Genomic DNA, 121896 nt, shown 5'->3' on the forward strand with positions numbered 1-121896 from the left:
TTACCTAGCGGCAGAGCACAATGAAATCAGTGAACTGTCTGTACTTATGGGCAGGGTGAAAGCCAGAGATGTAAAGATGGGGACTCTTTTATGCATTCATTGAGTTGTCAGGTTTACTGAATGAGAAAGCAAACAAATGGTTTGCAGAAAAAAGACATTCACCATAGTCTGGGCTATTTACTTTGACCCTCGCTGTCTCTTAAGTATTCTGCTGACTCATAAGAAATTATGTGAAAGAGGCGTTTGCACTGTACCTGTTTTCCAACATCAGATGTGGCACGATAAAATCAAACAAACAGATGTTTTTATTTAACGCAGTAAACTGCACAATCATTTTCATCTTCCCCCAGTTTGTGCTGGGAACAAGCACACATCTCTCTCTGCTGCAAACAAGAAAACAAATTAGATTTCTCAGCGCTGTCTTAGTGCTGATAAATAGAGTGGAATATTTCCCTTACAAAACGTATTTGGGTAAATCTGCATTATATTATTATCATGACAAAGCCTTTTTGTTAAAATGCTGTGAATTACAGGTTTTTTACAATAACAATTCTTTGCTCTTTTAGCTGAGATTTATCATGATTCTCCTCTTGACAAGAGAACCTGTTGTTCCATAACCTCTAGCGGTGTTGGTCAGAAATGCCCAATTACATGTGCAAGACCATGGGAATAAAGGGACTGTAAAACTTGAAGTGATTGAAGACGCATCTGGCTTGGGAGCTCATGCCCAGCAGATATCCTTGACAAATGCCAAAGAAAAGTCCAGATTTTCCAAGGGGGTCACCCATGTGTGCCTCTAAGAAGATTTAATTTACTTGTGTTCCCAATAGCAACAACTCTAAATCCGGAGCACGTGTGACGAGATGCTGCCCAATGCATCATTAGCCGTCGGATCTCCAGAGATCCTTTGTGATTTTGGTCCGTAGATCAGGTTGTCAATTCTGCCATTTTAGACAAATACGAGACAGAATTTGTCGCTGGGCTCTGAACAGTTATCACGACAAGTTAACCTGGAAAATGGCTTAGCCACCAACCCCCACGTGAGTGAGCAGCACCATGTCCAGACTCCACAAACATAACAGGTCTCTGTTTCCCGTAAACTCAGCGCGAGAAGGTTGGGAGCTGAGGCAGCATCTGCATGGTCGCGTACCCACGATTCTTCCCAGGGACCCAAAGCAAACTCCCCAAGTCTGGACCGTCCCCCGCCAGCATTTCTGCAAGGTTAGAGGGAAGCAAACACACCTCCCTTAGATCAACAATGGGAGCCTTCAATTCCTTTATTCAAGCTCTCTAAACACAGGGTCCTTTCATTAGGGCTATTGCTAATATTTAATGCCTCTCGCTGTGTTTGCCGTTAGAGATGCTGTATATTGCTGAAGGCTCATTTCCAAATGGCTACCAGCAACCAGGCCTTTGGTTTCTAACAGAGCAAGGAGTGAAGGACGTAAACCATGTCATATTTGTCCCTAAATCACTCCTGCACACGGGTTTCTTCATTTTGCCCCCCTTCTTATCCGAGTCTTTGCTCAGAAGTGAGCTGAGCTCTGATGACATCGTTTTCAAGGATGGGGCACCAGGTCTGGCAGAGATGAGCAGCCCATTTGTGCATGCAGTCGGATGGGAGAGGCAAAAAGGTGTACAGGCAGGGATGGGAGGGGAAGTTTTAGGCAAGGGGACAGAAAGTCATTATTTTACTAAAAGAAACATTGGTGCAAAATGTTGTTGCAAAACTAAATGTCTGCTCGCATCATCAAGGGAGTAAATCGCACTAAATGTCACCGGTGGTGAAGGGCATCACATCTCTGTTCCAGGAGAGATGCTGGAGCCTGGTGAAAGGAGCGTTAGGGCATGACCATCCGGCCCTCCAGGGACAGGCCCATTCTCTGACCGAGACCAAGACCTGGAGGGTGACAGCACACATGTGTGCACCACCAGGTCTCCAAAGCCTCTGCAGTGCCTCCTTTCTCAGGAAAGCAACATTTGGTCAATTCAGCTTCCCAGAGCACTGAATTTCCATCTCTGTCTCAGCACAGAAAACCAACTTGTCCATTCTGCTGGGCTCTCAGCTGGTAGCTGTCACCAGTCATGGTTTAATCTGAAAATAAGAGACAGCCACTCATAAGCCAGGACAGCAGGTCCCATGAGTTGGTTACTCCCTTCCTGGAACTGACCTACGTCCAGAGTTGTGCTGCCTGGTTTCGGTTCTGCTCTGCCCATACCTGTTTTCTTCCTTCTTATTATTCTTTCACTGATTGATTACTTCATTTTATCTGTCAGATAATGCTCTGAGTCAGGAAAAGGCACCTTTCTGGAGGCGGTGATGTCATAACTCCATGAACTGGTATTTTATCAATGCACATTTTAAACATAATTTCGTGCAGAGTAGCAGGAAAAAATAACCGGTCTCTAGTGTTTGTTGTACACATGGATGCACCCTCCTACCCAACTCTTACCCTTCTGGCAGAGATTTGGTGGGACTCACTTCCTCAACAGGTAGAATGAATTGTACTGTTCTGGGCAAAGCATGTCCAAGAAGTCACCGAAACCTGTAGCATCACAGACATGGCAACCTCAAAGGATCCAACAGCTGCTGTGTAAAGCCAGTCTTCAGTTAAGAACTCCCCCCAAAAGCTGCTTTGTTTCACATCAGAAGTTTAGCTGTGAAGAGACATGGACAGGGCCTTCAGCTTCCTTTGACTCACACTTTGTTGTGTCCTTGGGGAGCCTGAGCTTGGAAGTGAGGTGGAGAACATAATCAACATTAATTATGTCTGTGGAAACCCCACCTCAGCTCTTTCTGTGGCCAAGAAGAAGCAAGCCTGTATCCTGTGTCCCAGTGGTCATGGTCATTGCTGCCTACTGGATTTCATTTCTTCTTCACGCCTGGAACTGTAGCAAGCCTCTATGTCTGCTCCTTCCTTATTCCTCCTCCACCTCTACTGCCATTTCTACTTCCCACAAGAGACTCTTGCATTCCCAGTTAGGACTTGGTTCGTTTTGCAAGTGAACGCAGCTGCTGGCAGCCGCAGGCAAGGAGGGTCTGGAGCAATTGTAGGGGGTGGTGAGAAGGAGGAGGGGGGCTGTGGTACCCCTGGGGTCATGTAAGATCTGATAACCTAGTGTGGGAGGACGTGGTCCTGAGCTAGGCTGCAGGGGAAAGGATGCCAGAGGTGGTTAGGGGACTTACGGGAATTTTAAGGAGATAAGATGAGCTTGGTCAGGGGCAGAGTCAGTGCTGCTGGTACTTACCCATCCTCCGGGTTCTTAAGAATAGTGCACTGAAAGGAAATCTGGGCGCATCCTGCTAATTTAGGGTGTTGTCACTGCACAAGGTCACAGTGGAATCCATAACAGCGAGAAACTGGTTATATGCATCTGTCATTAATTCAGCAGATTAAAGAGCAATTGTTTGGTGTGAACCACCAGTCAGGTCAAAGGAGGAAGGTTGTTGTAGCACCTCCTGTAACTGGCGTTATGTCAGAGAAGGAATTCAGAGCTGGCTATTTACTGGAACTCGGCAATAAACATGTCGTTATGAAAGGCCCACGTTACTTCCTGTGGGTGGATAACATGAAAAATAAGGTCTGAGAATGGAGGTGCTCAGGTGGAGAACATCTCTAAATTGGGGATGTGATCCCACTACCCCTGCTCCTCTGAGAGCTGCGCAGAGCCACGAGACGCTGCCTTGAGAGACGGTTGAAGAGTTTCCTGCTTCTGCAGCAGTACGTGGAGAAGGTGATGTTCCTCCAAGGTGCCTGGGCATGGCTGGTCCTGAAGGGACCGCGGTGTCTCTGCTCCGCAGCTGCCGAGACAGATATGTCTATCTCAGGAGAACTGTCTGAACCCCGACATCCGTCTCATGGCCAGAGGAGGAGAATTTGTTGAAATTCCTGCTTTTTTGGTATCTAGGAAGAGATAATAACATGAGTAAGATCTCTTTGTGCTGTCCAGGAAGGAATGAAAAGGTGATTCTCACAAGAACTAACACTTCAGAGCCTTTGAACATGGGCTTTTCAGTTGAGGTATTTATTACGGCTGCTGCACCGCGGCCAGAGGCAGTGCTGAACTGGACATACAGGACAGACCTCCCCACCCAGTCCCCCAAGGTGACCCCCCTTGCAGTGCTTTATGACTATCTTCATCCATCCAGTCCATGGGGCCGAGGGGCTGGGGACCCACGGCAATGCTGTTGTGGGATGCCTTGAGTACCGAGACAGGAACCAGTGCGGAGGGATGGATCCTGTGCCCGGTTGTCTTTGTGCACCTTCACGCCCCACCGATGCACGCTGGATCTGAACGCAGAGCTGCTGGGGTAGGTAGGACAGAGCCGGAGGTGCAGGATCGCCTCCATCGGAGGTCACAGGCAAACAGCATGGAGCCACCGACCCGAACACAAGCCCTCACACGCGTGGTCAGTTATTGACTGGGCTCCCCTGGCAGCGAGATGCTGGCAGCCGTGGAAATGGAGCAGGGGAATGCAGCGATCTGATAAACCCACCGGTCCCTGCCCAAAGACGCAGCTGCTCCAGAGCCTTTCCTTCCTCAGCCCCAGCTACGACAGGGCCGTGCAGCAAGAGGAGGGGAAAGTCTCGGAGCCATCGGGCACTTTTCTGGTTGAGGCAGAAAGGAAGAATATGGTGGAGTCACAACTGGAAGTTAATCCTGTTAGTTCTTGTTATGACTCAAGAAACTCGATTTCCAGACCGCTGCTTTTTTCCCCACAAGATTTTTTTTACACAATCGGTTTTATTCACTAGGTAGCTAAATTCTCTACCGCTGTTCCACACCAGACAACTTCAGGTGCACCATGAATTACAACAAGGGAGACATGCAGCAAAAGACAATTTTAACAGAGTTATTTTCTGCTTTGGTTAAGTGCCCGGCTGCTGTCACCCAGCTCGCTCTGACTTATTCTTCGCCTCCTCTCAGAGCTGCTCTGTAAATTCAGTGTTACAGCTGGCACAAACGCTGGGGACTCCCAGGTGGGTCTAGACCATTAGAGGTTGTCCAGCTCTTGGCTGGGCACCGAAACTCGGTTGTCAGGTATGTAAATCCAAGCTGTGTTTTGTGGAGCAGCTGAAGATCTGGCCCAGGATTTTGAAATATGCTGTTTCCTTGTTGTTCTTGGTATTTCCCCCCCCAAAAAGCGACAAACCAGATTATCTGGTCATTTTGTAGTAATAACCCCCGGCACTTGGTGTTATAGGGAGGAGTACCAGGAAGAATGCAGCAAGGTGAGTATGACATAAAATCACTGCGGGTTCTGTTTTCAGATGCTGTGCCCTCAATAGTGTCAAGATCAAAGGGTTTTGCTTTGACTGATTATCACCCAATTAAGCAGGACTTGGCTTCTGCCTTTTCCTCCACCTCACGTCCCATCCCAAGCTATATGCAGACTTTGACTTTCATATTTGAGGAGCAAGAGCCAAAAAGGAGAGTCTCCGTGCCTACAGAGCTCCCAGTTCCTGGTGTTTCTTAAAGCTGGAGGTGGTCAAGGGACATTCGTGACTCTGCCCATGTCTCAAGGCTTCTGGTCGGCTGGTTACACTCAAGAGGTGGTTGCGATGCCACCCTTCCTCTCCGAACCACTCTACCCACCTCTAGTATCAGGTCCACCCACTATACCAACATGCATCCTCGAAGATGCCGTTGAGTCAGTTCCTGTCCCTATGGCACAGCTCTATTCCCAGAAGGGTGAGCTGGTTTTTTCCCCTGCGACTGGAAAATACACTTCTTTATTTTCCATTCTTTTTTTTTTTTTTTTTTTCCATTGACACAAATGTCTGGACTGCACAAAGGGCAAAATCAAGGTGGGACAACCCTTCTTCCTGGGTTGTTTCCAACCCCAGTGGGATTGAAGTATTGGCTCTTTCACAAAGATCCCCATTCATGAGATTATTTTGTCTCCCAGGGTGACCTTTCAGACCTAAAGGCCTCCGAGTCATTGACAATGCAACCAAAACGGGCCTTTCTCCAAAGTCTCTGATTTTCCCCACTCGCTTCAGAGACCTCCTGCGATGGAGGCCTGAGGACCCCCAGTCCCCTTCTGTCCCTCTCGTCTGGTACCCTGCAACGGAGCAGGTCCCTCCCATTCAGCAGGACAGGAGAGGAGCAGCACCAGAAGGGCTCAATGCGAGTCTCCTCTGTGGGCAACCATTTTCGACCAAAATCTACATTTTGAGAGTGATGAAAATATTTGATAAATTCTTGTCAATACCTCAAAGTGGATTTGAGCTGTGATTTTTCAGAAAATATGCTGAAAAAAGTTCAAATGTTTGCCTCAACATTTTCATGCTGAAGTGTTTTGGATTTGCCACTTAAAAGAATAGCTTTTCCTCTCTCTCCACTTCTCTTTAAAAGTGTTTTTCTTCACCTTGAATGCTGGGAAAACTCTGGAAATATTAGAAATCTCTTTTTTTTTTTTTTTTTTTTGCCTTGATTAAACTGAAACATCCCATTTAAATCTCCTCCTCCCTAAACTATTTCTTTCCAGTTTGCTGGTACACAGAAGAGCTGCAGGTGGGGTAAAATAAGGACCAAACTTAAACGAAATATCTCCCCGTCTCGCACCTCGCTCAGCAAAGTGAGAAACGCTTCCCCCGCACGTTCTCCCCGTGTCCTGATGCTGCGATTAAAAACTATCTGTAAGAAACAAGCACCATGGAGAGAGAGTGAAAGAGGAAAAACGGACCCAGGCGAGGCATAATGTGAAGAATCCAACTTTCTGAACCGCTTTTAACTTGTGCCACCCTAAAACGTATCCTGCTTTGCAGCGCAGGGCAGCAGCATCCCTGGTGTGTTTAAGCCAGGGCTGTTTTCCCGCAGCAAAAAGATTTGTGATGCTTCAGCACCTCTCCAGATCAACGCTTCTTACCACGCCCCCTCAGATTTCAGTGTTTATGGGTTGATATTTTTATTTAACTGAATTAAGGGGAGAAATTCAGCCCTGGTGTTTACGAGCTCATTAGCACTCCTCAGCAAGAGAGCTGGCGCCAGGGGGGTGATGTTAAGAGTTATCTTCTCTTTCCCTCCTCTTTTCCCCACCCTGGCAAGTGATGCAATTTGATTCCCTCATAAGACCCTTTGTGCATGGCCAGGAACCCTGACACCCTGAAATCCATCACCCTTAGACCCACCGGGTTTTTTCCCCAGGCACTTGCTGCAGATGTTGGCACAGTCCTGTGTGACATATGACCGTTTATTGAAAATATTTTATTGCTTTCTAAAAATCAGTTTAATAAACTCCAAAGAGATACAGTAAGTAGACCAGCAAAATTATTTAACAAACTTAATTATCTGTCGTATTCTTTCTCTGCAGGAAGAGAGCCGGTTCTGTAAGAACAAGCCGAGAAGACCTGTTTTTTGCTGTAGTTCCTGGAGTTTGAGCTCCTCTGGCTGCACAGCATTTACGCTTAAGTTCCAGCAGAACTTCAGGTGAAATCAATGAATCAGTTCATTGGTTTCAGCTGGAGTTTGATCAGCACCTTGCACCTGAGTCAGGTAAGAATAAGAGGAACAGAGTTTTTTTGAGGCTAAACAAGCCCCTAACTGCACAGCCGTGCCGTCTTTGGCAAGAAAACCTCCTGACGTTGGTTATAAAACTTCTCTTTTCAGCAGCTGCCACTCTGCACGACACCTGCGCTCTGGAGGACAAGCACCATGAGATGTGTACAGTTATGCTACAAGGCAAGAGACCAGCTTCTAGCATCCTCAAATGCAGCGCAGATGGTTCTCCTGAAATTCGTACTCTGCATAAGATAACATGGGAAAGAAGGGTCTTCCGTAATGCTCCGGCACTTCTAGGGAGATATTATTGGAATCATCCAAATGGTAATTCCACTGTGAAATACAGGAAACGGCATTTCTTTTTAGCTTTGGGTTCTGTCACCTCTGTTTTTGAGAAGACGCCTCAGAAGATAGCCCCAAGCTCCCGAGGCCAGGCTTTGCTTCACCTGTGCCAGAAAGTCCGCTGCATTCACCAGCACGGTACCTGAATACACCTTCCCTCCTCCCACTTCCAGCTGCGTGCAGTGTTTTGCCCCCAACGTGTAATTATGAAACACTTCACGTTACTCCGTGCCCCAAACGGAAGGTATTAACTCCCGGTGAAAGGAAAGAAGCTCTGTTACTCCTGGGCCAGTCTGTCACCGATATAACAGTTTCTTTGGTCACGTCTGATCTTTGGTGAAAGCTGGCAGCCTCCGCAAGTGAAAATTTTACTCCTGGGTGACTGTGGTCTGTAAGTCAGCTCTGCACTGGGATATTTTAGCAGTGTCCATAGAAAGATGAATAAGTCACCGCTGCAGCTGGGAAACCTCCCTCTCCCATTCCCCAATTTGACCTACACATCATTTTCCAGCAAACACCTTCCAAACACGTAACTGCTCGACCTACGCGGGAGTCAGAGGCGCGTGTGATTCTCGCAGCCATCGTCGGGGGTCTGCACCGGCACCGTCTCCTCCGAGGCTGCCGTGCCCACCCCGTTGTGCACAGCATGGCTGTGATTCAGATGTTCTTCCTCATCTTTTGTGGTGCAAGTGCCACCGGTAGGAACCAATTTGTGCTTCTTCTGCACCTGCTCCAGTATCTGCAGCACCTGGAATTAGTGAATATAGCTGTGAGTGGGTTAGTAATTAGGGGAAAGCACTAATTTCTTCTCCAGCTATTGAAATAATACCCTATTCTCTTTCAAGGTACGTGTCTGGGCTCAGCCTTGGGGTGACACCAAGCATTTCTATCTGCTCAAAGGTCTCTGGAATGGGTGTAAATGGAAAGCCTGCCCCACGGAGGTCCATGACCTCGTATTTCAGAGCTCTTTCTGTGAAGGAATCAGTCTCACCTCGCACGTTCCCCAGCAACGTGCTTGTCAGAGACGTGCAACGGTGGTCTGGAGGCAGGACCAGGACACAGGCAACATGGAGCTCTGTCCTTCTGCTCTTTCACACCACCCTATGATAACTCCTCACGCTATCACAGATTTCTTCGCCTCCTTACGGAATTAGGAAACCCCCAGCCTGAAACCCACTTAATGGAGATGGGGAACGGGAGAAGAAATAAAATCAAAATTAATTTTACCTGAGACTTGGGGATGATACCGACTCTGAAGAATCCTATGTTTCCACTGTCAATTTTGGTGCAGTCCACAACGGTGGAGGCAATGTTCTCTGGAGAAGGCCCATCACAAAGAACTGCATCCACCTGAAGAGCAAGAGATGTTCACACCAAGATCCCCTCAGGCACTTGGGAAAGGAGAGGGCTGTTTCCCTGTCTCAACAGCAGGTAATTATCATCAAGGGCAACTCTGCTCCTTCCTACCCCACTGTACTGACACTGACTAAGGGCTGAATTTGGGATGAATAAGCTTAATAAAAGCAAAGAGAGAGCGAGCTCTATGGGGTGTAGGTCAGCAGTGTAGCAAAGACAGGTTTACATCAGCTGAGGAGCTTTGAAGAAGTTGCATCCACAAAGCAAATGTGTAGGAAACCAGATTTTTGAGGAGTTAGAGGTGGAAGATTTGTACCACCTTTTGTTTAAAATTGCCCTCAGATAAGCTGCCATGAATATACAAAGTGCAGTACTCTCGGGATTTAGCAGTGAAATGAAAGACAGCCATTTGAATGGCCATGACCATTGCACTTCCAGAACTTATGCAAGTTCTAAAAGCCAGGAATATTTTAAAGCTTTGGCACCAGTTTCAGACCAGCTTCAGCTTCAGATGGGAATCCCCTGTGTTCTGACAGCCCAACGCCAGCTGGAGCCCTGGCGCATTCAGGCATCAGTGGGTTTAGTGCCTGCAAGCAAAGAAGCATTTTTTTGTTGCTCCTATCGTTCTGTGTTGGAAGATGAACTCACTCACGTTGCCAAGCCGTAACTATACTATATAAACCAGAAGCATTTTGGTTTCCTACCAAGTTCTGTATTTTACGCTATTCATTCACTCTGACACCAACATGAGGCGTGTCCATGGGATTTTTTTTAATGAGATGCTCTCGCAGATTCTTGATATCATCTATTGATTTGCCTACTGGAAACAAAGTGGTTGTGTTCTTCCATCCCCTTATCTTTTGGGACCAGCCGGAATGAAAAGACACAGCGTCCCAATTACCTTGTCTCCCAGCTTGGCGTACACTTGGTTGTGGTGCGTTGTGTCTGCCTCTCCCGTTGGGTTAGCTGACGTGACCACAATGGGGCCAACCTGGCGACAGAAAAATGGGAATAAAAGCTCTGAGCAGCTTTTGCTGTACAAAACAGATGACTTGAACTCTGAAGTCTGCTGGTGAGACTCTGTGACTCTAAAAAGAACTCAGTGTGACTCACCCAGGTAGAGACATCTACTTTGTAGGCAACTACAGTCCCACCAAATCTGTGTACGAGTGACTGAAACCCTGCTGAACTGGGGTTTACTGATGTTGATCAGGAAAGAACATTTTGTTTTCCAGCAAAAGCAATTGCCAAAGACCTACAATGTCTGTCCTAGAAATGAGAGCAGAACATGCAGGGTATCACAGTTCCTCTGGCCATGTTCTGGACCTTCTGAAGTTATTCTGGCTTCAGATAAGCCCGTGCTTGCAACAGAAGTGTTGTCTGCAGGAAATCAGACAAGGTGTCTTTTAATTACATCTTTTCTGGCTTTCTGACCTGGTGGTTATTCCTTTTACCCTCCTTTTTGCAATAAAATCAGCTACCAGCTGCCTGCATACCCCACCCCTTCTTAATGATATTTTTCTTGTGGGTGTTACTCGTTTTAGCACTTTTCGCTCCCCAAACTTGTCTGAACATGCTAGGATCATCACTTCATTGAGAAAAGAAAAAAAAGAGAGAAGTGACATGCCAAGAGGGCTGACAGAGTGCTCCAGCCTCTCGCTATCCTTCTCCCCCACAGCAGGCCAGAGGACCTGGGTGCTAGTGACTGACATCAACCCAGGGGAACGGCAATGTCTGGTGGCCAACGCTGCTGGGATGAGAGTCTTACGGCCACTCACCAAGTCAATGAGGTGTGTGGTGACAGAGCAGTCGGGGATGCGGACGGCGATGCTCTGAGGGGTACCGACGTATTTAGCAGAGTCCTTCATTCCCAGGAAGTCCACCCATTCACCTGCACAAGGAAGAGTCACACGCCACTTACGGATGTACATCACCCCGAACACAATGATCTTGCCAGAAATATCACCACGGAGCACGTGGTGTTGCAGGGATGTGTGACTTAAAGTTGGAGTTTCAAAGCCAAAGCTCTCCAGAGAGAGCTTGGAAGTAACGGCATTTCCTCACCTCTGGGGACTACCAAGCTAATAGGAGATGGCCAGGCAGCCTCCATGAAGTCCCAGAGGAGGGGAGCGAACAAATGCTTTGCAGGTTCCAGTTGCTTTAGGCTAGAAATCCAGAGTGACATGGGGCGATCCTGAGCCTGGCGCTTGGAGCTGGAAAGAAGGCAAGAAAAATGAGCCTGGAATGAAAGGGATTTATTCTCAAGCTGAAAAGGGAATCGTGTTGGCCAGACCTAGAGTTAAGACAAGGTGTGTAGGCTCTGCCCCAGGTCACCAGTCTGTAGTAAAAGTAGGACCATTCAACAGATGACCTGACAGGAAGGGATGTTAGTGACTATTCCCAATCAGGAACGACTACTCCAAATCAAAGTTTTAGCTTTTTGCATAGTGATGGCTAGAAGTCCCAGTTGCCTGAGACCTGAGGAAACCCCACCAATATGAGGGGTCCCATCTGCTTGCAAAAGTGCAGCTAGAGGCATTTGTTAAACACGAGAGGGGTTTTGCTTGTGACAAGACGTACCTACAAATATGTGCCATAATCCCCTGCCCCATTTGTCACTTCTTTGGGTTTCCTTGTGATACCCAAGCTACCTGGCTCCGTCACCTGCCAGGAGCCTTCAATATCCTAGACAACAATTCCAGCTCAACTGTCTCCTTTCCTGATTCAGATCTTCTCCTCCAGGCTCATCACCTTGTTGGTCCCATGACACCTAAGCTCTGTGTCTCATTGCTCTTGGTGGTTGCTGTGCTAGCGCTCGGTAGCAGCAGTAAGTCCTGGAAGCTTCTTTCGACTAGCCAAGGAAGCCCTCACTGGGGCAGCAAGACAAATACTTACTGGTGAGCTTTCTCCACAGCATCAGGGCGATTACAGGCTGCCACAAGCACATACACAGTATCTGTGGGGATGCCACAAGTCCCTCCGTTCTTCAGGATATCTGTTGGCATGTGAACAGGGCAGAATCCCTTGAGTGACTAGAAGTGAGGGGCTGTAATTCACGGAAGAGCTGTCACAGACAAAACAGCCAATGCGGCGCTCCCATCTCCTTTTCCCAACTAACAAAGCATTTCCTCTGACAGTGCATTTTCTAGCATTCATCCAAGAGGAGATCTGGCATTTAGGGGAGTTCTGGGCCACGTTCATCAGGGCCAGAAGTCATTCAGCCCTGTGGAGAGAGCAAGCACCATGCATTTGCCCTGCTTTCTCTGTACAGATCCCAGCCTGGAGAATTCATGTATCTCAGATCGGGAGAGCAGAGAGGGATGTGATACAGGAGAGAGAGCAGCAAATTCACTGCTAAACCCAACTCCTATCAAGGAATTGGTCCTGTTTCCCCCATAGTGTATTTAGCTTCTAATGACTCTTGTAACTTGGCCCACTTCATCAAAATGCCATCAGATAATCATGGATTCCACATCTGGATTGGAAAAATGTTCTTTTAACAGCATTCTGCTACAAAACCTCCCAGAATTTACCCTCCACCCCCACCTTATGCCCTATGTATTTCCCTTACCTGCAATTCTCTTGACTGAGGAAGCTTTCCTGGCAGGCAGGTGAAGGCACTTGGTCATTCCTCCCCCCACACCACTAAGCTGCACAATGGCCCTACCCATTGGTAAGCAAGAACCTTCAAAGATGCTGTTGAAAAGGGCAGACAGAAAGCAGTAAAAGCTGACCAGACCAAAGATGAGAGTGGCAGCAATGTCATAGCCAGCTGGAAGAGCATGGATGGCCTCCAGCAAGAAGCTGACAGTGATGAGCGAGAAAGTGAGGGAGTAAAAGAACCAGGTGATGTTTAAGAAGAGTGTGCAGAACACAATGAAGCCATTGAAAAGCATGAAAGCAATGATGCCTGCTGCTGCGTGGAAGCTTCTGGTAGTGCCGTAGAGGCCACCGTATCTTGTCAAGCCCCAGATGATCCACATGACAGCATAGAGAATGAAGGCACTGCTCTCCAGTGTTTTACCGCGGGCAAAGGCCACTGAGCCGCTTAGAAGCTTAAGGATCCCACCAGCTACCACTACCCATGGAATTACAACAGTAGCAAGTGGAGCCTGTGGGTCCCCTGTCATTGTTATAGCAAAAGAAGCGAGGACACTGCATGCATAGCCAAGTACTTCTGCATCGGCATACTTGGAATACCCTAGGTAGGGAGCGTGAAGGTCTGCTCCTTCACGAAGCTTCAGAAAGCTGCTGCGAGCAAGTAGGGCCTTCACAGCACCCTTCCCTGTTGGGATCTTGGCACTTGCTTTCACATTGTACAGGTGAATTAGAGCCATCAAGGCTGAGGCCACAAAGATAGCCACATCCACACCTTGGGGTCCACCTTCAAAAAATCCCTTGGGACGGCAAGCTAATGCAATGCAGTAGGCCACATAAAACAGCAAATACAGGCCATCCACTGGGCTCTTAAGAGTGAGAAAAAGAGCCAAAACAACAAAAAGAATTGAGAAAACCACCAGGAATGGAGTAGGGAAAGATGGCTCCTCTGGTTGCCAGATTGGGTACAGAAGGCAATAGCCTCCAGCAAATTTCAGGATGGAAGTGAAACCAAAGAACGTAGCCATTAGTACATCCATTGCACGGTACGATAAAACGCAGATGCCGATCTGGTAGATCCCAGCTGCCCACAGCCAGGGCACTTGCCCGATAAATAGTTTGCCAGTGACGCCCAGGAGCCTACAGCCAAAGACACTGGCAGACAGCATGTTCAGGACCAGACCGGTGACTGCAAAATGATTCATGCTGCCACTGCTGGATTGGATCTGTTCATGGGTCTTTTTCTTGGCCAGATCTGTGCCAGGGAGGGCAATTTTCTCTTTGGTTAGGAAGTAGAGAATCCTTCCCAGAGCAAAATAACCACCAACCAAGCAGACAATCATATAATTGCAAGCCACAGCAGAGGAACCGAAAGCTGTGCTGTAATGCATGGCAACTTCATGAGCACTGGCAAGTGAGACAGCAGAAGCAATGATAGCTAGGATGACCTCTCTGCAAAGGAAGCCCACCACTGCAATAATGAGTAGTGCCAAAGTAAGCGTGACCAGGCCAGGCACCAAGGCATTGCGGAAATCACCGGTGTCGTTCAAAACTCCTTGCCCTCCCAGGATGAAGACCACTCCATAGCCGCACCAGAACGCTGAGATGGTCAGGCAGAGAGACAAAAACAGGGAGGCATTTCTTAGGCTTCTCCGAATTCCTGTGAAACAAATGACAACAGAGACAGAACTGTGGTTTCGAGACAGTATGTCATGGAAAGCGGTAGTTAGGACGGACAGCTGTGCCATAGACACGTGGAAGCATGATCACTATGCTAGCATGGAGCTGCACAGGTCCTGCGTGATGCTAGGCAGACCCATCAAAAGTGTGGGTAGGTCTGCTCCATGCCCCATTACACCGTGTAGACACGACCGTGCAGGCTCTATCAGCACACCGCTTGGCGTCCATCAGAGTGCCTGAGGTGAGCTCAAAGTCCGTGAGTTCCTTCAGCTAAGCACTGTACCAGGCCTGGCACGCAGCTTGCCCTAATGAAGATGAGGTTCAGCAAGCCGTTGTCTTCTCTTCCTCAGGATGCCTACAAGACTCAATAACAAGACCATCATATATTAATGCCAATCAAGTCCTGACACCTCGTTCTTTTGGGTTGCCTGGCGGTTTGTTTCGTTCCTGCTGTAAGCCGTCAAGTCCAATGTTTGAAGCACAAGTGTCATGAATAATTGGGCCTTCTCAGAAGACAGAAGCACAGGAATTGCAAAACTCATTCCTTCTCCAGAATTATCCTGTTCAGTATCCTGATCCCAAAAATGACAAAAAGACCTTGATTTAAAATACTTCATGTTGAATGGAAGCCACCTACTACCCCCAAACAATATCACAAAGTACCTTATTTTTACTGCTATGCTTTCCCACCTCACAATGTGAGGATACTGATCAGCACGGATAGCCCTGAAAGCTTCCTTCCAAGCTAGAGCTTTGTATGGACCTATGCTTCATTTCTCCCCCAAACCGATACAGCCTTGCGAGCCAGACTGAGGTTGGGAAGGGAAGCAAGAGCTCGGCTGGATGAGTCCCCAAGCTACAGAGGACTGTAACCACACAAATATGCAGCTCTGGGAGCAAGGGAGCACAGAAATTCCTGCCGTTGGTAGGAGGCTGTTGATTCCCACCAGCTGTGAAACATCACCTACCCAGTGGTCCATTCCACACGGTCCCATCAATACAGCTGCTTCTAAGTGCTTTCTACCACTGCTCTGTGCCACTGCTGGCTGGGAGAAGAGGTGGACCCGTGTTTTATGGCTTAAAATACGTAGTGTCTCTCTCCCAGGCTGTCTGCTTTGTAGAGGAAAAAATACCAGCATAAAATCTTGGATGGCTCTGAGTTAAAAAGGAGAAATAACTCATCATTCATTCTGAGAAGTGTGGACTTTGTTACAGCCAGCGATTTTCTCCCTCAGATAAGTAGATGTCCTGACATTTACATATCGACGTGCCATTTCAATCCACGGATGCCTAAAGTACTCTCAGAAAGCCTGGGAAGCATTTTTAGAGAAATCACGTATTCGGTTTGTTAAAACTCTCAGAGATCCTGGTGAGGCACTTGTTCAAAACTAACATTGATTTCTTTGGTTGCCTATATAGGAAAAATTTGCTGTGCTGACATACTCCTCTAGGAAGAATGAATCGGTGGTCTGGCAAGGCTGCCACGGTTTGCATAAACCTGTCGGTCTGTTGGTAAAACAGACCAAACGCATGCAAAGCTGTAGAAGGGGGATGCCTTGAGGCTGGCCACCCTCCGAGTCTTACCTGCGTACGCCAGGAGGGACGATAAAATCAAGAGAAGGACTCCTAGAGCTGTGCTGGGGATCAGAGGGGCTGCTCCGGGTAAACCGTAGAAATGCACTGCCAGTAACAGCGATCCTGTGTGGGACAAGGGAGGTGGAAAAGGAGAAGGAGTTTGTAAACTTTGCCCCCAAAAAATCCAGGAGAGAACCAGAGAGGCAGGAGCAGGGAATAGAGAAAAAAAAAACCAAAAAAAACAAAACCAAAAAACCACAGCACAAGATCTGCAAATAATGAAATCTAAGGAGCTGGGGGAGTGTTGTGACCTGGTTTGTGTCCAAGGTCTCACCTCCTTCTGGGTGCCTAGTTTTAAGAAACTTGAACTTAATCATGTTTGAAAGTGCTCCCCCGTTGTCAGATAAAGGTAAAAATCAGCTCTCCGATTCCAATTGCACAAAAAGGCAGACAGACGCACCCACCCTCTGCAGACGATCACATAAGCCTGGTGCCCACAGAAAACTAGCCTAAAAGTGAAAAGGGGCAGCACTCCGAAAGACGAAATGCGAAGAAGGAGAAAATGAAAGGGAGCGAGCACAGAAAACAGCGCTGCAGGGAAAATGGCTAGAAAAGGAAAAGAGAGGAAAGAGCATCCAAATAAAGATCAGTTAGGAAAACGACTATCAAAAAGTTTTGATTTGCTTCCCACCCAAGATGGATCGAGTACAAAAGTTCAGGCCAGCACTCTAAAGCCAAGACAAATATTTTGTTGGCTGCCGAAACAGTCGCAGGGATCTCTGGATCTAAACGCTTTACCCAGGCAGAGCAGATTCCGAATAAACAGACTCTTTAGCCCCCTTTGAAAAGGGGGTTGTCCACGGAAGCTAGTCCCAACCCCATCCTCCCATGCCAAGACGACTCGATCCCTACCTGCGGAAATGCCCAAGAGCCCTATGGAGGAATGCAGTGACTCAGTTTTTCTGTCTGCCATCGCAGAGTCCTCCGAAGACCCAGATGCGGGCTGAAATGCTGCCTCTCTTTCCTCCCTAGCTCTTTATAACCAAACCAACTCTGCTGGCCTGCGTTCCTCCCTGCTCTCCACCCCTTTTCCCTACAAACATCTTCTGTTAGTGTCCCTTTCCGCATGCGGGAGGAAATGCAAAGGAGTTCCTTGCTGCAATAAATGTCAGTCCGTGAGTCAGCACGGGCTGCTGGTAGCTCCCTCCAGGGGCCTGTTAATTTTACTGTTGATTAACCCTTGTTAAAAAAAAACACTTGAAAAACAGCGCGGAGAGTTTATTACTATTACTGCCTTTTTGCTACTGCCAGTGAGGAAATTACGCCGGTTAAAATGAAGGTTTTTTAAAGAATCCATCTTGCTGGAGCAAACAAGTACTTTGCAAGCCCAGGAGCTCCTTGGGGACCGGGCATTTCTCCCAACACTGGCCATGGTCCTGCTGTTTGTCCCCACCACAGCTATGAATGCCTGGCACCGCTGTCCTGTGCTGGGCAAGCCCGGGGCAGGTTCAGTGCCGTTCCCTTCAAGGCGACTTCTGTCCGCGTGTCACTCCACGTCTACCTAACCCAGCCTCTGCCACACTGGCAGGGAACTCCTCCTAAGTGGTTTTCGTGAGTGAGGTGCCAATGCAGACATGCGGTCTGGAGACATCGCTGTGAGGACAGATCTAGAGGAGCCTTGTTGGCTTTCCAGGAGAACCAGTGAGTGAACATCAGTCACTGCCACGATCGCTGCTGTATCCCAAAGGCGACACGAAGGACCTGTCCACAGCTTCCTACTGCTTCCCATGGACAATCCATGATCAGGGCACAAAGGTCTTTACCAATGGAGGAGAGGCCGCAGAAAGCAGTGGGCACTGGCCTTGGGATCATGTTGGGTCACACATCAAGTGGGAATTAGGCAGAGAGGTGTTCTGTGAGAGCCACAGAGCTTTGATGGAAAACAGGGGCAACGCTTGCCTGCACTCAGGTACATTCCTCCATCCTTTTGTTTGCGTGCAATGCACCAGCGTAGGGCCTATTCCCGTGGAGGACACAGCTCCTGTTCCCACCAGCCTCAGCTAAAGCAAATGCCACTCTCAGCCTCTTCACAAGATAAGAGATATAGAACAGTGTGAAGAGCTTCACACTAATATTACTGGGCTGGTCAAGGATGCCTCTGCAGAGGCCCTACAGCAGCAAGCTGTGACGTTGCTCTTGGCAGATCCTGCTCTGTGTTCCCCCGTAAGTCATGCTCCACTGCCAAGGCTGGAGGACAAAAAAGCTGTTGGAAATGGGACTTGGAGCTGCATAGACTGGAACTCAAAGACAGGCCTCCAGGATCATCCAAGAGGTGTTAGATCTGTAGCAGCATCCAGAACAAGCCCAGACTGTCAGGGTCCACAGATAACGTCAAAGGACCCTGCTCCTCCTGCTCTCTGAGCCGGCTGGAGCATGATGGCATGCTTCCATCGAGCAGCTGGATCCCTGGAATGGCTCCCAAACTTGCCTGGTTTCTTCAGTGCTTTGGAGGACAGTTATCTTTAACTGTGTTCACCCTTCAAGAGCTTTGAGTGAGGCAACAGGGTTCCTTCACACTCGTCTTCCCTAGAATATTAATACGGATTAAAGCAAGGTGTTAATATTAAAGCCCAATGTCTCTACTGAATAAGTGTGTGCAGACATTCCCACACAGAACAGAATAACTCAGCTGAGAAGTATTATTTATCAAGAACACGTTTACTGCAGATAGATCTTTAGGTTCTATTGAGACAGACCTTGTAACATGAGGAAGCAAGCATTGGACAAAGCCTGGCTTGTGCAGTTACACCTAACCCATTCTGTCGGTAAGGGGAACCAGCTCCGTCAGTTTGCAGCAGGTGGAGCTGAATGATGTGGTTTGGAGCAAGCAGTAAGTTTGTTTAAATCATCAGCCTCTGGCTGTCTTTGTTCCATCATTAACGGGACTGCTCTCTAACCGGTTGAAGGAGGAAGAAACTATCGAAGTTGCAGCAAGATTCAGTTTTTTTTTTTTTTTTTTCATGCAAGAGGAAATAGTACATTTCTAACCCACAGTTAGAATACCTTAGATACCAAAACAAACAGCACAGAAAAGGCTTTGGGTGTTTTCCACACCTATCTCACAGTTTAATTCCTGTTCTGGGTAATGAAAGTAACTGAAAGGAGAAGGCTGTCTTAGATTAGCTGGACTGCAAGTCCTTTCTCATGTGCTTTTTGTTCCTGCTTGTATAGGTAACAGCTAGGAGTACGTGGTGCCTCATACCATTAGTTTTAAGAGATGCACGCAACAAATGAAGTCCCATGCGTTAGCAGTGAATATCTTCCTCACGCCTGCTGTGACTAACGAGCTTGCCAAAACTCTATTTCATTACACACAGGATGGACTTCATGTCTCTTCCAAATGTGATCGGGATCAAGGAAAATTCCTTATAAATAGCCCCTGAAAAGCAGTTTTTAGCCATGTTGCATGAAGTTTTTTTGTTCTCTGAAGAGCGGCAAGCCAGCCTCAACAGGCCACGGTTACTTCAACAGCGCAAAGCTGAAACAGAGGGGTACAGAATCATCTCAGGTGTGAGCCTCTCAAGGAGAAGGAAGAACAAGTCTCTGCAGGAGCAAGGGAGTTTCCCCATCACACGCTGCGCATCTTGCTGCCACGTGCCAGGGCTCTGCCAATGCCTGGTGCCACTCTCCTGGCTAACGGAGAGGTGGTGCTGTTGATGAAGAATCAAGTTATTAATTTCTAACCTCAGGACCCAAAGGCCAGGTGTAAGGATAAGAACATTTAAGGTCAGAAAAGGAAATCTTGGTGTTAAAAGACAGAGGCTGCCCATGCAGTGTAGGGTTTAAAAAAATGGGGCAGAGAGAGGGATGCGCTGGCTTGAATACTTGCTCTGGGCGGGCTCCCTTTGCTACCATCCGATGTGCAAAGACTTTGGTACTTCAGTCTGAAATAGGAATAGAATGGAAAATCGGCAGCTGAGAAGGAAAAACACAGCTGCTCTGTCAAACAGGTCACGTCAGCTGGGGATGCTTCGGAGACAACGTGCTGGGAAGAAGATCTGCAAGGGAGCAGTCAGTTGAGGAAACAAATAATATTTACATGCCCTGCCTGTGGCACTGGAAATAAAACCTTCTTGCCACTAAGAAACTCAGCCCAACCCTCCTGGCCCCACCTGCTCCTGGGGGAGGGATCGCGCTATAAAAGGCTCCAGGCAGCGAACAGAGATGCACAGCAGTTTGGGGCTCTCCAGGGACTCCTCCTGCTCTGGTTGTGACCATGGGAAAGAGAGTGGCTGTGGTGCTGGCTGGCTGCGGGGTGTACGACGGGAGTGAGATCCACGAGTCTTCTGCTGTGCTGGTGCATCTCAGCAGGGAGGGGGCAGAGGTAAGAGGCACCCTGGCAGGCTCCTGCCCCGTCTCCCGGCTCCTTTTGCCGGGCTCTGCTTTGCAATCTCTCCCTCTTGCAGAAGGTATTTGTCTCTAAGGAGCTTTGCAGCTTGCCGGACAAATCACAAGCTCTCCGTTGCTGCTGGGGTAATTGCAAAGCGTGAAGCGTCTGGAGTCAAAGCAAACGGCACGGCGTAGGAGCTGCTGCAGCGAGCGTGGAGAACTCCCTGCTCTCCGCTTTGCTCTCACAGCTTTGCTGCACGAGAGGATTGGCTTGGTGCTCCGTGTCGAGCATATCCCAACTCTGAAATGAACTTTCCTAAATGCATTCTCTATTCTTCTTGGCTTGTACTTTCTCTTTTCTGCTTTGGTATTTCTGTTTAAAAGACTACTATTGGTTTTGGCTGTTTGAAATTCATCGTTTTAAAACCCCAAAGATTAGAACTGGAAATAGACAAGTTCTTGTGAGTTGAAGGTGAAAAGGGGTAAAAAAGGCGTGCCATTAGTCACGAAGAGCCACTCTGCAAGGCTGGAAGAGGAGGGAGAGAAGCAGTGTGTAAGACTACCCTCGGCTCCGAGCCACCCATAAATCTGGGGCAGAGCAGTTCTCCTGGTAATCAGAATTACCCTATTAAATGCAAAGGCGCAGCGGTGATGTACATGTGCTGCAGACCCAGCCCACCCCATCCCGAATCCTTCAAAGCGTGTATTCTCTGTTTGGCTTAAAGCTGAGACTTGTCCACTGTCTATAATTTTGCCTCTTCTCTCCTGGAGCTGCTGCAGTGGCTTCCCTCCTGCCCTACGCTGAACTGGCAGGCTCGGAGCACTGTCCTGCGCTCATCCTTGATCAGCATGGACCTCTAGTGGAGGAAGCTCAGGGGTTATTTCAAACCCTGCTTTTATTTTTGGGTCATGCTTGCCTGAGGAAACAAAGGATAGGATAGGATAGGCTAGGCTAGGCTAGACTAGAATAGACTAGAATAGAATAGAATATTTCAGTTGGAAGGGATCTACAACGATCATCTAGTCCAGCTGCCTGCCCAATTCAGGGCTGACCAAGTTCAAACCTGTTGTTCAGGGCACTGTCCAAACGCCTCTTAACCCCTGGCAGGCTCGGGGCATCGACCACCTCTCCTGGAGGCCTGTTGCAGTGTTTGACCACCCTCTGGGTAAAGAAATGTTTCTCATGTCCTGCCTGACCCTCCCTTGGCGCAGCTTTGAACCGTTCCCACATGTCCTGGATCTTAGGGAGAAGAGATCAGCATCTCCCTCGGGAAGCTGCAGAGCAATGCAGAGCCCCTCAGCCTCCTTCTCTCCAAACTAGACAAGCCCAGAGTCCTTAGCCACTCCCCATAGGACATTCCTTCCAGCCCTTCCACCAGCTTTGTTGCCCTCCTCTGGATGCATTCAAGTACCTTCACATCCTTCTTACATTGTGGGGCCCAGAACTACAAAGCTTGTCCAGTCCCAAAATCTATCGCCCATCTGTTTGCCATCTTAATTACTGCATGTGAGCTTGAAACTATGCTGAAGGAAGAGGAGGCATTTTCCAGGAAAAAGAAATACTCTGGCTTTGGGAAAAGAGTGGCTGGGGAGAAGAAACTCACTCTTTCTCTCTTTCTCCCCAGGCAGAGGTTTACGCTCCTGACGTTGACCAGATGCATGTGGTGGACCACGTGAAAGGACAGCCAACTCAGGAGAAGCGCAACGTGCTAGTTGAAAGTGCCAGGATAGCCAGAGGCAACATCAAGGATCTAGCTAAGCTGGATGTCAAGGGGCTGGATGCCCTAATCATACCAGGTAGGACAGCACACAGGGTCTGCATGCCCAAAGTCTTGGGAACAGCTTAGATATGCCATAAACCTTGAATGACATGGGGGTCATGGGCTGGAGGGGAACTGGGCAGAGCCACTGGGGAAGAAGACAGGCTGGAAGCAGGGGCTGGAAGGGCAGACATCTCCATCTGCGCTGGCACTGGCATGCTAGCTTGGAGTCAGAAGAGAACATGGCAATGCAGAAGCTTATCCCAAGGTAGGCTGAGAGAGTTGGGGTTGTTCAGCCTGGAGAAGAGAAGGCTCCAGGGAGACCTTAGAGCAGCCTTCCAGTCCCTGCAGGGGCTCCAGGAAAGCTGGAGAGGGACTGGTGACAAGGGCAGGGAGTGACAGGCCAAGGGGAATGGCCTGAAGCTGCAGGAGGGGAAATGGAGATGGGATGAGAGGCAGAAATCCTTCCCTGTGAGGGTGCTGAGGCACTGGCACAGGGTGCCCAGAGAAGCTGTGGCTGCCCCTGGCTCCCTGGCAGTGTTCAAGGCCAGGTTGGATGGGGCTTTGGGCAACCTGGGCTAGTGGAGGGTGTCCCTGCCCAGGGCAGGGGGTTGGAACTGGATGGGCTGTGAGGTCCCTTCCCACCCAAACCAGTCTATGAGAGGGCAGATAACTGCCAGTTGAATTATCCTCTGTACCACCTACTGAGCTTTTTATTACTGGATGTAAAACTATCCCCTCCCTCACCAAGACGCCTACCTCCTTATCAGGAGAAGGGGAGGCTGGGACAGAGAGGGGGTGACTCAAAAGCAGAAAGCTTGGTCAGTCTGGCAATTCATCTTTAGTGAAAGTATGGCCACGTGATGGATTAGGGTTAAGAGACAAGGGAAAACTTGTCAGCATGTTCCCCCGTAATTCAGAAGAGAGCTCACGGGGGAAACACAGCACCCAGCAGAGCATTGATACCTCTCTGCTTCAGTTCCGTGTGGAAGCAAGAAAGGGGCTTTGATGTCTCATCTCCTGGCAGTCAGCTCACACAGGTTCCGCTTCTCTGTGTATAATTCTTTTATCAACATCGGGCAAATGCTGCCATCCACCAAATCCATTTCAGCATTCTACTAAGTAATACCTGAAAAAATCCTGCCCTGGAGTACTAATCTTCTGGTCTAATCCATTTCTCTTTTCTCAGGTGGCTTTGGAGTGGCTAAAAACCTGAGTACTTGGGCCACCCAAGGCAAGAACTGCATCATCTCCAAAGAGGTGGAGGACGTCTTGAAGGCATTCCACGCTGCCAACAAGCCCATTGGCCTCTGCTGCATCTCACCGGTGCTGGCAGCCAAAATCTTCCCCGGATGCGAGCTGACCGTGGGTCACGACACAGAGTGTGAGAAGTAAGTAACCGTGGAGCGCTGATGTGAAATCTCACCACGAGGAGCGCAGAATCAGCAACGCCGCCCTGACGTACGGGCACCTTGTCTCAACTGTCCCCCTCGGATTTCTGGAGTATCGCGATGAGCTGAATGTTATTTCTGAGAATGTCATGCATTTGTTAAATTAACCTTGGCTGATAAGTTAAATAATCGGAGGTTTTGATGTACCTGTTGTTACTTACAGATTCCTCTGCCTGTGTCTCGTGTTAAAATTAGAAATCCAATTTTACTTTTTACAGTTTTCTGTAATGGAGGTATTTAACCATACGGGGGCACAGGAGACCGCAAGAATCGCAAAGAAATAAATTAGATTTTGAGTCAGGACGACGTTCAGATTCCTGGAAAGGAGAAATCTGTCCTTCCCTTGCCTGAGAGCAGCGAGGGAGGGGACCAGAGGGATTAGGGGAACAAAGAGAAGCAGCAGAAGGGCCGGGAGCTCGTTTCCCTCCAACGAGGCGACAGCCATCCTTCAGTTACGCTCCTACCTCGGACGGACGCCGCGTCGCAGACAGACTCTGCTGTAGCTGCTGCCTCTGGAGCAAAGCAGTTGGTGACCAGGAACCATTTGAGGACTGAACGGTTGAAACTCTTTGAGTTCCTGGAAGAATTCTTCCATTACTTGTCAGCAGATCAGAGCGCACGCTGGACCAGAAGATTTGGTTACATTTTTGTATATTTCTTTCCACAAGTCTCATAGCTTAAAAATAGGACACTTTTTATTTTAAATGCTATATCTGCCCCCCCTCACTGTACGTAGCACCCTGGCTCACGCTCCTCTTGGTCCCAGGGTAGGAAAGACACCAGAGCTTTGGCTTTACTTCAGATTTTTAACTCGCCGTAATCTGGAGGTTTTCCTGGTTCTACAGTCCTGGAAAAACTCCTCCAACAGGAAAAGATTTGTATCGTGTTGAGCAGGCTTTCTGTAGGGACCATCCATCTCTCTAATCAACAGATTTCTCACTCTAGGTCTTCATCAAATCGCTCTGCGTAACGACGGCTTCCCCACACAGGGTTTATTCTCTTTTCTCCTTGCAGATGGCCTTATGCAAAGACTGCCGAGACCATGAAGGAGCTTGGTTGCAAGCACGTGAACAAACACGTCACTGAAGTTCACGTGGATGTGAAGAACAAGCTGGTGACCACCAGCGCCTTCATGTGCAATGCCCCCATTCATGAGATCTACGATGGCATCGGGAAAATGGTCCAAGAAGTGGTCAGACTCGCCTGAGTGCCACAAAGCCACAGAATCCATCTCCTCTGGACGCAGGCACCGAGCCTTGGGTAACATTCTTCCCCTTTTACACCCAAATACCAACAGGAAAACTGCTCCTCAGACGGAGTTCTCCCACCCCACCGGTACATCAAAGCTCCCCATGCACCTCCACCTCCCAGAACAGAGGAGCTAGCGGCAAAGGGAAGGAACACGTTTCTGCTGCCGAATAAAACCTAACGCTTTTTACATGGGCCGAATTCTGCTTTTTTTTTTTTTTTTTCCTTTTGCTCTGGATTAGGAGATGCTCTCAGTGCTACTGGTTGGGGAAAACGATACGGGAAGAAGTCACCAGCAACGAGCCCTGCTTGCTTTGCTGGGGTCTGTCAGAACCCAGACTTGGGCATGAGCACCACATGGGTGAAGTCAAAATAAACCGATGTCAGCATCCAGGGCTGAGGGGAAGAGGTTAAACTCTTCCCTTGCATTAACAGAAGACCTGCTGTAACAGCAGAGAGTATTTTGGAAGCAGCCTTCCATACCGCTCCGAGGCAGGAGGAGTCCAGGGTGAGGTCTGGACATCCCAGAGCAAGTGGTACAACTTCCAGTCCCTTCCAGTCTCTGGGAAAATTCCTAGAAACACCAATTCTGCAACAGGGACAGAGGAGATACCCGTCTGGCTGAAACCTGGAGGGCAAGCCCTGACCTGGCAAGCAGAAGGCACTAAAAATAACACGGTATCAGGCACAGCTGTTTGGTAACAGGCATGGAGTTTTTAGTTACAGAGCTAACTTCCAGCCCCTGGATGCTGGCAGGTTTGTCTCTGTTAGGTTCAGGAGCTTTTTAGATGGTCGCTGCTAAGTTCTTCTTACCTAAGTAAGTACCGTATAATCACTACAGACTGAGCCGTTTCTCTCAGCCCAAGACATGTTTTCTAAGTCAGCAACTATTTTCTGAGGCTCTTCTGAGCTCTCTTCAGGCTTTTTACATCCTTTTCAAAACACCAACGTATTTTTGCACTCTCACCAACACGGCAAGATCCTTCGTGACTACATTGGTGGCCAGAGTGGGAAGAAGTTTACCCAGGTGCCGCAGCAAAGAGAGGTTCAAGCAGATCTGGCAGCCCGAGTAGCATAACACAGCAATGCTACTCGGTTTCTAATGAAAATGTGGCTTATTGTCCCCAAGCCCTTGAACAAAATGGGCAAAATGCAGGAGTTAGGCAAGGTACAAAAGTTTCTGCCATAAGCACTAACTGTTGAGAGTTCTACAGGATTTTCTGAGATTAAGAGTGTTTTGAGATGTCAGATAGGCAGAAAAGCTACAGGATGTAAATACGATAGGGAGAATTCCAGGGACTGGCTGAAGAATTCGAATTAATCTCTAACTTTAGACCCAACCCACACAGACCCAAAGCTAGTAACAACAGTTTGCTGGGGCGCGGAAAACTGCTTCCACTCATGAAGCAGGAAAATCAACCCCAAAGATGAAACATTAACAATATTTTGGTGTGTTTTGACCCCCAAGAAAGGCAACAAACAAGAAATAAGGAAGCTGGAGGAAAGTGACATTGTAACTAGTTGTTTATATGGGAATGGGAGAATAAAAAGGAAATCTTGTAGTTACGGGTCGGTGAGCGTCAGCATCCGTAGGAACTCCTGTTTGTCCACTTCTCCATCTCCATTCACATCTGCTTCATCGATCATCTCCTGTGGGATAGCAAAGATTTGGAGACCAGGTTAGGTGGGATCCGAGAGGGTGGACGCTCAGAAAGTGCAAACACCAACGAAGGTCTCAGGCAAGCCCCAAGCGAGACAGAGATCCTGCCCGTTGCAAAGTAACCCCGCACAATCCCCGATCTGTCTTCCTGCAGCAAGACACTCCCCTCCCTCCCTGAGCAGGGACAAGAGGAATGTGTTTGTGATTCACAAACCTGCAGCTCCTCATCCGTGATGTCTTCTCCAACCTCACTAGCCACCACCTTGAGATTCTCAAAGGAGATCTTGCCAGTGCCATCACAATCAAACACCTTGAAGGCTTGCAGGATCTCCTTTTCCACACAGGGCTCTGCCTTGGCAAGGAAATGAAAAATGCTGTCATGTAAACGTGACATCGTACCACCCCACAATCCCTAGTCAGGCACTTTAGCCAGCAAACATTTGCAATCAAATCCAAGACATCATTTTGGGGAAAACATGGCCATAGAAGAGGGTTACCTACTGCTGCTATTTCACCTTCACCCTCTGCCCATATATAACGGTGTATTACAGGAAAAGCTCCAAGAGAAGTTGTCTGAGCAGCACGGGGACTTGGCCTGGAATATCCCGGCCAAGCTTTGCTGGAGAGAGGACCAGCACTACCACTGGAGAGTACTCTGAGATGTCTGCACGCAGCCAGGCTCTAGGGGATAGAGGGGTTTGAGCCACGGGAGTCTCAGACGGGCGCTGGGATGGGAAAGAGATTTCTGCTGAGTTGCAGCTGTCTTTATCTGAACTAGCCATCCATAGTTCAGGGAAAGAGGCAAGAGGGGTAAGGACAATTCATCTGAAGGCAGACCTCTAAAATAGCTCAGAGGAAACCCCTGAACCACTCCTGTTTCTCTGCTGCAGAGACCAGACCAACCCAATCTACTGAGGCTACCTGCATCGTAAAGTCAAGCCAGGGGAATTTCACTCTTTGTGACCAGATGGGTTCACATACCATTTTCTGAGTCATCACCTGCAGAAACGACTTAAAGCTTAGCTTCCCTGACCCTTCTTTACCGAATTGAGAGACAATTCTCTTCATCTCCTCTTTCCCCAATTCACAGCCCAGAGCCCTTACGGTTATCTGCCAAAACAGAAAAAGAGACCAATGTCTTGGTGTACAAATCAAACAAAGAGGGAAAGATGTTTGAAACAAGCAGGTACATGAAAGTGGTGGAAAAAAACTTTTCATCAACAGCTATTCATCCACCATTTTGTCTCTAGAGAACAGGGTTCTGTAGCTGTCTAACATCAGTAGTATGAGGCTGTGAAAAACTAGCAGCGAAGAGCAGTCAGCAAGGGCCAAGAAGGCAGGCTTCACTCCCTCCTAAGGGTAGCTGGCACAAACCTGACGGCTGCATGCTGTATCCACCCCACTGCAGGCAGGGCAATACAACCCCAATACTGCGGTGATACCATTTTCCATGTGGGAAAGGGGTTATGAAGGATATGCTGCGCATCCGTGCCTTCTTTCAGGCCTGCCTTAACCAAGTCCCTGCAGCACAGGTTAACGTTATCTTGGTGCACAGGTGAAAACATGACAGAGGAGATTCGCAGCCAGGGTGGGGAAGTAGAAAGCCTCTGGACGAGAGCGGTGGAACAACTTTTTTAGGCGAAAAGCTGGGACCAGAGGTTCCCAGGGTTTCTTCTCCAGCAATGCCGCTGTGCGGGGCTTCGTGGGGGAAAGGAGGACAAGCGAGGAGTCTCTACACCTCCCAGATTTGTTTTCACCAGCGCTCGGGCTGCACTTCCACAGCTCCTTGCCTTCAGGGCCCGGACATCCACGACGCCGCAGCCATCAGGATGGAACAGCTCAAAGGCTTCTCGCAGTTCCCGCCTCTGCTCTTCGCTGACCGGGAAGGCGAAGGCTGGTTCCTCCGTCGGGGAGCTGCCCCCGGCGGCGCCTCCCTCACCGCTGGAAGCCTGCGGGAGAGAGACCCGGTGCCCTCAGACGGCCACCGGCCGCAGACAGCCCCTTCCCACCGTTACCCCCTCGTTTAGCTCAGCAACGCCCCACCCCGCCTGAGGCGTTTCTGAGGGTGGTGCTGGGGACAAGCCGCCCACCCGCTCCCCGCCGGGCAGCCCCCGGAGGCCCCGGTCAGGCCGCGCTGAAGGGCCCCGGGCGGGGCGGGGAGAGACAGGCCCGGCCCCACCGCCCCGCTCACCGCCGGCGGCGCTCCCTGCAACCGCACTCCTCATTGGCTAGCGCTCCTGCTCTTCAGGGAAAGCGCGAGAGCTGATTGGCCGAGACAGCAGATCTGGGGCGGGACAAGGCCGTCCCGTCTGAAATGTCAACTGCCCTGCGCGAGGGGGCGGGTCTCGGCGCGCGCTGCGGGCCGCGTTAGCGCTGGGAGGTTCTGAGGGAGCCCGCGTCCCTCACAGACCCCTCTGCCTCCTCTTAAAGTCAGAAACCGGATTTCACGGTTTGCTGTAACGGGGTACTTCACCATAGCGCAGGAATTGCCTCCCTCCCCTTTCCGTTGACGCGCTGCGCTGGCATAAACCACGTTTTCGGGCAGAAAAAGGGTCTTACAGGAATTCTGCGGGGGTAAGGCCTAACGCTATCATTATTTCTTTCATGTTTAGCTCAGGCTTCAATTTTTTTTCCCCCATGCTTATGGGTTGTGGAGGTCAGTTAAATGAAAAGGCTGATACCCAGCCTGTGAAAAGCAGAGGAATAAATTCGATTCAGGAACAAAGAGAAGCAGCAGAAGGGCCGGGAGCTCGTTTCCCTCCAACGAGGCGACAGCCATCCTTCAGTTACGCTCCTACCTCGGACGGACGCCGCGTCGCAGACAGACTCTGCTGTAGCTGCTGCCTCTGGAGCAAAGCAGTTGGTGACCGGGAACCGTTTGAGGACTGAACGGTTGAAACTCTTTGAGTTCCTGGAAGAATTCTTCTATTACTTGTCAGCAGATCAGAGCGCATGCCGGACCAGAAGATTTGGTTGCATTTTTGTATATTTCTTTCCACAAGTCTCATGGCTTAAAAATAAGATGCTTTATTTTTAATACAATCTTGTACTTGCAGCCACTGAATATCCCTGCCAACATACAGAGCTTTCAGCAGCAGCACCGGTAACCTTCCTCTTCTTTTGCAAAGAGAATTCTTTAAACATGTGAACTGAATAGCAGTAAGTTAAGTTGCAGCAGTCTACTTACTTTTTTTTCAGTTTAAAGAACACACTAAAAAAGGGGGAGGGGATAGTCGCCATGAGACAGAGTATAAAAAGCTGATCCCTGCAAATAGGACTTAGAGGGCCCAAACCAAGACATTAAACCAAAAACTTCAGCTGCTGGGAAACAGAGATTTCCACTGTCTGGTTTTGAGTACTCTCTTTACCAAACCATCATCATTTGACATGTTTTTTTAGTCACAGAAGGATCTGACTACTGTCACTGAACAACGTGATGTGTGTATGGAAAACAAAGAGCGTAAAACGTGCAAGCACAAGCAACCACATTGGTAGATGTAAACAGGTCAGCGGTTGGTAACTGTTCACAAACACAAGTTTAAGACCATTTGCCTAAAAATAATATTGACCTATATTTTCTGCTGTCTCAAAAGACTGTAAAAAAGTGAGGCACCTACCAAACGTATATACACGTGCAAAAATAAATAAAATTCTGTTTCAATAAAGGCTGGTCTTCTTCATGATCCTCAAAAATTCTTGCTCGTTCACTTCCCCATCCCCATCTCTATCTGCTTCATCGATCATTTCCTGGAAGATATGTGTATTCAGAAATTAGATGCAGATGAGACTAGGATTAGAATTATTAGATTAATTCAAAATTAGAACCACTTTTTTAATAAATTGTATTGGAGGGGACAGCGTTAGCTCAATGTCACACCTGCTACGCTATAAAATATTTACTAAACTAGACACTAATATCATTCTGTTTCTGGAATGGTTTCATCAATGGTTTCTGAACAGAAAATGTTGTTTAATAAGAAGAACTGTTCTGGAAAAAACAAAGTACTTGGGGCTCTAGTGCTCAGCGGACCAGTCAGTGAGTTGGCTCAGCTCTCCAGACAGAAGGAGAATTGGATTGTGACTATTTACATAGGTTTTAAAGAAATGTAAACATGCAAGCAAGCAATACACGATCATGCTGCGACTGCCTTCCTCATCTGGACCTTTCTACGTTCACTACACACAAAGGCAGACAGCGAGTGTTTCTGTATGATACGGTTTCATATCCCAGGTACAAACCTGCAGCTCTTCATCTGTGAGATTTTCCCCCAGTTCTTTGGCGACACGTTTGAGGTTTTTGAAGGAGATTTTGCCGGTTTCATCGTCATCAAAGAGTTTGAAAGCTTTGAGAATCTCCTCTTTGGAATCTTTTTCAGCCTTAAAGAAGTAAGCATAAGTTTAAGGAAAAAAAGTAGCGGTTATGTTGTAGGTAACACTTCCTTAAAAAAACTTGTTAATGACAGAATTATTTCAATTTTACCTTTAAAAATGAGATAGGGTTAGTCCCTGTCCTGCAGTTCTAACTTTTATATATTTTGTTGTTAAGATTAAAAGAGTGCTTTCATCTTCCCCTAAGTGGAAAGGGAGATGAAAGGTACTCAGCCATTTTCAAAATTGTTTTCACTTTGACTTTTAAAACGTACCTACCATTTTCTGTGTCATCACTACCAAGAAGTCATCGAAGCTGATTTTTCCTGTTCCTTCCTTATCAATATCTGATATCATTTTCTTGATCTCTTCTTTTTTAGGTTCAAACCCTAGTGCTCTCATAGCCACCTGTAAGGACAAAAAAAACCTTATAAATCATACAAAACTATAAACAAAGCCACGAGGAGGGAGAGGAAGTCGAACTTTATGCCACATCATGTTACAACACGCCTCAAGGAAAACAGCAAGGTAAGGGGCAGACTCAGAGCAACGCTTCTCTACACACAAGGGCTCATCAGGATGCAGAAAACAGGAATGCAAGCATTCCTGTCCTGGAGTTAATTCAGAAATTTCCTAAACACGTTCTGAGTATCGCATCCACCACCCCCAGCTCAGAACTGGCAAGAATTTGGAGGGTAAGGCTGTATAACAGAGACTCGGGAGAAATACTTTGTCTGAGAAAGTTTGCATTTTTTTATGAAGTCTTAGCATACCTATTTTGGTATATATGTTTTAAATGTGATGGGCACTCAGAGCATGAGAGTCCCGCTTCAATTAATACTTTGAAGGAAAAATCCCAAACTGTCACACAGTGCTGTGCATAGCAATTTCCAAGGCTACCGGAAAACTAATTGTTATTCCATTCCTGTTAAGAGAATTGCTACTAGAATTCCCTTTGCAATGAGAAACAAGGCACTGAATGATGATAATGATGATGATGATGATGATAATAATACTAATTCAGACCCTGTTGTAAGCAAGGTGACTAAATGGAAGACCCAGAAATGTCTCAACAAAATACTTCAAGATAAGTGACTCCATGAAAGACGTTTCCATCATACCTGCAACTCTAGTGAACTCTTAACAACCTGATTTGATGGCACAAACATGGAAGGTCTTAAGCTGGTAGACGACAGGGAATTTAAATCAGTTACTTTTTCATTCTAGTGACAAAAAACTTTTTCAATGAGTGTAGGGAAAACACAATTCAAACACTTTGTGTGCCTTTCTGACAACACTGCTCTCAGCAGCCTATCCAAGGATGCCGTCACTTGCAGACACACGCATGCATGCCTACACACTTTACGTTTGCCTCCTTCGATAAGGGGACAAGCAGCAAGTTTGAAATCAGTTCTCCTCCCTGTGGTCTTAAGGAATATGGACATCCAGCTAGCAAATAGGAAGGGCAAATTCTGAAAGCAAAAGAAGTCCTAATTTATTGATTACTATGCCTCCCAAAGGACAGTGAGGGACCAAAAATGTTTTGCAATACATAAAAGCATGAAAATGAAGAACATTGGTGTATACCGAGGCTGGGACACCTAATTTGCAAAGCACGCAATCCTCAACAACACATAAGAGGGGAAACGCCCCCACCTTTTTAATACGCACAACCTCTTTTGATGTTTTACTAAGACAGAATACAGAACTATCAATGTATTTTTGGTAGCCCAGCCCTAAAGCCACCTGATAACAGAAGGAAAGAGCTGTAATTAAAGACAAAAATGTACCTGTTGACAATAAGGTTTTATGCGGAGGGGGAATCTCTCCCTTCCTGTTTAAGGTCATTCAGGCACTATGCCCCTATCACTTTACAACCTCAGTGGAACTGTGCTTCTAGCGCTAGGAAAATTCTTACCTTTAGCTCCTTAACATCTATGCTCCCGGTGCCGTCTGTGTCAAACAGGTCGAAAGCCTCTTGGATCTCCTGCTTCTGCTCCTCAGTGAGCTCCAGCTTGGGACTCGCCTTCTTCCTCTGGGCCGCGGCCCCTAGCGAGGGCTTCTTAAAGCTGGAGGCCTTGGCACAGCAACACAAGAGCAAAGGAGGATCAGGCCGCCGCCGCGGCGACGCACCGCCCCGGGAAGGGCGGGTGAGGCCCGTAGGACAGCGGCCACCTCAGCCCCCAGCCCACACCGCCCTCCCGGGGCCGCTCCGGGCTGACAGAGGCCTCCTCCCGCAGCCTCGTGATCGCGGTACCGGGAAGCCGGAGCGGAGCAGCGCAGGGCCCGAGGCCCCCTCCCCCGGGCCGGGCCACACTCACCATCCCGGGGGTCGGTGATTTGGGGCAGCTCCTGACCCGGCAGGCCGAGACTCAATATCGCCCTTTCCCATTGGCTAATGCCCCTACGCCGTTGCTATGGCAAGCCTCACTCCTATTTGCTGAGGGGCCGGGCGCGGGAGGCCTTTGGGGGATAGCTATTGGCCAACCCGTGGCTGGGGCGGATCCAAGAGGTGACTCACCGGGGAGAAGAGCCTCTCCTCCTTCCGTCGACGCGATTGGCCGAAGAGGGGAGACCGCGGACCAATCAGCGAGTGATAGCCGGCTGGCGCGATGCTCAGCCCAGGGCGCGTGGGAGGAGAAGCGGCAGGTGCCGGCCGAGTGGGCGGGGTCTGCTGAAAGTGTCCGCGTCCGATTGGTGGGCGGGAGGGACGGGCCCGAGGCGGGGGCGGAGCCGGGCCGAGGGCGAGGGCGGGGGCGGGGGCGGGCTGCGGCCGCCGCCGGTGGGTGAGCGGGCAGGGTCGGGGTGAGGAGGCTGGAGGCGGCTGTGGAGGGGCGGGCCGGAGCCGGCAGGGCCGTGAGGAGAGCTGGGCCGTGGAGGGGCAGGCCGGAGCCGGCAGGGCCGTGAGGAGAGCTGGGCCGTGGAGGGGCAGGCCGGAGGCGGCAGAGCCGGCAGGGCCGTGAGGAGAGCTGGGCCGTGGAGGGGCAGGCCGGAGGCGGCAGAGCCGGCAGGGCCGTGAGGAGGGCTGGGGTGTGGGGTAGGTTGTGGCGGCTGAGGAGCTGAGGGGTGAGGGGGGGGTAGGGGAGGCTGCGGGGGAACGTGGGGCGGGCGTGTGGGGAGGGGAGGGGAGCGGGGGGGGAGGCTGCAGGGCTGTGAGGAGGGCTGGGGCATGGGGAAGGTTGTGGGGTGGGCAGCTGGGGGTAGGGGAGCCTGCAGGGATGTGAGGAGGGTTATGGGGTGTGAGGAAGGGCAGGCTGGGGGGGGTGGGTGGAGGCTGTGGGGGGGGTGGGAGAAGGATGGGGGGCTCTGGGGTGGGGAACTGAAAGAGCTGGAGGGAAACTGGAGACAGAGCAGTTCATAAATTGCATTTTGGAGAGGGATAAGGCCTATGTTGAGGTAGATGTGGGGGAAGAAGAGGGGACAACTGCAGCATGGATCACCCTGTGCCCACACTTCCAAACCAGCTTGATGTTCCTGGCTGGACAGGCTCCAATCCTGCCTTTTTTGGCTTTTTCCTTGCCATTTCAAAGGGCTTTTCAGAAAAATAAAGAACAAAGAGTGCTAAACTGTGTAGCTTGCAGTCCTCAGGAATGGTACCTCAGCAGTGATAATTTTATACCAACATTGGTGTAACTGTTTCTGGATCTCATCCAGTTGTGTTGGCACTAGTGGTGAAGTGAGATGGGTCAGAAAACCAACCGAGGCAGAAAATGATTAATTTTCAACTACTCATAGCCTTGATCCATCTCAGTGCAATGATAGTAGGAGGTAATGAGAGGTACCGACTAAGAATAAAGAGAATCAAATCAGCCTCTAAAATAGCGGTTTATCATAGCGATGGTTTAAAATGACCGTAAAGCAATCACAAGTCTTTGTGTTGGAAACAGGTCTAAATAGGCATGTTGTCTGTTTCTGTCCTTCAACTATACCCCACACAGTAGGATCTCAATTGAGTTGGGAAATTTGTTTGCTGTTGCTGGGAGGAAGAGCGTATTTTAATGAAACCGGTGGCATCAACAGTCTGTGATGTAAAAACTTGGAAAAATCTCACCACCGGCTCCCCTCTCTTTGCTGATGGGCACCAGCAAATGCCGGCGTTTCTTCCTTGCTGTGTCTGCCGCTGTGGAACAGGCGGGCTGGCTGCTGCTGAGATGCTTGAACTTAAGTTTTATTTTGTTGTTCCTAACACCCTTGAGCAACTGTATTTTTTTGAAGAGGATATTGCCGGAACCTGCAGTTGCCTTCATGTTATTTGCAATATAAATATTCAGACTTAAAAGAAGTGTGTGAAGCTAATAGTAGCTAAAATCAGATGGTGCCTTTGTTATCAATGGTATTTTATTAAAACTACGCCTTTGAGAAAGCTATTTGATGTCACTGTTACTCTTGTACTGCTTATTTGTTCAGCAAGGCAGGGAGAATTAGCTCACTTTTTTGATGATTCTGCTTTAGCATAATGGCTTCAAACCTTGATTTCTATAACTAGAAACTTGTTTAAAAAAAGAAGTTTGGTTTGTGTTAATGGTATGCTTAAGTAAGTTAACTATCGTATTGTGAGTAAAATAATGTTCTCCTTTTTTAGAGGAATCAAGTTGATAGTGAATCATCTAAGAAATGGCCGCGCACCTCAGATCGGTAAGTTGAGGACTCAAATGAAGGTTTGTCTTGCAGAAACATATTTTCATAGATATTTCTTATGAACATTGCTAGAGAAGACATGAGACTGTTTCTGCCCTCATGCCTCCTCCAGAGGTATTGCTGGGGGAAACGTGATTCACCAAGGAATAGTTTGCTGCTGTTGTAGCTCCCAAAGGAGCCAGGAATGCTCCAACCCCCAAAGAACACCAGTGGCTTTGTCGGTGCTGCCAAAACAATTGATCTGGAGATTTAGTTACTCCAGGATCATTTCTATGTGCCTGATAACATTATTCCATGCAGATCCCTGAGATCTACTAGATCATTGTTACCTCTTTCTCCGATTGCGGCATTGAATGCAGGAGGTTAGAATATGGGAAGAGTAACGTTTTGGTTAGCTCAGAGAGATGTTTGGACATTACTCTTAGGGGTACAATTCATTAAATTGTTTTGTTGTATTACCTGTGGTTCTTCTTTATACAGAAATTTCTGTCTTCTGGACTATTTTCTCATTATTTCCTTTGAAATTTATAGAAGACCAGTGAACCTCCGATATTTAGGAAACAAACAAAAAACCCCAACCAATGGAGTGTCATGTTAGAGAGCATGAACAAACTGTTGTATCCTCACAGCACGAGATAGGTAGTAATTATACCCTAAAATCAGTATAATCGTGCGTAGCCTGGCTCTCTACCTGCATTTTTAAAGCAGCTAATTAATCCAGGTGCAGCACTGTTAGCTGCAGTTATACTGATTCTGGTCATTGAGTTGGTTCATGTAGTACTTTCCCAAGAGGTGTGTGTACTAGATTATATTGCATGTTATAAATGAGCACTAAAGATTATTTAATACTCTGCTTCTCATCACCAGTTAGAATACTGTCCTTATCCTTGGTTGAGTGGAAAACTATCATACAGAAAAACCTGGACTATCTCATCTGTACTGGTAGAAAATGACTCTGATAGTTGCAGCCAGCCAGAGGGCGTCATTCTGCCACTGTAAAACTCCGGTTCAGTGTATCTAAGTTCGGGTGCTCTCATTTTATGAAGAATGCACTGGAATGGGAAAGGGTACAGGGCAAGGCAAGTAAAAATATCACTGGAATGGAGTGGCTGCCTGTTGAGGAGAAGCTGAAAAAGCTTGACCCCTCAGCAGTGAGAGGACACTGCAGAGGGGAGGGATGTGACGGAGTTCGGAGGGTCGGGAAGCTGACGAGTAAAGCAAACGTAAAACTGTTGTGACGGGGGGAATACAAGGAGAGTGAACTGCAGGGAGTCCTTAGACTCGCGTATTTGTTCTATATCATCTGTTCTCTTGCAATTATCAAAACCAAATAGACCACTGGGCCAACCCATTAGAACTTATAAAAATTATTTTAATCAGACCCTGCTTTGCATGCACCATTCTAAATAACTGGTTATGCTTTACGCAACTGTAGTGAACTTTTCTAATTCCTGTTGTGGATAATTAACACTTTGCAGTAGAACCTTTGTTTAAGGATTTAGCACTTAGAAACTTCTGAACAATTGTTGTCTTTGTATGGTTTCACTGGGTTAAAATTCCCTTCAGCTCGATAGTATAACTGCAGAGGTGAGGTTTTGTGTAGTACCAATAAGGAGCAAATCTATTTCCAACCAGGACAGAGTATTATTTGTACAAAAACTTCCTCAGACTCTTAGCTTGTATGTTCTATGTTGGCGGTGAGGTCTCCAGTCTCAGTCCAGTTAGATGAGTGACCAGACTGGAATCTGTTAATTAGTGACTCTAGCCATTGATTTTAAAAAGCTTTTTAAAAAAAAAAAAAAAAAGGGAAGAACTAGTGACTCATTAAAAAGGATAAGCCTTACCTTTACCTGATTGCTTTCTTGGCGTGGAGAAGCCAAAGTTTCACATGCTCTGAAAATGGTTTTGTCCTTGCTAATGGTGACAGTTTTAGTAGTCTGAATTATCTGTGCCATGTGGCTGAAACAAATTCTGTTTGCTTTACCATCAGGGCAGAGTTTGTTGGAACAGGTCCTCTTTTTCTTCCCTACTAAGCAAGCCACTTGGTTATGAGGCAGAGTCCAGCACGTGAGCCGTAGGGACCATTAGCGTGTCTGAACTTTTAAGTTACTATGATAGCACAGACATATTGAAGAGTCTTTTGATGCCTGAATTTAGACTCCTACAATTAAACTAGCTACTGACTAGCTGTCAGTTGAGATCTCGGGAAGTTCAGCTGAGTTTACTTGCACGGTTTGTTGGTGTATGTCTGCTTGCTAAAGCGCTTTTCTCCCTGTCTCTGCAGGCTGGTAAGAAATGTACAGTGATCGGTGGGTCAGGATTCTTAGGCCAGCACATGGTGGAGCAGCTCCTGGAGAAGGGTTACGCGGTCAATGTGTTTGATATTCAGAAGAGATTTGACAATGACAGAGTGCAGTTCTTCCTGGGAGACCTTTGTGACAAAGAGGTACAGACTAACAACAGTACGTGACATGGGTAGATAGAAAGGATATCTGTTTAAGTAAATGTTCGTTCAAACAGCTTGCTGAGCCTTGCCTGAAGCACTGAAACACCTGAAGGCATTGCATGGGTTGTAAAAGGGTATGTAGATATGCCCCCCAACCTTTCCCTGTGAAGTCAGAAGCCTAAGCCGTTTTCTGTGGAACCCTCATCTAGAACATTTAAAGAGACATACTTGACATCTGCCTGAAGCTGGAAAGAACAGACCTTGTTTCTGTATTATGATTTGCATTACTGTTAGCTCAGATATACAGTGTGATTACAGTCGCTGTTGGTAATTGCATGTGGGTGCTCGCTTAGCTAACCTCAGCTGCATGAGAACAGCAGAGTGCGTTATTCCTAACAGTTAAGGCACGCTAAGACCTCTTGCCTTAACTCAGTCGTGGGTGTGAGCCTTGGCAAAAGCATTTGTATGCAACGTGAAGAGATGTCTCCCCGCCAATATAAAGTATCATGTCTCAGAGCTTTAGGGCAGTCATCTCAAACAGACAGTGCCATGGGGTACTGTTGGCTGTTAAACCTGCTGCTTCCTGAGCTTTCTAACTCCTATCTCCAGGTAATTTTGAGTCTCATACCTGCACTTGAGACTATTGCAAGTAGTTAAGTCCAGATAGCCTCCAGGTCTCAGAAGGTTCTCAGGTTCTTCTCTGGAAAGAAAAGATGATGTAGCATGGTTTTGCCTAGCAAGAAGGAGAGGATGTTGTGAAGATCCTGGATGCTAAGCCTATTCCAGCTGCTCACCTTTATGGAGGGAATGTGACTTGAAATTTGGCAGTTTGGTTTCCATAAGAAAAAGAACTGTGTTTTATTTCCTTCCTTTTTTTTTCCCCCCTGAGTAGGCCTCATTGCTGTCTCATGTGATGTATCTTCTAGGCTTTGCTCCCGGCTTTACAAGGTGTGGCAGTGGCGTTCCATTGTGCATCACCAGCACCTTCAAGTGACAACAGGGAACTGTTTTATAAGGTGAATTTTATGGGAACCAAAGCAGTCATTGAAGCCTGCAAAGAAGCTGGAGTGCAGGTATGGGTAGAAAAGCACACGGAGACTATAAGATGCTGCTGTGACTTGATAACAAATGCAGCATGGACCAATTTCAATCCAGTCTGATAAGAGGGCCAAAGGTCCCTCAGATACTGAATTCCTACTTGTTCTGTGAAAATTAGTAGAAGAGAGACTCTGTTGGTCTCCCATGTAGCGTCTGGTGTAAGCTCAGTCCATGTTTGCCACAGAAAACCTACACATGGCAATCTTCCTGACTACAGGAAAAGCGTCCGTTAAAATTTGTCCTACTACACGTCTGGGAATCACCCATGGGAGAACCACGACTGACAAGTGCATTCTTTCATGCTGTAATAGGGAGCCTGCTCCAGCAGTGGACGTATTCGTGGCATCTGTTACCTATTTGAAGTCTCTGACATACAGTGAGAAGGAACACACTTGTGCCATAATCTCAGTATAATTTGGTTTAGAAAGTCATTTGCCCACAAAAGAAAGAGCTAGATGAAACCAGACTGCTCTTCAGGCAAGGTTGTGGGTATTTTTTTCTCCTTTTATTATTTTGATATCATATGAGCATTCATTTAAATTCTTAGCAAATTTTCAAGCACAAGGCATGTGAAAATGCCTTACTTATTCTGGGCGGAGGTGCTGCCTCCAAAGCATGCATTTTGCATAGTGTCCGTGTACAAATACGGAAGTGATAACGTTTAAAATTAATTAATGTCTATTACGCAGGACTCCCAGCCCCACAGTTTGTTGTTTGTTGGTTTTTTTCCCCCCTCGTCTAATAAGCTGTTGTAGGAAATGGGCCACGTGGTGTTTACCTTCAGGCTTCGTCTGGATTCTGTCAGAGCAAGGAGTTAAGTCTTGTTGGAACTTGTTGGATCTAGTCATCTTTTTATTACAATGTAGATCTTGTGTAAAACCACATGTTTCTGATTACTGAAATACATCACTGACTTCCTGTTTTGAATCCACTAGGGTACATTTTTATCCAACAAAAACTTCCAAGATAAGAATCCTTCTTTGGTTTAATCTACTGGGATATTGTAATCGTCAAGATGAGCAAATGTATCTCAAAAACACTTGTTGTGTGTCAAGTGCAAAAATGTGCCCAGCCAAGTGGGTGCTCTGATTTTCCTGGGGATGTTTGCCCCTTGATTGGCTGCCTTGGATGTTTGTTTATTGCTACCTAATGGAGATTAAAACATTGCAACAATGTGACAGAGTCAATTAAAAGAGTGAGAGTTTTCTTACCTGCAGTTTAAGATCATCTTGTGTTAGCCCGTGATCTTCTAGACTTAGTTTATTATCTGTAGAATCAGTTGATTAAACATTATTATTGTCTTTACTTAGCCTTTGTAAATAATGATCCTTTTGTCTTAGGCTTTAAACAACTGTTTTCTTTCACATCTGTTGCAGAAACTGGTGTTAACTAGCAGCGCCAGTGTAGTTTTTGAGGGCACAGACATTAAAAATGGATCAGAAGACCTCCCTTATGCAAAAAAACCTATTGACTATTACACAGAGACGAAGATCCTACAGGAGAAGGTATTTGTCATCATATGGTTAACGTTGTTATTTTCGATGCTTAAAGCTGCCCTTCTAAAAGTAGGCCGTGCCATAGGAGATACAACAGACTCTCCAAGACTGAACAGATCTCTGTTGTTCTCCAGAATCCATTAAAAAGAAGTATCTCGTTCTTACAATTGCAAAGAAAATCTGCACAGAATCATGCATATGTAGCAGTGTCTGACGGAGTTTTCAGCGTATAGCTGAAACAGAAAATTCCCTTCTCTTCGACAAATCCGTCTGATTTTAGCCCTCATTCTCAGCATGGAGGCTAGTGAGCTGTGGATTCACTTGTTCTGTTACAGAGAAGTATGGCAGGGGAAAGGATGTGGGTCACTTGCGAAAGGCGCAAGCGGCAGTTACATTGGGATCATGAACAAATTACTGGGGAAGGAGGAGATGAGGTGGAGATGTGAGCTAAGGAGCACGCCAGCCTAATAACATGTTGTAAGCTAATGCTATTGGCCATGTACTGAAAATACTCTTGTTAAAAAAGATCTAAAAATTTCCCCTACATCTGAATGTCTGCTACTTTGTACATTTGCAGATTACCAGTAACTGTTCTATTTCACGTTCTTGGTGCTGCTGTATTTGTGGTTTAAATATGCTAGGACAATGCCTTAAATCAAGGCGAACAAACATTTTTTCAGTGGCTTGCATTTCAGTTGTGGAAAGAATCTACGCTTTTTGTGCAAGAAGAATTTAGACTTGCTTCCATACTGAAGCTGACAGTGTATCCTCTAAAGTCAAGTATTAGCCTTTAAGAATTTTTCTTCTGTTCCTTGAAAAGAGCTTAACTGAAACCACAGCATAAAACCATCTGTTCATTCGCAAGCAGTAAAGTGGACTCATAAAGTGGAAGCTTATGAGTAGTGATGAAGTCTAGCTCAATATGCTTGTAACTATGTTTTTGGTGAAACAGTGAAAGCATTCAATGTTTATTTGTTTGCGTGGTTCTTGGATTTTTAATAGAAAATCCAGCAGCTGTTAAAAATCAGTAGAACATGTTGTTTGGAAACTCCCAATAGAATTAAATCTTCTTCAAAGATGCCTTGCTAAATCTGCTTAGCATGTGGTGCCGCTGGGAAAATGGGGTCACAACCCTTCTGAGTGCGATCAAGAAGGACCATGATGGAAATCTTCCACTGATTGATGAGAGACAGTGAATTGCTTAGTGTCCTCCTTTTCTCCAACATGTCCGTAAAGAATTCATGGAGTGAAGGAACTTTCAAAGCTCCTCTGGTTTCTGTGGCGTTAAAGGAGAGAGGCGAAGAGCTCCTTTCCTTTGCCTGTCAATTCATTAAATGTTCAATAATGAAAACAGAATTTTGTCTGTTTTTATCATTAAAGAGAAGTGGGAGAAGAGATGGAGCAAGGGAAGGATCATTTATTTGTAAAGATATGGGTGGACAGTAATTCTTCCACTGATGCCTTCCTGAGGAATGAGGGAACGCTCACCCCCTTTAGTAATGATCTTGGAATATATTACTAAGCCATATTTTTCTTCCCAGCCTTCCTCTCCTGATTTGCTTATCTTTTTTTTTTCCCCTACAGGAAGTGCTCAGTGCAAATGACCCAGACAACAATTTCTTCACTACTGCTATTCGTCCCCATGGAATATTTGGTCCTAGAGACCCTCAGCTGGTTCCCATCCTCATCCAAGCAGCTAAGAGCGGCAAAATGAAGTTCATAATTGGGTGAGCAAGGCTCAAATCATTTCATAGCTTTTGTTAAAATTGATGCTGAACATACAAAGCCCTTTTGGAAGGGAATAATATTAAATCAGTAGTGTTGTGGTGGCATGGAAAAAAGGATGTTTCTTTAATTTTTCACTTGTAATCCAGGATTCTTTATTTTTAAATCCCCCTGTGTTAGGACTCATGCACTCAGATAGGAAGTGTTCATAATGCAAAAAGAATATCAGTGGGGAAAGCTGACATAGCTTGAGCTGTCTTTGCATTATCTAAAGAGCTGTCCTTTTAAATATGAGAGCACTCAGATTACTTGCTGATAATTTAACTAATATACACTGCTGGTATTTGAGGTTCTTGTAATTGAAAAGCCTATATGTATATGGTAGTGTTTTAATTTTTCTGATGATAAAAACAAAGGTATTTGCCTTGTTATTGAGCCTTGCAGAGGTTCTAGTGGAGCACTGAAATTTCAGAGCAAGAAATAGTTCAAGCTACTACTAAAGATATTTTTATCATTTGTATTATGCTCTTGAAAAGAAATGTGCTCTTTAATTTATAATAGATTTTTATTACATGCAAGGAGCTGGTTTGTGTGTATCTGTGCACAGGTGAATACATTCGTTTTCTGTACCTGTGTGGAAATAGATTTAACACAGTGGGTTAAACCTGTTTCAGCCAAGGCTGAAGTTGGCTTATTGAGGGAGTAAGTTAAATTTCATGAGCCAAGAAATTCATAATTGAAAGCTTGTCCTTAAGTGACTTTGTTTGCGCTAGTTACCACTCTATTTGTTCTGCATCTGTGGATCACTCTGCTGGTTCTGAGACCCCTAGGATCTGCATCACCTAGAAACTTGGTAACTTGTGAGGTTTACGAATGGTACTGTTCCAGGAATGTAAACTTTGAAGGCCTTGGCAAGAGCTGAGACAATAACAGCCTTTCCTCTGTCTCCAAAATAATATGCAATGATTTCATCTCTCTGACACGGTATAGCCTGAAGTTGCAGCAGGAGAAGAGGAAAGTTGGAATAAATGTATCTTCTGGGAAAGTCCTTCCTTTTGTCACAAGCAGATTTTCAGCATAACTTGCCTTAGGGCTAAACTTCTTCCTCCTGTCTGTGTAGGGATGGAAAGAACTTGGTAGATTTCACTTATGTGGAAAACGTGGTCCATGGACACATCCTAGCTGCAGAAAATCTTCAGAGACACTCTCCCCTGTGTGGGAAGGTAAGGAAGGACCTAGCAAGGGGAGGGCAGTGGGTCTCCCTAGCCGAACTTCACCTGCAAGCCTTGCTTGGCTTCATGTGTCTGCTCTGTAATTCATGCTGATTTTTGTCTGTACTGAACATCTATCTTAGAGATGAGTAGAACTAGCACACACAAATTGGTCCATTCTTTTTCTGTCTGTGGGTATAATGAACGGTTGCCCATCTGGTGACTGTTGTGTGCAACCGCATGGGCTGAAATGTATGAATATACTTTAACTTCATGCTGTAAAACTCCTTGTGAAAGGAAATCTGGGCAGAATTGTGGGCAGCTGAGCTGTGTACATAAGAAACATAGTTATTTAGCTTTCACGATAGAGTTCAAAGCAGGAGAAACTCTTATAGATGTTCAGGGCACCACTGTGCTCTGGGCATGGACTGTACGTACAGCTAGGAAGCTTTATTGTGTTTGTGTTGTGTCATTCGGTTTGTTCGACCATTTATGAGTAATCTTAACCTCTGGAGTGTCAGATGTAGCTGGCTTTCTTGGCAAATAAGGGGTTCATTGCTTTTCAGACAGAGGTGGTTAGTGCAAAGCAGTCTCTTGTGAAAATGTGTTCTCAGTCAAGTCAGGGATGTCAGTCTCCTCGGCATGAACATGAGCTGCGCCATCACAGAGAGAAATTTGTGAAAACCATAATGATTTTATCATCTGGGTTTTTGTCTTCCTCTCTTTCAGGCATTTCATATCACAAATGATGAACCGGTTCCTTTCTGGGCTTTCATGTCCCGTATCTTGACTGGCTTGAACTACGATCCTCCCAAGTACCATATTCCCTATTGGCTGGCATATTACCTGGCCCTGTTCCTGTCTCTGGTGCTGTGGCTGCTAAGTCCGCTGGTCACCATCAAGCCCACCTTTACGCCCATGCGGGTAGCATTAGCTGGAACGTTTCACTATTATAGCTGTGAACGGGCCAAAAGAGACATGGGCTACAAACCAGTGGTGAGTTTGGATGAAGCAATAGACAGGACTCTGCAGAGCTACCCCCACCTACGCCGGGCTAAGGCCTGAGAAGTCCTAGATGGATTTTTTTTTTTTTTCCTGCTTGATTTTTGTAATTGCTTTGACATCTTAACATGAACACTGAAGCCAATTTCACTAATTCTCTGGAACAGGGAGTTTTCCTGAAGTCCCTCCATCTCCTCACCATTATCAAGGTGGCTTTATCTGGGTTGAAAAAACCTTCATGTAGGAGCTGTGCTAAGAGTTCATTTCTTTGATGTGACTTCTTGTTTTGAAACAGCTGCTGAACCCTATGGACTTTGAATAAACACCCTGCCGGGCCCTCTTCAATCCCAACCCAGCACATCAGCATTCCTTCGTCTTCTCTCTCCACCCTTGTCCTCTGTTTTGTTGCTCTGGTGATAACAGCCACCTCTTCTCATAGCTGCAGACTGGGTAATGAAATACTTCTCACGACTGGTTCCTCTCTGCGGTTTGGCTTTATTCTATACAAGAGTGATGAAAGGGAGGCTTATGCCAAAAATGAGTTCTGCTACCAGCTCTTAAATCATTTAAGCTAATTTTATTATTCCCTCCATGATTGGTGGGTGATTTGGCTCCTCACTGAGGCATCAGAAGGAAACCTGAGAAAAGGCATGCTAGGCTGCTCTTTGCGAGGAAGCATGTGCCTTCATTTCTGCAGGACCCTATTTCTATTCAAAAATAACCCAAATAAATCATGAAGAGATGACTTCCTAATTTTGTGTTCTATCTTTGAAAGGGCAGATCCGATTTTGAACATCTCAGCAGAAACAGGATTTTAATCATTCCCTTTGAGGGGGGAGAAATCTTTGCTGTGGCTGCTCTCGGTCAGCACACAATATTTTAACATAGCTCACTCCCTTTCCGTAAGAACCACATTGGTTGGAAGATCCTACTGCACAAAGCTCTCATCTTGTCTGACATGTTATTGCTGGTAATGGTGATTTTTGTTGCTTTGACCACTTTGTACATGAAAAAACTCATTTCCACAAGAAAATGGTTATCATAATACTATGTTCACCAAGCTGTTTAGTTTGACATTTATATTAAGTGTACTTTACCCTATAATCTTTCTAAGTGCTTCAGTTTGGTGTTGTTTTTAAATGAAGAGTTTAGGTTAGAGCTGGAACTTCCCCTCGTGCCTGTTCTGGCTCCCCAGGAGTTTCAATGTTTCAAATTTCAGAAGCATGGGACATGCCTCAATAGCCTTAACCTCATCTGAGAGCTGGATATGCTGCTTAGAAATTAGTTTTATTTTATCTTCTGATTATTTTCTGGAGAGTTTTATGTTGGGCTTTTTTCTGGAAATTTTTATCTGCTGTAACAGCTAGCTAGTTTTACCAGCCTTTGCCTTGCTTGATCTTGAAGTAAACACTAGCCAGTTTCTTGGGCCAGTTCACACAGTTCTGGTTTGCACTGGTCAGCCACCTTGGGCTTACCCCCCCCAGCCCCAGCCTGTATTTAAAGCTTGAATTCTAGAGTGCTATTCTTCAGCAGTGTGCTGTTCAAAAAAAAAAAAAAAGCCCTGTGATTCCTAGGTTTTCTGAAATCTGCTTGTGTCATCCCACATCCCATTTTAGCGGGACACCGATGCTACTTTCAAAGCCCTGAGCCATGTTAACCTCCATGTGATGCGTCAATATGCCAGCACAAATTCAGTGTTAATGGAAAGACCCTTTCTTCCCTCACTGTTTCTGTGAGTGTGTACCAGTGCCCCATCTATATATAAAAAAAAGAATAAATTGTGACGTATAAAAAGAACACTCATATGGTGAAACCGCGCCTGGCTGAGAGGCATGGCTTTGTTCTCAAGGTTTTCTAAAAGGCCAGATCTCACCTGCTTCAAGGGGCGAGGAAGGACTGGAGTATGTTTGTTCCTCGCTCCTTTCTGTAAAGCGGGGCCCACTTCCAGTTGTAATGTAGCCAACCGACGCTGAACTCATAGCTCGTTACTGGAAGAACGACCTTTTGTGAAAATGGGTGATTCAGATGCGCCTCTGCTATGTGCAGTAGAGGCAGCTGCTAAACCCAAGCTGGTAAGTACAGAAAGCCCTGAGGAACAGCGTGTTCTGGTTCAGCTCAGTGCTGCGCAGAAGAGATGGTACTGCTTTGGGGTCATGGTGCAGCACAGCAGAGGACTTCAGCTCCTCCTTTGTGAAGTGAGGATAACACTGCCCGCACACAGAGAGGTGGTGAGAGAATAGGATTGTACTGAAGTCAAAGGAGTAAGTGAAGTCAACGTAAAAAAAATAGGTAAAAGCACATTTTGGCCTCTAGATGGCATTTCCCAGCCAGATCTGCCTCGCAGCTTCAATCAGTCCCAAAACCGCTGTGTCTTAGTCTTTGGACACAGCTCCAGTGGAGGGTTACTCATCTCCCCGTGTCTTTGGAGGACTGTCAAGGTAAGAGGTGAAGGTAACAACCAGAAGGTGCTACAGAAACAAGAAGCACTGGAAGTTCAAGTCTGCTGGCTAAAAAAGCAGCAAGCAATATGGTTTCCCTCACGTGTCTGATTAAACCAAGAAGGGCAAACCAGATGTTTGCTTCTATGGGGGCGAGCAGTTTCCCAGAGCTGGGCATGGAAAGAAGCGTTGCATCATGCTGAAGTTGGTTTGACTTGGTACTCCCTATATAATTAGGTCAGTTCCCAGCATTTCTTCTGGCAGGCTGACTAGCTTCTGTTTTCCAAGACACAAGTAAACAGGCATTGCTGGTGCGGTGGAGCTTGACGTTGCTGTGCCTGTACCCCTGGCCACGACAGAGGAGGAACCTTGCTTTATCCATAGCGTCTTCTATCCTTGATCAAGCCTCCTCCTCTCAACTCATTTTCTCATCCTGATAAGCACCTGCATAAGTTCCATCTTGTGTTTTCTGGGCAAGCCAATGAGGTCCTTCTGTACCTTCCTGCCTGTGATTTATTTGTCATGCCACCTCTTAGCAACCTGTGTCTTTTGTGCGTGTCAGCAAGCAGGAGGCTACAAAGCAAAACTGCCATTACCAAAATTTCCTTCCAAATATCTAGGGTCAAGTGCAGTTGCAATCTGTCGTTCTTAGTAACGCTCAGCAGGAGCTGCTGAAGACTTCAAAGACTTTCCTAGAGCATTCTTGTCAAACTCTTATCTCTCTCACTTTGCTTTCCTGGCTGTTTCTTGCTGCAGCTCCTAATTTTGCTGACCTGAGACTGTTTTTGGTTTGACAAGCAGTGGGAGAGATAAAGGAGATATCTTCTGTTCCTTACTCTAGAGAAAGGAGAGGGAAAAAGAGAGAGGAATAAAAGTGCTTTTCTATGTGGAGTTAAGGTAACCAAGAACCCTATTTCCCCTCTTACAGAGAGATTGCAAAGGGGACATACGCACAGGGGGAGTGAAATAACTTTCAGTCTCGCCCTTAGAGCATGGGGGAAGTTCTTGTCCAGACACATCTCGATGCCAATAAGGAAAAAGGGTGGCTTGGTTGGAATTACTTGAAACAGGTAAGAGGAGCAATTGATGATGCTGGTGATCACCAAGCACTGGTTTGAGTTTCCACAACTTTTAGCACTGCAGAGCCAAACATGGCACGAGTGGGCTGGACCCGCTGCTTGAGAGAATTGTTTACCAAGTTTCGCTAATGCTTGTGCAAGCCCTTGGAAAGTGCCAGGCCCACAGGTGGAAGGGATGGTGCAACTTGGTCCTTATTATGGGAGAAGGAAGGCAACTTGTTTGCCTCGGAGCCTGGAGGAAGCTTGCTGAGCTGGTGATGAGAAATAAACAGGCATCTCCCTGCTTGCAACAGAGCATGTTTGAGGTGTTTCTGTTACTGGATTGCACACGTTGGTTTACTGTCTTAGCAATGCCACCAGGCTGGCGCTTGGCCACAGCCTCCCTTCGCCCTGCGTTTGCTGACAAGATCGTTTTGTCTCAGCACCAAGAGCTCCTGACCTCCTGTGCAGGTGTGTCTTCATGACCATGGGTGAGAGTATTGTCTTCGAGCGCTAAGTAGGCAAGGATATACGATTCTGTTCTGCTACCTGCTATTAGGAAGGTGAGGTCTGGCATTTTGGCAGTGCTTTGTAATGACACCTCATGAAAAACCAGTTTGATTCCCTTGTAACAGATGGGTGTAGTGGTTTTACACCCTTCTACTCATCCCAGCTCTGCTCAGTCTCTATTGAGGCTTTGGTTTTCTGTCACCTTGGCAAGGGCCCGAAGGATTGATGGGTTACTTGCCTGCTTTCCACCTTCAGTGCAAGGACGGGGGCCAGGTAGTTACACAGGAGAAAGTGTTATCAAAAACCCAGGAAATGTTCCAGTGGAGACCAGTGCTCTGGAGTGGCGTTGACTAATTTTTCATGACTACAAAATACTTAAAAATTAAGAATATATAGTTAACTGTTATAGTTAATATATAGTTAACTGTTCAAATACAAGCTGGACTGCTCAGGGAGGCTGCATGCCTCTGGGCAGAAGTCCGCTGCTGTCCTCGGAACGACGAGAATTGCTGTGCTACTCGGTGCAACCACCTTCCCATAGAATTAGCTGTGTGGATTTTGAGAGTTGAGCAGGTTCCTACCTCGCAGACATCACTCTTTCTAAAGGTATGTGTACTGCACCTCTGGAAAGGAACGTACTGTAGAGTTATGCAAACTGGTTTTAAACTGGCTGTTTCTGGAAGTGGTAGCAGTGTGCCCCTGGCAGAAGAGAGCTTAGAGCAGGCTGATTTACCCTAGCAAGAAGAGACTACAGCGTAGGCATAACTGCAGTTGGCTAAGGGATCCCCTCTGGGACACCTTCTGGACTTCAAGAAATGGAGAGCTCATCTGTTGATGTTTCAGAGCATTGGCAGTGTTTAATGCCCATTGCTCTTCCAAAAAAACCCCCATACCAGCCCACCCCCAAACAAAAAAAAACTCTCATTGGAAAATGTCTAGTTTGCAGCTCTGTCCTCAATTTTTCTGTTTTTATTTCTTGGATGCCAGTGCCTTCATACTTGCCACATTCTCTCCTGGATAGTTCTCTTGCACTATGGTCAAGTCACCTTTGTTTTTTAAGTTATTTTAATTTATTTTTTTACCTAAACAGTCTGAGTCCTTTAAATCTTTTGCTGTTAGGCATTCTCTCCAGCCTCTGAGTGGTTTCTGTGGCTGCAGCTTCCTTGTGTGATGTAAGTCTTGTGTCTTGCTGATCCCAAATGCTCTGCTTTGCAGTGCACTAAGAATATAAGGGAGGTAGATAAACAGCAGTGGAACAAGCATCAACGAGTGCTAGCTGTGAAACATTTTTATGAGAGGTGCTTGTACTTTTCTTGTAAAGGAGATTCAGGGAGAATCCATTTCCTGGTAGAGTCAGATACTGGAGGCTGAAATTCACCTACAGCTTTTACAGAAAAATAAAGTTTCCTAACTGGAGATGGGGAAAAAAGGCTGTTCTGACCTGGTCCTCCCTCCTCCCCTGCTGCAGGAGCGCGTGTGTGTCCCTGGGGAAGGTTGTGGCATTGAAACGGAGCGACAGGACGTTCCTCCTGCTTTGGGCTGGGCTGGCACACCTGGCTGGCAGCCTTCACTGCACCTTTGGCTCCTGGCCCAAGGAGGGAGTCCAGATCGGCAGCAGGCTGGGGTGGGGGGATCAAGCTAGACCCTCTTCTGCTCCTGGACTGATGAAGATAAGGGATGTTTTGTTGTTGACTTCAGTACATTGCTCCAGAGGTATGCAGGTTAACTGTGCTGTTTCCAATGAGACCGAGTTTGGTGGCTTTCTCCGGAAGCATCATGAATTTGTCAGTATTTAACCTGTAGCTGCTAGCTTGGAAAAGCTGTTACTTCTTGCAGTGGTAAAAGTTCTGCTAGATTCAGAGTAGTGTTGGACTGTAGTTGTTGCTGCATATATTAGCAAAAAGACCTAGTTTCACTCCCCCTACACACACATGAATGAATTCCTAACATAAATCTGGAGACTTTATCCCTAAGCCTCTTCTAGAAGCTGCTAGAGATGATGTTCCTCATCTGATTGTCTCAGTTAAGTGCCTGAAGTGAAGTAAATTGACTTCCCCTACACACTTACTGGACAGTCTTTTAGCCTCTGGTCTGGAGCGACCTGGTGGTGCTGCGTTTTAGCAGCCCTATGGCATGGTGCTCTTCCTGATGTCACGCAGGCCTGCCGCTTGCTGGCTAAAAAACTTCTGCCTCTGGCCACTGCTGTGATTTTGAAATGCCATGTCATTAAAAACTGAATATGCTCCTGTAATTATGAGGAAGAAAAACACCCATCAGGGTTTCAGTGCCTGCTGGTGTGAGCGACATCCAACTATGCTTTGGAAAGAGTGGTTTATCAGAGCTTAACTGGGATAAAACCACAGGGACTTGTTTGGGACTGATTGTCCCTGACTGTTCAAGCTGCTGAGCACCATAGATGTACTGTGAACGGTGGTGACGCGACAGCCCTGGAAATCTCCAGTTCAAGTAAGCTGTCTGCATGGTTGGCCATGGTTATTTTCAACGGACTGAAGAGTATGAAAAGCACTTTCTTTTTTCCCTTTTCTACAGGGGTAAAAAAGAAAAAGAAAAAAAATGTTCTGTCCTACTCTCATTACTGGAAAATAAAAGACAACGCTGTGGTTTACATCAGGATACTTTTATACTAACATGTATAAACATATATACTACATTTCCCATGGTATCTAATGTCTCTGTCTTAGTCCACGTGAGACAAATAGAACGTCCCTTTCCATGTTTTACCAGTCCTGGAAGACAACTGTTCTTGAGCCTTCCTTCTTTCCAGACTTTTTACAGTGCTCTCACTCTTTCTTGCTGTTAATTGGGAAAGCCACTCCCCAAGAGGTCTGTGATTCCTGCTATCCTTGGAGCAACCACCTCTCTGCTCCTCTTTAGCAACAGCCACGGCTAGAAGAGTTTCCCTGCTTTACTCTTTCCACAGAAAAAGCGCTTGGCAGCCGCGTGCTAAATGGTGACGAGGGTGCAGTGTTTTAGGGACATGATGTTGCCCTTGGTGATCCTCCCGTGCAGACCTCCAGTCTCTGAAATGCACGAGCTTGATTCTCCTTGCGATTAAATTACGGCAAATGAGAGCACCTCCCCTGAAGTGAAGGGCTACACTTCTTCAAAACAGGAGAGAGACAGCTGGAGCTGCTGGATAGGTCTCAGGTTTAATTGCAATGATAAGCCAGTACCTTTCATACCAGGTACCAGCTGAAGCGCAGGCGCGGAGTGGAAGCTGCGTGTGGCCGGTGCGATGTACAGCAGTGCATAGGCAAATGTTCTCCTTCACTCAACGAGTGCTGCTGTGCAGCAGCCTTACCTCTCGCAACTGACGTTACGTAGGTGGTGTTTGCACCAGAAAACCATGGCTAAATTACGTGAAAAAAATGTTTCCTTTTGTCCCTTCTCTCAGGAGCATTGCCACAGGATCAGCATGGTGTGGAGAACCTAGTGTGGAACTGATAGGGATTTCAGGCTGGAGTAGCAAGGGAGCTGACTCCTGAAGTGAAGGAAGGCTGTGTAAGGTCAGTGCTGAATCAGTGGGGCTTTGGCTGGCATCAGGAGGTTGAACGGGGAAGCTGAAGATTGAGGAGACTTTAGAGGGTCGAGTCTGACAGGGCTGGACTGGGGTAGTTCACGTTGTGGAGGAGAAGCATCTTATGCAGCATTTCTCTGTATCTCACTGGCTACGTGCTGTGCAGCGCGTCTCTCGCTAACAACTCGTGCACCCAAGTTGTTGTGATGGAGCTGCCAGCTCGGAAGTACATTCTCTACTGTTCTACTTTGTCACCACACCCTTGACTTTAAGACCTGACTTTGGATGTTTTCTACATATGCTTGGACCTGTATTTTCAAGCTACTAACAAAATGTTACTTAATACTCTAGCTATCTCCTCTTAGTTAATTAGAAAAGCAATTCTTTGCTGTGTTCCTTTCTTCTCAGGAAGAGAGCGATGCTGATAGACACCTAATGGTTTAGCCTGCATATGTGCCAGTTCAACAAAATAGTCATCTGCATCTAGTAAAACAACACTCAGCTTCTGTATGTATTGTTTTAGGATCTCCCTATCCATTTCTTTTGCTGTTTAACATTAAGGTGCTCATAATAGGTGCACATTTTTTTTTTTAACATTTGTTGTGGAACAGTGTGTTCACACTGGAAAAAAAGCATCGTCCTTAGACCCTGGGGTGTCCCTCTGCTTGCTTGGCAGAGGACCTATTGCACCCGAAAGGCTGGCCAGGCTGTTAGTCACTATTATTTCAGGAAAGAACCTGAACGAACCTTCAGCAAACGATGGGATGGCTCAGGGGTTACTGAAAATAAAGCTGCACTGTCAGCTGGAGTCCTGAAGCAGAGGGTACTTCACTGAGGTAGGGTTTGAGCTGCATTTTAAACAGCCTACTTAAAACATTTTAAATTTTCCTGAGTTGGACACCCCTCTGTGCTCACTCTGAGCTCAGGGTGAGGCTTTGTGAGTGTTACCTCTTCTCTCCTGTGCTTATCTCAGCTGGGATCACCAGCAGCCTCTGGGGAAGAAAGCTCAACTGAGCTTGTGCTGCTGCTGCTGCTCTTGCAGCATGAGTAGATCAGAGAGAACGATCTGGGATTGGAATAGCAACGTTGACATCAGGGCTTTTCAGATGTTATCTCGGTTGTGCTGCTGGGAGCCAGGGCTGGGCTATTAGCCCTGTTATAGCACATCCCAGCCCAGCCCGCTGGTGGCTTGCCACCATTCTACAGCAGATACATCGCAGAGCTGCGAGGAGAGCACAGGAATGCTTCTCTCCAGCAGCTCGTCTGGGCTTTAAGGCTTTAAAGCTGTAGACTGGGCTTTACTTCTGATGGGTGCACAGGGGCAGGGAAAGTGTGCGCTGGTGGGTACAGAGGTGGGGGGAGGTCCTGAAGGTCCTGACAGGTGCTTGGTTGAGGCTTCAGCACCTTCTTCTTACCAACCTGTGGCAGTCCCGGGCTGGAGCCCTGACCTCTCAGAAGTGCTCTAAACTCACGTCACCAATGACCAGTCCTTAGGAATTGGCAAATTAGCCAAGGGTCTTGCCGTGTCCCTTCAGAGACTCGCCAAAGCTGGGCCTTGGGGATCTTGCAGTGACCACAGCAATTAGAAAGGGAAATAAACTGAGGCAGGTGAGAGTGCTTGGCAATTTCCTCTGCAGCGAATAGTGATAGTCACACCTGTGTACCTCAATTAGCTAGAACTAGACAATCGCTGTTGAGTGCTAATTACAGTGCCAGTCCCTGATGCTACCTGGGTACCACTGCTGTAAGCGGCTCTCAGACTCAAGGGCTTGCCGGTACCCAAGTAGCAGTGGGGTGCCCGCTCCCCCTTCCAGCGGGACGAGCCTGTCTGGCAGTGCTTGGCCTGGGAAGAGATTCAGTGGGGTGAGTGCTGGGGGGCTGCTCTGCGCTGTCCCACTGCAGCACAGGGTTGGGGAACGTGGCATTTGCTGGAGAATGTGAGGAATGTAGAGGAGAGCTTAGAGGGAGGGGAGACCTTGCTGTCTGAATGGAGAAACCTGTTTGATTCCCCTGAAGGGCAAAACACACCCAAGTCTCCTCCTCAAAACAAGGCTTGGCTTCCAGGAGCCAGCCCTCTCGGTCCAGCCGGCAGGTAAGCTCTGCCTCACCCACAGCCGCCTTTGCTGCTAGGGAGGATCCAAGATACCTGCTGCGAGTCCTTGGGGGGCGAAAGTGGCAGGAGATTGCTTGCAGACTGCTCCGCATCGGCCTTTTGGGGGGAAGCCACGGCTGAGGAGCCTCCGCAGGTAGGACTGGGAAGGGAGGCTGGTCCTCTGAGCCTTGCAGAGGGCAGCCGGGGTGCTGCTTCTTTCTGTGCTTCACCTGCTCTCTCTGCCTGGGGAGGAGGAGGAAGAGGAAGGCTGTCCGTTCCTAACCTGCTGATGCAGGGATGAAAGAGGCTTGAACCAATAGCTTAAATCCTCCTCCTGCATGGGGAAATGAAGCTCTCTTCTGTAGTGTGTTGGACCAAAGCGTGGCTCTCAAATGGTACTTGAGTACTGCAGGGATGGTGTTAGTACAAATGCACAAATGAGGCAGAAAGGGGAGGTTTGGGTATGGGTCTTTGTCACTTGCCCCTGTCTGACCACTGAGTTCCCTCCCTGCCCGTCACCGCACATCTTTCTAAAATCTGTCCCCTTCTTAATTTACTAGGTAGAGCAGGGGCTGTGGCAGTAAGCTAACTGGGGGAAAGTTCTGTGTGTGGGCAGGAGTGAGCAGAGTCTGGACAACAGGGGTAAAATTTGAGCCTGTGACTCTTGACAACCTCTTGAGAGGCTTGGGGTAAGCTGCACCGTGCTCTGCCTCTGCCACCCCACCTCCCCAGGACACGCGTGGGGTGGAGGGGTGTGCAGAGAGAGATATTTTCCTCCTCTCTCTCCTGCTCCGCCTTGTTTTGTTTCTCTCTCAATTAGCATGAAATCAGCAGCCTGGAAAGGAGTGGTAAAGCTGGTGTAGAGGAGATGAGCACCTCCCTCTGTCCTTGCTTCATCCTGCCTCCAAGCTTGGAGAATGTCTTCTCCATTTCCCCATCCCCACGCCTCTGCTCGGCCCTTGGCTGTTCCAGGACAAACCGCTAAGAGGAGGACAAGTTGGATTAAGCTGGACAGGTTGTTCTACTGCGAGCTGGGGAGCAGAGCTGTTCCCCCTCATCAGATTGATCAGGACGTTGTCCTTAGGCTAGTTTATTTTATTCATCCAGCCAAAGAAAAAGCATTAAATTTGTTCCCAAATGTTTTAACTGGAAGTCTTAATTTCCACAAATGGCAGATTTTAGTTTTCTTTTACAAAAACATTGTTTTTTCTTGGCAAAACTTTGTGCCGTCTCTGCGATGTCATGAAGCGCCAGTGAGATTTTCTGTCCTGCTCTGTTGTGGATCCGTGACACAAAGGCAAAGCTCTGCCTTTGAAAGCAAAATGTTTTCCTTCCTTCTTGCTTTCATCTTTAGACATCAAGGCTTAAGGTCAATAGCATGTGGGTGCGGTAAACATCCTTTACCTCCTTCTTCCTTTTTCAAATACAGAAATTAGTTGAGCAATTAGGAATTAATGCCTTGTAATTAGAGTAATGAAACTGTATGCCCAGTATAGTGAAAAATAATCTAGTAATTTTGGGCAGTAACAGCAGCAAGTTTTTGTGTTTGGGGGTGGTCATGCTGTGTAGGTCTGTACAGCTCCTGGCACAACAGGGCCCCAAGACGATCTCTTGGGATAGGCAGGTTTGCGTGCTGCTCTAATTAAGTTTATGCCACACTTTCCTGACTTCAATAGCTCACGTCTTTGCCAACTTCATCTGGTTGGACTGAATTTTTTTTTTTTTGTGGGGTATGTGGTTGCAAGTGAATTAAAAGAAATTATAATTCTCCATCTGTAGCTTTACAGCTGTTGTCTCGGACACGTCTGAAACGTGTCTGTGTTGCTCGCGTTAATGAGTTTTGTGTGGGCTTCCCCATGGCAATTGCAAGGTTGCATTTCTCTTTTCCCCACGCTCGGGGAAGAAGAGGCGTTTGTTGTGACCAGGATCCTGAGGAGCCGTGTTTCCGGGCTGAGGCTCTTCACAGAGATCCTGCACAGCCAGCCAGGCTCTGCTGCAGCTGCAAGTGCTTGGTGCTGCTGTGGTTTGTCTTCAGGGTCGTGTTGGCCACCCTGAAAAGGTGGGTGCACAGTTTGATGACTAGGCTGCTGTTTAAATTACTTGACTAGCATCATGGAAGAACTGCGACAGAGGCATAAAATGTCACCTGCAGAGGAGTAACCATCCTCTCCAGCTGACACCTGCCTCCTCAAACACCTCTAGCAGTGGTTCCTGCAGAAAAGACCCTCCTCTTGTAGCCTGGCTTCTCCTTAGAGCGTCTCTGCACATGCTGAACGAGGCAGCGATGAGCTGTTGTATTGCATGAGCCTAGAAGGGTTGATTTAAGGTTGCCTGGACTGCTTCAACTATGGCATTCCTGATCATTCGCAAGGTTGACTTTAGAAATCTCTCAGTGCTTCCTAAATATCACGGAGGCTATTAATACTAATTGGCTCCTAATACTATGCCAATATCGGGACACTACGTGTGATTTGCATTGAGGCTCAGTCCCAGAGTGTGCCTCGGGCTGTGGGTCTGGGCTTTCAGAGGCTGACTGACAACCTCCCACTTCAGACACGTTCAGTCACCTGCCTGCGTGAGGTGGGATGAGATTCTAAATTGCAGTTTGGGAGTTCACAGTGTGAAGCCTGAAGTGTAATTCCTGTTGCTGCTCATTTCCCCAAGTGCAGACAGTGGGATGGAAGTGCCCATCCTTCCCAGGCATGGGATGTCATTCAAGTCAGTGTTCAAAGGTGAAATAAATCTCGCTTTAAGAATACTGGCTGAAAAGTGTCACAGCCACTGGGCAAAAAGTGCTAATCCAGCATAAACTTCCATTAGCAGTTCAAACTTGCTGAAATGAATTTAAAGGGTTAACTTTGTTCTGGCAGAGTTTATGCTAGATCAGGTACAGTCTATCCACGCTGCTCTCGCTTCACAGCAGATCAGGTAACAGCTGACATAAAAGCATAACGTTGGCACAAAGTTTGCATTGTGTGCTCTGGCTAACGCAAGAGAAATGCAAGTATGTGCCCACACCTAATGCAGATCACTGGAGGGCAGTCTGACAGAGCATGGATCTGGATTAGCAATCCTGACACCGGAGTGCTGCCTTTCTGGGGCAGGGTATCTCTGCATGTAACCTGCGTGGAGAAGCTTCCTCTCCCTGGCTGTCCTTCTTGTGGGTTTGTGAAAGCTGGGCCTCATCTGCTGAGTGTTAAACCAAGGTCCCACCTTTCACCATATGGGCTGGAGAGCGGGGACTTGGACCCTGATTTAAGGCTAGATGACAAAATTCTCAGCAGAGTTTAGGAGATTCAAATGGGGAAGGCTCAAACCTTTTGCAAGCTTTAAATACATTTTAATTTGAGGACCGTGAAGGTCAGAATAGGCATCAATTATCATTAAACCAGGATATTCTTTTGCATGACTGACCTCAGTCCTGTTTGCAGCTGAGGGCTGGCATTCAGGTCACTGGCCACGTCCTCCATTAGAACACAAGTTCCTAGCTGGTGAAATGAGTTTTGTGCTTCTACAAAAGAACAGGAAGAGCACATGAGAGCTCCTTGGAAAGCAGTGTGACAGCACGGGTGGTCCCAGAGCTGCTGGCTGCAGGTCCTTGATCACTGTAGGCGGAACAGGATTGCTTTGCGGTCAGTCGCATAAGTGATGCCACGTGGGCTTTGGGCTGAAGGAAAGTAATACTGGTTTAGGACACAGTTTGTTGTCTGTTAATGACCTTTCTGTTGAGGCACCAAGAGTTTAACTCCCTGTTGTGTGGAGTAGGGAAGGCAGCAGTGCTTGGGTCAGCTGTGGGGTACCTGTGCAGAAAGGCTCTGACCGATACGGCATTTTCAGGCACAGAGCATCTCACTGTGCAGCTCTCGCAGGGACCAGCACAGTAAAGTGAGCCTGGTGCCGTGGACATCAAAGGGAGATCCTGACCTGAGACCGGGGAGCGAGACATTGGGAGCAGGAGTGCTGTAGCATGAACTTTAGTGGCTGGCCTGGGCTCTGCGGACAGTTCAGGAGTCTAAAGGTGCCCTGTGGTGCTCTCCAGGTAAGCTGTATTTACAGGATCAAAGCAGCTCTGCTTCCTTTCCCAGGGCATTCATTTAGTCCTCAGAACTAGGTCCAACGTCAGACCCAGCTCATCACCAAGATGAACGGAGGGCAAGGTGGCTATTAGGCACAAAGGGGCTATTACCACAAGTGCCCTACAAACTCCTGACAACAGCAGGCTAAAAAATTGTTATTAACATTTTAAAGTTGCAGTTGAGCCATCAAAAAGGAGGATGGCTGGCAGGTTTTTCTTCTGTGCGTTCGCAGGTAATAGGAGCTGCAGTCAGCTTTTAAAGAATAGTAAGTGTTTTATCTCCTGGGGTATAATTACATCTTTTTAACTGGCTTACATGGAAAGCAGAATCATCCCAATTAAGTGATGGGCTGCTGATTTCAGGCACTTGAAGAATCTATTAGCAAAGAGTGCTGGTCTGGCTGTACATCAGCTCCTTCGCAGAGGACTGCATGAGGATATATCACCCTCTCCCTCTACCAGCTGCAGCCTCCGTGGCCTTGGGGAGGGTGGTGGCCATGGGGACAGACAAGGGCCTGGCTGTAGTTAGTCCCTTGTTCAGCCCACGGGCTGTCATCTGTAGCGCTCACTCCCTGCTAAGGGTAAGAGGGGAGTTTGGGATGCCCGAGCTGTCTCTTGGCTCCTCTGCTGGTACCACTGTTGTGGTCGTGTGTATGTATCACCTGCCCCCTCGGGCACCCAAACTGAGCTCTCCAGTTTGTTCCATGTAGCAGAGCCGCCTGCTCGCCTGGCGGGGTGGGGATTTCACCAGGAGCTGCTCTCTGAAGCGCTGCTGAGGGGTAAAGACTCTCCCGTTAGCAGCAGTGGCATACCTTGAAGCTGCCTTAAAAACTCAAAGCAGGTTGAAGTACCCGAGGCAGGGCAGGGACCACTGCAGCACCCGGGAGCATGCAGAGGGAGAGCTGAGCTGGCTGGCTGCCCGCAGACGGACCCGCCCTGAAGATTGAAATCTAAACAAGGTTTCAGCTCCCCTTTCCTTATTTAATAGCTTGTAATTGCTTTTTCATTCATGTGATGAGGATCTTCAGAGTTAGCGTCTTCAGTGGGAGGCAGCGTATTGGCGGGCACCGTGCCCTTCCTGCTTGCATTCAGCAGATTGACTCCAAAGTGAGGGCTGTCTGCCTCTAGCTCTGTAGCAAAGCTGCTGGTGCATCCCAGGGGTTCCCAGAGGTAGATGTAACCTGCCAGTGATTTCGAGGGCCATGGTGGTGCTCCGTGCATTTGAAGATCATGGCTTTTGTATAGATAGTTAGCATGGATTTAGCCAGCAGCTCAATTTGAAGCATGCAATCTCAGGACACGATCTAATAGGATTTTGGTCCTGCGCAGGCAGAACATATATTTCTTGTGCTGGGGTGCTCCTGTTGGATGCTTTGTCAGCAGGAATTTAGCCATTGTAACACCCATTTTTATGGATCTCCTGTTGCCTGGGATATCCCAGAGGCTGGTTGGTGGTTGAAAGCTGAGCACTGGTTGCAATCAGCCAGCATATAGGTGAGAGACTTGTGGTGAGAGTGTTTTGGCCATGTTTTACTTAGAAACATGAGGCTGAGCCAGACTGTAAATCACAGATTATTTCAAATATCAGAAAGAGTGTCTAGCTGTCGTGTATTCATATTGCCTAGGGGTGGGCATCCACTTTCCTGTATCTTGCTGCTGCTCATAGGGAAGGGCTGGAGATCCCTCTGTTTTGTGAAGTGCTCTGCAGAATTAAGGAGACTGTAAACTGTCATAACAGGTCCAAATTCATCCCTGCTATTCCCTGAAATCAGCCCTGCGTAGTTGATGGAGAAGGAAATCCAGCTTATCAACAGAGGTTCTCCCAGTGCTATCACTCAGATGATCAACCTCACCTTCTCCAGCATACCCGGCACGTAGCTCCACCTGTGCTACATACTTAAGACCTGCTATCGCAGGGAGGGGAGAGGCAATTTGGGTTTAATTGCCTGGAAGCTGGTCAGATGCTGACTCATAAAGGGCTCGTGAGAACTTGGGGAGAGGAGATGAATTTAAAAATTGCTCTGTCAGGTAGCCAGCACGTTGCTTCTCCCCCATGTAGGACCAAGGCACTGATGGCAGTTTCAGTTGACCTCATTTCTCTGCTGTTGTGATCCACGCTGGAAACATCTCATGAAGTCAGAGCCTCAGTAAGGTGCCAGCCTCTCTGTATCTTGGCTGTGGGCAGATCCAGCAAGAGGGCAGGACAGGTCTGGGAAACAAGGAGATAACAGATGAAGGAGATGACAGTGGTATTGGGGCTAAGCAGCACACCAGGGTTGAACATGGAGAGGAGAAGCCTGCAGCAAGCCAAGAGGGCGAGGGGGAAGGTTTGGAAGAGCAGAGTTGTCTATTTATCCTGTTGTGGCAGGATCCCATTTTGGAGCAGTACACTGAGATCAAGGGTGGAATGGTCCATGCTTGCCCTGCTGCCCCCCTGGCATCCCGTGGTGGGTGTGCAGCAGGGACAGAAGATCTGAGTTTCAACAGACTGTCCCATCTCTGCTCCCCGGGGTAGGATTCCACCACAGGCACTAATGAGGGCGCAAGCAGGGCACCACCGGGTATTCCTGCAAAACGCTCCCATGATGTGCTGCTCCCAGCCAGCAGCTGGGAGAACACGCTCCTGCAGCAAGGGTGAAGCTTCAGCTCTGGCCTGGGAGTGGAGGGTGGCAGGGAGACACGTCCGTCGGAGGAGTAGAGCTGCGCTGAAGCAGGTATGTCCTTAGGATCGCGAGAAGATACACCCTGAATTCAAAGTTTGGGCTCTGGGTAGAGCATTTGGTGAATTTTTATAGGGGGATGGTCTTCTCAGGGGCTTTTGGGTTGGTTTTTAGCTAGGATCGTGGAAAAGGAGATAGCAGGAGTACTTTGGGCAGGCTGTAGCTGGCAGCTGCTTTGCATTGTGAACTTGGACTGGCAGTGGTGAACCTGATACAGCTCTGTGGTTAGACTTGCACAATTTCTTTTTTTTTTTTTTTTTTTTCAGATTTAGCAACACTGAACCCTTTCAAAAATACATGCAAGTTGCACTAAGTTTTTGTTCCCAAGAAAAAAGATGTTAGAACCTGAAACAAAAGGCTAAGTTAAGCCTTTTGTAATGAAGCATTTTCATTTTATGTTTTGAAACAATATGGGTGTTTTCCTTAATTTTCATTTAGTTTTGTTTAAAACATATAGCAGCATAATATGTAGCTAAATCTTTTGGCTGATTTGTCATGATCTTGCCTGAATTCTTCCATTTGCTGAAAGCTGTGTTTTCTTTTCAAACCAGAACAACCTTTTTCTCTGCTGGAAATGATCAGCAAATAAAAAAATCCTCCATCTTTTGCCTGTTCCTTAATGATGCCTGAGAAATGAGTAAGCCCATAACCCACTAATTTCCCACTCCTCTTAACACTGCACTGCTATGCTTAAAGAGCAGATTACGGAGAGGGGAGGTGAATGCCCCCTCCGTACATGCCAGTGTGATTCAGGTCCCCTAAAGGACGCCTTTGTGCAGACACAAACCTGCTCTGGGAGCCGAGACGGGCGATGCCACCGGCTCCGGCTCCGCTTGCTGACGCCGGCCACGTCAGCGCCTCTCAACAAAGAGGCAGGTGTTTTCTTTGGGCTGCGTGCGGCACCGAGTAGCGTGTTGGGCTTCTGCATTTATCTTCTTTATTACATAGGCTCAGCTGGCACCTGGGGACTTAGTTTTCCTTTTCTCAAGCTAAGGCAGGCGGGAGTTAACCCCTCTTAGAACAGTGGTGCTGTCTCTAACAGGCTCCCAGTCACTCATCGTATGGCTCAGGGCTTTTCCCTTTATTAGACAGCAAACCTGTGGGTTTTGGTTTCCCCCCCCCGCCAGCTTTTTCCAGTCTACAGACTGCATTTCCTATGGGTATACCTTCACTGCTCAGGGACTAAACATCCTGGCTGTAGCCTTTCCAGACTTATTTTCAGTAAGGACTTATTCTTGTAAGCTGTTCATAGGACCCCGAGGGTTTTAAGGATCAGCAGATGAATGCTCCTGTAGGCGTTTATCCTGGGAAACAGAATCACTTTGATTCTGTTACCTCCCATTAAACCTTGTTAGGCAGACGGGCTTTTGTGAAGCTCTTTCTTCAGGAATTCAGTAGCTGGTTTGGTTCAGCCCAGGAGAGGTCTTTTGCAGTGAGATGTGTTTGCTGACCAGGTTTGGGGTTTGTTCCTCGTGTTAATAACCCCTGTGTCCAGCATTGTAGGGACTGGGGCTTACTGTGACAGCTCTCAGAGCTTCCCCTGGTTTTCCTTACTGCTCCCAGCTAAGGGCTTTCTCACAGAGCCCCGTGCTCCTGCAGGTAAAGCACTTACATCATCATTTTGTTTTCAGGTAAAAAGTGTGGTGAAATTGGCACATTTTTACCAGTGTATTTTTTTCCCCAAAAATATTTATTTTTGGAGAAGACAACAACAAAACCAAAACACTCACTAAATATTATTCTTAATGCATGCAGGAAGAACACAAATCAGTGTCGTGTACTATTTGAAACATCTATTCAGAGCAGCTTGTGCAGAAATACTAATGTGCAGTGACTCCCTTGAGTCCAAAGCAAAAGGAAGTATGTAGAATAGAAAAAGTAGAATGTATTTATGCCCAGCAACAGATTAAGCCACAGAAAGGATTCAGCATATATATATATTCTTGGTCTAAGTGTCTGTGCACTGCATGTGCTGCAGTGTTTGTAACCCACAGACGTTACTGTGAACCGTTATGAAGGTAGGTGGTATTTCAGTTTGCACCCAGTTGTGCTCTGTGTGGACAGAACACGTGGCTCCGTGAGTCACAGACCTTTTAAGAGATGAAATCAAAATTATTTTAGCTCAGGAGAAGTCTGTAAGAAGGTGCAGGAGGAACTGAATTCTGGCCCTTGTGCTACCTAGAAATTTTCTCTAGACTTTGTATTTGACAGGTAGGTCATGGATGGACATACCTGTGTCCTAAGTGTTGCCTGTAGCAATGCCCAGCTGTCCCTGCTGAGGCAGGAGTCACTCCAACAGGCAGGGTTAGGCTCCATGGTCAGTCTGGGGGGTTTTTTATTGCTTGTTTGACATCTCTCTAGCAGGTCATGCTCACAAGTTCATTGTTGTCCACTGCAGCTTGCTGTAAGCCCACAGGCTCTGTCCTGTGGTACAGGTGCAGCCTCTATCTACTCGGCAGCGAAGGAAATAAATGACATCTGTCTGCAGCCAGATGCCACTCCTTACTTTATTTGACTGTTTTCAGAAGGGGATCACCCCTCAGAGCTGGTGTTTTGCAAGTGGATCTCGTAATTAATTCAGGATCCCAGGGCGCTTTGCAAACGTTAAGCCCAAGGCAGCCCTGTAAGGTTGTCCAGAGAAAGCGCGTTAAGGAAATCATCCTTCAAAGTGCAACCATTTCGGAGTAAACTGGGCAATGCTTAATGGTGCAACGGAGCCTGCAATAACTGTTTGGATCAGGAAGCGAAGAAGGATTATTGCTCATTTACATAACGATGGCAGCCAAGGGTGCCAATTAGGATCAAGGGCCTATTGCGCTGGTGGTGTGCAGACACTTAATAGGAGGCACTTGGCTCTGGAGGGTTCCCACTGGGCTGCTGAAGGAAAACCTTCTGTATAAATAGGGAGGGAATAGGGATTTTTATTTAAATGGATTGCTTTTGTCTCAGATTTTATAGTTGTAGTGAATGTTTGGGGGGAAAATATATATTCCTGAACAGCTCTGGTATGTAAAACTGAGTGACTTGGTGACTCACTGTATGTCCTTTTATAATAGAGTTGTTCCCAGTCACACAGCAGAAGCATTTTGTACTAGGTAACGAGTAAGCAGAGGACAAAAAGGTGTGTCCAGCCTGGCAGAGCTTATTTTTTAACTATAAGGCAAGAGGGAAAGGATGGATCTAGTTTGAGGCAGAAGAGGTTTTGGTGGGGATGAGAGAGTGGGGATCTCCATATTTTGTAAGCCTGGTGATAGGAGTTTGCCGCTTTGCGTTTAGACTTGGAGTGCCTGAAATACAGAGGGATCCATTGTCGTGTTTCCTGTCCTGGAGCATTGTTTTTGGGCCATGGCGAGTCATCTGAACTGTGTTCTTCCCTTTTATCTCCCATTTTACCACAAGTGCCGGGTGCTGGGCTAATGTTGAAGTTGTGCTGGCAAGAGCAGGCCAGGGAAACAGCCTATATCTGGCATCTTGTGTAGAGGAAAGGGTTTCTTCTGGGGCTTTTTTGAGAATCTGTCCTGAAAAGATAGCGGCAGTGGTGTATAGCTGGCAGCTATGCTCAGAGCCAGCTCGAGATTCACAGCTATCCCTCAGCGCTGCCAGAAGAGAGGTTTTTCTTTGCTCCCAAATTTATGGGCCACGCTCCCAGCTTCTCGATGACTCTCACAAGGTGAAACACTGCTTTTGGATTGTAAAAACTCTAGAAATACTGCCCACCCCAGTGAAGCCTGGGACTTGACCCGCAGGGAGAAAAAGCGTTTGTCTTACCTAAAGTCTGGAGATGCTCAGAGCTGAGGAATTGCAGACTACGGGAAGTTTTTTGAGTATCAATGATTCTCCTCACCTGCTGAGTTCAGATCTCCAAGCTCCTTTCAAGTGACAGATAATGTTCTCCAGATGGGAAGCAGAGCTGTTGGGATCAGCTGCGGTCTGTTCCAGCACCAGGCAAGTGCATTTGTTTCTGTACCAATACAGGAAATTGTTGTACCCTATGGCTGTAGCTAACAATTCCTAAATAAGCTATACCAGCGAATCCACTTTTTGCCCTTGTAACTTAATATCACCCATGGAGGTTCCAGTAGCATACAAGCATATTTTTGAAGAAACACTTTCCCGAGCAACATTTTGCTAAGGAGGATTTTGGAAGTGCTCCGTGTTGGCTTTCAGGGAATAATGGTAGGCAAGGGTTAACAGCTGAAGACTCCCACTCCAAATTTAGAACTGAGATCTTTGAGATTTACTGCACTGCAGACTCACAAAAATTTGAATATAAAGACAATAATACTTTGAAACATGTTTTGAGGTCCTATAGCACGTGTTGAAGCCTAAACTCAACTTCTGCTGAAGAGGGGAAGCTGTTTCCATTTTTAAGCTGTCCCTGGAGAAGTGAGAAGCACTTTCTTTCCCAGGAGTGTTGTATCAGTGCTCTGGAGTCAGACACCCTCTTGCTAACCCTCTCTGGCCCCATAAATCCTGTGCTGCTTTCTGCACAGCACCACCGTTTGAGCAGATGGACTGGGACGTGGTCCCACTGCAGCCTGTTGCAGCCTGAGAAGCTACATCCCCTGTTTCTTATTCTAACCACCAACTGCTGGAATATCACAACATGGACAAATACAGTTACAAGGAAAATGTGAGAATTTTTCCGGATAGTAGTTTGCCGATCTGCCTTTCTTTGGTTTGGGTTAGTGAGTCCATGTATCTCTCTTGTTCTTGTTTGTTCATCACAGCTACTATCTTGGCATCCGTAGATGTCAGTTTATCTGCCAGGTATCGCTGCCAGCTAGCATTAAAACAAGAAAATGAGCTTTTTGTTTCTTTTCTGAGAAATGCTGAGTTATTCTAACTGCAGGATTCATGGTATAACCTGGGTTGATTTGTCTTTTCATGTTCTAGTCACTGAGATCAGCCCAAAACTTCACCAAGCCCAGTATCCTATGTCCAACAGGAGCCTACAGCAGATGATTAAACAATACAGGCAAGAAATATAGGGTACTTGAATTGCTCTTTTCTTCCTGAACCCATGCAGCTTCTGGTGATCTTGATTAGGCTGTATTGCCTTGATCCTCAGGTGAAAGGTAAAAATAGCCACTTGATAGCCTTCATTAATGAAAGAGGGAAAATGATGTTGTAAGGAAGCAAAGAGCTGACTCCTCTCCATCTCTCAAAGAAGGACCTTTGAACCTCTGTCACAGAAGTTTTGCTGAAAGCTTCATTCTGGACTCCCTTGTTCTGGTGTGGGGCAGGAGGACAGCCAGCTCTAACCCCCATCAGTTTCTGCCAGTCGAGCAGTAGAGATGTCCCGCTGTGCAGGTACGCCACCCAGAGCTGCAGTGGCCCTGACCTGGAGCACCCAGGCTGCTGCTGCCATCGTGTGATTCATAGCCGGAAAAAGTAGGCTGGCAGAAAACACTTGCCAGTCCCCCAAAGCCACCGACGTGTTCCAACGCCTGTTTGTCAAGCCAGAAATATCAGCAGAGTATGACAGTGTTTGTTGCGGTCCCTCCCAGGATGGTGTGAGTTGGGAAGAGGGAAGGCAGCGCCAGAGGAAAAGGCTTGGCCAATGTGTAGTTTCTGGCACGTTTTTATACGCATGCTGAGTGCCGCCCTTTGCAGCTTCCCTTCCTTTTGGGTGTATTTGTTAGGGGAATTGTCTGAGTAAGAAGCGAAGTTTCTGTTTAAGCAATAAATGGAGACGTCGTTTCTTGCAGGGCTGGCGCGCGATGCCTGCAGTACGTGCAGGGAGTGGAGTTCAGTCCTGCACCTCTGTGAGCTCCAGCCCTCGCTCCGGACCTTCCCAAGAATCTTTCCTACATCCTCCTAAACCTTATTCCTCTAAAAGGTCTGTGCCGGGTCTGTGCTCTCAATTACGCTGCTCTCCAGCTTCCAAATACCTCCGTTATAGGACAGCATGTAGCCTATATCTACTTCTGGCCCTGATTTGCCCTGGATCAGGGCCATATCAAACTCTTGGGATAGTTCTTTTCCACTGCTTCTCATCCTCCACTTACTTCAGCTTTACTTTGTCCTGGAACAGGAAGGAATTTAATAAGTTGAAGAGGACATCAGATGCACTTCTGAATTGCAGTTAGCAAGGTAGCTGTGGTCTGAATCTGCCTCACTGAGATGCTGTAGGTAATGAAGCCACATGGCTTCTCTCTGTGTGGGTCCAGGATGCTGTGATTTCTTTTTAACCCAAAGTTGCCAGATTACAGGTCTGTCAGCTGTGCTCCTGCAGACTGCAGCCATGTCTCCCACCTGTAGTATAAAGATACCCAAGTATTTAGAGGCTCTTCATGGATATCTACGACACTGCTACAGTTTTCGTCTCTCTCTAAATAGCAGGGTCAATTAAATTTGCATGGGAAGGGGATCTGGGAAGGATAAGAAAAGAGTTGGGCTGCCTGCTCATGGTCAAAGCTGAATTAATGATTGGGAGTGTTTGCAAAAGGGAGAGGGAGCCTTGGGGTAATAGCAGAGAGCTTGTTCACGATCTCAGTGCAAACTGGATGAGGAGTGGATATGCTGCAGGTAGATCTTCGGCTGCGACAAGCCAAAGGAGTAGACTTTGCCAAGAAGCAACGCTATGAGATCAGCGCTCGGCATTCCTTATGGGCGTGTGGCTTCACGGCAATGTTGCAGGGACAAGCCCACCAGCAGATAACAACCACCTAAATTTAGATTCACAGGCTCCTGAATAGGGTTGGGCATTTTTATTAATGAATAGCATAGTCACTTAAGAATCCAGGTTCAGCAGATAGTTATGGCAAGGAAAGAAGGGGGGGTTGTAAAAGCTGGAAGTTGCCCTTGATTTTTTTCCTCTGAAACAAGGGCTTATCCCACAGCTTACCTGAAAAACTGTAGAGAGTGAAAATAGGAAAGTTTCTGATCAAAATGTCATCGGGTGCTGGATTAGCAAGGAGTTTCTCCTTGCTGCTCTACTGTGGTCATTTGAAGGAGGGGCCCGGCTGCCATCAGAAGCAAGAACTAACTCATGCTTCTGAGACAGGCAGCAAGACATTCTCTCTGCTGTATCTTGGGGGAACAACAGGTATCTCTGCCAAGAGCCCCTATGTTGTCCTCCCATGTGACAAAAATACCAGGCTTCACTGAGCAGCCTCAGCTGCTCTGAGGTCTATGGACTCCAGAAGGTCTGTCCAACCTGAGTGGCTCTGGGCGCTTTTGCTAAGGTCTCCTCCACCACTTTCCTCCCAGACCTGGAAGGACATGTCTGTCATGGCCAATCTGAAGACTTACTGGCGTGGAGAACACACCCATTTCATTTTTTTTCCTATCCTCGATGCTGAAGGCACACGGCATGGGGAGAGAGCACAACTCTGGTGTATGTGCCACAGTCTCCCCATCCTCCAGGCTATGTGGCTGTGACACTGTTGTGATGCTCTCCCTTTCGCATACCTTCAAAGGTTTTTATATCAGAACTACTATTTTGCTTTTCCCCTTTCTCATTTCTTCCAGGGCCTTGTTGTCTTCAAACAGTAACGGAAAGGGAAGGTACTTCTGAGAGCCATGATGTCCCTGGGTGTCAGTAAAGGTAATTTCTTTCCGCATCCCAAGCTGTGGGGGATCTGTCCGCTGTCATGGCTTTCCTTTGCCGCCTTTGCTCAGTTGTATCTGCTGTAACATCTCTGTGCAACTCCCCCAGCGCACTGTGTCCAAAGGTAGAGGACACCTCTTCCTTGTTTGGAATTAACCTTTAATTGCTGACTTTCTCAACCAGAGAACGTAGTTGTGGTTCATTGCCTGAACAGAGACAAGGAGCTGAATGAAGATGGTGGCAGAGCTGCTGTTGGACAGCAAAAGAGAGACCACACAGGATAGGACATTTCCAGATTTGGGCCAGAACCACACTGTGAGGGAGACATGGTTTGAGAATATGTTTTTGAAACTGAACTTTGTTGTGGAAATAAGGAACCAAAGGATGTGTGTCCTCCAACTCTGACAGGCCACAGAGAAAGCTGATGGCTGGGTGTTTGCGTTCTATGGCTTACCTCTAACCCCCAACTCTTGGCTCAGCTTTGTGCTCCAGACATATCCTCTCCCACGAACCTAAAAAGCATTATGCTAGAGCTGATGTGATGGGAAATGCCAGAGGAAACTCACTGCTTCGTAAATATCTGATTAGACCACCCACTGAATGTCTTTGGTCTTCCTGAGAGAAAATGACTCATTAAACAGTCCTCTGAAAGGAGAAAGAGAACTGTATGAATTTCTGTAGAGGAGGTGATGCATCAGGGTAAATTGATTCTGAAGTCTGGATGACAGCTTGGTTCCACCTTTCATCAGAAGTGGCGAAAGATTCAGTGTTCGAATCTCTGACCGAAAGGAGACGTGTGCTCCCTGAGATTTAGCCTGGCTCACCTGCTGACGCTGAATTCTTGCCCTTTCTCAACAACCCTTCTCCTCTCCTTCCCTTTCCCTCTCCTAGGACGTGTCATTCCACCCACGGATGAAGACCGCAGGAGAATCATTAAGCAGATGAAGGTTCGCACCACCCTGAAAGGAGATAAGAGCTGGATCCACCACCATAACTCAGACTCTGAGGATGAGAAGAAGAGCAGCCCGCTGTAAGTGTGGCCACCAAGGAATGCTCCTCTTCTCCCTTCCCTTTCCCTCATCAACCTCCCATGACTACTCTGTTCTCTGGCCTGCAGAATAAGCACGTGTCGTGCTAGCTTGTTTGGGCGTCCCCATGATGGCAGGAAAGGGCCATCACCGCCAAAGGGAAGTGGTGCTCCTCTTTATTTTTGTTAAATAATCAGAGGAGAAGCTCAGAGAAATGGCCGTTCCTGGGAGCTGGGAATCCAGCAGCCCAGGCAGATCTCAAGTCTCAGGAGAATTCCGAAGTTTTTTGAAGCCAGATTGTGTTTCACCATCTCCAGAGTGACAAACGAAGGGCCAGAACTCGATGGGATGGAGTTTAACTGACAAAACAGCCCAGTCAGCATCTCCCCCTGCGGCTCACAGGGCTGTGTCACACAGCCACCCCCATACCGGGCAACACCACTATCTGCACCAGCTTCTCTTGCATGAGAGACAAACGCAAGCCCAAATCAGTCTTCTCTTAGCAACTCTCTCTGAAAACATCACTGCCATGTTTGGCAAGGCAGCTCAGCAAGATCAGAAGTTAATTATGTCACTGTGGTTTCTCTTTACTTAGGTCTGGACAGGCCGGTGGGGGATCCCCAGCCTCAACACCTGTTGCTGCCCAGAACAACAGGTAATTTTGGGGCCCCATCCTGTCTCCGAGACAGCTTGAAACAGGTTCCAGGGATGCTCCCTCCTGCCCTGGTGCGAGGGGGCAGATCCCCCCTGACAGTATCCCTTTCCTGCCAGCGAGCTCTGCCGCACTCCCGTCCTGAGAATGGACCCTCAGAGAAGTTAGTGTGAAGATGATGTTTTCCTGGGATAAAACCACCAGGATGTCTACTACATCTAATTTTCCCCCTCCGTGCCATCAATCTGCGGACCTAATTTTGAGCCAGAAAACGCTGTCAGCGTGGCTAATTTTAATTGGCTAACTGTAAAATTCACTTCTCTTACGCAGATCTTTTATAGAGCTTGTTCTGATGATTATTCATTTTTAAAGAATACTGCTGAGGTTGATTTTGGTGCAGCAACTGAGGTATCACTCAAGGCCCATTTAGCTTGAGTTTTGGCTTGGCAGCCACGTGGACATTTCCCTTTAATACTGGTGCTGCTGCTGTTCTTTTCCTCGTGTTTCTTAATTCACTAATGTCTCTTCTTTGCACAGGTCTTCTGCCTCCAAGCCTCAATCCGGTTACCTCATCAGGTTGGTATAGAGTGGCATATATTTGGGCTGTAGGGGAAGGAGAACGAGATCAGGAGCAACGAGCATGAAAAATAGTACCATCTCTTGGGTTCTCCTATTAGTTAGGAAGATTACAATGCTCAGGGAGTGCCTTGGTGAAGAGAGAGCCCCGAGTACTTTGTTAAACAGGTAGTTTGATGGTGATGTTAACAGAAAATCAGATCTCCTCTGTATGATACACTGATCACACATGGAAGGGTTATCGTGCTATGAAAATGTTCCACCATCCTCGTGATCGGCACAGTATCAGTGATGGGGCTTGTGTGCTTCAGCTGTTGCCCATGGGGAGACTCTGATGCCACCGTAGTCCTAAACAGGTTGTCAAGCCCTGTGATGCCATACCCAGGCCTGTGGGTGAGCTGGTTTTACCGTGTTGTCTAAGGCCAGGGAGCAGGAGGATGGGACTTTTCCCAGGGTGACTCTCCAAAGGAAGCACCTGCTAATTCTTGGTGTCCTGAGCCAGTACCTTCCTCCCAACAGGACACACAGACACTGTTAGGCCAAAGAGTGGCCACAGGTCTCTCAATTTTAATTCCAAACTCTGTCCTGCAAAAAATTTAACATGTCTCTCTTCTCCCCAGAGGGGTGTTCACAAGAACCATCGATAAGACGTCTTCTGTGCCAGATTCTTCATCTTCTAATGGAGCACAAAAAAGGTATGTGTGTGTCTTCCTCTTCTTCATGAAAATGAGCTTTTAAATATTGTATATATTTCTAGTTATCCTTTTACTTTGGCCAGTGCTTATGGTCTTCCACTGAGCTCTGCTAAATCCCTACTAAATGCTGGAAGATGTGGCTGTTCATTTAACAGCTCCGCTCAGCAGACACGGGAAAGACGAGGATTCAAACTCCCTATTTTCCTCACCAAAGCATGGCATGGCAGTTGGCTGTGAAAATACTCACAGATGTGGGTTTAATTTGGCAAACAGTTTTGAGTGGAGGACAAATCACAAGGAGTCCTAGCAAAGCTGTAACACTTCATTTTCATGTTTTTAATATGGTGGGGTTTTGTTTGGTTTTTGTTTGGTTTTTTGTTTGTTTGGGTTTTTTTTTTTTAAATCTGTCTTGTGAGAGGCACTTATGTTTAATTCTAACAAATGAGATCTAAGCATGGCTCTGATCTAAGCAGATGCTTTGTTGCACCTCAAGTGAAACCTTTTGAAACCCCATTTTTCCACTGTTTTGATTTGTCTGAGGAGAGGGATGATGCCACAAGGTGTTGTCTTCCTTCTCACTGCTGTTCCTGAGATGGAGTAGCACCGTCCCACGGAGGGGTATGCCCATACTGGCTCTGAGAACTCACAGTGGCCCTGGCGAAGCCAGGTCCAAGGCTGTGAAAAGTAGGCAAATGCTGCCCTTCAATTAAATAGCATTCCCTGAATTCAGAGAGTGGATCTTTGAGATCACCCTGTTTTCCCCCATCCTGTGGAGCGTGAGCTCACCTGGGGAAGAGGGAGGCGAAGGGTGAGAGCTCACGTTAAGAGATGTGGTTTATGCCATCTGCAGCACTGCCGCCAAGAGACACAGCCTGTCCCGTTCTTCCTCTGGCTACAGGATGACCACCGAGGATTACAAGAAACTGTGAGTGTGCAAAGGGGAACAGCACTTTCTGTCTGTGCACAGGCTGGAACTGGTAATGGTCTTTGTACGGAGTGAATTTTATCACTTGGTAGTAACAAAGGCAGAAACTGGAGGGTGCAGCCAGGGGACTTGGTTTGCAGCATTGCCGGCCTTTCTGAAACCAGGAGAAAGGAGGGGCCTTGTGACAGAACAGCACTGCTGACGCTTCCTGCACAGCTTTTCATGTCAAAGACTGGCTCTAATCTGAAATGCAGCTAGGCATTTCTCATGAACCAGCCTCTAGGCTTAACCCCTATACTAAGAAAACAAAATCCTATAGGAACACGCGTACCCCAGTGCGCATGAAAAACACAAGTGTCTTCCACACTTGTGTGCAACACTTCTAGGGTCTGAACCCATTTCCACGTTCTCTGCCCTTGGATTTATCTTGGGTTTTGCTTGTGCTGTCTCTGCAGCAATCTACAGAAGCAGTTCTCTTACCCTGGCTCTCCCCTTCCCTTTCTATTTTAGAGCTCCGTATAATGTCAAGCAAAAATCAGTGGACTTGGATGAGGAGGATGTACCTTTTACTCCAGATGAACATAAAAAGAGGTATGCCCTCCAGGTAACCACCTTTTTCTTGCAGGGGCAGTGACAAGTGGACTTACTTCAGTTTAACTGTTCATTACTGGAGGGTCAGTTCGATGATGATTATAGCTGAGCCATTAGGGCTGATTGCAATAAAATAATAAGCTGATATTTCTACACAGAGCGCATCTATGCCCACAGGCAACTGCGCTCCCAACAAAATATAATTAAAAGCCTGACATGATTCAACCTGACAGCATACCCCAATTAATTTGGCAGCTGGAAATGGGTTGTGGAATCCATCCGCTGCGTAGTCTCTGTGTGTAACGATAGAGACGTACAGATAGCCTGACAGTAAGGGGGGAGTCCGCCTCCCACAGTCCGCGTGCGCGCCTTCGGGTCTGGAGCACTTGGGGACTTGCATCTAAGTCCAGATCCCAACGGGTGTCTCGTTCTCATGCCGGGAGTAGAACGTGTTTTGTCTGCGTGGCAAATCTGCATCTGATGCAGCCAGTGTCCTTGTTGCTTTCAGTCGAGTTTGTGAAGATACGTTTCCTCAGATACAAGACTTTCACAAAAGAAAACTTGGTAATTTGCCCCCTGGGAAGGAACCAATAAAAGTCATTTCAGAGGTCCACACTTATCCCTTGGTACATCTGGTGGTACTTATGTCCGTCCATGTAGCATGTCAGCCACAAAGCCCATATCCCTTTATTTTGTCCCATGGTATGCAATGTCGCCAGAGTCCAGGTCTTGAAAAGGGGAACTCCCTCTGCCCTCCTGGAAGAGGAAGTATTTTTATGTCTGGTGCTTTACATCCATGCGAAAGTGCTGTGGCCCAGCATGAATGGTACTAAAGAAAGCAATAAGACATTGTTACTCCTCTTAGCTCTGGCTGGATTTCTGCTCCCCAGAGCACGGGAGCTCTGTCCGGGTTAGCACAAGCCTCCCCTGGGTTGGTCACCTACTGCCTCTTCGAAGCTAGAAGTGGCCAGCAGCCACTGACAGCATGAGCAGAATTGACCCCTTCCCTCCCTTCCAGGACAGAGGCGGCCAACAGTGTCCTGAGACGCACTGCCAGCAGAGAACGTGCTTACGTCCTCTCGGCAGCCAAAAAAAGCAGCGGGTGAGTCTTCAGCGTGCGCGTGTGGGGCAGGAGACAGGGAAGAGGCTGTTGAACACAGTCGCACAGGGATGGTGGCCCAACTCAAGGTTTTCTGATGGCGATGAGTACTTTTCCAGAGGGGAGAAGACTTGGCTGCCGTCTCTCTAGAAGTGCCAAGGATATCTGCAGGTTTCTGCAGAACTGGGGAAATCCTTCAGGAGTCTTGGGAGGTCTTCCTTGCTGTAAGGGATGAAATTTTGGGAGAAACCATGACAGTCCCTAATTCCCTGGGGCCCGCAATCAAGACTTCAGTTTTCAGGCTCAGTTCTTAATACTGCTGTCTCCAGTTTTGTTGCATGAAAGGGGAAAATCAGAACAAATACAAACTGCATCTAATATGGATCAGGTTTTTGCAGCAGAGTTTGCCTTTACGTTGTGTTTGAAAAATAGCTAGATTTACAAGATCCTGATCTTAGTTGCAGCTTCAAAATAGTTCTGTGAGGAAAAAGAACCTAACAGTTACATGTGGATGTGTAACAGGAATGTGAAGGACGTGTGGGAGCTACTGGCGTTCAAGGCTCTGTTGTGCATCTCTTTCCTGGGAGGGGAAAAAAAAGCAGATTTCCAAGGTGTCCTATCTCCCAGGAGCCGTGATAGTGACTTTTTTTGCAGCTTTGCTTTCACTATAAATCCTTTTCCTCTTGACATAACTCAGGGTGACACAATGAGGCACCAGGAGGTTGCTAGTGTGGGAGGAAGCAGGGAGGGGATGCGCCAGCAGCACTCAACTGTGCCCGGAATGGGAGAAGTGCTCGGATAGGATTTGTGAGGACGTTAAGGGTGTTTGCACTGGCTGCTAGTTCCTCTGGTGCACTGAGTATTGTGTGGTTTGGAGGGAGGCAGGTTTGTCTGCAGGAAGAAAAACAGCTATCAGGAAGATATAAAATTAAAAAGACCCTTTGGGGAAGCTTCTTTACTTCACGTGTAATAACTAGCTGCTCTTCCTACTTTTATTTCTTCTGCTCTGTAATTTGGGCAGGTTTAACACACCCAGTCACTCTCAGCTCTGCCCAGATGGTGTTACGTGACCCCTTAATGCCTTCCTTGCACCATATGTGTCAATGATGGGGCAGAGACTGCAGGAGCTGCCCCTGCCCAAGGTGTGTCTTTACCTCCAACCCTCTAACTGTTGTCTTTATGCTTCCTTTACAGCAGCCCAACACAAGAATTTCCACCCTTGTTTGCCAAGAGGTAGGTCACTGACCCTCTGAAAGTACTGCTGGGGTTGTGCGTCCGTGTGCTCTACCAGGGCTGCTTTTAAATGCTGGGACAGGAGATCTCCAGGTATTTCAAAGCAGAGGAGGGACACTTCCCTTAAAAAGGATGCTCTGGGTTGAATCATGCTGGCTTTTAAGAGCCCACAGTGTGGTAAACACCGAGAATACAGGACTGGTGATGCTTTGGGTTATGGGCAACAGACAGACTCGTTCACTGCCTTTCTTCTTCCAGGGAAGGCTGGTTCCAGCCTGCAGGGTGAATATTCTCCAGGCTTCAGGCATTTAACTTCTAAAGCAGTCGGTACAATAGGGAAGTGATGCCTAGGGTGCTTTCTGGAATTTAAGTATTTGGCTGATGCTATTTGTAAAGTGGCTGTGACAGCAAAATGCCACTAATTTGGGCTGAAGATCACGCTTCATTCAGCCAGTTGAGATGCTCACCAGTAGCAGAGCACAGGGAGCATGAGAAGCAGGAAAAACCTGCCTCTGGGGGAAACAGAGGGAAAACATAGCTTAAGGGAAAACAAGAACAACCTGCCTGAAATAGCCAGCAGTGGGGAATAGGAAACAATGTCATATTTGTCTCTCTTTTTGCCTTTTGAAAGAATTGAGATAGAAGAAGAGGAAGGACAACAGAGGAGGAGTCCAACTGTATCTGGTTCATGCAGGTTTACACCAGATCATGACAGGTACTTACCTCATCCTGGAGTAGCGTGTTGACTGATTTTAGGGCACACTGATTTGCCATCTTTGCAGATAACTGCATTTATCTGCCAGGTAGCAGCTATCTGAACACAACTAGGGATGGAGGTTTTTCAGAAGAGACTTCTCAGAAAATGTTAATTGCTCCTTTCTTGCAAAAAAGGAAAGATCCAAAATGAAAAATGGCATCAGCTAACTTGGTGAAACAAATGGACAGGGACAGGGCCAAAGTGTCATAAAGTACCCAGCTGACAGCCCTGGGGCATGACAGACTGCATGTAACTCCGGGCCAACTCGAATGTGAGTGGTATGGTGTAAACTTGCCAGTGAGCCCCTCTCCTGATCACACCCCGCAGCCCAATTGGTCCTGACTTCCCAAGGTGCTCGTATGCAACAAGAATGAGCCTGGTGGCACTTCTGGAAGGACAGCTCACAGGAGGAGTCAGAGCAGGCTTAGATGAGCTCACCTACCCATCCAGCAGCCATCAGATAGTAAGGGTGTTCTTTTAGCAGCAAACTTGGCTGCGTGAACTGACCCCATCCCCTAGACATGAAATACTCAATACCTCATTATTTCCAGTCCCTTGAGACAGCTCTCTGCTTTTGTTAGACTTTAGATTTAATTATTCTACCCTCATAGCAACAGATAGGTGTGACCGGAGAGGTTTGAGAGGTTCATTATCTTTAAATTGATCTTTGCTTTGATGGGAAATGTTAGCCTCATTTCAAGCCCCTAGCCCCTTTCAACAGCTTACTGTGAAGCTCAAGTAAAGGCAGAGCTGTGACAGAGAGGCTGGAGCGTTCTCCCCGTGGTATGTGAGACCTGGGGACAGGCTGTCTCTGGTGCAAAGGGGCAGCAGTGACCCTCCCCTAGTCCACACTGGTCAGGAACAGCTGGCATGTGCTGTGGGGCTGACTGGGACCGGTATGCATAAATGTTTGGCTGAAACGGAAATGTTTGCCCTAGAAGGAAGAATCCTTCTCTGTTTTCAAGCAGATTCATTTAATTTGGGATTCAGCTCTCTGTTCCTGCTCTCAGGGGTGGCTTGATGCCAGGCAGCAGCGTTATTAGCTTCTCTGCCACTCTGGTCCTTAGTGGGCCCAGCAGGGAGTCCAATAAATGAGGCCTTTCAGCCCAAAATGCTTTCTTTTCAGGATGAAGGAGCTGCCTCATGAATTTCGGTAGCAATTTTGTGCCATCGTGGTGCAGGTTTGAGGCAGGGCTGGGAAGCATTACCCTCCTTTCCTCCCATATTACACGTACGCATAGTGAAATCAATTTTGTGAGTGCGTTGAGCTTTAATCTGTACATTTGGGGAAGTTGGATTTATTGCAAACTCAAACACTGGGGATAGAAACAGCTCCAGCTGTGTTAAATAGGAAAAGCCAGTTTCTAAAGATGGAGCGTTTCAGCAGAAAGGCAGACAGTGTCACATCGGTGCAGCAGTGCGCAGGGACAGCTGTGTGTGAGTCCTTGCACAGCAGGGTTCAGTCTCACAGCCCAGGAAGCAGATGTGAGAGCTGTGGGCCAGAAAGCAGGATGTGCCCCCCCCCCCAGGAGAAGGCACCTAAAAAATCTTCTGTCTTTTATGCTTTGTTACTTGTTGGGGTTTTTTTTTTTTTGTCAGTACTACTGGGCTAAGAAGAACCACCGCTGGGTCTTCGTGGAGTGAGCCAAAGACAACAGCAGTGTCCCTCTCCAGGTGAGTTTTATAGCACAGCCAGGATGACTTGGACATCTTCCGCAGCTGCATCAGCCCGCGTGTAGCTGTAGGTCAGAGACTTCTGTGGGTAACCCTCTGGGACGTGAAATGAAACAAATTTGTCAGCCTTGTACATGGGAGATTTTCCTTAGATGCAGGCAGCTGTTTTAAAAAGGTTTTATGTCTGAAATCTGTGTTATGTCCTGCAAGGATCTGACAACATCCTGATAGAAGTGCTCAAAACCTGAAAGGAAAAAAACCCAAATGTGCTGAACTCTTTCTTGCCAAATATGTGTAGTGGAATAATTTTCAGTTGCTTTCAACTTTGATTTAATTAATGACTATAGTATTAAAAAAAAAAGTTGAAATGGTTTTCTGCAGCACTGCAAACAACGCTTTGGTTACTGACCTTGTTCTGTTATTTTTATTCCTTGTGTGTCATTGGCAGAAGGTAGATATTCCTGGCAATATCAGTGTTTTTAATTTAAAAATTGCTTCTGATAAGACCACTTTGTAAGTGAACGTATTGAAAACAGTGATGTTTGTTTTCCATTTTATTTATTCACAGAAAAGAACACTTCAGTGCAGGAATATTCTGGCCAGCTGCAGCGGGGAGCTGGTTTGTTCAGGAATGACAGCTTCTTTCTTTGCCTTCTCTTGCAGCACTGAAACAGGCAGTAAGAGCCAAACAACCACATCCTCAAGTGAAACTTCAGAAAGAATCTCCACTTCTGCTGAAATCAGGTAGGGCTGTTGGCCCTGCATCATCCTAAAGCTCCACTAAAGGTAGCAAGGAGCATGCTGCACGGCAGAGTTTGGCTCTGCTTGGTGGTATTTTCCCAGATACACGTGATTGTTCTGGACGCAGTGCAGTCACGGAACAATAAATACTGGAGCACAGGGGATCTAAGAAAGCAGTGCTTTACAAAAGCATTAGCAGTCTGGGAGGAAATATACCCAGATGGAAGCTGTGGGCCTCCCACAGCTTGAACATTACTCAGTTCTTTCTGATGAGAATATGAGCCCAAAAACTGCAGACCTTTCTATCTGCTAAGCTTTCATTTTAATTCAGTCCCTGCACTGTACATAGCAGACTTCCAACAAGCACCTTGCCGTGCAGTTCCTATGCCTCACATTGTGTCCCCTCATCCCCCCACCTAATCATTTTTGCTGTTTTGCTTGCAGAAATGGTGAAAACAGACAGGCCCTTAATGGGAAATCCTCATCTGAAACTGTGGCACAGCATGGGGACGGGTAAGAAGTTGAGAAAGGCTGATCTGTGCTGCTGAACATAAGGTGTAACCCTGCTTTTTGCTCAGAAATAGTATATACCTGCTAGTAGTCTCAAACAGATGGGATCTCTCCAGTTATGGTCCTGGGCTGCACTCCAAGAGCATCATCTGCTGGCTAGGCTGCAGCTCGTCAGCTTTCTCTGCTCCTCCTTCACCTCCCTCAAGGATTCTGCCCTCTGGCTCAGGCCCTTAAGAGTCTACTTCATGCATTTGTATTTATTTTTTTTAATTTTACCGCTCCAGTTGCTCTCCCACTGCTATTCCCTGGGGAGCTTCTTCCACCTACAAGGGATGTGTTGAACGTCAGCTGCTGGTGGCTTCTGCTTACGTTGTAGAAAGTCTGAAGGGGTGGCTGGACAACGGGAAACCGTGAAAAGCTCTGTTGTGTGGAGGAAAACCAAAGAAGGAAGGAACTGATTGGGAACCCAAAGGCATGGGGGCAGGTGCTGGCCACATTATGGGGCAGACCTCTGATGCTGTGTAGCTGCATGGATGAGAAAGGGATCTTGCAGTTGAGGGTAGAGGAGCTTCTGGTCCTCCTGAGAAAGATCACTCCCTCCTTGTATGCTTATATCCTTATCCTCTGGGCTGTACACAGGAGCATTTCAGATTTTTAAGATATACCCCATATTAGCAGGGCTCTTTTTGTTCTCAGTGTTACCTCTCTGAATTTTTGGCTGTGTCTAGACTGAAGTAGGCAGAGTTGTACACATGGCCTCACCTTTTGCTCTGTTATGCGTAAGCACCTGTAGAAGGCTTGGATTCACCAAATGAGTTTAGCATATACAGTTAATTGCAATTCACTCTCCACCTCCATTGGTGAAGATAAAGCTAGAAATGTTCCCAAACCAATCTCTCAGGCTGAAGCAAAGACCAGAGTGCTTGAGAAAAGGTAGAGGCTGGACTGTTTTCATGGTCATTCAACTGAGGCCCATAAATATATCCTTGGATGTCATTGGAGGGACAGCCTGATTACAACGCGCTCATTGTGCTTGGGGTCATTTGGGTCACATAGCTGCTCCTAATTGTGAGTCAGTCTCCCAGAGAAATTAGAGGATGCCTCATTACTTAAGCCACCTAAAACTGGAGAGAGAGACATTGGCAGAGAAGGAAGGAGACAAACGCACAGCCTGACAGGTCTAGGGGAGTGAAAGATGGGTGTAGGGTCCGGCTGGTGGACCTGTAGGAAGGTGTTTCTGGCCCACGAGCAGAGAGAGAACAACTGTTGGAGGGTACTTACGCTCTCCCGAGCAAGGAGGTTAGTGGTACCTCGCTGCAGGGAGCAATGCGTGTCTCTAACCAGCAAGCTGCTGCCAGGACCACTGTACTCCGAAGGCTGGCCCCTCCTATATATCCTCATATATTGTTAGCCCCGTTTTGTGCTCCTCTGAGCTACATGTTAGTAGACTGTTCTAGGATGATACAATATAGACGCTGTCAAGTCATAGCTCACTGGCGTTTTCCTTTTTCTAGTGACAAACCTCTGAAGGAAAAGTCTGAGCTGTTCCCAAGGGATGAACTGGCCCCCAGAGCAACCGTGGTTTCCACGAATGGAAGGTAGAGTTAGTGTGAAATTCCTTTGTTGGCTTGAGCATTGTGCAAATCCTAAACTGCTGCTCTTGGAAACTCTGAATGGATATTTACTGATGGAAGAACGCAGTTCAACCTGTGCTTTGCAGAACGGCAGCAGTTTCTCTAACACTGTATTTAAGAAGGAGGAGAAAAAGAAAACACTATCCTCTTCAATGAAACTGTTTGATATTTTGTTCCAGTTTTTTTCTTTAGTTCCTATGATACAAAAAAAAAAAATAATCACTTTTGAGGGTCATTTATGCATTTTCCAGGTTTATTCCCAAATGTAAACCAATTCTGGAATGTAATTTAAAAAAAAAAACATATTTTTTTTTTTTAACAGTATAGAGAGGTTACTGGTCAATGTCTCTCTAGGCCTCCAGCATCCACCTATCTATTTACTTTTGCAACAAGAGAGCCCCTAAAAAACCCCAAACCCCAAAGGAAATTGCACATCCCGTAAACTGTGGCAAACCAAAATGTTCAGTGATGAGGAAGAGTTGTGTCCTGACTCTGAGGTATTGCAGAAAGTAGTTAAAGGTCGCATAATCATAGGCAGTGAGAAGAGAAAGTGGAAGCAAGGGAGGAAAAGCATTGCCCCTGTGGTATTCTGGAAACAAGAAAACAGAAACACATGATTTTGGATCAAGACACCTGAAGTTCCCCATTTTGTCAGCTCCCCGGAGATGAGCCGGGGGATGGCAGGGCCACTCCTTCCCTTCTGGGCATGCAGATGGAGGTGCCTGCCTTGCAGCTGTGGGCTCTAGGACATCCCACTGGTTTTTGGAAGAGTCCTGCCTTGAATTTCCAGATGACCCCATACCACTGGCATCTGTCATATGCTGACGATGTTCAGAGTTACTAAATGCTCCTTTGTACTTCATACACACTGAATTGCCCTAAAGTTTCTTGTCATTTTACCTGTAGAAATATACTGAGGAACATCTCGGGGAAGTTTTAGGGATTTTTCTCCTCTCTCTTTTTTATTAAATGCTTAAGAAAATAATTGTAGCACATTACCCAAACCAAAGATGCTTTCCAAAGCTGGTGTGTCTTCTTTCCAGTTATCCTGAACACACAGAAGCCAACAATGGATTTTACCCACCAAAGTAAGTGTAAACCTATGAACAGTGTAAAATTCACTTTTTTTCCTCGATTTTAGAGTGAAGAGGGCTCTTCTTCTAACCTGGTACTGCTCTCACAAAGGTGTTCTGGGTGCAGCACTCACATGTATTTGCAAAGGGGGGGTGGACCTGATTCACCAGCTCAAAATGGAGACCGAGATCTGTCAGCTTCTTCCCTTGCAGTAGTGTGAGTTGGTTGGATTTGTGTCTCTGCCCTTCAGGTCTGCTGCAGGAAGTTTACCGAGCTAAGCAGGAAGGAGGAAAAGATGTTACGTTTGAGACAGGAATATCTCACATTTGATATTTTTGCTTCTTGCTCTGTTCTCCAACTTGCTAAGCTTCCTTCTGTGGCCCATGAAACCCCCTCTCTTACCAAGTCCAACTCTGGTTGCAGGGACAGACCTGCAGATGCTACAGACAAGCTGCACCGTGAGTACGAGACCTCTCACTGCCTGGATGATGCAAAGTCTGAACCTGCAAGGTCAGGGCCTGGTGCTGGTACTCACAGTGCTGCTCGCAGAGGGCAGAGGTGGGGGGAAAATAACTAACTTGTCCAGAGTAGACTTGGAAGCAGAATCCAACCTGGGCAACAAAGCAAGGGGAGCCAGAAAATCCTAGGTGGCTAAACGTGCAACAGCGTTCTTTCTGTTTGCTGTTACACATCAACTTCTTCCTACAGAAGCAGCCACAGCAGCTTTGTCATTGCTTTTAGCACTGATCTCCTGTGTCTCCATTCCACGTGCTTTTTAGAGCTTGCTTGCTTCCCTGACAATGTCAGAGGTGCAGAGTCAGGAAAGAATTGCTGCTGTTGACATCGAACACACTAATCTCCCTGAAGCTGCTTTCTTCACTTACTTTAGCCCATTATTTTGAGACTTGAGTCCGTGTATTGGCTTACCAAGGGACTTGAGGTGAGCAAATGATGGCTTCAGACCTTCCAGCTGAGGTGAGGAGGATCACGAGGCTCCCAGTAGGATAGTGTAAAACCCAAGACCTAGAGCTGCTGCTAGTAATGTAGGAACGTCTTCCCCAAAGTTACTCATGTTGTGCATGATCTAGAAGAGTCGTGTCTCCAGCCACGATGTGTGTGAATTGAGGCCAAGTAACTGCATTAGTTCCACTAACAACCTCTATTCTTCTTGATGAGAGATAGTGAAAACTGTTTTTTTCTGAAGGAAAATCAGTGTCACTGAGAAAATTACTTTCTGTTTTCTGGTCTCGTATAAAGCGCAGTGTTGTTATTTCATACAAGTCTCCCTTGAAGCCTTTGGCAAGCTACCAAGCTGGAGATTCCTTCCTTTGTTTGACAGGTCGAGCTTGCAGTCTGATGTCCCTTCTCCTCCTACTGAGAGCACCCCTGTGCACCTAGAGGACACAGAGTATTCCTTTAAAGGGTAAGAGCGGGGTAAATTTAGTGGGTGTGTGAGTAATACTGAGGATTAAGGAAATACTGAAATGGTGGGCGCAGAAAGAGGCTTCTTTTCACAGCTTTTGTCCCAAGGATAAAGGTAACTGTGCTGAGGTTTAATGCAAAATAAACTAAGAGGTTTGTGTTGTATCGCTCCTCCATCTTCTCTGATATGAGCCAAGCACCCCAGCTTTTTTTCTCCTCTTGGTGCTTGGTGGGGTTCGGTCACTACCTTCTCATTCACTGATAACCCAGTGAAACGCTACAGTGATGTTGGGGTGGCAGCAAGGGAGCTGAAAGGCAGCTGAAATACATCAAAATGCAGCTGTCATCTAAATATGGTACCTAGAGGAAAATCTTGGTGCAGGATAGTGAATGGTAGAGATTGGCACAAGCCTTGCCTGGTGAGTAGATAGTGTTCACTAGTGCAAGGACTCACGTGCCAGTTGTTAAAGATGTAACGGGCCTTTCTTTGATTATCAGATCTGTCCTGGGCTACAAGGAGAGAAGCAGCACGCAAGAGAGCAGATACACGAGTCCTGAGGTCCCAGCACACAGCAAGCCTTACTGGAATGAAGCGACGTAAGGACCTGGGCTGCTAACCCCATGTTTGCTAAAACGTTCATTCTACAAAGAAACCCTTCAGAATATTGGACAGGGAGGAACATTTCAAATTCAGCCTCAGGTTTTATCAGACACTGTATCAGATGTGATGCCTGTCCTGGTGTAAACATCCTGATGTACAATATAGCCACAATAAATAATCCGATATCCTGCAGGTCTGCTTTCATGCCAGAAAGCAGCATGTTTGTCTAGAGAAAACATAGCTTGGACCGGTATTTTAAAGAACTAATTTCAGCGTGTGACAATGTTGCTGCTTGGCCCATCCATTGAATTCCGAGCAGTTAAGCAGTGCTTTGTGCCGTGCTGAAGTTAGTGCTTCATTGTACTGGTTACAGCTAAGCCCTTGGAATATCCTCCACCAAAGCCTGTGACTTTCTTCTCAGTGTGCCTTGAACTGAGCTTTCGGGTGTTTGTGCTCGACAGCCACGAGTGGGGTTTCTTTTCCTTTGCCAGGTCTTTCCAAGATTTCAAAGAGGGGAACACCCCAAGAGAGAGGGGGCATGAGAGCACGCGGGCCTCAGATGGCTGGCAACCAGAGCTGATCCAAGGAGGGTACGTGGTCAGTAGGACTCACCCACAGGACCTATTCACTTCATAATTCTTCATGTCTTATTCTGTTCCCAGTGTAACCGAGACCAGAGAACAGTTCCTCTGCTTTGCACCCAGGAATGAGGACTTTATGACAGCACATTTCAGCAGGCAATCCCAGGCAGTGTCCTGCGGTGTTAGAAGCATCTGTCAGTCTGGGGAGTTCTAACATTGGTGCTTTCTCCTGCTCCTAACATTTTCCTGCTGCAACAGTCTCAGATGAAAGGTCTTTAGCTGCGATCCTGCAAGCTAGAATGGGATTTGCACACGCGATTCCCATCAGACCTGGCACCAGGGGAGTTTGGAATAGCTCTGGCCAAACAGTGTCTCCTGCTCCCTGCCTGGTGGCTCCTGTCTAGGGGAATGGATGTCTGTCCACCCCAGCATGTTTTTTTTCTCCACTGCCTTTAGCACAGATCCTTATTTTAGGTTTTCGGACTCAAACAACCATTCTGAGAAAGGACAGGAACCTCCTGACCACAATGTCCACCCAGAGCCTCCCAGGTCGAAGGAACATACTGAACATGAGCCCAGCATGACTAGGTAAGGAATTGGATAATAACCTCCCTGCCTCTTCCTGTAGGATGAGGGTTAATTCCTTGCGTGTCTTCCCCCACATGCATATGCTGATAAACTCTTCTCCCTGGCTCCCCTTTTGTGCCTGATTCTAGTGCTGTTTCTGCTGAGTGAACCTTTTACCATGGTTTTATATGAAAGCTTGAGAGAAAACATCCTCGTTAACTGGAGGCATCAAACGCTGTCCAGCTGGGCTGCCAGGAGTTGCTGCCTCAACCTTAAATTTGGAAGCAGAGACTGCCTCTAGAGACATATGCCAATAAACAACCTAATCCGGCATGGGGTAACGCCTCTGTGGTAACGCTGGGTCTCAGTTCCGAGCTCACCCAGCCTGCATCAGGCCTCAGGCTGTACTCTGGTCACCCTGGCACTGGACCATTTTCCTTCCCACTGGCCTGTGACCCCACTGGGTTTGCAATGGCTGTCTCGGTGTCTTCAGGCTGCCTCGTGCAAAGCAGTGCAGGGCTAAATGTCCAAATCAAAGGCCTTCGTGGACTGATTTCTTGGCTTTTTGTTGTATTTCCCCCCTAAATTTGAAGAGTTGAGGCTTCTGGTCAAGGTGGGCTTCCTTGTGCTTGTATTTCAGTGAGCAACAAATCTTCAAATCAACTTGTAAACCAGACTGCTCTTCTCCCCCAGGTCCATGCCATGCTCTGAGGACAGCACTAGTGGGAGTGTGGATGTTAATGAGGGGATATCGTCCTGCGTGCGGAGTGAAGAAATCACTTCAAGAAGGCAAGAGAAATAATGGGCTTGGTTTTTCTGATGAGAGAACATGGGGAATTTACTGCAGGTGGAACATCCCAACCTGAATGGGAGTCTATAGCTCAGTGAACATTAGTGTTTTTCAGAAGAATTCAAGGTATCAACCTTTGTTGCAAAGGATTCAAAATAAATTGATCTTGCTTTCACTTGGGTGACTGTCCCAAACGTTTTCTGGTTTACTCCCTTAGTGAACCTGCAGGGATCGAATTAATGCTGGTAAAGGGAAGCCCTCAACTAGTAGCCAGTAAAGTGTAAGGGCTCCTTCCTCTGGTTCAGGGTAGGATCTTTGAAAGTATTTTGAGAATTAATTTTTTAGTCTAATTAAATGCAGTTTTGATGCAGGAATCCAAGCCAGTGTCAGATTTTCTACAGAGTATCAGTATTCCCAGAGGGGCTGGTGTGCACAAACATACAAAACCAGGTAGAAAAAGCAAACAAACTTTTCCCTAGGTTAGTGTAGACAGGTGTAAATCCAGGGTGACTCTGCAGCGGGTTTATCTAGTGAATGCACTTCTGAGATGGTACCCAAATGAGGCCAGCTCATGCGCTTAGCAGTCTGAAATGTAACGTAGAGGTACTGGATAACCCATAATGGTTATAACTAAATGGCCAGAGTTAAAATACCAAGTTTGGAAAGGGTAAATAGATAACTGAGGCTCATCAGGACCTTTATTTTCCTTTCTACCTTATTTTTGAAGAGATCTGTGTTTTCCTTCTATTTGATTTTGGGTTTTGGGTTTTTTTCACTTCTCTTTGGATTATCTGGCATATGGGATATTGTATGTTTCTTGAGGCAGGAGATTCACCGGGGTTGCATCTACATCCTACAGTAATTCTACATGCAGTGGCACTTCTGCAGACTATAACGGTCGTCTGTCTTGGCAGGTCCAGCTCCCTACCTAGAGAAAGCAGCATCGTTGCTCCAGAGACCCAGTGTGGGAATGAAGCTGATCCATGCCAGGAAAGGTAGGGAGCCAGGGGACCCGGCGTGTCTTCACCGCTCTGTCGCACACCTTGCGCTGTTTGAAGGCATTGCAAATGCTTGTTTCTTGGCTACTGGTTTCAGAAACCAACACAACCGTGATTTTACTGCATTTACTCACCGCAGTGGATGGGTGTAGACACAAGTGCTAAAGCTGCTAACGGCTGTTTCCTTCCTGACCAGGACCACTCCAGCTTACGAGGAACAAACCCGCCCCACCACAGACGGTCACCATGAGAGCCCAGGAGACTGGAGATGTGATGAGCCTAACCCAGTGGCAGCCAGGTACAGTGGGACTATCCCTTTGTTTCTCCCCAAATCCTCGTCCTTTGCCATTCTTGCTTCTTGATACAACCCTGGCTGAAGTCCTGGACTTATGTAAATTTGCCCAGGCTATGCTAATTAAATGACTCTGACAAAAGTAATATTAGGTTTAGGATTCCACTCCCATATGGTTGTTCATATTTAATTTCAGTTACCGAATTAACTCAGACAACTGTTGAATCTTGCAGCGTTTGCTGGGAATTCAGCTTTGTGAGGGGAAGTAGAGCAGACCTCTGCCGTTCCCCCTGACCTCCAGAACCTATTAGCAGCGTGGTGCCCCAGGTTTTCCTTATTGCCTTTAGAAAGAGGCACGATCCAGCCTCCACAAATTCCAAACACTTGTGTGAGCTGGTCATAGCAAGTACAGTTGTTGGCTTTATGGTCAAATTGGTTCTAATTCTTTAGCAGGTCTAACTTCAGCTCAAAAGAGAGTGCTCTCAGTGCGTACGAGACCCAGCATCCCATGCCACTGTACGTGGACCGCCAGCCTTTTAACAGCAGCCTGTCAGCACCCAGTCACAGGATACCATCCTACATAGACAGCCAAGTGTTCAGCACCAGAAGGTAATGGTTTGGGGATGGGATGCAGGGACAGGGAAAGCTGCTGGCACAGAAACAGTTGACAGAAACTCTGGTCTAGGTTGTACGATTACTGCATCAAGAAGTGAGAACAGGATTTTGTTCCCAGAGGGAGATACAGTATTGCCAGGTCTTGCAACAAACAGAACGAGATCAGTTTTGGACCTGAAGTGCTGAAGAAGGGATTCAGGAGATCTGAGCTGATAATTGCTCTGTAACCTGCTCTTGGCAGGTTGTATTCAGACCACCTGCACGGCGCCTGGAAACCTGACAGATGTGTACAGACCACAACTGCTTCTCCTCTGTAATTGCAGAGATGATGATTCAGGAGCAGGCTGGTTTTTATTTCTCATGACCCTCAATGATATAAGAGACAAGTTGTACACTTATAACTACTCTTTATGCGTATATCTCCAGCCACGTGGTCTGAATGCAGCCTTCACCTCTTTTAGCATTTTTCAGGAAGTTGGTGTCACAAAGCTCTTGTTTGCTTTTGGAGGTATTTGCAGATTAGGACTAGAAAAAAATGGGACAGACCTTTATTGTACTTCACGGCCTGTTATCACCCCCCAGCACCACGCGATGCTGACGTGTCTCTCTGCTGTGCAAGAAACTTGCGCTTCGTTCCTGCCCTTGGGTTTATATCATAGACCAAACGCACGTCTTGCCCGGAGCAGGGTTTTTCTCATCTTACGATGAGCTAAGCCTGTCCCTCTTTCTCTCTGTAATGCAGCATTGATTTTCAGGGGTTTTCAGCATTGTTTAACATTAAGTTATACAGTTGCCTGAAGCTTTAATCAGGATCAAAGTGCTGATATACAATATGAACATAATCTGTGCCCCAGGGCACTTTCAAGAAAAGAATGACCATAAGCTATAAGCTCATTTTCTCTGTTGAAAGAGCGTGAGCTCTGCCCATAGGTTAAAGCCATTCCCATAATGAGTTCTGTCTTGGAAAAGTGAAAATGTGCAGGTCTGAGCCCCAGATGGGCCAGCTGGACAGTACTTCACGTGTGCGGATGGTGCAGTGGTGGTTTTGGTGAGCGCTGGGAAAGGAAACAATATTGAAGATACATCTGTTTATGTACTGCTTCGGCTTTACTCTCAAGCATTAGATGTTGAGTCTGCTTTCCTATCCTCAGAGCTCTGTATGTGTGCTGCAGCTGTGGAGCCAGCCCAGGCGAAATGGGCAGAGGAAAGGCAGAACGCATCATGATAGTAACTGCTGAGACGAAGTACTAGTTAGCCGATGTGGGGAGTGCAGTGACTCCTGGTACAATATAATCAGGGCTTTGTGCTTCCTTGCCAGACCTACCCCGGATTACGAAGGGAGACTTTATGATGGGAGAAGCAGCCCTAGGAACACCAGATATGACAGCACTAGTGCCAGTGGGCACTGTGAATTTAACCCTGCAGCTGGACGGTAAGAAGTCAAAGGGAATCCAGACAACCCAAAGAACACCCCACTGCTACATCTATTCAGTACCTGGCGCATCCTGACCTACTTTGTACTAATTCCACAGGTCTAAGCGTGTGCAGTGAGTGCTGTTTGCATGGATGGCTGTGGTGCCTGGGTGATTTTGATGTTAAGCAGGGAGACATTTAGCCAAGATTCTCACCACTTGTGAGAATCCTTCACGTGCTCAAGTTCAGCACTTGAGATTGTGTCACTTCCTTCCATAGCCACGACTCCCTTCCCAGAGATACCACCATGTCCATTTCCCAGAGAAGCCACAGGGTGCCGTTCTACATGGACAGCTTAAACTATAACAGCACCAGGTAAACGGGTAGTCTTGGTGGTTGTGAGGGAAACCTCCAGGAAACTGCTGTGGAAGAGAAGCTAGGAAGCAAAGCCAAGAGCTGAAAGAGAGAAGAATGGTTCCTGGGGAGTAGATGTGTGATCTAGAGGCACAGAACTACTCTTAAACCATTCCTGCAAAAGCTACCCGGCACAGGGTCTGTGATACATCCAGCTCTGGAGATTTTTTTACTATGTGGAATGCCAGAATGGGTGACAGGAGACTGAAGGGCTGGTTCCTGGCTACCCTCCCTTTTTGCAAAGCCCAAATCAGGCTTTACAGAGGCTACAGAAAAAAAAGAAAGCTAAAAGCAAAGAGAGGATCGCTGTGTCCAGGATGTCAATGATTAAATGACTGGACTGGTCCCAGAGCAAGGCTGTTGGAAGGGGTAGGAGGTATCCAATATAAATACTATTACCCTGGGCTTCCTGCAGTCCTTCACGGCAGTGTCAGTCTATCCACATGCGGTCTGACACGGTATGGAGGCACCAGCGTAGGTCAGAGTGTGGGATCTGGAAAGGGGAGTGTGTTGTGGGTGTGAACATGAGGTCCTTTGGCCTTGGACTGGCTCCAGGCAAGATCAACTTCATCCCTGCAAGGCAAACTTAACAGGTCTCATTGCTGAGTGGATGGGCAGAGCTGTTTTCTGAAAACATTTTAGTAGCCGTAGTTTTACCGCCTTCTCCCTTCTGCAGCTTTTGAAATTGTTAAGTTGGGGATAGTTGCGCTGGGGATAGTTATGTCGGACGTCCCCATCTCCTCCTCTCCTGCAACATGTCGTGTGCCGTTTCTCCCCATAGCTGCTCCCATTCAGGCTACGTGATTCACTTATGGTCTGCACTGATTTGAAGATCTTGTTTGATCTTGCCTCCCATGGCCCTGTAAATGAGACTTTTCCAAATCACTTCTCCAGAGAAGTAGTATTGTTACGTGGCAGATGTAAAAAGAGAAAGGCACCTTTTTTGTTTGTGATAAAGATGAATTCATCTGCATGGTTAAGGGCCTTAATACTGTACCCTCCCAAACTGCCCTCCTAGCAGTAGCGGTGGGTCTGTCCTTGGCTGCCAGCTTGGATTGTGTCACGGCTCATGTTTCCAGTGCCCATAGACTTTTCCCTCTCTCTCGCCAGGCTTCTCCCAGGTTCGAGCGAGAGGATCTGCACTCCGATTGCCACCTTACCGCACAACAGCCCAGCGGCCTCTGGGTACCAGCCCGATCCCAGCTCTGCCGGGTAAAGAGCAGTGGGTGGTCCTGATCCTCCCGCTGCGATACAGGCTTTGCATGCAGCCATCCTGTTTGGTGAAGAGAAGCCAGGCTTTGGTGCTTGGTGTCCGCACCACGGGACATTTCTCAGCCACTTCTGGCTAAGAGCACATTGCCGTTGCGGCCAGAGCCACCCAAGGGGGAGAGTTGGGCTGGGTATTTTTCTCCAGGTGCCCTTTTTTAGAGACTGGGAGGTAGCTCACAGCATGAGTTGTGTCTTTACTTTTTAGTGTGGCAAAATCATGAATCCTCCATAGCACATGGTAGCTGGAGGGACGCGACAGAGCTCCTCATGCCATGCACACTCATCGCAGGGGTGAGGCTCTTGGAAGACTCTTTCCCTTGTTAGTCATGAGCAAGTGAGCAGCCCACGTACAGCAAGTGTGCCCCATTGCAGTGGGGCTGGCGCAGCACTCTGCTCTGTCCTGTTGCAGAAGATAGCGTGCTGTCACAGTGCAGCTGTCAACTCGGAGCTGTGTTCTCGGATTTGTGGTTTCCATAGGCTCCATCTCAAAGGTGAAAACTGCTGCACGGCTTTACACAATTTAGAGAGGGGTTTCAAAGTGACGAGAGGTCAGCAGAGGCTTCGGTGGGCAATATTTGGGTCCTCCTGGCCTGCTTATCACACCACCTGTCTCAGTAAGAGACTTCCATCTGAAACACTTGACGTGGGAAGTGTCTACGCTAAGTTTAAAAAAAAAAAAAAAAAGGCCTTTCTTTAGCTGTGACGTGGCTTAGTTTGCTCGTATAAGAAGAGAGGATTAATCATAGCTGATAGGCAGCGATGAAAATGCACCATGGAGAAAGAGCCTGATTAGTTCATTTCATGGTTCTGGGAAGAGAGCCGGTGGGCACAGCGTCTCCCTGTCTCCCCTCGATCTGTGACGGAGCTGTAGACAGACAGACAGATGGGGGCATGGCATTTTGAAAGCAGAATTTTAAAGAGGGAGGAATATGCAAGAGAGGTCAGCTCTGTAAGCAAAACCATCCCCAAAACAAACCAGTAGCAATTTATAATGGATGAAAACACTGGAGATATTCCAGTGACAAAAGAGGCGCTGTAAGTAGTGCTGTGCCAGTAGGGTTTAATGTTAACGGGCACAACCACCAGCTCTCTAAATACTTACTGTGTGCATAATCCTGACATGGTTTGAAAAAGACTTATCCTTGCAAAACAGGGGATAACTGGATGAAAGAATTATAATATCCATCCTATTCTTTTTAATTAACTTGATTTGTTTTGGTGGGTTAATTAGAGGGGTATTTTAGGTGTTATTTAGCAACACTGCTTGATAGTGTTTATTCAAGAACAAGAGCATCTCGCTCTGTGCCTTTTCATGCACGCGTTCCATGTCCAAGTGCACGCATGTGGTCCCTTGCGCTGTCTCTCATTAGCTCCGGGCTTTTCTAATGCAAATGCTTCTTGTTCTGTTTCAATCCATTCCTAGAAAAGGGGTCCTCTTTGTGAAGGAGTACGTGAACAGCAGCGAGTCATCAGCCTCCCCACGCTATGGCAGGTATGAGGAGTGTCCAGAGACATCATGTGTCTACATACGTGTGCAAAGCAACAGCGTATGGCTTTGCCAGCTAACACGCACCAAGCAAGCTCCCGAGCTGGAACAGCACTGCGTCAGCATGCCATTGTGTCTGAGCTAATTAGCCCTGGAGGGATTATTACATTGGGTGGGCAGGGAGTTTCGCTAAGGCAGCAGCAGTGCTGTGGGGACCCAAATGGGTATCTCTGCGATCCACCGTGCTGTCTGGTTGCGTTGCAGTGACGGGAGGACCTCTGTCCTGCAGGCCACAGTGGAGGGGTAAACCTCCCCTCTAAGTGGGGTGGCCCCTAAAGCGGGTGGCAGGATGAAAACACTACGCTGCAGGTTTTTAGGCTGCTTATTTGGCACCGTCAGGCTTCACTGTGCATTTGCACATGTAAGTGATTGGAATTGGTAAGAAAAATGTGAAGGTTGAGGGTTCTTACTCAAAAGAGTTATTTATGAGTTAGAAAAGGCTAAAAGATCCCATTTTCAAGCTTAGATCTTCAGTATTTTGTATTCTGCTCAAAGGTAACCAAGTAAAACTACTCCACATTGACACCAATGTGACTGAGAGCAGAATTTGGCCCGATGTACATGGTGCTTACACCGATGTGGCAGCCATTTAACACCCAGTTTGATGCCTCCCTGCTGGCATTTATCCTCCCTCCGTGCTGTGTTGGCATTGCTGTGGTAGCTGATTACAGACTCCATCAATCTCCAGCCTTTCCTATAGGCCAGCAAAGCAGATGTCAGCAACCAAAGATAAGCGTGTTGTTGCAGCGTCTAAAAAACACAGGCAAACAGAAGGCAGAACTCAGGTGAGACTAAAAGATGTGGTTTTTTTAGTTCTTTTCCTGCATAATAGTTCAGGATCTGGGAGTTTAGTAAGCAGTGAAAATATTTATAGGGTCCATATGTAAACATCAGGACCCGAGTGAGGCCAGAGAAGCTCTACTGGTGAGTGTACTGGGGGCAGGATTTCACAGGGGGGCTGTCCAGCAGCCAGCGCAGGATTTTGCCAATCTCATCTAGCAGCCAGTGGAAAATATGTTGGTCCCCACAGTCTGGGTGACAGCCTGTGCACCTCCAGACCTGCAGACAGCACGCTGTGGGCAGTAGAGCCAAGGCAGCTGTGGCTCTCGCTGGCAGGGGAGCCCTTGCTCCCCCTCCTCCTCTCCTGCTCCCCCGCTTTTTACCCCTGCCCCCAGCCCACCCAAGTCTTGCCTTTTCTGCCATTCTAATGAGACCACCTGGCACACAGAGGGGTCTAACGGCTGGCCGGGGCTGCTCTGTGCCTCTGCCACCTCCCTTGGCCTCAAAGGGGCCCCATTTCGGAGTGCGTGCCCCAGTTTCCCAGCCATGCTTCTCCCCATGGGGACAGCAGCAGCCAGATGCGTTTTTCAGTGCTCTGAAGTTAGGTGCTGGGACTGCCAGCTCTCTGCTGTCTCTGCTTGCCCCTGGAGCTGCCTACTCCTTGCAAACATTATCTGCCAGGCTGAGCTCAGGGTCGGCTGTGGGTCTGGCCTGAGGCACAGTGATTGCTGTGTGGGGCAGGGAGCAGGACACTGCCACCCCGAAGGAGAATCTGCAGCGTGAGTACAGCGAGGATGGAGATACTGCTGGTGACAGCCCCGCTCCATCAGTGCGGCCCTCAGGGAAATGCCTTTCAGAGCTGGTTAGGAAGGACCAACCTCCTCTCCAAGGGACAGGCAGCTGGGACGGTGCAGTTAGGACTTAGGTTAATGACTCCTTCTGAGATGATCTTCCCATATATCACTGTCAAGTGCTGATACTTCCTTCTGTCCCCAGTGGCGGCCTTGTGGATTTGACTGATACGGAGAGAGCGATCTACGGCCACCGCAGCTACCTGTCCAGCGTTCCCCTGCAGAGGTAGGACAGTTGGGGCTGCCTGGGGGTTTCAGAAAACTGTTCAACAGAAATGACTGTAAGGTTTTGCTTTTTTAGAATATTGGTATGTGTTTGGTGAAATAACAGCACGAAGCATAAATGATCTTTGGAAAATACAGTGACATTGACTTAAAGATTGGTACGGCCCTGCTGTTGTGGTCCCTGCATCCCTGGGGTAACGCATGTCCCCTCCGTGCTGTCACTTGGCACAGTCAAACACATGTAGAAGCAGGTAGCTCATGGAGAGTGGTGCTGGTGTTGGGTAAGAAACCAACTGGTACCAGCGCTGGGACTGGAACCAGCTTGCGTTGCAGAGGAATTCACTCTCTGTTCCTTGACAGGCCCAGCGAACCTATTTGCAGTTACTGCAGCCGTGAGATCCGAGACTGCCCTAAGATTATAATAGAGCATCTTAACATCTGCTGCCACGAATACTGTTTCAGGGTAAAAAAACCTTAACTACTGACTGCCTTCTATGTGCTGCGGTGAAATGATGTGGTGGGAGGGGGAAGCTTGGTGCAAATTCTGTCCTCGGGCTTTCAGAACGATGTATGCAGTGTGTGCCAAATTGGGACAAAAAAAGTCACGTAGTCACAGGTGTTGGTTGTGTCCCCAAAAGTTTTTCAGCTCCTCAAATAAATGTGTATTAGAACAAGGAGAATTCTTTATTGTCACCTGACAGAATAGCGGCACCCTCTTCCTGTCACGTTCCTGGCAGACTTACTGCTTTGTGGCCTTTGTGCCCCCGCACGGATCTTGCTGAATCTCTCAACCTTTGCAAAGTTTACAAGTCAAGTCTGTGGAAATAGTGAGTGTGGGAGGAGGAAGCCTGCAGTGGCATTTGTCTGTTGTAGAAAAGTTTAGCCTGAAAGGTCGCTCACCTTTATAAAATCATAGCGTGTTCATTTCTGTGCCCGCTCCATGCTGGCATTACTGTATGGTGCTTTGGTTACTGTCCAACCACCTTGTTTTCCCTTTGGCAGTGTGGAATTTGCCACAAAGCAATGGGAGATCTTCTGGATAAAATATTCATCCACCGGGACATTGTCCACTGTGACAAGTGCTACGAGAAACTCTTCTAGGTGAGTGCCTCTTTACAGTGTCAGCATAAATGGCTGGATGAGAGAGCTTATGGAGCTCCCTGAATGAAGAGCATTTAACCCTCACGTTTACTGAGTGACCCATACAGGGATTTTCCTGTGGCTTTTTGGTGGGAAGCAGTGACCCTTGTTGCAGAATTAGTTAGAAACATCTAGAGCTGGTCCCAGGGGTCTGGGTTAGAGCCAGAATCTCTGGCCCTGATGTGATGAACAGGCTGGGCTAGCTTCACGTGGGCAAGACTAGCAGAGGGCTGGCTTGAGTGATGAGAGAAATGTTCCTTACAGGTTGAGAGGCCTCTCTGAAGGCAATTAAAGAGTTCCTCCTTGCATCCTGGGCTAACCTGCTGCAGGGAGCTGTTTGCAGTCGTAACATTCTTCCAGCAAGGAGGCAGCATGTCAGCGGCAGGGGCAGTTACTGCTTTACACAGAGATCCTTGGAGATGAAAACCACTGGGAAAACTAGAGTTGTAGAGTTGTCAACAGCTCCCCAAGGAAGTAGGCTGGATATGGTTTTGTTTTGTCTGAGTATCTGGACGGGGCAGCCAGAACCTTGCCACTGTGCTGAGATTATAAAATGGGACTTCCCTTCCTCCCTCTGCCTCGTGATAGGGAGGAGGAGGGAAAGCGGCACCTGCCTTGCCGCATACGTGGCTGCTTTGTTTGCCTCCTAATGCAATGTGACTGGCTAGCCTTCTGCGTCCCGTTCCTGCATGTTCATCTGCTCCACTGACCTCTGTCCCGCAGTGTTTTGTGCGGTACCCAGCTCCTGTGTTCACCTTCTCTTTATTTGCTTGCAGGCTTTTGCAAAGCTGGAGAAGGCAGCCAGTGGAAAGTCCTCAGCAGCATGTATCGGAATATATCTGGCAGTTCCTGACTGGCTAAGATAGCAGAATTTCTGCTCTGCTCTTTCCTCAAGTTATTTTCCCTCTCGCTGCCTCATCACAATGAATGAGTTTAACATCCGCTAGTTTATGCTATCAGCTGCATACAAGACAAGTGCCCGCGTTAACAAGATAAGGCAGTGTCATCTACAAAGATAAGTGGGCTGATTTTCCAAAGGTGCTGAGCCCCTCCACCTGTCTTTAACTTAATTAAGATTCCAGAGCGCTCCCCATGTGGAAGTCAGGCAGAGCTCCTTAGGTCTAAGCTAATTGCAAGAAACCTTTTCCCCTCTTTTTTTTTTTTTTTTCCATTTCTGCAATCAGGCTGCAGCTTAGTGCCTGTGAGCTGGCACAGAGCAGGCAGATACGAGAAGCGTTAACCACTAAATTTGGATTCTTGGGAGGGTTTGAATTTAGTTCTTAGCAAAAGCCTATTTCTGCTTCTCTCACCCCAAAATTCTGCCTAGAAATAGCTTCTGCCTGATTTCCATTTGCTTTCCATGTGCTTTCAGAGCACTTGCAGACTCACTTTACTCTAATTGTGTGTCAGCTGTAATTTCCCTTTCCTGCCTACTCCCTAGTGGGTTGCTGCGGCAGCATGTGCGTCTGCTGCCTGTTTAGGAAGATAACGCTCTTTCACCTGGTACGTTAACTTGGCCTCTGCTGGAAGGTGGCCGGTGGCCACACAAAATGTGCCAGAAATAGGTATCTCAATTGCCATTGCTGACAAGGAGCGCTGCTCGACTGAAACCTGAATTTCCCCCCACCTCGTCAGGGCTTGCTGTAAATTATTTACATCACAAATGCTCCCTCATATAATTTAACTTCCAGCAGATGCTGTGCTTACTAAAAGTCAGAATCGTGTAATTTTAGCCCTTAATTCAGACACTGAAAGGTTGAGAAAGCTCAATACTGAAACCTCAAAATCAGCCTCTGTGCCTTAAAAGTACAGCTCTGACTGGGGCCAGAGTTAGTGTTTTCTCTCTGGAAGCATTAGGAATGTCCGCAAAGCACCCAAGTCGGTTCTGTAGTAGCTCCTACGTGGAAATAGGTGATGGCAAAAACTGTAATGCAGACGACTTAGCTAGACGATTCTTTATGTGCTTAGGGATGGAAGCTGGCACGCGTGCAAAAGCTTAGCAAGTTAGTGTTTTACAGCACAAGTGCTACTTAGCTTTTTTTAGGCCACTGTACCAGTTACTTAGCCGAACTATAGGCACGACCTTAGAAGCAGCCCTGAGAGGAACTCCAGTGAAAGCAGTAACCACGCTGCTACCGGCAGGCTTCGGGCTGAGACCGTACGGCTGTGCCTGCGACAGGGGCTCGGGCAGCTCCCGTGTGAGCCTGCGTGGTACAACCGTGGCACGAGTAGTCACAAAGGCCTCATTTGCAAAAATGACTATTGATTTTTGGCTGCCGACATTTCTAAGTTCTCAAGGTGTTAGAGAGACGTTACTTTCTGAACAGAAGAGGGTCACAAAGCGTCTCATCTCCCCAAATCGCTCATTTCTGAGAACCACGGCCAGCAGTTCCTTACTGGTACCAGTACCAGTGGTGGGGAAGGACTGGTACAGCAGCTGTTATGCCATGGTTGAAGGGGGATTATTTAAAATGCCAAAACGGATGGGCCCAGAACTACAGATGCACTTTGAGAAGATGATCTGCAGAAATAGCATATCCACCGCTGCCAGAGTTCCTGATGGACACGTGGCCTTAGGGGGAACAGGATCTGTCCACCATACGTTTCGCACATCTCTCCTCAGCGCTGCGTTTCTCTGTAGCAATCGTTTAACCTCAGTATACAGCTCTAATAAACAGTCTCAGCTTCCTCACCCGTGTCCGGTATAACGCCCTCCTGTTGTGCGCCCTGTGAGCCCGTGGTCTGTGTCGGCGTTTGCTTCTCGTCGGCAGAGTCACCGAACGCTTTGTTGGAGGATGCGGCAATGAGAGCGAGAAGAACCGCTACCACCGGGACAGGGTCTTCTCCAAGGAGGGGGTGGGTTCTGCAAACTGGCTCAGCAAAATACACGGTCTGAGTTTCTAGGCGCAATTTTAAATCCGGTTGCTCTGAAAAGCTGCTGTTACCTGGGGAAGAGGGTGCCGTGAGCCGCAGTGGTAGCGGGTCCCAGTCTGGAACATCGCCCTGTGTCCAGAGGGGTCTGGACGCTGCTCTCGCAGGTCCTGCGGGTCCCTCCACATTGGAATAATGGCTTCTGCCTACGGTGCTTGGCCTCGGTGACTGCGAGAAAATACCTGATGCTTACCAAAAGATGCCGGGGGTGTATTTGGGGTCCAACACGCACATTTTGGAGTAGGGTGTGAAAAGAATGATGATGTCTTTTATTGTTGCCTGCCACAAACCGTGTCCTGAAGAGACATTACGGTTACCATAATGGAAGGTCACAGCTAACCTTTATTTTGCACGTTTTTCTGGACCGTTGCACAAGCAGAGACCCCTTTTTCCCCTCGCTCCCCGCTCCCTGTCAGTCAGGGCCCTTCCCCGAACAGCAAAGCCCTCGTAAAGCCGCAGTAAGCCCCAGCAGAAGCCCACAGCCCCCGGGGCAGCCTCCCCTCCCAGCGCACGCTGCGCTTTGCCCTCACGTAGTTGCGGCGGCCGGACCGCTGACCCGGCGCCGAAACCCGGCGGGAGGTTCGGGGAGAGGCCCGGGGGGGTGGCCCGCAGGGCAGGGAAGCGGCAGCCCGGACGGCTGGAGATGCCTTTGGCGGCGCAGGGCCGGGGTTCGGCCCTAACAGGGCCGGGGCCGCCATCGCTCTCCCCGGGACCCGCCGCCGCCTCAGGGTGCCCTCGCGCACGCGCAGAGACCCCTCCACACACAGGGGAGGGAGGGGGCGGGGTCCGAATGCGCGCGCGGCGGCGACTCCCTCCCGCCGTTTGCGAGCGAGGCTCCGCAGGTCGCCGGAGAAAGGCGGCGGCGGCGGCGCGGGCGCCCACCGACCGACCGACCGACCGACCGTGCATCGGCGGCCGCGGCAGGTACCGTGTGAGGGGCAGGGAGGGGTCGGCGGGTGGCCGGAGCCCTCGGCTCCGCTCGGTGTGGACTGGCCGCGCCCGAGCCCGCCGCAGCGCCCCGAGAGGGTCGCGCTCTCGGTCCCTCACACCCCGGGCGGCCCCCGCCCCGCCCGTACCCGCCCCTCACGCAGGACACCGCCACCCCCCTCCACCCGCGGGGCTCCCACCCGCGCCGCAGCCTCCTCCTGGCGGCCCCGGGCTCCCCACAGCACCCGGTGCCGGCTGCGACCCTCTCCCCGCCCTCACCCTCCTCCTCCCCCTCGGTTCCTCCCTCAGCGCGGCCGGCCCCGTCCGTGCCCGCGCACCGGGAGCTGTCCACGCTCCGGGACTCCCGGCCGGGCCGTGGGTGCTCGGGGCGGGGAACCTCCTCCCCGGGGCGGGAGCGGGGGCCGGCTCAGGGCCGCCTCGGTCTGCAGCCTGCCCGCGGCGGGGGCCGTTCGTGGCCGGGCGGCTGGAAGGGGCCGGGCCGGGCCGGGGGGGCCGGAGGCGTTTGTTCACCCCCCCGGCAGCATCTCGTCCGCTGCGGTGAGGAGAGGAGAGGGGAGCCCGTTAACCTGCCGGTAAAAACCCGGATGTCTTTTTGAAAAAGTACAAATTATTGTCTCTGACACAGCAATGGCTCGAAATGTGGCTTCCTTCTTTTTCCTCTTTTTTTTTCTTTTCTTTTTTTTTCTCTAGCCCATTATACAGTGAAATTAAGTTTTGCAGGTTTATATTTTTTTCCCCTCTCGTATCCATGCGGCTTTGCTTGGGTGGGTTTTAGACTTACTGGTCGTGGGAAAAGGCTAAAGGGTTTTAACGTGTTTGTTCCCCCCCTGCCCCTTGAATTAAAACGCAGGTTTTGCTGCTCCAAAGCCGTGGAGGGGAACGGATTTTTCGGGTGATGGATCTCATTAATTTCCCCTTCCTTGGGTCATTGTTTTGCTTTGACAGTAGAACTCTTAAACTCCCCGCTGGTGCATCTTCAGTGAGTTACTGAGCAAGAGCTTTGAAATGTCTTGGATGGTTTCGTAGGAGTGAGAATGCACACAAGGAGATTTTCGAAGTGTGCGTATGAGTAGGAACTGGATTCCTTGGTTACTACAAATTAAATTTCTTTTCGCTACGTCAAAATGACTTCAGCAATGCTTCTTCTAGGCATGATTTTGAAAGCTGTGTTTAAAGTGCACTGCAGTCAGCTCTGTTCACTTATAGCTCTTCATAAGTGCTGTTTGTCTTCGTTATTAATTCAAATGTAAGCCTAAAATTTTCATCTTGCATGTAGAGCACCAAAATAAAAAAAACAGCAATCAAGTAAAAAACCTAAAAACCAAAAACCAACAACAAACCAAAACTGTACTTTGTAGGAAATGTGCTCAGTTACTGCTGTTACAAGTGACTAAGTAATGGGAAGATGCTAAAGTGTGTATGGGGGTGTCTGTATTTTTAACCTTGCTTGCTTTGTGTGACATCTAATTTCCGTGGTCTCCTCTACCTGCTGGCAGCTAGGCCTTAAAAACAGGAGAGATATTCAGACAGCAAAGAACATCTGCAGCCCCAAAAATTCAGGGTTCAAATGCAGTTGTAGTGCCTGCATCAAATCTTCTAAACTTTGAATTGGCTGTTTTGTCGAACTCCTTCCTCTGTCTGTCAGTCCTCCTGCAAAATAGAAAGGATTTATAATTATTTTTTAGGGGAATCTGTTTTATTTGCTCTGTGCAACACTCATCTCATATCAGGGGCTTTTCAGTGGAGAGTCGATTCAGAAACGAATGCACGCATTGAAACTGAAAACTCAGGTAAATCACTAGCACAGGGAAAAATAATCAGTGTTTGCTTATTCTGTAAGTGGTTACCTTTTGTGGCTCTTGGGAAGCCTGAGTACCTGTGCGGTTTAAAGCTGCCTGAGTGACGGTGCTCTGCACGCTCCGCTTTGGTCAGCACAACCGCAGGGTGAACAGTAGCACTTAGGACAGGAAAAGCAGAGAGATGGCTTCGTTTTGTTAAACTTACTGCAACATGTAATCTATGGTGTGATATATCTATTTTTTTTTTTCTCTTGTTTTTCACTGTGTTTGCATCAGAGAGCTTGCCTCTCTCTTTTTAGCTGCAACAGGAAAATATGCCAGTAAGGACATCAGTTATGCTTATTTTCAGGTAGCACAGTAACTGCAGTTCCTGTCGTTAGTTGTTGTCCTTAGTCTTTGGTATAAATTGATGCAGAAATGTTTTCAAGTTTTTTCTGCTTCTCCAGGATAAACCTGGTAATGAACAAAGGATGTTTTTGCCATTTTCTTAATGCTGTCATTGTCTGACGTCAGCACCTTGCTGATTATGTTTCCTGACTTTGCTCAGTCAGTGCTTTTCTCATGTATTTTGTTTGTAAACAGATGGAAACTAAACTATTGTGCATGATTAAATCAGCTTCCTTTGATACAGTCTAATTTGTAGCGTGATAATTGCACGTCCTAGTAATTTGTGTTTGTTGAAATGTTTCATACTAATTTCAGTTGTTCTTTTTCAATAGATGTTGATGAAATTCAGCCACCATGTACCCCAAAATAATTAGTTTATGCTTATAGAAGTCAGAATTTTGGCATGCAATTCCAGTTTGCTTAAAATATTGTGCATCTTTGTGGAGCTTTTATATGGTTTTTTTCATGTCTTGCAGTGAAACCGTGCGTTTTGGATGATGGTAGTGCCAGGAAACGCCCCAGTCATACAGCAGGATCATGCTCTGGAGCCTGACTTAGGACGAGACTCAACAGAGAACTCTGCCATGGGCCCTGACACGGAGCCGGCGTCCGAGGAGGTTGGCCCAGAGCTAGAGGAGGTCCGAAAGCTGCGGGAGCTCGTGAGGAGACTGGAGATCGAGAATCAGCACCCAAGAACAAAGAGCAGCAGGAGCATGCTTGGGACAAACATGCAGAGCGAGATCCATGCTGGTGTGGATAACCATGACTCTGGTCTTAATGGGATGGAAATTAATAACAGCATCAATGCGATAACGGAGAAGCGAGAATTGCAAATAATGGCAGATCTGCACAACCAATTAAGCAAAATAAGAAAAGAGGAAGGAGAGAACAACTGCTTAAAAAAAGACATAGATGCCCGAATGCAATATAGTTGCAATAGTGCCACTGAGGAATTGTCTTCCAACGTGCGTAAGGCGGAGATGAAGACCGATGATAACGTTACATCTTCACGTATGGATACAAGTAATAGCACAGAGCTTATGGGAAACGTGGTCATTGCAGGTATTCATTCCTCAGTTAAAATAAATGAACAAAATCCCAATGAAAAATGTGGAGATCTAGAAAGTCTTTCGAATAACACAGATCTGGATGAAGTGAAAGTGTTAGAACTTGAAAATTGCAACGAAGAAGAAGATAGCTGGTACGTATTTCAAAACGTTAGCAATGCATGGAACTTACGCTGCTGTGGTTGGGGGTTTCTGAGTTTAGGTGTGCAATAATTTTTAAGGGTATAAAGTGATTTCTATACAGCATTTTGATGCTTAGCAGCAAGACTGCAGTTCTCATTATCGGCTGTTGTTATTTTCAAAACCATTGTGCCAGAGCATTCTTTTTTTAAAAAAAAATCAGTTTAACTGTAAGGCTTGTCTTTCCCCCTTTCTTTCTGATGCTGCTGTAGCAAGCACAGAAAACTTCCTTTCCCTGTTAGTTCATTTATGTGTAATGCACACAGATGAACAAGTAATGGAGTTTTTAAACTTTGTACGTAACTGCCAAATACTATATTTAAATAAGAATTTTTTAAAACACAAACCGAGATGTTAGACCATCTGGAATTTGTAGTTTCGCTAGTATCTAAGATGACAAATCATTTCCACTTCCTGAATGCTGTTTTGTTGCAGTTAACCTGTCTCTTTTGTTTAGACATGAACTGAAACAGATCAGTGATGTCATCCTTAACTGACCTTACTTTGTTAGGACTCTCCCCTTCACCAGCAGCTTTGTTTAGAGTTTGTTGTATAAATCAGCACATTAATTTCCCCTGCCTTTCCAAAGCTAGTTAAACTTTGAGGCTAATTCCAGCTTATGCAATAGCTGTGACTTGAGATTTTACCTAGAGTTCTTAATTTAAGACTTTGTAGGATAGCCTCAGGCATCTGCAAACTGTGTTTCAGAATTGTGTAGCTAGAGATGAATCTGGCGGTGAAGAGAGCACTGCAGAATGGCTGCTGAGTACAAAACAAATCTTAAACTCTAAAAATTCATTAGCTGTTAAAAGTGAAGGTAAACTTTTGTTTGTTAATGGGATGAAACTCAATAACATAATGATGTCAGCTCAAGTCTAAATTCAAGGTTATATTAAAAACAGGGGAAAGGATTTTTGAGATCACAGATGAGGGAAGACTGGTTTTCAGCATTGGTTAATTTTGGAAAGGAATGTATAAAGTTAGAAGTTCTCTTCAAAATTGAGTTTCTTATGCATTCTTTCCTGGGCATTCAGAAAGCTCATTTGCACACCTCCGGGCTGCAGGTGGTACAAGTGAGTTCTCATTTGCTTTTAACTTCTACTGCCAGTCGTGAATTTTTTTTTTTTAAATTTGCAAGCTTTCTTTTAAAACCCAAATACTGGTTCTAACTTGATCACTGAAACTCTTTAGCCTACCTAAACAGCATTTTGAGCAGATTTAAAAAAAAAAAATAAAAAAAAAAATTGGAAGGCAGGCTTCATTATTTCCATGTTGATGAGAACAGCTAGTTCTATATTCATGTTTATACAACCTGTGATAGGAGAGGTTTGTCAAACTATATTGACTTGGTAAAGAAACCAGATAGTCTGAGATTTACAGGGACAGTGAATGCTGTCCAACACAAGCAGGTGTGATTCTGCACTCAGAGGCTCAGTTTATTAACCTTTCCTTGAGTTGGTGGCTAATAAAGGGATTTTTCTTTACCAGGTCCCCTTCTCACTAGACCTTGTAGGATCTTCATGTTTTGATACCTCTGTTTTATTGTCAAATTGGTTGATGTAGGCTAACATATTAAAAAGAAGTGCCCCAAGGAGCTTAAATAACAGTGGTATTACGGAGCCTTGTGCAAGTACTGTTATCATAAATGACCTTTGATCATGTTGTATTGCTTCAGTTTGTTTTGTTGTCCTCTTGTCAACATGTCATTAAAACATGAAGCCTTTTTACGATGACTTCTTGTTCTAGAGCTCTTCAGCTAAACCAAAAGCGGGGAACAAATAACGTATCTACAGTCAGTAGTGCATGGCTGTGCTTATTGCCGCATATCCTAAATTCTCTTCATAAGTACATGTCTCACATACTGTCCGTGCAGATATTCCTATCAGCAATAACCAGATAAAAAAGTGGTTTAAAAACCAAACAAAAATCCCTAATAAAAACCCCTTAATGCTATATGGATTTAGGATCAGCTTTAATAAGGTGGCTTTGCTGATTGAGGGGAATTTTGTACTGTCTGGATGGAAGTAATATCTAAATTAGTGTATTAGTGACAGCGAATAGCTTACTATACTGTTATATTTGCAGTCCTTAATATTAGATATTAGGAAAAAACCTATAGCTGATATTGGAACATATCATGTGTACTTTGCTACTTAGGATTTTTGATAATTTCTGAGAAATTCACGGTGGCTTTTTTTTTTAATCACTGCTGAAGTGATAAATTTTAACAGCCCAGTCCTTTTGGTTTGCTGACCTTTTCTTTAACATCAACTAGTAGAAGTGCTGATGCTTTATACCGTGAAGAATGCCAAGAAGTCATCTTGTATTATTTTAAAGTATGAAAGTGTTTAAAATACGGGGTGGGGAACAGGAAGCTTTAGAGAGGCTTTAGTTCTTTATTTTCGTGTCATTCTAGTTTTAAGAACAGGTCCAAACTTTAGCGTAATTTCTATTGTGGTATTGTGCTTATGCCCCATGGCTACTTAGTAGGTTTGAAACATCTAGTTAAGTCTACTGTGTTTTGTTTTTAAAAGCAGTGTTGCAATGACCAAACTCCTGTGAAACATGAGGTCCTACATCACTCGCAGTAGCTGTAACTCTGTACTGCTTTGGTGTCTGTCCCTTGACTTGCTTTCTTAGGTCGCTTTCTCAAATAGCTATTCAAAATTGTAAATATCCTCGAGACCCAATCAAGTGCAAGTCGGCTTTCTGCGCTGTTGGATTCAGCGTGATGCTTCGGTGAGACTTCAGTGCTGTTTGCCCAGAACTGGTTACCAGTTCGCTCCTTACGCTACGCTTCACCGCAGGTCAACTCCCGAGCTGTTTGTAGAAAGGCCGTTAACCCTACGGAAGGGAACAAACAAGATACGCTTGCAATAGCATTACCTTGTTTGTCTTCCTCAGTGTTTGTCGTTCTTACGTACTCCCCCTACAGAAGAACTAAGTTGTGGCTTTCTGTGCGTTTAGTTTATTGTTCTTAGTGCAGTGATTTGTGTTCAGCATTTTCTTATGCATTCCTGTGCAACTTGTTTGGTGTTTTGCCAGTTGTCAGTTATTTTGCCTGGTTAAGACTTGGGAGACAGAATTTTGACTTGGAATGATGATGAAATTACTCAAATTCAAACTCCCTCTGAACTATGAAGAGTTGTGTCTTTGGATGAAAGAGAGATAAAGAAATGGCAGAACTGAAAAGCCTTAAATTTTTTCAATACTCTTTCTCCTTTTTACTGGATTAGACTATTTTGCCTCCATCTCCTTTGATGGGATGAGTACCAAACTCTCTGTCCATGCCTCGCCTTGAACAGCTTCAGGTTTTCTCCTTGATGGAAGTTTCTGTGTAGTTCCGCACAAATTTCAAGTATTACACCAATACAGCATCATGAAAAATATGGCACCTTGTCCCTCTAATTTGGGGGGGAACTTTAACTCCCTACTCTCTCCATCGTAGATGTGTACATTTCCACAGGCCGTGCAGGAGTTTGCCTGCAATCCTTCCTTGCCAACAAGTCTCTGCACGACTTGGAAACAGTAATTTGCAAGGTCATAGTTTCTCAGGCTGGTCATCTTCTGAAAACCTTCTAGAGGTATTTTTACCAATGAATCAGTTAGCTCTGGTGCATTAAATAATGTACAGGTGACTTATCAAAACCGTTTTCTGATTGTCTGTGTCGTTTGAACAGCGTGTGACCCGTTTGTGCTAGCTGCAGTTAGCCATTACGATGTTCTCTGTAATGTCTGTCTTGCTGTGCACAATCTCTGGGTAGATGAGCTCCTTCAAAACCCTTCTGTGCAGCTTTAAGATAGCGTTACCATCAGCAGTCTTCGTTGCCGGTAATTGCCAGTGCCAGAGTAGAGTAAGCTGAAAGGGAAAAAAAAAAAATCTACCTGCTTGTCTGACACTTCTGTGCAAAATAGGACCTTTCGGGTTAAATCGCTTTTGATGGCCGAGCCTTAAAATGACTGAGTTTTTATTGAAACGCTTGAGGTATTGGCTCGCGGTTCTCTGTAAAATGAGTTGTGGGCACAGTAATCTGCCTGCTCAGCTGCACTGCCGGGCTGGGGGGGGGGAAGCCTTTCCACAGAGCTGCAGCAGGATTGCTGCTGATGCTGCTCAGCACCCTGAGTATACGTGTAACACCACTCTTGAGTTGTCCCACAAGGTGCCTTTTGATCATCTTACAGACTGTTGGCTGTGTCATGAGATGATTAAGCTGACGCGGTGTTTGGAGCTTCTGTGACTTAGTGACGAGATTTTTGGTATTTTGTTCAGCAGGATTAGTCACTAGATAGACATGAAAAAGCGGTGCCTCTTCAGGGTTTGGCAGTATACGTTTTCTTCCTCTCTTTCCATTTCCTCTTTCTTGGGAATAAAGGCTCAAACCTCTACTTGAGCTAGTGCTATAACGGTTTTGTGTGGAGTGTTTTCCATGGGATTTTTCTCTTTTTTTTTTTTTCCTTTTATGTTTCTGTCATTTCAGGACCTGGGCAATATTGTTTTATTGTTGCTTTCTACAACACTATATTGTCAGTATTAGTATTTCTGTTCAACTCTAGTGTTTAGATTTGAGATTGGAACAGCATAAGCACAGTAATAAATCTGAAAATCGACTCTCTGAAGTCTGATATGTCAAAGGAAAGGAAAATGAATGCATTATCTGTTTGAAATACATGCTTTATAGAAGAATTTAGCACTTTATGGAGGCATATCTTATAAACCTAAACTGTTCTAAACATATTTAGCTACCTCAGGTCTCTTCCTTGCATTGATGCGTATAACTCAAAGGTTTGAAAATAAGTGTCGCGTCTGCTACTTTTGGTACCGCTGTAGCTACTGGTGCTCAGTGCTGTGGAAGGTATATAATAGACCAAGCATGAGTCTTAGAAACTGCGGTTCATTTTACTTTCAGTTTAATTTACTAATGTACTAGTTATAGAGCTTTCTGCAGCCTGCATTCTCTTCTTACGATCTGTAGATTTACTAGTGCAAATATTCTGCATGATTAGGATCTTAAATTCTCAGGCCATACTGGCTTGCACTGTTATAATTGATCTGATGGTTACTAAATTGTGAAGATTTTTTTTTTTTTTTTAGTGCAAGTTGAGAAAGTTGTCATAGTATTTTCGAGATTCTTGGGAGATTTTATTTAAGGCAGTATTTTCAAAATCAAACAATAGTGGCCATTAACTCCCATAAATTCTTCTGTGACATTGACCCCAAAAGAAAAATAGTAACTCTAGAAGATGCTTATTGGAATATGTCAGAATGAAGTGCAAAGAATCCCACAAATTTATTTTTGAGTGCCTGCATTCTTAATGGAAGAAAAATCTCATGTGCTTGCTGCACAACTACAACTACTTGGCTCTTACCGGAGGTGTATTTCATAAAGTACTTTAGATGAGCGAGTGAAACACATACATTAGGGAGCAGAAACTAAAGATGCTTTATCTAAGGGTTTCCTCACAGAAGCTGAAGAAAATCTCATTCATATTTAATAAGTTATGCAGCAAAACCCCAGTACATCAAATTGAAAACATATGCCCAAATGTTTGCTTTCTGAATTTTGTATTAGGCCTTGTAACTATCTAAATAAACTTCTTAATTGTCATTTGCCATTTGACAAAAGAAAATACGCCATTTAAACAGAACATGCTTTGCACCCAAACTGCAGAGTTGTAGGAACAAAATGCAAGGTAAAGCTTATTCAGTAATCAGGTGTTTGTTAAACCCAAAAGACTTGGGCTGACTCGTAAACTGGCAGCGAATGCATACTTAATGGCATGCCTGGGTACGGTTTTTTCCAGTGTTTATTGGATTAAGTTAACCTCACAAATCAAACAGCCTTAGAGGATAAAACTACCAGAAATAAAATTCTGCATATTTTTAAACAGAGCCAGAGTGAGTTTCACTTATCACAAAAACCTCTTTCAGAAGAAAGCCTGGCTTAGTTCTGCAAGAAATGTGATGATGTAGTAACCTGCGCAGTTGTGTCTCAGTGGCTAACGGAGGATGATGCTGGGTGGGGGGAGCCACTAGTAAAAGGTGACTTTTGGCTCTTAATATCGTGTCCAGAAAAATATTCACTTCTGTTTGTGGGGCCAGTGGTTTTAGTTTATCGGCTGATGGTGTGCTGTGGAGAATAAGCTATGCCAGCGTATTATGAGAGGTTAGCTTACTAAGTGCGTTGAACCCTTCCCCGAAGCTACTTAAAGAGGAAAATAGTAAACCTGACACTGTGAAATCAAACTAGAGTTCATCTTTTTTTTTTATAAGTTGCCTGTCAGTGCTCTGAAAAAATCAGTTGTGCTTACTTACTTGAGTTCAGTGAAATTATAAGTGAGACCATCTCTCGCCAATAGACTTGTCAGCTGAAACATGGGAGTCCGTTGGCAGGCTGTGGAGGGCTCTGGCACCCTGGGAAGCAGGTAGCTCTGCTCCACGCGGAAACGGTCCCAGCAATCCAACAAGCGTTACCGTTTCCAGCTGATGCAGTCCTGGCTAGACGCACGATTGGAAGCCTGGAAGGAGCTGGGTAGAACGACGACTTCCTGAAGTAGAGCAGGATTTTCTCCCTTAACCTAAAATATGTGAAGAACAGCGTGACCTGCCCTAAGGAGGCTATTGGCCTCTTTTTTGTTTGATGGTTTTACTGCTGCTTTTTTTGTCTGAACTGTAAAATAAATCCAGAGAGAGCGCGAGCGCTTTGCTTTCTCTGTTTTATTGGATCTGAGTGGTTGTAATGCTCATTTGCCCATGCAGAAATGCAGCAAGATGTGCTTGTGGGGTCTTTCCTAAAAGATAACATTGCACATTCAGGAATATTTGTGTTCATGTTTCTCAGCATTTATTTTGTCAATAACAAATTAGCTTTTGGATTTTTTTAATGTGCTTTTCGATTTTTAATTTTTTTTTTTTACTTTAAAAATGCAAATGTGGGATATGTAAGTAAAATTTTTGAATTGCATTTCAATCTGGCTCCTGTACACTTTGACCTTTCTTGAGAGAAATTTTCTATTTACAAAATATGGTTAAGATGCTACTTTACACAAGATCAGTTGTAAATAATTCAAGACTATAAGATGATTAAATCTATCTGTACATAAGGCTAATACTGTATGTATATGCAAAGCAATGCTAGGTGTATTAGAACTGTCAAAAATAGAGGCTTTAGGAATACAATAAAAAAAAAAAGGAAAAGTAGCATACAGTCATACTTCCTAACTGTCTGAAGATTTCTAAATCTTCCAAATAAGTGGTTTATCCCCAAGATCTGTGAGTAGACTTCTGACCGCTGAGTGTCTGAGCTGCAGTTAGACGACAGGAGACGATGGTTGCCTGCAGTGCAATACAGGTGGAATACCCAGAGCCGTGGGGTTTGAAACAAAAAATGTAACGGTTAGACTTCTCAAAGTAGATCACCTTGAATCTCAAGTTAGAACCACCTCCTCGCCCTTGCTGTCTCTGTCATGAGATGGTTTTGGGGGGTGGAGGAGTGAGGAGGGGTGACAGTGAGTTTACCAACCACTTTTACTAGTATTCCAACAGCCCAAGCTTGACCCTGGCCTTGCAGAGGCTGTGCGCTTTCTCTGTGAAGCCATTTTAAAGTGAATTTTACTATTGTGGCAGTAAATTTTGTTTCTGAGTCATAGTATGCAATTTAAGCTTTATCCCCCCCCCCCCCCCCTTTTTAATTTGGATAACTTTTTTTCTATTACTTACTGTTAGGCATACTTTAGTAAAAGCTACTTAGGTGGCTGTATGCTTTGAGTTAATGAGCATTTTTTTACTGTCTCCTTTCAATCCTTGCACAGGCTCTATGTGTCCCCGAGAAAATCTACCACAGATCAGAGAACGGACTCACCTTTAAAATGGTGCCGACAGGTGTTGGATAATCCCAGCCCTGAGACAGAAGCAGCCTGCCGAACTCTGATCAACAGACTTGATCAAGGTATGTAAAACTATAAGCATTGCTTCTTCAAGTGGCTTTTGTTTCCTCTTGTGTACTTTACGTTATCGAGAAGCAGTAAAGCAAAGGAGACGTGAAGTTTGCGGTTGCTGTAGTGGAGAATATCTGCAGAGACAGCACTTCAGATGATGTGCTCTTGGTGCCTGTTTGTCCAGCCATGTTTGTCATGGCATAAAAACCTCTGGCTTTTGGTTTATGTTGGTAATGCCTCAGCTGATGAAGGCCAGAGATCATTCTGTAAACGTTAAGAAAACTATGCTGATTACAAGTAATAGACGAAACAAACTGAACTGTGATGTTTTGCCTCCTTCTATTTTTGAAGACACAAATATAAGCATTTCAGATTGATAAATTGACCACCTTGCTTTGTTTGTGGTTTTTCATATGTTCAGAGCCTAAACACTAAAATATATTTTAGTGTTTTCATGCTCTTGATTTTTTTTTTTTTTTAAATATTTAAACATCTCTAATGTAAAAATACGTAGATGAAAAAATGTGCTTCTGGGAATGGGGGGGAGTTTCAAATGAAACTATTATTGCAGCTTTTTTCTCTAGGAAAAGTTCTAGTGTTGAGTGTTTCTAATGGTGATTATTCTTACGATATCTTAGCTTTTAGTATTATTACCTGAGTAAAACAATTATCTGATGCTCAAAGCTTACAATAATGAAACATTAAAATCTGTAACTTGAAGAAATGGTGTCACTTGGAAACCTAGTTGTTCTTCTAGTTCTATCATCCCCTAAAAGCGCTTCCTGGTGGCTCTGAGCTGTGTTCCTTAACCACCGAGGGGAAAAGCCCTCACTGCAGCTGCCTGAAGCGAAAATGCTACGGAGCGTTCTGTTCAGCAGTCGCATCCCACCATCAGTCAGTATTCTGGGGTCATAGGTTTGTGGGTTTTCTTTTCCTTTATCAGAGCACAGAAGGATCAATCCCGTGTTAGCCTTTCACTGATGCAAGAGCTGTTAGAAGGGATGCATGCTTTACACCAGTACAAAACTGGGAAGGGTATTCTGTTTCTGTAGTAGGTCACCTGGAATCCACGTGGTGGATATCCTACCTTTGTCTTTTCAAATGCACTCCGGTTTGTATGTAAAATGCGCAAGTCCTGGGCTGATGTGCTGATAGCCAAGGCACTGAGCGGTTTGAAGTGAATAAGTTACCCTCTTCTATATTCTATAGCTTTCTATGTCATGTAGCTTTCCTATTTTTCTTTTTTATTTTCCTAATTTTCCTCCTCATTGAAAAGCATTGCAGAGCAGGATGTGTTGCAACCTCGCTGTCTGGTTTGACTCAGGAACATCTGAACACAAAAGCTGTGGTTAGCGGTGTTTGAAAAAGGGAAGTTTCTGATAGAATTAATGTTTTGAAGCTCAGTGATGTTCTTAACTGCTGAAAATACAACCCCCAGTTCGGTACAAAAGTTGTTGTCTGCCAGGGCTTTGAATTGGCTGGCTTTGTCTTCTGTGCGAATGCAGTAATTTTGATTTCGGTTTGACCAGTAAATTGACCTCAGTGATTTGAAGTCTGAGGCAGCGCTGTTTTGGTTTGTGTCTGGTTTGGTTTCAGTTTGTTGGTGGTTTTTGTTGGGGTTTTTTTATGTTTACATACTAACAGTGTTTTGGCACTGCTTATTTTGAGTTTAGCCTTGAAATTCCTGGTTTGAGATAACTGAATGTAGTTTGAGAACAAACTTCATTTACTTTTATAAACCATCTGCACTTAAAAATTTGAATGAAGATTCCTTTGATTAACTCTTTGCTTCCTGTCTGAAATATATCAGGCTTTATTTGTACTATATTGCGGCTTTTTAACTAAAATAGTCTGACTTTGTGAGGGAAGTAAAGAAAACTATTTATATAGTGAATCTTCATTATTTTCTTAGCTACTCTTCTCTCAATGGTCAGGGTTGGGTGGGCAATTCAGTGGCCCCTTGAATAGGTACAGATCATAGACAGTCATTTCCTCAGCGTTGTAGCTGCTCATTTCCACCTTCAGTAAGCATGGATGCACTGTTTTCCTACTTGGTTTCTCTTTGTTTCACTAACTTGTACGCAAGTCTGTGTGCTGAATAAGTATTTCAGATCGATTGTCCTTCATATTAATTTGCTCCCCTTTTAATCTAGGGGCATAGCTTTTGTGGTTTAATGCTGTTGCGATTCCATCATTAAAAATTCAAAATAACACATACATGAACATAAAGTTCAATGGAGTTCTTTAAAATGAAGGTGGGGTATAGAAGTGACAGGTATTTATGAAAACAGTCGTCTTTTCAGTGCTGGTCTTCAACTTTCAGGAACGTATGGCTTCTTTAAAGCCCAGTTGTTCCGTAGTTATTCTTGGAATTCTTCAGAAGTGACAGAACAAGTTAAAGGGGAGCATGAGCGAGGGAACAGGCACTGCTTTGCCTCCTACATCGTGTAACCGACACTATCAAGATGTCTGATTTGAAGTACATCTGTTACAGTATTTACTCTTGTTTGATCTGATGCCTTTCTTTATCTTATGTTCTTTGTTTTTAAAAATAATTTGATAACCTTTATGGCTTTTTTGTATTTTTTTCCTTCTAGCCAGTAGATGGAAAAACCTGTATTGCAGTCCATTGGCATCACCAAGCGCACATAATTTGAATACAGAGACAGGCTCCTGTAGCAATGCACTAAACTCTCCCGGGCATCTCAAATCGACTAACAAAGCACTACTAACCTGTGGCAGCTCAGGTATGGCATGTCAGTAGAGCAGTGCAAACCTGTGGTGTTTAAAATGCAAGGAGTATTACTAATTGACACAGGGAAAAGTTGTCAAGAGATGCAAGTCGTCCCATGGGGTTTTCTCCTTTTAATTTGCTCACTTACTGACCCAGGTTCTGTGTATTATGTGGGAGAAAACCACCTTGCATTCTAAATATCTCATAGTTATTTCATGGTTTTGTTTTTATAACTTTCTTTATATATATTGTACTAATTTTAAGTGACTTAAAATAGAAAACAGCTATGAGGCAAAAAAAATACTGCTCTTGAATAATGTTATCATACATAGGTGTTAACTTTATAAAGTTACTTGGATTCAATTTTCTGGCTTGAGAGTTTGTGAAGTTTCTTTTGAAAATAGTGATTAATATAGGCAACAGAAGGAAGCCTTGTGCTTTAAGATAAAAGGCATAGTCTCCAGCATATGCCTTTAAATTGGCTTACTGAGCACTTAAACACAAAATAACAAAAGCTTTCCATCAGACTTAATTCTGTTTGGAGTAAGATTTCCTACCTGAGAGGCGGCTTGCACAGAATTCTTGTTAGAAGCCTGTATTTGTTAGTATGATAATGAAGCTTCTCCTAAATGGCTTGGCCTCAAGTCTGCCTTTGCATTTAAGCTGCTGCCTAAGGAGTCCGTGTGGGCTCTGTCAGGAGCTGTGTTTATCCTTGATGCGGTTCATGCTCAGGTTCCTAGTACAAATGCTTTGCCCTTGGTTTTATTATCAAAGGAGTCTTCCTTGATTTGTTTGGGGTTTTGTGGAAATTGCTGTATCCTAATTTGCATGTTGAAAAATACAAAGCATGTTTAACAGTTTCTGGCTTGAAACTTGATGTTAAATTAACCTTTTATTTTAAGAGGGGAAAAAAAAGGGTTGCATGTGGATGTTTTCACAGCTGCAGGTACACTGAGATCTGCTGGTTTTCTGCTGTAAATAGAAATTAACACTTATCTCTGTTTTGCAAACAAAAGTATGCATGTAGGTCTGATTATTTTTACAAGCAGAATTCTGCAGGGGGAAAAAATCTCAAAATTAATTTCTTTTTTTTAATATGAGGTTGGTTGGCATTCAAGGTGTCTAACCACCTTTTCACACCAAAACAGTTACTGATGTGTAAAACCAAAGTGTCTGCGCAACTTCTAGTCGTCTTCATTTACTCCGCAAATCTCTGAAGTTGTGAAGGGTACCAAATAAAAAGCCAAGTGTAGAACAGGCTTTGTCCGCGTAGGATTATACGTGAGAGTTCATCAGTTTGGTGGCTCTTCCCTTGTGATTTGTGTAAGTGCTAACGTGAGTTTGAAGTTCACTGTCACCTTGGTTGACTCAAATCTAATTTTATTTCTAAGAAAAAAGGAGCTTCCCTACCGTTCAGATCAAAAATGTTTAACAGTAACTTCCCTTAAAAACTAAACAAAAAAAGCCTTTTCCAAAATCCAGATGTGGTATATTTTTAAGTTTCTGGAATGAAAACCATAATCAGCTCATGTTGCAATGTTGAGCCACAACAGTTTTTACTGATGAAAGAATGTGAATGTCTGTCTTCCCCTCCTTGACTGTTTTTAAATACACTTGCAACTTGAAATGCAACAACCAGAATAAACACACACAATTGAATTGGGAACTTTGCTTTTTTAAAAAGCTGTATTAAAAATACTGAAAATATAGCTTTTAGTATTAAAGATGTTACAGCAGGAAACCTATGCTTATTCCTTACACTACATCCTACAGGTGCAATCCCTACTCTTAGAATCCCTTAGTGCTTACAATGCCTTTTCCTAACACCAGAAGGGAAGAAATGGGATTATGTTATACAGCCCTTAGTACTGGGGTGTCTTGACTGGGAGTGTGTATTTGTGTGACACACACAGACATTCCCCTTACATGGCAGTCACACTTCTATCACTGCATTATGTAAGCACCTTGAACTGGAAAAACTTCATGCCTTTTCAAATGTGGAATTTGAGGCTTACTGGTACGCAGTAGTTTGCTCAATGTCCGCGTAAGAAATTTATTTTACATCTGGGCTTCAAACGTGTGTTTTCTGTGTCATCAGTTACTACTCTTCAAAACTGGCTGAAGAAATAACATTGGGAACCTGCTGCTTTTTTTTCCTGCCTGACTGGAATTACCCATTGTTTGAAAGAGTTGCTCAGCAATGCTTTTTAGCTGTTTGTTTCTAGAGTCATTGTTCTAAGAACTGCCTTCAAGACTTCTTAGAACACAGCAGGCAAAACTGCATGAGCTAAAGTGAAAGCCAATGGTGAATGACATCATATAGATGCTTTCGGAAGCTGACTTACATTCTTCATTTGTTGGCTGGTGTGCTACAGCCTGTTTGTTGCTTTTTATTTAAGTGATGATCTTAAATCCCTGCTTGAGCAGGATTTGTATTTCTTAAGCCTGCTCAGCTGAAAGTGATGTTAAGTGCTCTTAGGTACTTGCATATCTACTAGCTTTATCTGATCTTCTGTCAGATTGTGGGCTTTAATTATTTTTTTTGGTGGGTCTAAGTCTACATAATACTAATTGCAACCTTGTCTTGGGCTTACTTTAAGGTAATGTACTCTCTCCTAAGATAGCTCTCTAAGTTATATGGTCTTATGTGCCTGTGTTCGAGGGTTAGTTATACTAGGAGCGTACGATGATATTTTGTAACGTGGCATATAGATAAGCATGTTTGTCACGTAGAGGTTTTACATGCACTAATCCTTCTGTGTTTCCAAAAACTTTTCTAGTAACGTGGGGGGTTTGTGTTTGTTTTTTAATACAAAGCAGTATGGTAGTTATAAGATGTGAAAAGAAGACGGAGGTATGCTCACCACTGCGTGCTCTCTATCAAAGATACTATCCCAGCCAAAATTCATGCTGATGAGCTTCTCCTACCATTGCCTGCATCTGTCTGCCATCTGCAGATGGAGATAAGCGCAGGGCTGGGTGATGCTTTGCCTTCCTGCACTAACAGTTGCCCCAGATGCCAGGAAGAGTAGTATCTGAGGAAAACCAAAGGCAGTTGTGATACCATGAAACCACATTTCTGTGCATATGGCTACTTAGAAGCCTCCCACATTTGAAGGACAAATTCCAAGTAGTAGTACTCTTACACCATTGAAAATACTGACTTGCTTGACTGACTTAAGAAAAAGTACTAACAGGTTAAAGTTTGCACTTAATGATTATGATGATATTTTATTATTATTCTTCAAACGGAAAATTACTTGTTGCTTTTCCTAGTGCCTGACTTACTTACAGAAAAACTCCCCTGTTGGAAAGAGCCTTCCAGTTTGTGTTTTATGACTTGCTGTATGAACAAGCTATGTCCTTCTCTGTAAGAGAGAGTTTGGTTTGTGATGAGAGGAAAAAAATGGATAAACCTCAGGAATGGGGAGGAAGCAATCTAGTTGTAAACTCCACTTTGCATAAGCAGATCGCATGAATGGTTTTTGAGGTACTGTACTCTGAAAACCATTTGGATCCTTTTACTCCTATGCCTGTTCACCAATGCCTTAGCAAGCACTTTGTATAACTTTGCTGCTCAATATCTAGATCAATAGTCGCTCCTTTCTCAAAATAGACAGAAATAATACTGATCTTCTAAAGGATGCGTCTAAGCTCAAAATTACCTAGCATTCCTTTGCCACCTTCTGGACAGAAGTCCACAGTTTTTCTCCCTGCACAAAGACCCTCTGCCTCTTGAAAACTGCAGGTTAAAAATACTGAGTACTGTGTTCTCAAGTAATTTCTAACTTAATTATTTCTAGCAACCATACCTCAACTGCACTGATTTTATTACTGGAATAAATACTTTGCTGCTTATTCTTGTTTTGTATGTGGGTGTCTGAATGTTTTTTATGTTCCTCCCTCCTCTTCCCTCCTAAAGGTTACTTGAGCATGCATTCTGCGCTGAGCTCCCAGTCGTCTGTGGACAGTGAGCTGAGTACGTCTGATGACTCCATCTCTATGGGATATAAACTGCAGGACTTGACTGATGTCCAGGTTATGGCACGCCTTCAGGAAGAAAGTATGTGATGGCGATCTCCTTTGTTACCATTTTAGAATTGTAGAGAAATGTTGATGGATTCCAACTGTTTTTCTCTTCCCCCTTTCCCCAACAAAAAAATAATTTAATAGATCACTTGGAATGTTTGTGGTTTGCAGGGGCTTCCTTTAAAAATCTACAGACCCAAACTGCCTGTTAAACTTAGCATTGGTATCACATTCCTAAGGCTATGCCTATTAAAGCAGAGACTCGAAAGTATTATCCGCATCCCACTTGGCTAAATATGTAACCCCACTTGGCAAAACGTGTAAGCACCCTTTGATACTCCAAAATACTCCATCTCAGATAGTCTCTGAAGCACAGGTGAAGTTTTACAAGTAACTGTGTCATAATAGTGGCAGTTTGAACAGCAGCAGCTCACAGTTGCCCACCTGGTTTCTGTCCCCTCACTTGAGCAAACACAAGCAGCTGCATGTTTGGGGACTGGATCCAGCTGAAACAATAACCCAGCAACAGTTTTTGCTTGTAAGTTTGTTTTTCTGAGCCAGCTGCCCAACTGCAGCCTGAAATCACGCTAGAAGCTGCCTAGAGAATTGAATTTTGCATGTTGAAGTTCTCTGGTTTTCTTTTGGAGAACATTTACTTCTTGGCAAGAAGTTGCTTGTACTTTGTTAGGCAAAAAGTCTTAAATAAATGCATAAGTTGCGGGAGGACCTGTAAATAACCCAGACAAATGTGCTGCAGAGGTCAATAAAAAGCAGGTGGTTTTTCACTTGGAGGCAGAAGTCCAAGTCTTTGTTTCAATCTGTTGAAATGCTGGTGGGTGCATAATTAATTGAACTGAAAAGTTCATACCGTAAACGAGATGCCTATACCTACAGAGCTTGCTTGGCAATATATAGTCCACTGCTTGTGTATGTGACATAAGGAGTAATTCAGGTCAATTTGAATATTAACTCTTTGGCTCTAATTAAACAGTACTGATATGGGTGACACTGTTCCAGTTCAGATTCCATGTGCTGTGAGTGTCTTCAATAAAGAGAGTTATTAATGTGACTCTCTTTCCAAGGTGAAATGAATCACTGATAAAAGCATTGCTGCTGAATTTGTGTTACAGCTGGGTAAGGAATTCCTATTTTAAAGCATGATGACTGAGCCATGTTTCCCTCTATCTCCAGGCCTCCGTCAGGATTGTGCCTCCAGCTCTGCTTCTGTATCACGTCGCAGTTCCAGTGCCTCCCTTCACTCTCTGCGAAGAGGTACCTACAGCGACCAGGAGTTTGACACGTACAGCCTTGAGGATGAGGATGATTACGATTGTTCCCTGTCATACCGTAGTGCTCACAGATACTCACCATCTCCGCTCAGTTCCCCCCGATGTCAGTCCCCTTCCTCCAGCACAGATTACAGCAGGGCATCTACTTCCCGTATCCGTCCTCCAAGGAGATCTGTGCAAAGTCCAATGCAAGACCGGCTCAAGTATGCAAACAGCGAAGGTAAGCAAGCTGTGAGCTTTTGATACAAATCAAGGAAAATAATATTATTTAATGGAAGCTAAGACTTGGTTACACACTTGTCTACTTTAAGTGCATCTATTTTTCAAGAGAGAGCCTAAGCCATTATATAGCTCCTAAACTGCTACCAGAAGCAGCAAGTAGAGAGTTTGCTCTTGATTTCAGAGGAGATGCGCCACAGCATGCCCAACCTGGCCAGGACGAGCCTTCGAGCTTTGGAGTCTGTACGGAGCAGTCGGAGCTTGGAGTCAGATCTACAGGTGCCCAGCAGTCGAATTCCAAGAACTCAGCAGCGGTCAGCAGGTCAGTGCCATGCCATCTATGCGCACCACTGTACTCTATTTCCTTTGGTCTGTTTAACTGACTAAACCTGAGGCCCTTAAATGGCCCAGCATCCCAAAGCATCCTTAAAATACAGCTGCCAACTGGGCTATTCTTTCTTTTGTTATTCCCTTTCTAGGTCTGGCTCCCAGTAAGCTCAGGTATTCCTCCAGTGCTGGGCAGTCTCCCTTAACCGTGCGACAACCGATGAAAGCAGGGTCATGCACAAACTCTCTGTTAACACCCAGGCAGCCAGTAAAAGCCTGCAGTTACACCAGTCCTGTTAGCGCAGTTCGAAAACCACAGGCATCTTTGCTTAGTACAGGCTCTTCCAGTAGCAGTTGCACTACCAGAAGCAGTAACATAGTCACTGTGGCAAAAAATTCACCCATTAAAGCACGCACATCTCTTGGAGGAACCTCAGTGCCCAAGAACAAGCCAACGCCACCATCCAAGAGGTAAGTATGACTCACACACCTTTATTTCACAGAGCAGAAATGCTTTTTTTTTTTTTATAAAGGTTTTTTTTTATTCTTCCTGCACAAGTCTGAACTGAGTTAGAGGCCACATCTTAATCCAGAAAGATGCAATTGGTTTTTGGACTTTTTTTTTGTTAACATTTATTTCTAGCTTTTACAATTACCTTCCTAAAAATCTTTAGCCAGTAGCTATCTGAAGTTTGTAGATAGTCTAAAGCAATAGCTGTTTAGCTTGAATATACTCAATCTGCTTAAAGAATAAGGCCGCTAAGATGCTTCTACGACCTGCTTTATGCCATCACAGCAAAGCATCTTTTTACCCTGTTGTCCTAAGGCATCTGCTCTGCCTTTGTGTGTGGTAAATCCACTACCAACTTGCCAAATGCTATTTTTTTACAGCTATTTGTAGTACAATCATAGTATAAACTTGTACAATTGAGGGAAGTTAAGTTAATTCAGTATCAGACTAATAAGGAACAAGTACTTTTTTTTTTTTAATGTCCCATTGTAGCCTTAAATTGAATTGTATCTACTTACTTTAAAAAAAAAAATCCTCAAAAGGGAATTTTTAAACTCTTCATTTGTAGTGGTATTCTATGTACAGCCTGATTATTTTTCATGTGTTTTGTCACATTTGCAGGGAAAAATAATTTTCTTGGACTCAGTCATGGGGAAATAACCCACAGCAGTGTTAATAACTTAGCAGAGCAGGATAAATGTGTCACTGTTTACCCAGTAATAGTCACTTAATTTCTCCAGATTGCTGCTGCATCTGTCCTGCTGGCCTCCTGGTGCATGGGCTGTGCAAGCTGTGTGCATGTGTGACCACAGCGGTTTACCTGGGTCAGGCAGATATTGACACTGTCAAGACAGATGTTGCAGAAGCCCAGTGTAAATTAAATCTTCACACAAGCCTCACAGAGATCAGCGAGGACTTTGCTTCTTGTTACTGACCTTTTTTTTTTTGTCTCTCCACCCAGATTCCTTCCATCAGCACAGCCTGCTCAGGCCAGCGAGGATGATTCCTGGAAGGAAGGGTGTTACTGACCCTCCCTCAGCCCCAACGTACTGCCACCCACCTCTGTGAAGCAGAACCCCAGCTGGCTGGGCATAAAAAGGGTATTTAGAAAATGAAACTCAAGAGACCCATCACACTGCAGACTGATGTATATAGTTCTTCTCTTGAATGCAAGCTATCCTTACCTTCTGCTGTTCTGCCAAGAGCCTGACTTAGTGGTGGAACAGACAGCTGCTTTACTGCATCTCCACTGTTCAAAATGTTACTGAAATGAGTCTTCACGTGAAGACTGAAAGTAGCCTTATTTCACATAAGCCTCTTCTTGCAGCCCCTTGGAAGGCTTGTCACAAAGAACTTATGTGACCTGTTCCTGAGGCCACTTGCTTGAGAAGGCTGCTGGTTGTCCTGTTCCTGCCAGAAAGCAGCAGCTGGGCAAGACTAGAAATAGTTATATAGATGTTAGAAGTAAGACTTTTTAAACTCAACCTGATGTACTCTTAATATTTGTCTGAAACTCAACTGTTCATTTTTTTAACTTCTGTATAGAATGTATTTCTGCAACTTTTTATTGTTTGTTCTAGAAGATGAAGCAGGTTTTTATAACCATAGTACACTTCAAGCTGTTGTATTCAAGCGTGTGCATCACAGTTCACAAGTGAAGGAGCAGTACACAATATTTGTGTGGGTTTGTGAACAGGCAGGTGCAGGGCCAGGGGACACTATTTGAAAACTGCTGTTTATCAGCATCTCCATGTCTCTCAGCTGAGGAAGTTAACAACCACCAGTTAAGAGTGAACTTTTTAAAAATAACCCTCCCTGACTGATTTGACTTGAAGTGCTTCCCTTTGATCTTCCAGCTACCCCTAACTATCCTGATTTTTGTAGAAATTTTCTACTGTCTCTTTGGCTATGAAGGATTCCATTTCAGTGTCCTTTTCCTCAGCAAGTGCTGGATGCTACAAATACAGTCTTAGTACAGAAAATATGCACTGATAGCAATGTTCTCCCTGCCATCAACGTGATTTTGATAGTGTAGTTTAATAAAATGTTATGGTGCTGAAATAGATCTGCTTTATTCAAACAGTGAGCCTGACTTTTGAGTGGTTTTTGTGCTAGGAATGAAGCCTTTCATGATAGGCCCAGCCTGACAGACTGCTGCACTTCAGCTCCTGAAGCTCTGCAAAAACAGGGCTCCAGAGCAAGTCTCTTATGGTGCAAGTAGTGATACCTACCTTTAATCTCCTTGGATTTCCTACAACTGAGGTGGGTGTTAGCAAAGGAAAACTTAATTCACAGTACTCTGCTCCTGTCTTT

General features: G+C 46.3%; 7 protein-coding genes across 15 annotated transcripts; 4 read left to right on the forward strand and 3 right to left on the reverse strand.

Moving 5' to 3' along the window:
• Window positions 1–7177: 7177 nt before the first annotated feature.
• LOC104636826 (uncharacterized) lies at window positions 7178–18642 on the reverse strand. Of its 2 annotated transcripts, none has more exons than XM_075763745.1 (9): window positions 16969–18642; window positions 16066–16179; window positions 12776–14461; window positions 12100–12199; window positions 11269–11417; window positions 10983–11095; window positions 10106–10195; window positions 9076–9198; window positions 7178–8615 (listed from the first exon to the last, which is right to left on the reverse strand). In XM_075763745.1, the coding sequence occupies exons 1-9, from the start codon at window positions 17027–17029 to the stop codon at window positions 8520–8522; spliced, it is 2532 nt and encodes an 843-aa protein (XP_075619860.1). In that variant the 5' UTR covers window positions 17030–18642; the 3' UTR covers window positions 7178–8519. The 2 variants fall into 2 exon arrangements, with proteins under 2 accessions (XP_075619860.1, XP_010302415.2); XM_010304113.2 differs by having other exon boundaries at window positions 7179–8596.
• Window positions 18643–20274: 1632 nt separating this feature from the next.
• On the forward strand, window positions 20275–25082 carry LOC104636823 (glutamine amidotransferase class 1 domain containing 3). The gene is made up of 4 exons (XM_010304111.2): window positions 20275–20440; window positions 22071–22242; window positions 23395–23596; window positions 24671–25082. The coding sequence occupies exons 1-4, from the start codon at window positions 20333–20335 to the stop codon at window positions 24861–24863; spliced, it is 675 nt and encodes a 224-aa protein (XP_010302413.1). The 5' UTR covers window positions 20275–20332; the 3' UTR covers window positions 24864–25082.
• A 1328-nt stretch (window positions 25083–26410) lies between these two features.
• Window positions 26411–29576, reverse strand: LOC104636824 (uncharacterized). Of its 2 annotated transcripts, none has more exons than XM_075763747.1 (5): window positions 29363–29576; window positions 28355–28513; window positions 27608–27674; window positions 26779–26912; window positions 26411–26554 (listed from the first exon to the last, which is right to left on the reverse strand). In XM_075763747.1, exons 1-5 carry the CDS (start codon window positions 29570–29572, stop codon window positions 26468–26470), a joined length of 657 nt encoding a protein of 218 aa, XP_075619862.1. In that variant the 5' UTR covers window positions 29573–29576; the 3' UTR covers window positions 26411–26467. The 2 variants fall into 2 exon arrangements, with proteins under 2 accessions (XP_075619862.1, XP_075619861.1); XM_075763746.1 differs by having other exon boundaries at window positions 26779–26916; window positions 27546–27674.
• LOC104642769 (centrin-2) lies at window positions 29456–33354 on the reverse strand. 2 transcript variants are annotated; one of them, XM_075763750.1, is made up of 6 exons: window positions 33254–33354; window positions 32851–33009; window positions 31212–31340; window positions 30804–30941; window positions 30195–30311; window positions 29456–29589 (listed from the first exon to the last, which is right to left on the reverse strand). In XM_075763750.1, the coding sequence occupies exons 1-5, from the start codon at window positions 33254–33256 to the stop codon at window positions 30222–30224; spliced, it is 519 nt and encodes a 172-aa protein (XP_075619865.1). In that variant the 5' UTR covers window positions 33257–33354; the 3' UTR covers window positions 29456–29589; window positions 30195–30221. The 2 variants fall into 2 exon arrangements, with proteins under 2 accessions (XP_075619865.1, XP_075619864.1); XM_075763749.1 differs by lacking the exon at window positions 29456–29589 and having other exon boundaries at window positions 29596–30311.
• Window positions 33355–33946: 592 nt separating this feature from the next.
• On the forward strand, window positions 33947–46342 carry NSDHL (NAD(P) dependent 3-beta-hydroxysteroid dehydrogenase NSDHL). Of its 3 annotated transcripts, none has more exons than XM_075763754.1 (8): window positions 33947–33969; window positions 35517–35567; window positions 37855–38016; window positions 38943–39089; window positions 40491–40619; window positions 42195–42337; window positions 43456–43558; window positions 44276–46342. In XM_075763754.1, the coding sequence occupies exons 2-8, from the start codon at window positions 35547–35549 to the stop codon at window positions 44609–44611; spliced, it is 1041 nt and encodes a 346-aa protein (XP_075619869.1). In that variant the 5' UTR covers window positions 33947–33969; window positions 35517–35546; the 3' UTR covers window positions 44612–46342. The 3 variants fall into 3 exon arrangements, with proteins under 3 accessions (XP_075619869.1, XP_075619868.1, XP_075619870.1); XM_075763753.1 differs by lacking the exon at window positions 33947–33969 and adding an exon at window positions 34552–35063; XM_075763755.1 differs by lacking the exons at window positions 33947–33969; window positions 35517–35567 and adding an exon at window positions 38091–38150 and having other exon boundaries at window positions 37878–38016.
• Window positions 46343–54170: 7828 nt separating this feature from the next.
• ZNF185 (zinc finger protein 185 with LIM domain) lies at window positions 54171–97919 on the forward strand. Of its 2 annotated transcripts, XM_075763751.1 has the most exons (33): window positions 54171–54338; window positions 68456–68531; window positions 69426–69564; window positions 70158–70217; window positions 70752–70790; window positions 71411–71485; window positions 72336–72410; window positions 72921–73001; window positions 74020–74103; window positions 75295–75333; window positions 75965–76048; window positions 77690–77764; window positions 78428–78508; window positions 78950–79018; window positions 80530–80613; window positions 81693–81737; window positions 82147–82233; window positions 83063–83146; window positions 83644–83742; window positions 84238–84336; window positions 84802–84915; window positions 85588–85683; window positions 86599–86679; window positions 86879–86980; window positions 87425–87583; window positions 88908–89021; window positions 89282–89377; window positions 90527–90628; window positions 92109–92177; window positions 94008–94088; window positions 94448–94550; window positions 95090–95188; window positions 96004–97919. In XM_075763751.1, the coding sequence occupies exons 2-32, from the start codon at window positions 68507–68509 to the stop codon at window positions 95186–95188; spliced, it is 2640 nt and encodes an 879-aa protein (XP_075619866.1). In that variant the 5' UTR covers window positions 54171–54338; window positions 68456–68506; the 3' UTR covers window positions 96004–97919. The 2 variants fall into 2 exon arrangements, with proteins under 2 accessions (XP_075619866.1, XP_075619867.1); XM_075763752.1 differs by lacking the exon at window positions 89282–89377.
• A 997-nt stretch (window positions 97920–98916) lies between these two features.
• Window positions 98917–121669, forward strand: LOC104632083 (SLAIN motif-containing protein-like). 3 transcript variants are annotated; one of them, XM_075763756.1, is made up of 9 exons: window positions 98917–99082; window positions 101769–102493; window positions 110349–110485; window positions 113072–113221; window positions 117131–117271; window positions 118429–118746; window positions 118930–119067; window positions 119225–119543; window positions 120545–121669. In XM_075763756.1, the coding sequence occupies exons 2-9, from the start codon at window positions 101787–101789 to the stop codon at window positions 120609–120611; spliced, it is 1977 nt and encodes a 658-aa protein (XP_075619871.1). In that variant the 5' UTR covers window positions 98917–99082; window positions 101769–101786; the 3' UTR covers window positions 120612–121669. The 3 variants fall into 3 exon arrangements, with proteins under 3 accessions (XP_075619871.1, XP_075619873.1, XP_075619872.1); XM_075763757.1 differs by lacking the exon at window positions 98917–99082 and adding an exon at window positions 99586–99678; XM_075763758.1 differs by lacking the exon at window positions 113072–113221.
• The last annotated feature ends 227 nt before the right edge of the window (window positions 121670–121896 follow it).

This window comes from Balearica regulorum, chromosome 11 (assembly GCF_011004875.1).
Source record: "Balearica regulorum gibbericeps isolate bBalReg1 chromosome 11, bBalReg1.pri, whole genome shotgun sequence".
NCBI classification, from domain to species: Eukaryota; Metazoa; Chordata; class Aves; order Gruiformes; family Gruidae; genus Balearica; species Balearica regulorum.

Bases quoted from the DNA above. Each gene is read 5' to 3' on its own strand.
- LOC104636826 (XM_010304113.2), bottom strand. From the start codon at position 17,029: ATGGCAGACAGAAAAACTGAGTCACTGCATTCCTCCATAGGGCTCTTG. The intron at 14,462-16,065 runs GTAAGACTCGGA...TTTGTTTCACAG, and splicing joins GTCCCTCCTGGCGTACGCAG to GAATTCGGAGAAGCCTAAGA. The intron at 8,597-9,075 runs GTAAAATTAATT...CACTAATTCCAG, and splicing joins GTATCATCCCCAAGTCTCAG to GTGCTGCAGATACTGGAGCA.
- LOC104636823 (XM_010304111.2), top strand. From the start codon at position 20,333: ATGGGAAAGAGAGTGGCTGTGGTGCTGGCTGGCTGCGGGGTGTACGAC. The intron at 20,441-22,070 runs GTAAGAGGCACC...CTTTCTCCCCAG, and splicing joins TCAGCAGGGAGGGGGCAGAG to GCAGAGGTTTACGCTCCTGA. The intron at 22,243-23,394 runs GTAGGACAGCAC...CTCTTTTCTCAG, and splicing joins GGATGCCCTAATCATACCAG to GTGGCTTTGGAGTGGCTAAA.
- LOC104642769 (XM_075763750.1), bottom strand. The intron at 30,942-31,211 runs GTAGGTACGTTT...TACTTCTTTAAG, and splicing joins TAGTGATGACACAGAAAATG to GCTGAAAAAGATTCCAAAGA. The intron at 30,312-30,803 runs GTTTGTACCTGG...CATATCTTCCAG, and splicing joins TCACAGATGAAGAGCTGCAG to GAAATGATCGATGAAGCAGA.
- NSDHL (XM_075763754.1), top strand. From the start codon at position 35,547: ATGGCCGCGCACCTCAGATCG. The intron at 35,568-37,854 runs GTAAGTTGAGGA...CTGTCTCTGCAG, and splicing joins TGGCCGCGCACCTCAGATCG to GCTGGTAAGAAATGTACAGT. The intron at 39,090-40,490 runs GTATGGGTAGAA...CATCTGTTGCAG, and splicing joins GCAAAGAAGCTGGAGTGCAG to AAACTGGTGTTAACTAGCAG.
- LOC104632083 (XM_075763756.1), top strand. From the start codon at position 101,787: ATGATGGTAGTGCCAGGAAACGCCCCAGTCATACAGCAGGATCATGCT. The intron at 102,494-110,348 runs GTACGTATTTCA...ATCCTTGCACAG, and splicing joins AACGAAGAAGAAGATAGCTG to GCTCTATGTGTCCCCGAGAA. The intron at 110,486-113,071 runs GTATGTAAAACT...TTTTCCTTCTAG, and splicing joins GATCAACAGACTTGATCAAG to CCAGTAGATGGAAAAACCTG.
- LOC104636824 (XM_075763746.1), bottom strand. From the start codon at position 29,572: ATGAGACTTGTGGAAAGAAATATACAAAAATGCAACCAAATCTTCTGG. The intron at 28,514-29,362 runs GTAGGAGCGTAA...TCTCTCCCGCAG, and splicing joins CGACGCGGCGTCCGTCCGAG to GCTTCCAGCGGTGAGGGAGG. The intron at 26,917-27,545 runs GTATGTGAACCC...TTCCTTGCCAAG, and splicing joins AGGTGATGACTCAGAAAATG to GCAGAGCCCTGTGTGGAAAA.
- ZNF185 (XM_075763751.1), top strand. From the start codon at position 68,507: ATGATGTCCCTGGGTGTCAGTAAAG. The intron at 81,738-82,146 runs GTAAGTGTAAAC...CTCTGGTTGCAG, and splicing joins AATGGATTTTACCCACCAAA to GGACAGACCTGCAGATGCTA. The intron at 82,234-83,062 runs GTCAGGGCCTGG...TTTGTTTGACAG, and splicing joins GCAAAGTCTGAACCTGCAAG to GTCGAGCTTGCAGTCTGATG.